This window comes from Hemicordylus capensis, chromosome 2, assembly GCF_027244095.1.
Source record: "Hemicordylus capensis ecotype Gifberg chromosome 2, rHemCap1.1.pri, whole genome shotgun sequence".
NCBI lineage: Eukaryota > Metazoa > Chordata > Lepidosauria > Squamata > Cordylidae > Hemicordylus > Hemicordylus capensis.
This window is the reverse complement of record NC_069658.1, coordinates 118,034,687-118,156,398: the sequence shown is the minus strand read 5'-3', so window position 1 is coordinate 118,156,398 and position 121,712 is coordinate 118,034,687. Positions and strand designations below refer to the sequence as shown.

At 42.7% G+C, this 121,712-nt stretch overlaps 3 protein-coding genes across 3 annotated transcripts; all 3 read left to right on the top strand.

Moving 5' to 3' along the window:
- Positions 1-8,591: 8,591 nt before the first annotated feature.
- On the top strand, positions 8,592-46,867 carry LOC128343648 (FRAS1-related extracellular matrix protein 1-like). Its single transcript, XM_053293079.1, has 15 exons — positions 8,592-8,825; positions 17,421-17,515; positions 20,341-20,642; positions 22,652-22,848; positions 25,254-25,577; positions 27,205-27,313; positions 28,616-28,747; positions 30,202-30,546; positions 32,469-32,611; positions 35,674-35,870; positions 37,215-37,305; positions 38,459-38,626; positions 40,337-40,545; positions 42,746-42,839; positions 46,589-46,867. Exons 1-15 carry the CDS (start codon positions 8,592-8,594, stop codon positions 46,847-46,849), a joined length of 2,901 nt encoding a protein of 966 aa, XP_053149054.1. The 3' UTR covers positions 46,850-46,867.
- Positions 46,868-51,903: 5,036 nt separating this feature from the next.
- Positions 51,904-68,876, top strand: LOC128344956 (FRAS1-related extracellular matrix protein 1-like). Its single transcript, XM_053296097.1, has 8 exons — positions 51,904-52,058; positions 53,990-54,175; positions 56,400-56,596; positions 59,743-59,968; positions 61,270-61,414; positions 65,114-65,255; positions 67,089-67,284; positions 68,428-68,876. The coding sequence occupies exons 1-8, from the start codon at positions 51,974-51,976 to the stop codon at positions 68,694-68,696; spliced, it is 1,446 nt and encodes a 481-aa protein (XP_053152072.1). The 5' UTR covers positions 51,904-51,973; the 3' UTR covers positions 68,697-68,876.
- Positions 68,582-114,195, top strand: LOC128344954 (FRAS1-related extracellular matrix protein 1-like). The gene is made up of 13 exons (XM_053296096.1): positions 68,582-68,692; positions 75,973-76,437; positions 77,402-77,603; positions 78,374-78,518; positions 92,284-92,413; positions 98,287-98,359; positions 99,936-100,085; positions 103,583-103,821; positions 105,083-105,130; positions 106,301-106,450; positions 109,399-109,514; positions 111,634-111,719; positions 112,730-114,195. The coding sequence occupies exons 2-13, from the start codon at positions 75,973-75,975 to the stop codon at positions 112,927-112,929; spliced, it is 2,004 nt and encodes a 667-aa protein (XP_053152071.1). The 5' UTR covers positions 68,582-68,692; the 3' UTR covers positions 112,930-114,195.
- Positions 114,196-121,712: the final 7,517 nt, after the last annotated feature.

Here is a 121,712-nt window from a genome sequence, read left to right as displayed (position 1 = left end):
AGGTGTCAACCTTTCAAAGGGCTCTAAAAGGCTGGCTGTGGATGTAAACTGTTGCTCCCTCTGATGTTCAGATAAATGTAACTGTGCAAGTACATGAAGTTGACAGAGGCAAGATAAGGGGATCAAGGCCTTTTCACAATGGTTGTATAAAGAGCAAGCACAGTACACCCTGCTGAAGAGTAAACAATCTTATTTTGTAAAAAAGAAAGAAAGAAAGGAAAGGTCAAAAGTATATTCCCTAGAGGAAGATTTATCAGAGTGTCAGCATTTATCACATGGCACCTTTAGGTACCAACATGGTGTTGCATGTGCAGCGCACAAGTTGTTTTTCTCATCTTACTATTACCTGCGACCCAGTGTTTCTGAAGTTTGGAAGGGAATCTGTTCAAGGAGGACTTAGTGGAAGGTCTGAGCCTCAACTTGAGAACAGAGAGTAAAGCCTAAGAATGCTTTACTAAGAGCATTCACTAAGAAAAAAATCCACTAAGAAAAGGGGATAGAGAGAAATTCTTCTCCCTCTCACATAAAACCAGAACCAGGGATTATCCCATGAAATTGATTGCCAGGAAATTCAGGACCAGTAAACGGAAGTACTTTTTCACACAACACATGATCAACTTGTGGAATTCCCTGCCACAAGATGTGGTGACAGCCAACAACCTGCATGGCTTTAAGAGGGTTTTGGATAACTTCATGGAGGAGAGATCTATCAATAGCTACTAGTCGGAAGGCTATAAGCCATCTACAGACTCAAAGGCAGGATGCCTCTGAGTACCGGTTGTGGGGGAGTAACAGCAGAAGAGAGGGCATGCCCTCAACTCCTGCCTGTGGCTTCCAGCGGCATCTGGTGGGCCACTGTGTGAAACAGGATGCTGGACTAGATGGGCCTTGGGCCTGATCCAGCAGGGCTGTTCTTATATAGCCCAGTATACTGGCGCAGTGGGGAAAAGACTTGACTAGCAAGCCAGAGGTTGCTGCTGGTATGTTTCCCAGACTATGGGAAACACCTATATCGGGCAGCAGCGATATAGGAAGATGCTGAAAGGCACCAGGTCATACTGTATGGGAGATGGCAGTGGTAAACCCCTCCTGTGTTCTACCAAAGACAACCATGGGGCTCTGTGGTCGCCAGGAGTTGACACCGACTCAATGCCACACTTTATGTTGACTGACTTGGCTAGCTAGTACAGGTCTTTCTGTATCGGTCTTGCTTAGTATTAGAGGTTTTTTTAATTAGTTAGCAAAGCACCAAGAGGAAGCTGCTCACTCCAGTTACAAAGTAGTGCAGAGTTTAGCTGTTGCAGTTACCTTAAGAATACACATGGAGATTGTCGTGCAGTCTAAACTAAATAGGTTGATTGGTTAAGTACATTATAGTTGGAAGTACCTGAGGAGTCAAGGCAGGGGTCACAGAGTCGAGGCAAGCAGGCATGGGCGGAACCACCATTGGGCCAACGGGTTCAAAGAACCCGGGCCGGGCCCAATCAGGGGCCGCGCCTCGCAGCCCCGACACACACACACACACCCGCCTCTGAGTCAGATGCGTGGGTGCTGGTTTAGCTCCTGAGAGGGGACTGCGCGGCCCCTTCAGGAGCTAAACTAAGACTGGCGCTGCTAAGGCAGGGAAGAGCCGCTCCTGGCTGTGCTGCATCCTCAAGGCTCCATTCGGGAGCCAGACCACACACCCCGCGTCTGACATCAGATGTAGGGGCGGGGTCAGCGGGGCCGCTGCCGGGGCCGCACACGGGCCGCCGGGGGTCAGGCTCCGCCCCTGCTAGCAGGGACAGGTAAGGAAAACTTCACTAACTATCTCTAACTATCTCTACTCCCCATGCCCCTAGTGGTCATTGGGATAGTTGGTGCAAAAGGTTGATGCACTGGAAAGAACTCCATCTCCAGCACTTAGGAGATGGGGGAGGGGAGGAGTCTGCTGGATCAAAAGTTGTGCAAGAGAAGCTGCAGAGAAGAGGGAAGGAGGACTGGCCGTTAACATTGTTGTCATAAGCTTCCACCAAGTCCTTTGTGTTGATCTCTGCAATACAAACAGCTGGAAGATCCAGCAGAAGGCCAGCTGCTCCTTCTCTTCAACAACTCAGCCCCCTCTCAGTATGAATACTTACACTGGTAAAAGGGTTGGACTTTGTTTTTGCAGAAGTGTCATAGTGCAGATCTGAGGATTTAGGAGGAGGCACACTGTAGGATGGAGTGCATGTGTACACTCATTGTACTACTAATGCAGATCTTTTTAAAGACTCAAGCAGCCAATTAGCAAGTCACCTTAAGTGCCGCAGTGGGGAAATGCTTGACTAACAAGCAGAAGATTGCCGGTTCAAATCCCTGCTAGTACTATATTGGGCAGCAGTGATATAGGAAGATACTGAAAGGCATCATCTCATACTGTGTGGGAGGAGGCAATGGTAAACCCCTCCTGTATTCTACCCCCCCAAAAAAAACCAAACAAACAAAAAAACCACAGGGGTTGAAATCAACTTGATGGCACACTTTACTTAGCCAATTAGCACTGGGTTCCATAACGTTTCTTAAGGTTTTGGTTTTTTGTTTGTTTGCTTTGCTGTGGCAGCTGATGGATTTTGGAGTTGATAGGGCCATGTTGTGAATGCATATGTATCCTACATTATTTGTGCTGCTTAAATACACCGGTGCATTTTTAAATTGTGCTTATTTGTGATTTAGGACACATTTGTTGCCACTCAGTGAGTAATTGCAGCTATGCTTAACCCACTTCAAGGATAATGTCTACTTAATCAGAAGCTGCATTAACATTACCCGGCTGTCATCTCACCTGCTACCACTGTCCCGACTCTTTGTCACCCTGTTGCCTTCCCTGTGTATTTTCTTCTGCTGGCACCTTCCTTTCCCCTTTCACCAGGCTGCTTCACCTTCCAGGTATGCCACTGCTTTAAGTAGTATGTCAGTGGTAGCGGTGGCCATAGCAAAGACAGCTTCTTCCATACAGCAGCAAGCTCTTCTTGTTGCTTCTGCTTCTCGCTTGTTGCTACTAGCTCCAACAGCCAGATCACTCGGAGGTGCACTCAAGTAATTTTAGAGCCTGGTCCTAAAGCCCCCTCCCCCTCACTGCAAGTTAAGCATTATCCCCCTACACACACACACAAACACACTATTTAACACCGTGACACATGTATTCTTGAGGGCACAAACAACAAGTGAACTCACAAGAATGCAAGAATCTAAAATAGGTATATGTAAGCAAATATGCATTAGCAGAAACATTTCAACACACAACTTAACATATTCCCTTTCAACATATTTCTTTCCCCACTCCCTCCCTCTGTCTCTAGGAACATAGGAAGCTGCCATATACTGAGTCAGACTCTTGGCTGACTCAATATAGCTCAGTATTGTCTACACAGACTGGCAGCGGCTTCTCCAAGGTTGCAGGCAAGAATCTCTCTCAGCCCTATCTTGGAGAAGCCAGGGAGGGAACTTGGAACCTTCTGCTTTTCCCAGAGCGGCTCCATCCCCTGAGGGGACTATCTTACAGTGTTCACATGTGGTCTCCCATTCATACACAACCAGGGCAGACCTTGCTTAGCTAAGGGGACAAGTCATGCTTGCTACCACAAGACCAGCTCTCCTCTCTAAAGCAGAGGTCACACTCGGTGCCAGGTGAAGGTCACAGTCCAGCTTGGCCCCTGGTGCAGTTTGGGTTGGCGGCGTGGCATGGTGACCACACCACTCATGACAGACTAAAGAGGATTTGGGGGGGGGGCCCAGGGGGTATGGAGGCCCTGGACTTCAACCCTGAAGTCCAGGGTAAGAGTGCCTCTGGGATCGCTCTCTGCTCTCCCACTTTCCACCAACAAATCTGTCTGCTGAAATGGAGCAGACAAGTTTGCTGGTGGAAAATGGTGGGGAACAAGAGCAAACAAGCAATCCAGTTGTTGGAGCAAGTGAAGCAGAGGCGAAGAGCAGAGGCCAATGCTGTGTATGTTCTATCATGCAGCTACAGCCCCATCCCCAAATAATGACTGAGAGGGTATGCATTTGTTTTTAGGAAAAGGTTTTAGAAAGTTGAGATCTTGACTTGTATAGAAAAAGAATGTTATACCATTTAAATTCCTTTGACCTCAGATGGTTTAAAGCTTTCTATTTCTCTTTTGACTCTCTAGCTTTAGACTTGTGCAGTGCCCAGATGCCAACGGATACGTGGAACTTGTCCTAAAGGGAAGGAAGGTGTTTTGTTTTAACTGTATATAAAACTTTAGTGTGGGATCAAAGCATTTTGGCTTGCTCACCATTATATAATTGAAGACACCCTTCCCCAGGTTTTCAAAGAGTATGTGCTTCCACGGTCAGCTGAATTGTTGATATAAGAGGATTCATGGGAAATGGTCTACTTATTGCTATGGGCTAAAACCACCAAGATGGCTGGATTGTAGTGGTATCTTTATCCTTGGACATTCTTGTTTTAATACAGCAAGTATGATTGCATCATCACTATTATTTACAATACTTCTGAGATCTGATTCACACATGCACGATCATCTCTAGATTACTGCAGTGGTGGTGAACATATGTGAGACTAAGCCATAAAAGAGACAACTTTCATATCACCCAGTGAAGCCTGAGACATGATGCTTCTCTGTAAAGCCCATTTACATGTTCAGCTGTGAGTCATCAAGTGATGGGAAATCAAGTGAAATACATGCTTGTGTGAACTGTCTCTTTTCCTTTTCAAATATTAGTGTTACTCATTTTAGGTAATTTGAATGAGCAGTGACGACTGTAAACACATACTGGTCAGGGCAAGATTACAGTTGTTGTTTTTAAAGAACATGGAGCAATCATTCACTGACAGCCATACTTCCCTTGTGACCTGAGACCATTGCCATCTCCCACGCAGTATGATGTGATGCCTTTCAGCATCTTCCTATATTACTGCTGCCCAATATAGGTGTTTCTCATAGTCTGGGAAACATACCGGCGGGGATTCGAATCGGCAACCTCTTGCTCGCTAGGCAAGTTACTTCCTCACTGTGCCATTAGGTGGTGGGGAATGAGGTAAGGTACTAGAAATGATGAAGGGGATGTAACACAGGATGGACATTTTTGGCGACAGGCCATGCTCCTTAAAACATCTAGTTCTCGCCAGTTCTGTTATGTGTGTGATTAAAAGGAAGGTAGGAACATAGGAAGCTGCTATATGCTGAATCAGATCATTGGTCTATCTAGCTCAGTATTGTCTTCACAGACTGGCAGTGGCTTCTCCAAGGTTACAGGCAGGAATCTCTTTCAGCCCTATCTTGGAGAAGCCAAGGAGGGAACTTGAAACCTTCTGCTCTTCCCAGAGCGTCTCCATCCCCTGAGGGGAATATCTTGCAGTGCTCACACTTCTAGTCTCCCTGCTACTTCTGGGTACTTCTGGAAAATGTAGTGAAGGGGGAGCAAGGAGGTACACTGCTGCCCCAATGGTTGTTTAAGAAACTGAGCACTGGCAGGGGAAATGCAGTGGGGAGGGGAGTGCATCATCCCCCCACCCCCGGTTGAACTGGCCCCTGCAGGTTCTGTGCACATCCCTACTGTAAGATATTCCCCTCAGGAGATGGAGCCGCTCTGGGAAGAGCAGAAGGTTCTAAGTTCTCTCCCTGAGTCCCTGGCTTCTTCGAGACAGGGTTGAGAGAGATCACTGCCTGCAACCTTGGAGAAGCCGCTGCCAGTCTGTGTAGACAATACTGAGCAAGATGGACCTATGGTCTGACTCAGTATATTGCAGCTTCCTATGTCTTATGTCCCTATGACATAGATATAATCATATTTAATCACGGATATTAGTTGCTGGTGCTTTTGGAATGTGTTGCTGAAGTTGTCACAGCTATTGCAATGCAATTAGCTGCATACCCATCTCTTCCAGATTGTGTGGTACTTGCTGCTCTCTGGGTTATTGCCAAACAGGGAACTCGGGTTCCTCTTGAAGAATCAGTCTGTGGTTGGAATGCTCCTTGACCAAACTTTCCCTCCTTGTTGTATTCTATCCAATAATCTTGCATGTTGTATTGTTTAGAAGTTTGTCCCAGTGGATATCCTGTAGAGAGTGGGAGGGGGGAGTGGAGTAAGAAAGGAAAAGGAGAAGGAGAAAACTGAGTTGTTTTTTTAAAAATAAACCTTTAGTTAAATCTACATAAGATGTAAAAGACTGTTTCCTTCCATATGATCCTATCAATCAATGAAAGAACTGGGGAGATCTGTTTGCATATCCCAGTGCCATCAGAGGAATGGCAGATGCATGGAGGACATTTTTTGTAGTAGCACTAAGATTTTGGAACTCTGTGCTTAGGAAATCTTCCTGGTCCTCTCCCTTCCTTCTGAAGACAGGCTTTCAACCTGATCAGAAGATGAAGTATGCTAGCTGTTCTTTCTGGTCAGTGTAAATTATATTTGCATCTCTTCTCTGTTTTTAGTTGTTAAGATGTGCTGTTAGCCATCTTGGGCATTTTTTGTGAAAATAGGTGGGATAACAATAGTTTTATAAATAACCTTTCTATTGAATAGGGAATTGGGCTGGATCAGACAATCAGGTAGGGGTCATCTTATATATTGAAAGAGATATCACCTCTTTTTCCATCTAGGCTTTCAGTGTGTCACACAATGAGGAGATTCTCATGATCAGCCAAAAGCGGGCTAAGGGAGCCTAGCTCGCTTTTGGGGGAGTGTGAGAACCACCGGGCTCGCAGGTGAGCCCAGTTTCCTCAAAGCGGGTAACCCGCTTAGGTAGCCTTCCCCTTAGACCAAGTTAGTGGAGCAAGTGCTCTGCTAACCCCGTCTATTTGATTGGGTATTGCAACACACAAGGAGACCCCCTCCGGGAGGCCGAAACAAGCCTCCTGGCCCTGGGGGGGCTCTCCAGGATGCCCCACATGCTCGCATGGGGCATCCTGGAACTTCCAGGGGCTGTGTGGCCCCCGATCCCCGCAGCCCACACCAGCTCCGTGACGGAGCTGGCAGTCGTGTGGGCCGCCGGTGTGCTCGTCTGCGGGGAGAGCGGGCTAAGCCCGCTTTCCCCGCTAACACCATTCAGGTAAGTCTCACTGATCATGGGACTCGCCTCAATGACAAACACAAACGTGAAGAAAAAGGCAAATCTGGGCTTAATGGTTTTTTAAAAGATTCTTTCAGTGATCTGATTCTAGGAAAGCACCAGTTCCTAAATGGTGGGTTGAGACTGGCTGGTGGATCCCAGTGACATTGCAAATGAGTAAAATGTTGTGGCATTAGGCACATTGAAAAAACATAACTTTGGATGAGGGAATATGCCTACCCTGTGGTCCCTAAATACACCTATGTGTTATCATCTGAATGGTATCATCTGAGGAAATGTAAATTTTCATATTTATATCCTGCTCCTCCTCCAAGGAGCCAAGAGCGTAATACATGGTTATGTTTACCCTCACCACAACCCTGTGTGGCAGGTTAAGCTGCCACATGACTAGCACGGAGTCACCCAGTTAGTTATGGCTGAATGGGGATTAGAACTCAGGTCTCCCTGGTCCAAGTCCAACATTCTAACCACTGGACCACACTGGCTCCCTAGTCTATGCCATAATTTGAATGGAGCAGACTAATACTTTACAAATCCATTTGTAAACTGAATCGACATAATCAGTGTTCACCTGATAAGTGAAATATTGCAGTATTAGAATTATCAGTTTTCCAGTCTGTAAGGAGGAAGGAATAGCTGTATCTGGGACTCCAATGCCTTTTCCCTGGAAAAAGATTTTTACAGGATCATTCAGGAAATGTGTGAAATCTAGGTCTGGAAATCAGTTGGATGAGCACTTGTGGAAAGAGAAGGAAGGAAAGACGGAAGGGCGAGTCACTCGTTCGTTCATCAGGTCATTTCGGGGCTGGACCTGTCATTAGGCAGAGGGAAGTGACCTGCCTCAAGCACCAAATTCTGGGGCAACATTAAATGGTGCCAAATGATCAATGATTCAGTTGTATTTTTACCATGTGTGCGGTGGGGCCTCATTCCATTTGGATTTTCTGCTTCAGGCACCAGAATGTCTTGGTCCATCTCTGCTTCCTGTTACACACAGAAGACCTCAGGGTTGGCACAGAATGGCAGCGTGGGGCTGAGGGTGCTGTGGGAAAAGCCTCAACAGTCTGGATAAAGCCTCTGGCCCTTCAGCTGCCTGCCTCCCTCTCTCCAGTCTAGCTAATTTGCTGTCTGAAATGAAAAAGGATTGTGGGAAATGTCAAATGTATGGTGTTCATTTGTGACAATCTTTTCAGAAGATATACAGTACCTTTCTTTCCATTCATTTCTCTCCCCTCCCCTCCCCTCCCCTCCTATATTTCAGAAAACGTATTCGTTCTTAATGCTGAGGTTGATCCATGGGTTTATTAACCTGAAGATACTTTGAAAGACTCCCTTGTCCAAATTTCATTATATGACAAATACAGCGGATATTTATATACTGCTTTATGCAGGACATATCCTTAACAAAACACATGCAGTACCCTGTAGCCTGGTGCTCTTGATTATATGGTGAAGTTTCTCTGGAGTCGGACTAAGAAAGCACCCTCTTTGTAAGGGATTTTCTTCTTTGGCTATGAAGGCTTTGGAGAAGAACAGCTGCATCCTTTTGCTCTTTGCACTTAATCTGAGAGGCATCTGCTCCTCCTTTGTCAACGTCAACCGTGGGGTGAAAGTGATGAAGGGTCAGTCTGTCTTCCTGTCGCAAGAGGACTTGCAGTTTTCCATCCCCAGAGAGAAAGATGCTTGCAAAGTAGAAGTGGTTATGAATGAGCCAATAACACAGAGGGTTGGGAAGCTAACCCCACCGGTATGTGGAATTAGTTTCATTGCATGAGAATTTTGTGAACTTTCTGTGTGTGAGAGAGAGGGAGAGGGGAGAAGCGGGGATTTATTGGACAACTGTTATCTGAAAAGGTGAGTATGCTATTCATCAAGCATAGTTTTAGTGTCTGTTGTGAGTTTATTAAAACTGGATGGATGCTGTGTAACATACTCCCCAAACCAAAACAACTATTACATTAAGAATGCAGTCACCCCTATGTATGAAGGTAGGGCAGACTTCGACTATTGCTGCATGAAAAAGCTCTTTGCCCCCAAACTTTTCTGATTTGCAGGGTTGTTTATTTTTTTAAAAAGCTACATGAAATATGCCAGCTGTTTGTTTCTATATAGGGTAATGTATAGCAGGGTAGAGAACTTTACTGTATGCAAGGGTTCCTTTTAATTAATTACTCCCTTTATAATAATGGTGTGACTAAAATGTAAGCATGCAGCATATACCATGTTATTCGTTCAAGTTCAAGAATTACTAACAGATGGTAAAACATACAAAAGAGGATTTGTTTCCCCCCACCATGCAGTAGTAGACATATTTCCCATATCACCTTTCCTTTACTGATTAGTCTTGTAAACTTCCCCATCTGGGTTTACTTGTGGGAAACTGTTAGAAGAAACTAAAGCCTGATCAATCTGGATACAGATAAACATGAACTAGGAATATGGGAAGCTGCCTTATACTGAGTCAGACCATTGGTCCATCTAGAACAGCATTGCCTACACAGACTGGCAGTAGCATCTCCAAGGTTGCAGGCAGGAGTCTTTCTCAGCCCTGTCTTGGAGATGCCAGGGAGGGAACGTGGAACCTCAAATGCTCTTCCCAGAGCGGCCCCATTCCCTGAGGGGAATATCTTACAGTGGTCATGTGTCTCCCATTCAAATGCAAACCAGGGTGGACCCTGCTTAGCAAAGGGTACAATTCATGACCAGCTCTCCTCCCTTTGAGAACCATGTGGTTCTCACAACCATGTGGCTACCACCAAAATCAGTAGTTGTGCACCTCCTCCAACAACTCTTCACTTGCTAGAATGTTGTTATTTTGTTTTTTGTTTTCACAAGTGTGTATATTGACTGTCGGCATGATCTGGCTAAAATTAAGCTCTTTTAAATCTCATTTATTTCATTAGTTATCCTACTGAGAAAAATAATGGGAGAACTTAGCAGAAACTGCCAGTACCTCAGGTGCGGAGCCTGACCGCCGGCGGCCCGTGTGTGGCCGTGGCAGCCCCGCTGACCCTGCCCCCTGCGTCTGACATCAGACACATGGACTAGCCATTCCCCCGCATATTATGAACGATGCGGGGGTGCAGGTTTAGCTCCCAAGCGAGGGCCATGCAGCCTCTTTGGGAGCAAAACTAAGGCTGGCGCTGCTTTCGCAGCGCTGCCCTGCGAATGCAGCACCAACCTTAGTTTAGCTCCCAAAGGGGCCATGTGGCCCCCGATGGGAGCTAAACCTGCACCCCTGCATCTGATGTCAGACGTGGTGGGGGTGGCGGGGCCGTGAGGCATGGCCCCTGATTGGGTGCGGCCTGGGTTCTTTGAACCCATTGGCCCAATAGTGGCTCCGCCCCTGCAGTATCTACATATAGTTCTAGAAAATGAAGCTTTTCCTTAGTGAACTACATAAACCATAAATTCAAACCTTCATAATTTTTCCTTGCCTGATAAGTTGGAAATACTGGACATCCTTTTATATGTAGAATCTCTCTCTCTCTCTCACACACACACACACTACACTACACTACACTACACTACATCCATTTGCTTTTATGAGCCGTATTAATGTGTTCAGTGCAGTACACCTAAGACAGTGTGGAGTTATAGCCAATCATAGTAACTGGTGTTTGTTCGTTTGTTTGTTTGTTTATCAAATTTGTACACTGTCCCAAACTTTCATCTCTGGATGGTTAACAATAGCATAAAATAAGTTAAAAACATATACAAAAACTTAAAACAATTTATTTAAATATTTAAAAATCAACCACAAATTAAAGCCTAAAAAATTTAAAGAGCTGAAAAAGCTTGGCTGAAGAGGTGGGTTTTCAAATGCTTTTAAAAAAATGTCAGAGATGTGGAGGATCATATCTCAGCAGGGAGCGCATTCCACAGTCTCAGGACAGCAACCAAGAAGGTCCGTCCCCGTGTGGCCAACAGCCGAGATGGCGGGAACTGGAGACAGACCTCTCTAGATGACATAGGAACATAGGAAGCTGCCATATGCTGAGTCAGACCATTGGTCTATCTAGCTCAGTATTATCTTCACAGACTGGCAGTGGCTTCTCCAAGGTTGCAGGCAGGAATCTCTCTCAGCCCTATCTTGGAGATGCCAGGGAGGGAACTTGGAGCCTTCTGCTCTTCCCAGAGCAGCTCCATCCCCTGAGGGGTCAAAGGGTGGTGGGGCTCATAATAAAGAAGATTTATATGGCCAATAACCTCATTCAGGAAATGGCATGAGTGGTTCCTGCCTTGTCCTCAAGTGGTAAGTGTGCCATGGGGTGGGACGTGGAGGCCCCTGCCCTGCCCCCTGTTGTGGGTGTCACCCCAAATGCCTAGTGCTGCCAGGCCTGATCTTCTCCCAGCTGATCTTCTCCTACACCCCCCTCACTTGGCTGCACCTCCTGCCTTGCTGGCTCTGCCGCCTGACTCACCACCCCGCCCCCTGGGACAGAGACCAGAGCTGATCACTGCCCCCCTTCTCCTGCAGCAAGTTTGTATAGAGATCTGAGGGGCTGAAATTGTTGGAGATGGACTTCCAGTGCATCAACTTTTTGCACCCACTATCCTAATGACCACCAGGGGCATTGGGAGTAGAGATGGTGAGTCAGGGTCTCCCTGACTGTTCTGCCTGTCTCTACTCTATGACTCCTGATCTGACTCTTCTGCACTTCCTGTGCTGAGTCACAATCCTTCCTTTCCTCCTAGAGAGCAGATGGAAATCTCTCTCTCTCTCTCTCTCCTTACCTGTCCATTATGTAGTCCTTTAGATTAGGTTTAGGTCTTTCCTATCCAAGTGTACTTAACCAAAAAATACTTAGTATTTAGTTCTACAAGGATCTCCATGTGTTTTCTCTAAATAGCTGCAACAACGAAGTCATCCTCTGCTATCTACTCTGTAACTGGAGTGTATGCTCATTCCTTAGTGCTCTGCTGTTTTACCTATTGTGGGTAAAAAATTAACAACCCCCAACAGAAATAAGGCCCCTTCCCTTAATTGAAGGACATGTCTCATGGATACATTGCAGCCTTTGTGGGGATTTGCTGGAGGGCAGCAGCAGGAGAGGATGATTGCCTTCACACTCTGATTGTGGACTTCCATGAGGCATCTAGTTAGCCACTGTGGGAAGCAGGATGCTGGACTAGATGGACCTTTGGTCTGATCCAGCAGGGCTCTTCTTGTGTTTTCTCATTTTTAAAACTGAGCATTGTATAATGGCATGTATGTGGGGTTTTTTACTGTATATTTGTCATCATTAAGAGGCAAATGTGCCTGAAATCATGAAGACCATACAAACACCGATGTGTATACCTCACGCCTCCACCAGTGTATAGAGTGGGGTTTTTTGTTTTCTTCTTTGTTTTGTTCTTGTTTTGTTTTAAACAGCAACTGCTTCTGTGCTTTTAACGGCAACTTGATATACATTCATTCGCAGGTGATAATGCTTATAGCCATGCTATGAAATGTTTCACCTGCTAATTTCTGGATATCAGGCTGCTGCTAAAGGCACAGAAGCAAGCCAGACTGGTTTTTTGTTCTGGTCAGTTGGCAATCCTAAGTGTATACCCCTGATACTGCTGCACCAGACTAAAGGAAAACTCCACTGCTTCTCTAAAGCAGCGGAGTGACTAAAACACCATTCCAAATGGGGAAGGTTTGCATTAGGCAATTGAGAGCTTTTAGTGTAACTCCATAAAGCAATCCGTGAGCAAAGATAATCAGAACCTGCCCTTGTTTTGCTAAAGAGGTTGTTCTTGTAATGTGCAAATGCTGCATTATGCAAGAGCCTGTCCTATGATCTCATTTGCTGTCGTTAAAGTGAGTAATGTGCTAGGAATGTGTGACAATTTAATTACAAATTGTAATTGAAAAATAGTTGAAGTGGAAATAAAAGCAAAGCCAGACAGTAATTAGGAAAAGATTTAGCTCTCCTTTGTTTTACTTGTTAAATTTATAGACAATTATGGCTGCCTGTTCTAATGAAAGGAAAACATATTAGGAAGCATAAAACAGATGTTTCTTTTTAACAAAGCAGATTGTGTCTGTTTTATAATCACTATCTGTCTATGGTGAGGGTCCTGTTCAAGAAAAAGCTTTCATTATTTATCTCCCTCGTTATCAATTACGAGGAGGAACTAATGATGTCCTTTGAAAAAAATACAGTTTATGAATATGATTACATTTGCTGATGGATAACCTCACCTATATCAAGTTACAGATATGGTCTGATATTGCCTGCATGAGAAGAGACTGAATTGTCAAGCTAAGAGTGTTTTCGAACTTCAAATTGCCTTTGAGCCTCTTGCACTATTTCTGTGAGTAACTGATGTCATTTTTACGTTTAGGACTTAAATTGACTTTGTTTTTAAATTGACTCCTAACATATATGGAAACCTGCATTGGCTAAGATGTATATTCAGGTTCTTTCACATTGCTTTCTGCATTAGCAACATTCCTGTGAAAGCAAAAGGTGTGTGAGGGGCTCACATGTGCACCTTAGCATCGTGTGTGACGATATCATGACTATTGATAATGTGGGCAAGATTGGACCCCACCCTACCGCATAATGATAACTGTAATTACTGTTACCATTAGGCAGGGTGAAGGTTGTGTGCCTTGGGTGAGATATTTTGGAGTATCATTAAAGAGCAGCAAGTGAGCAATTCTTTAATATATTATTTTATGTTTACCACTATGGGATGGTGGGAATGGGACTCTTCAGTTTTCTGCTTCAGGCACAAAATTTCTTGGACAATCTATGAATGCAGAGCTGATGGTGGAAGAGCAGCATTTGTACTGTAAATGAGCATTCTGCCAAAACAGGTTTTATATTCACATTACAAACCAGTTGAAGAAAGAACTGCTTTGTGCTGAATGTGTGGGCTGGTTCAGTGGATACCATCTTCCAGTCCTGCTGAATCACATGATGCGGGAGTGAGTGCACCTGCCACCACATAATTGTGTAGGTAATGATGGGGGCCACGTCCAAAGCACACGTGAGATGGTTTGAAGGTTCTGCCCCCTACAATTATATGGAGCAGAACAGCATAGCAAGAGGAGGCAGGATCTGCTTGCTTATGTCCTTCATTTGGTGATAAGGCAGGGCCAGAAAATGGTATCATCTGAACTGGCCCCATGAATATTAATTTTGCAGCAGCAGATTTAAGAGGCAGTGCTTGTTTTGACATAATGCAAAATGTATTGTATATGGTCTTAATACAGTACAAGATCATGTAACGCAGGGCCGGATTAAGGGCAACTGATGCCCTAAGCACAGCCCAACCATGGTGCCCCCCTCCTTCGGCCCCCTCCATTGCTTAACTAACAAGACATTAAGACTCACGCAAATTATTTACTTATACCTTAACATTTATTTAAAATTTTTAAAGTTTTCTTCTAGATTTTTTTAAGGTAAAACACAACAGTTCCACTGCCTATAATTTCTTATAAATAGCAGCAACAGAAGGAATGATTGAGAAAAATATTTTATCTTCAAGGTCAGACATCATAACATATGACCATCTTTTACGTGACGTTTCATCAATATTTTGTACTGCTCTTTACAGTAATCTTTCGCAAATCAATGACTTTTTACTTCAGATAGATAGTTTAGTAATTTCTCAAAACTTTAGTCGCTCACCAAGCCAAAGAAAGCGTGTTTTTTTAACAATGCAGAGTAAAGTCGAACACGGCAGAAAAAAGCAATTACAAAAAATCAACTTAAGTTGAGTGTGGCGGTGAAATGCAAGGTGGCAAAAGAAATGCAAGGTGACAATAAGGGAGGAGAAAAGAGAATTTGAGGAATATTTAGCTAAAAGTATCAAGGAGAATAATAAACACTTCTTTAAATACATCAAAAGCAGGAGACCTGCCAGGGAGGCGGCTGGACCATTAAACAATGAGGGAGTGAAAGGGATGATTAAGGAGGATATGGAGGTTGCAGAGAAGCTAAATGAGTTCTTTGTGTCCATCCTCACTGCAGAGGATACAGAGCATATACAGAGTAGGGGTGGAGGCTAAAGAACTGAGTCAGATAGAAGTGACAAGAGATGATGTTCTAAACTGTCTGGAAAAACTGAAAACTAATAAATCACTAGGGCCAGATGGCATCCATCCAAGAGTCTTCAAAGAACTCAAATGTGAAATTGCCGACCTCCTTGCCAAAATATATAACTTATCCCTGCAATCAGGCTCTGTACCGGAGGACTGGAAAGTAGCAAATGTAACACCGATTTTCAAAAAGGGTTCCAGGGTCGATCCCGGAAATTACAGGCCGGTTAGTTTAACGTCCATTCCAGGCAAATTGATGGTAAGCATCCTCAAGGAAAAAATTGTAAAGCACATAGACGAACAGGCCCTGCTGGGGTGAAACCAGCATGGCTTCTGCAAAGGTAAATCTTGCCTGACCAACCTTTTGGAGTTCTTTGAGAGTGTCAACCAGTGTGTGGATCAAGGTGATCCAGTTGACATAGTATACCTGGACTTCCAATAAGCTTTCGACAAAGTTCCTCATCAAAATCTCCTGAGGAAACTTAGCAGTCATGGGATAAGGGGACATGTACATGTGTGGATTGCAAACTGGTTGAAAGTCAGGAAACAGAGGGTAGGGATAAATTTATTTGTTTTGTTTTATTTTATTTTTACATTTATATTCTGTTCTTCCTCCAAGGAGCCCATAAATGGAGAGTTTTCACAATGTAGGGAAGTAAGAAGTGGGGTCCCCCAGGGATCTGTACTGGGACCGATGCTTATTAATTATTAATTTATTCTTAACTTATCTAGAAGTTGGGGAAAGCAGCGAGGTAGCCAAATTTGCAGATGATACCAAACTCTTTCAGGTAGTGAAATCCAAAATGAATTGTGAGGAGCTCCAAAAGGATATCTCCAAACCGGGGGAGTGGGCGACAAAATGGCCAATGCACTTCAGTGTTGGCAAGTGTCAAGTGATGCACATTGGGACGAAAACCCCCAACTTCAAGTATACCCTGATGGGATCTGAGCTCTCGGTGACTGACCAGGAGAGGGATCTTGGGATCATGGTGGACAGCTCGTTGAAAGTGTCGACTCAATGTGCGGCAGCTGTGAAAAAGGCCAATTCCATGCTAGGGATCATTAGGAAGGGGATTGAACATAAAACTGCTAATATTATAATGCCCTTATACAAAACTATGGTGTGGCCACACCTGGAGTACTGCATACAATTCTGGTCACCACATCTTAAAAAGGACATTGTAGAACAGGAAAAGGTGCAGAAAAGGGCAACCAAAATGATCAGGGCCTAGAGCACCTTCCTTATGAGGCTAGGCTACAACACCTGGGGCATTTTAGCTTAGAAAAAAGACAACTGTGGGGAGACATGATAGAGGTCTATAAAATCATGCATAGTGGACAATGTGGATCGAGAGAAATTCTTCTCCTCTCACATAACACTAGAACCAGGGTTCATCCCATTAAATTGATTGCCAGAAAATCTAGGACCAGCAGATGGAGTTACTTTTTCACACAATGCATAATCAACTTGTGGAATTCTCTGCCACAAGATGTGGTGACAGCCAACAACCTGGAAGGCTTTAAGAGAGGTTTGGATAACTTTATGGAGGAGAGGTCTATCAATGGCTACTACACGGAGGGCTATAGGCCACCTCCAGCTTCAAAGGCAGGATGCCTCTGAGTTCCAGTTGCAGGGGAGTAACAGCAGGAGAGAGGGCATGCCCTCAGCTCTTGCCTGTAGGCTTCCCGGAGGCATCTGGTGGGCCACTATGCGAAACGGGTGCTGGACTAGATGGGCCTTGGGCCTTATCCAGCAGGGCTGTTCTTGTGTTCCGTGAAAGAGTTAAAGGCATGATAGCTAGGGGGGAAACTCTGTGGTGCCCCCGTTCCCTTGATGCCCTAAGCACGTGCTTGTTTTGCCTTATGGTTAATCCAGGGCTGATGTAACGTCATAAGTGTAATGAAGATGGCCATGTTTTGAAAATGTGTATGCTAACACAAGAATCTGGAACACAGACCAGGAGATCTGGAATCTGTCTATTGTCCTCCAGAATGTGTGGCTCTTTTTTCAGAATAATGGGGGGGTTCCTAAAGCATGCAGGGATGTTGTTATAACACATGCATTTTAGTGTAATTTGACCATATTTAAACATCAGTCCTTACACTCTGAAAAACAGTTGTCAACCCACTGTCCCACATCATGTCTCACCCCCCCCCCCCGCACTCCGGGCCGGTGATTCTGTAAATCACTCCTATATTCTAGTCAGCATCCACATGTTTCTCAAGACAAGCCAAAATAACCCCAAAAGGCAACATCTAGAATATGAATGTCCTCTTTTTAACAAAGCCTATCTTCAACAGGTATTTGATTGTCATTTTCTTCCCAATGAAGTCAAGTACGTTCACAATGGCTGCCCAATCCTTGATGAAGATTTAGTCATGCTGAGATTATATAGGTAAGTAAATTCCCATATATTGTACACCTCCCGGAGCCTCTGGATGGGGCAGTTTATAAATTAAATTAAATTAAATTAAATTAAATTAATAAATAGGGATTCCCTATTATATAGGTAAGTAATGCTGGGGTTATCACATTAATAAATGGATATTTTTAGGGAGAACAAACACATCTTCTCTCACATTAAAAGGAAATGTTGATGATGACAAAAATCCAAGGTGCCTATTGGCAGTAACACAGGATTAGAGATGTAGAGTCAGATGTTGGCCTGGTTTGGCTTGAATCCATACCGGATTTGAGCCTCCCCGGGCAGCTTGGGCTTGATTGAGCCCGGCCAGTTGCAGTCGGAATCTGCTAGGATTCCCCTTTGCGAGTACAGGGGATTTCCTAGTCTTAAAAGGCTTCCTTTAAAGCTTCCATCACTTTAAAATGGTGGTGGTGGGGAGACAATGAAGCCCCACTGCTGGTGAGGGCAGCTGTGGTGGCCACTATGGCAGCGGAGACTTGGGAGGTGGGGGCAGAGGCTCCTTCAACTGCCTGGTTAGGCCTAGCCTCTCATTTGAGAGGCAGGCAGGATGGTTGGAGGGGTCCCCACCCCTACGTCCCAAGTCTCTGCCACTGTAATGGGGCTTCATTTTAAAGGTAAAAGAAATATTCTAACCGGATTCCCCTTTACAAGTATACTCCCCAAGCTGGCCCACGAGCTGGTTCCGTTAACTGGGGTGCAGGCAGGTTCAAACTTGGACTGGCACCCCCCCCCCTTTGAGGGCCAGTTCGATTTGACCTCGGACTGCCCAAGCTGGGATGGCTCATTGATCAAGCCTGATTCGCCGTGAGTTGGGTTGCACATCCCTGAACAGGATGTATGAAACTGATCACATTTCATTCTTTTCCTTGGCCCACCAATAAAACAGTCAGTTTTGATTCTGCTTGCTGCAGAGAATAAATTCCAGTGATGGAATTATTTAGTTCTCTAGGTTCGTGGTCAGGTCCATAGGGCTGCCAAATAAAATCACATCTCAGAGTTATTGGGCTCTAAAAACATGTGAAGGTCTCCCAACTGAAACACAACTAAAGCCTATCTTGAAATCCACCTAGCTGGCAGGGCTGGCCAATGTGGTGGTTGTACACAGCTTTGATTGTCATGTTTTGACAGATAATGCACTTATAAATAAACAGGCAATGAAGACAAAAATACTGCAGTTTGGGGGGGCGTATACAACATTGAGGAGAAAGAACGCAACTGACCAAAACAATACTCGTGTCTCCACTCAGAGCAACATTTCACAGACTAAATGACATAAACTAAACAGATTGTTTTGAGTTAGAAGGGGCTGTTGGAATGAAAGCTCCTCCATACTTAGGCTGCAGAGTGCACACAGAAGAAACTTTGAATCATGAGCTGACCAGGCAGTCTGACATCCATAGGCTGTCTCAGCCTATGGCTGAGAAAATGGACTTTTAAAGATTTTTTTTATAAAGGGTAGATTATTTTAAGATTGAGCCAGTCTCTTTTTTGAGACTAGAAGCAATAGCTTTGAATTATATTATATCCTTTTAAGAATGGTTTTTGAGATGCCAGGAAGCACTAAAGTGCCACCTTTTGTATGCATGCTAGAGTCAGCCTTTTGGGGCTAGGAGAGAAAGTTTTTCAAGACTTGATTGGTTATTGATTATTTTTGATTGTCCATTATTAAATATGATCTGTTTTAATCTATGCATTTCTTTTGCGGCAAGCCTGCTGGTGATGGCAAATTATTATTTTAATGTATGTAAGCCTTTGGGAGGGGGGAGTTATTCTTTTGATGCAAGCATTGATATTGTAAAATTGTTTTTCTCTTCCAAGAACAGCCTTTTATACCAAGTAAAACAAAGTGTGCCATCAAGTTGATTTTTACTCCTGGTGCCCACAAAGCCCTGTGATTTTTTGGGGGGGGAGGGGGGGTAGAATACAGGAGGGGTATTACCATTACCATTGCCTCCAAACCTCTGTGTTTTATCTTTTATCTTTTACATTTTATATCCCGCTCTTCCTCCAAGGAGCCCAGAGTGGTGTACTACATACTTGAGTTGCTCTTTCACAACAACCCTGTGAAGTAGGTTAGGCTGAGAGAGAAGTGACTGGCCCAGAGTCACCCAGCAAGTATCATGGCTGAATGGGGATTTGAACTTGGCTCTCCCCGGTCCTAGTCCAGCACTCTAACCACTACACCACGCTGGCTCTCATTACTGTTTTACTGTTTGTATTGGATTTTGTTAGACAATAAAAGCTGTGTACAGAAGAGAAAAAGAACCACATCTTATAATTTGTCCAAACTATACCCCTATATTACCAGTGGGTGTTTGTCTCACATTTTAAGAGGTGTTGACTGGGATAATTTACATGTTCCTGGCAGCTGCACCCCTTACACAGAAGTCTCATCTTGACAATTCACCCTTGTGTAAACCTATTACATGGTATTATAGGCCTAACCCACTTGAAACCTGACTCCTAAGCCAGGCTACGGGGTAGTGAGAAGGTATGGTGGCCCACCCTCAAAACCAATCCTTAGGGAATGATTTTCATCCATCAAATGTATCCTAACTCCAGCAGTTGTTCTAGAAGTATCATACTCTACAGAAATTGCAGTGTTTGGATTCACTGTAATTTTGTTGCCAGAAAGTTTCATTTGTGGCCAGATAATATGTCACATTTATCCCTGCATTATTTATTTCTGACAAATTATAACCTTTTCATGAAGTTTTGTGGAGTTTAATACTGTATGTGCATTGAAAGTTTGCCATTGCTTCTAAAATATGACGGCATTATTTTGTACTTTGCAGATTTACGGAAACAGAAACATTCACAGAAATATTTACCCTTTGTGTTCAGTTACTTGAACCAGACTGTAATATCATCCAAATGAGCTCAAGTGCTTTGGAGGTCCCTGAGTTTCATGGCCTGTCTAATGTCATTAATAAGAACATAATTACTTTGAACTATAACAAAAAGATAAACCTGGAGTGCACCATTAGCCTGATTTCCTTAGAAATGTTTCTACCAGCCCATGGTCAACTTGTTACTGGAGAAATTAAAGACAAAGAACCTCGTGGAGACCAACCTCATAGCTTTTTCCCAGAATCTGGTATGATATCCCTTGTTTCTTTGCATTTATCATAATCGCTACTATCTGCACTGAAGGAAGAGTCTCGGTAAAGCCCCAAATAGTGCACCACTAGTTGAAGTGCAGGTGGTGCCAGCTATCTAGAAAGTCCTGGGACATCACTTAGAAAAATCAGCTGTGAGCATGCACCCTTTGACCCCTTGTTTATTATTTTAACAACAATCATAATGAATGCCATCATCATTGTATTATAATGGAACTAACAATGCCTATCTGGATGGGGTTACACTCCTCCAGAAGGAGCAGGTGCGCAGCTTGGGAGTACTCCTGGACCCAGGCCTCACCCTGGTATCTCAGGTGGAGACCATGGCCAGGAGTGCTTTCTATCAGCTTTGGCTGATTCGACAGCTTTGCCCACTGAAGCTTGAAGAAGATGACCTCAAAACAGTGGTGCATCAGCTGGTAACCTCCCGGCTTGACGATTGCAATGCGGTCTACGTGGGGCTGCCTTTGTACATAGTCTGGAAACTTCAGTTAGTTCAGAATGCGGCAACCAGATTGGTCTCTGGGGCAACTCGGAGAGACCATATGATGCCTGTTTTGAAACAGTTACACTGACTGCCGATATGTTTCCAGGCAAAATACAAAGTGCTGGTTATTACCTTTAAAGCCCTGAACGGCTTGGGTCCGAGATATCTTAGAGAGTGCCTTCTTTTACATGATCCCCACCGCACGTTAAGGTCATCTGGGGAGGTCCGTCTTCAGTTACCACCGGTTCATTTGGTGGTGACTCAGAGGCGGGCCTTCTCTGTAGCTGCTCCTGGGCTGTGGAATGCACTCCCAGCAGAAATTCGTAATCTTAATTCTTTACTGACCTTCAAGAGAGCCCTTAAAACCCATCTATTTGGCCTGGCCTTTCAGGATTTTTAATTAGTTTTAATTGTTTTAATGTTAACCTGGTTTTCAGGGTTTTAATTGTTTTGATAGTTTAATTGTTTTTTAAGATGTTTTTAAATTGGTGTTTATATTTGTATTTCTGTTTTAATTGTTTTTAATGATTTCTGTTTTTTAATTGTAAACCGCCCTGAGCCAGCTTGGAAGGGCGGTATAAAAATCGAATGAATGAATGAATAAATAAAAATACCATCACTTTGTTTTTGAAATAGAATAAAAAACCCGCCTCTTATTGTATAGCTGGTACCAGGTCAGGGCCAATATTTGTAGCGACTGATATAGTTCCATGTAAGTATTCTCTAGGTAGCAACAACATTACTACAACATAGGCCAGAGTTCAAGTGAGCCTCTATATGTCTTTGGTGAGCTTGATCATTGCCAGAGCTCCACTCCACCTAGGTGAATTTGCAGTGTAGATTGTACTCCGGATAGAACTGTGCACACTGGCACCATTAAATAGCTTCAGATTATGCCCATTGGCTCCTCCACACCTAGAACTGTGAACAGCTTTGATGGTTGATTCAGACTCCTCACTTCAAAGGCCTGAACTGACATACCTGGGCTAAGAATCTGGCAATGCGCCCTCCTCCTCTGAGAGATCTACAAAGAATTCCTCCTTGGTAACTATTTCTGGCATATTCAGGGACTATTGGACTTTCTGAACAGGTGTTTCTTGTTTGTAGTCATAATCAGAAGGGTCATTGTTCAAAGGGTCAGGGAGGGCACAGCAACAGAGAAAAATGAATAATTCTATTTCACTGATGTTGCAGTTCAGAGCTAATTTAAAGTAAAGGCAAAGTTGTGCCGTTGTCGAGTCAGTGTCAACTCCTGGCGACCACAGAGCCATGTAGATTTTCCTGTATTGCTGCTGCCCGATATAGGTGTTTCCCATAGTCTGGGAAACATACTAGTGGGGATTTGAACCAGCAACCTCTTGCTCCCTAGACAAGGTACTTCCTTGCTGGGCCATTAGGTGGGCACTCAGAGCTAATTTAGCTAACTTTAATTGGTTTGTATCTTCTGTTCAAGTTCTTGTTGAAATAACTATTTAACTGTAATTTCTGTTGGACCATTAGAACACAGGACAGGTGAACAGTGCTCAACTGGGAGCTGTATTTCAGGCCTGAAGACTATTCAAAACACCAGAATGAGCTGTGAGGATTTTCTTCTGATGGATCTTAGATATCAGCACTTGGATCCCCCTTCACCTAATGTTGATTACATTCCGATCAGACTGGATCTCACTGATAGCAGAAGCAAGACTGTGTACAAGGTAAGATGAATGAGCTTGTGCAGTTCTGGATCACCTGATCTTCTAGAATTGTGAAGAGAGCAGATAACTCAACAGCTACAGACAGCCTACTGGCCCTATTTTTAGCATCCCCCAGACATAGTTTGCAGCCTGTAACTGATCTGGATTCTGGACATAACCATCCATAATAATTATACTTCCCACTACCACCAGCCGCGATATCATCACAGAATGCATTTGGCAGCAAGAGAACAAGGGAAATTGACTTTTCTGTTGGACATTGCCCACCTGTATTCCAAAGAGAAAAGGTGGCTGAGGTGTTGAGCAGTGTAATGTGGACAGTGCCATTCTGCCTGCACTGCTGCAGGTTCACAGTGAAGCTCTGGTGATGTTGCACTCAGTGGTGATCAAACGACATGTTTCCAATCTAACTAGTACTTCCAGAGTGTGGGCACTTGGAGTATTTGTACTCTTGTGCAAAAAAGCAAGACTGCTGGAGCTCCACTGCCAGTCTGTGGATTGTCACAAAGCTGGAAGGAAAATTCCCTGGATATAACGGGAGCATTTTCCATGATTATTCCCATGGTGTTTCAGTCACAGCTACATTTGGTATGAGTGTTCAAATCAGGGGCATAGCGAGGTTGGAGGGGGCCCAGAGACAAGATTTTAAAATGGGCCCCTCGCTGATATACACACACAAACACACTTCACAATCTAGGTTTTTTTTACTCTCTGCTCCTGCCGATCTCCAAGAGACTCAACATAATTCATAGGGGTGCAACATGGGCGGGTGGGGAGTCATGTGATGTGCCTCTGGGGGGCCCCTCAAGGCAGTGGGGCCCCAAGACGACTGCCTCCCCTTGCCTAATGGTAGTTACGCCCCTGGTTCAAATGTCACAAAAAAAGAAAGAAGAACGAACAAAAGCAAAGGACTAGTGGGAAGTGCTTCTTATTTTGGCACTTGTTTGACTATGTCATGCCCTGAAAAAAAGAGAGTGAGGGAGCAGGGAAACACAAGCTTGTGACTTGCAGTGAAATGGTTGTTCAATTGAATTGTACACTCATAGATTTGGAAACTTCCAGATATCAAAACAAACGTGTGTGTTAGTGTTAGACTTTTGATGAAGTGTAACTAGAGGGCTTTTCTATTGTCACATTTTCATTCACTTGTGTGAAATTATTTCTATTAATATACTGATGGAAGCTTTTTTCAAAGCAAATATCAGCCAGGGGGGAATGTGATCTGGATCGGGACCATAGCAAGTGGATTAAACCCCTCCCCTTCTGAACTGTCATGGTGCTGAATTGTGACGTGGCCCAATCTGGCTGCCATTAACTGAATAAAAAATAAGCATGCTAGCCCCAATCACATGCCTCAAGTAATGTATACTTTGGCCCTATGTGAGTTTTCCAGAAAGATCTCCTTTCTCTCTGCTTGTCAGGAGATGTCTAGAATCTATTACAGGGCCACACAACATCTGACTTACTAAGCCAAATGCATCCTATCACTCTTGCAAGGTAGCCCATCAGAGAGTCAACTAACATCCCATTTTTGCTGCCTGACAGTGCCTGGGATTGCAAAAATGGGTTAGGGGGTTATGAAACACCTGACAGGCCACAATACATGACTGGTAGGCTACTGTCTGCTTGGTGGGCCACAAGTTATATAAGCTTGCTCTTGTGTCTTGTTTTCAAGGGTGGCCCAAGATTGGCCTGTGCTGGAACCAGGTTGCCAAGTGCCAGAACCCATTCCCCATACCCTGCATCATGCAAAATCTACCTCCCTTATCTGGTGGCAGTGCCTCTGCAACCCACTCCTCCTCCTTCTCTTCCTCTTCCTTCCCCACTCTCTGGATTTCAAAGGGAGGAAATGGAATGGAGCAGAAGAGGAAGTATGGAGGAGAGGAGTAGTTGAGCAAGATGGAGGATACTCTAGCCCACCACTTCTCTCCTTCACACTTCCTCTTCTGCTCCATTCTCCTATCCCATTTTAAATTCAGGGTGTGTGGAAGGGAAGGGAGGAGGAGGAACGATGGCAGAGGTGGGTGACAGTGGCAACTACTGCTGCCCCTGCCCCCCGTTTGCTACCTGACGTTAACTGCCATAGTCCACTTCATGGATGGGCTGGCCTTGCCTTCTCATGCAACTCTCCTGACAAATCCACTTGGATTACCAGTTTTAATACATTTTCCAAAGGGTTATTCAAAAAGATCTTCCATAGAGAAAAACGTTACACTAAAAACAGCTCTGTTTTTGCAGACTAGAATCCAGACTAGAATCTTGTTTAGGAATAAGCCCCACTGAACTCAGCAGTGCTTGTTTGATAGTAAAGAGGCGTAGGATCAGACTCTCAGGGAATGATTCAGCTGCAATTAAACATTTGTTTTTGTCACATGCTACCTTGATGTTTCTTTCTGCTTCCATAGTCTGAGCATGCTTGGCTTCCTGTTCAGATCAGAGGTGCAATTTCTAATCAAGCCCCTCAAGCTGCCTTCATGGCTATGTTCATCTTGGAAGTTGACCAGTTTATTCTGAGTCCCTTTTCAACAGCCATATTGGATGCCGAAGACAGTGAAACACCCAAATCTCTACTAGTGTTCAACATTACCAAACCACCCCAAGAAGGCTATTTCACTCATCTGCAAGACCACACAAAGCCTATCTCATCCTTCACATGGAGTGACCTTAATGATATGCTTATAGCGTATCAGCCTCCAAACTGCAGTCATTCAGAAAGGAGAAATTATGAGGTCAGTGAAATAAGATTGATGTTGTTTTATTGTGTCTTCCTTTGCATTTGAACCTGCACATGTGTTGTGTACAGTAAATGTGTGGGTGGGGTGGGTGGTAGTTGAGCTGATCACTCCTCTGTGAATATCACTCTCCTGTGGCGATTCAGAATAACCTGTTGCACCTAATATTTCCTACAGAGCAATTTCACACATTTGCTGCAATTAACCAATGATTAAATTAATTAACCAATGACAAAAGAGCCGATCTTTATGCATGTGTGTGAACCAGCCCTACATTTGAGTGTATTGACATTTTGTTTAATTACATCAGTTAATGAAATCTTGCAAATCTACCAGAAATACTTCCCACTTTATAGACAGGAGACCTACATCCATGTGAATTCTATGTCGTAAGAGCCCTTTGCTATGACATTTTAAAGTTTGTTATATCTTTATTTTTAATTACTATTCTGAATATTTTAGTTGTCCTTTTAATACTTTATGAGACCAGAAGTTTAGAGTAAATAAGTGCATGGTAAAAGTAAAGTGTGCCATCAAGTCGATTTCAACTCCTGGTGCCCACAGAGCCCTGTGGTTTTCTTTGGTAGAATGCAGGGGGGGGTTACCATTGCCCTCTCCCGTGCAGTATGAGATTATGCCTTTCAGCATCTTCCTATATTGCTGCTGCCTGATATAGTACCAGTAGACGTTTTCTAAAAGCAATTTTAAAAAGAGTTAGAAAAAGGAATGTTTGATATGAACAAGCTGCCTTATAATGTGTCCGACTGCTGGTTAATCTTGCTAAGATTGTCAATTGGCAGCAGTTTTCCAGGATTTGGGGCAGAAATCTTTCCCAGCCCAACACAGGAAATGCTAGAGGTTGAAGCTGGGACCGTCCGCATGTAAGGGATGTGATCTACCACAGAGCTATGCCCCCTCCTCAAACGTATATGAAGAGCTTCCTAGAAGAAGGAATTGTTTTCCCATTGGAAAAAGATTAAAATTGGTGCTTGTCAAAGAGGAATAGGCAGCAAATGAAAGTCTATGGATTCAAATTAATTGTGAGAGCCTCAATAGATTGATTTACTGTAGTTCAACAAGGTTATGCTCTATGTACTCTAGTAATAGCAAGGAAATTATACATTAATATACATCTAATAATCATGCCTTTCTTCTTACATTTTCTCCATAATGCTAGACACATAAATCCCTGCTGAGTAATTCTGTAATTCTCTCATTCATGTTGGGTTAATTGCTTTCTGAATTTCACAATTTTAGTGATTGTTCTCTTTAGCTCTTCCATTTCTGTGGCAAAAATCCCATACAAGTATACTTAGTGCTCCCTCTTGTGGAAGTTAATGTCTATGATTCACAACTGATAATGTTGGAATTATTCTGGAATTATTCTAAATTAACTGTAGAAAACATCTTTAAAAAAAAAAACACCATGAAAAGCCATAGATAAATTATAGGCTCCTTTAATATTCTAGTTTCAAATTATTAACACTTAAAACTCCTGGGTTCTTTTGTAGGTTATCATGCCATCAAAATCCTTTCTTTACTCTGTTTTATACTAGGTATGCCCAGCAGCCTTATCATAACCTGGTTATTTTTGATAAGCCATGTGTCCATTTTTGTGTAACAGGTAGCGTTTGAAGTTCATGATTTCTACTTTGAAAGAAGTTCACCAATTACTGTTTATATCTCTGTTAGAACAGCAGATACAAATGCTCCCCGGGTTTCATGGAATACAGGTGAGAATTCATTTAATGCTGAGTAACTTTCTTGTAAAAATCAGTATGTCTCTGCAGAAGTTAAGTGCAACAAAACTAGTATTGTTTCCACCGGTTAGGATCTTATCTTCCTTGACTTTGAAGTACTAGTTACTGAGCCAAATATTAGCTTTGGGGAGAAAAGGTCAGCTTTATCCATGGTAGCTGATCTGTGATAGCCATTTCTCATAAGTGAGATGTCGCATGATAATTCAGTTGCTGTGTTGTTAAAAGGGCTGTGGAAAGTCCCTGGCTTTTTGCTTTTTTGGTGTTTTGACCAGTGTAATAGTAGCTTTGTATTCTCTCATGACAGGGGTCTAGACTTCTCAATTCCCTGGGGAGGGGTCATGGGGGCACAAGGGAGGAGTGGTCTTGTGGTAGCAAGCATGAATTCTCCCCTTTGCTAATCAGGGCCTACCTTGGTTTGTATTTGAATGGGAGACTACATGTGAGCACTGTTAGATATTCCCCTTAGGGGATACAATCTCTCTGGGCAGAGCACCTGCATGCATAGAGCACCACTAGCTTTTCTCCTTGCTATATTACTTCTAATCAGAGAATGCTAGACTGAAAGGGGCCCTGAGGGGAACCTGTGCCTCCTAAGAACTTGCTGAGCTGCTACAAAGACAACACAAGACTGACTGTGTTGTTTAACTGACTGATGAACTTGAGCATGAGAGCTTGATGATGCTAACTGGCAGCCGGGAGCGGGCATTGACTCCCTCAGGAAATCTGGAGGAGAGCTTGAGCCCCATCCCCCACTCCCACACATGGCAGCCCGGTGGGGCAATTAATTCCTCCGGGAAATCCCAGAGGGGGCTTGAGCTCTGCCAGCACCATGAAGTTCACGCCCCTGTCTCATGATAAGGCCTGGGTGAAGTTTACAATAGTCACACACCAGCATCAGCTGAGTAGATGGCGGCCTTCACTGGACTGAAGGGAATATCCTTGTGAAAATGAGTTCTGAAAGCCTTGGCTTGCAGTGAAGTTTCTTCAAATGGTCCTTGTGTGAGGTGATTTTTCAAAGAGCTGTCTGCAGAGTCCTAAATGGATGAGCATTAATTTAATGACAGTATACATTCTAACCACTTGTGAAGAGCCTAAGAGTAGTTTAGATGCTAGTTTTGAACATCTCGTTCAAAACATACAATTCATATCCATTGAAATTGATGGAAAATAACTCTCAGTGAGTTTAATGGTTCTGGATTGCTCTCATTGTTTTGAATGACTTGCAGGTTCAGTAGTTTTTTCTTCTAAAGAAGAAAGTTTATCTTTCTTTTCTAGGTCTTGATCTCCTGGAAGGACAGTCTCGTCCTATAACATGGGAGCAGTTTCAAATTGTGGACAATGATGATATCAGTGGTGTCCGCATAGTCACTGTTGATGGTTTACAGCATGGACAGCTCACACTAAGAGGTATCATATCCTACTTTTTGGACAATTCATGTTTACAGCCGCCCATAAGAATGTAGAAGCTGCATCTGACTCATAACTGGTCAGTGCTCATTTGGAGGCATCAAACTGCCTAGAGACTTTGGTAGTGGGCGGCATACAAATTTATTCAGTAAGTAAGTAAGTGATTGCTGTGGAGCACAGTTTGTGGCAAATGGTACCTGCTGTAAGCCCAGCACCGAGAAGCTTGCTTCGGGTAGGGGTTTCTGTAAGTGTGAATGTATGAAGACACATCCATATACGTCTAACTCCTTTTTGGTCAGCCTTGAACACAAAAGGGTTTCTCTGAATCAGGGAGGCACGTTCTATATGAGACTGTACCTAGTAATGGGCATAGTAAGTAGATTAATATAGTAACAAGAGTTATAATAGATAGAAGGCTGTATACTACCCCTCTCCTGTATGCCCATGCTATGTATTATTCTGTGGTGCATTCCTGCTCAGAGATGATATTGATGGAAATGCTTTAAGAGAGACAATGAATTCCTGTAGAATTGTAGGTACATTATACTCCAGATACATTGTACGTTAGAGCATGAAGGCATGCAGAATGAATAGGGAACTCTAGTCTGCTAAAAGCTGAAGTGTTTTATAGTTTCAAATCTGTATCTTCAACCACCAATCCTGGAAACTTGCTTTAAAAAAACTATCAAGAGATTCTAGGTTCTGTGGTGTTTTGTCATATTCTGTTCACAATGAGCTTTGATTCTGTCACTTCACATTCTTATTTGCTTCTCAACAGCATAGAGAAAACTGGATGTTGTATCAGCAGCTCAATCTACAATGATGCAGTAACCCAGCTTTGATGCTTGTGGTGAAGGAATCACAGTTATTTAATTTTTTTTTTAGCCTGTCTTGCCTGAGCACAAGCTTTTGTGTGGGTAACAAGAAAGCCATGGGTTCTCCATTCCTTGATAACCAGAATAATCCACATCCTACTGAAGGACAATTAAACCTTATGTTAATTACTCTTTAGTGGGGCATAAATTTTGGCTTGGCTTATTAGCCAGTTGTAGTTTGTCGTTGCTACCAACTCCTCCTCCAAGTTCTCTGGCACTTGCAAAAGACTTGGGATAGAGTTGGGCTTTACGTTATTTTGTGTAGAGGTTCACAGAATTCATGCAAATGTGGTAAATGTTTCTCTTGCTGCTCTTGTCTTCTGTATAGCCAGTGCAAGTGAGAGACCAGTCCCATCTCTCCCACCATTTCTCTGCAACAACTCATGGAGAATTCAGGGAGGGGCAGTTGATGAATGAATGAATGAATTTGTGGTACCCGGATGTTTATGGATTTTCTGATCTTGACCTTCCAGTTCTTCTTCTAAACTTGTCTTAAGGAGTCTCCACTCCTAACCTTTTATCTCATCTTTTCTGATATATATGTGAGTTATGAATTGAATCCCTTCTATTGCCTGACAGGGGGAAAAGGATTCATGTTCACAGTTTCAGACCTTAAGGCTGGTGTTGTTCGTTACCACCACGATGACAGTGATTCTATAAAGGACTACATTGTCTTTAGGATCTTTGATAACCAACACAGCAGTCGCCACAGATTTCCAATTAACATTCTGCCTAAAGATGACAGCCCCCCTTTCCTCATCAGCAATGTTGAAATAGAGGTGTATGAAGGGCAAGCTATTCTGATCCAAGGTTCCATGCTTCAAGCCTCTGACACAGACTCTAGTGATGACTACATACTCTTCAATGTCACCAAGCCATCACAAGCAGGAGAAATCATTAAGAAGCCTGGACCAGAACTCTTTGGTAATTTGTTAGACATCTGCTGGTGGGAAATAATTGTTTCCCTTTTACTAATGTTTTGATGTCAAGCTTTCTCTTTATTCATGTGTGTCTCATAGTTACTCCCATTTCCCTCTCACACCAACTATTCTCTGCAACTTGCTAATTCTGGCACTCTGTTTCTCTTAAGCAGGACTGAACCTCAGTAAACAGATTGTGTATTACTGAATTCATTATTAAATATATAGATGAAAGGATTTGTTAATGTTTAAAGGCACCAGGGCTATGTTAGCTTCTCTCTCTCTGTGCTCTTCCTCATGATTGGTGAGAAGGGCTTGGTGGCGGGCGACAGGGAAGGCAGCAGAAGCCCAGACCTCTTGTAGGGTCTGAGCATGCTGAACGCATACTGATACGCTCTGCTGCCGCCCCATGCGTGGAGGTTTGGGGGCTGGAACAATCCTATAATGCACCACATAAGTGCATGGTGCATTGTGGGGATCCGGCACTCGCCGGGAGCCTGCTCCTGTGTCAGCACCATACAGCACTGACACACGAGCACTTAGCCTAGGTTAAGGGTGCTATTGTGCTCTTAACCCTGACTAAGCGGCGGGCTCTCTTAAGTGGATTTGCCACTGCACTGCCAGCAGGAGCCACTCACTTCCAAGCAGTACACACACATCCTCCCCCTGCATGTGTGTATATATAGTGGTTTGATCCCAAAGTTATTTTAGTGCTGTGGTTTCCACCCAAAAAAAAAGAGAGAGAGAGAGAGGCCGCCATTTATATAAAGTGGCATCCAAACACCACATGAACAGATCTCCTAGTTTTTAGTCACCTTCACTCACAGGGTTAAACTCACTTCACACAGGTGGCTAACTACTTCGTTCAGGACCCATGCCATTTGATGCACCACCAGCATACCTGTAAATCAACCTTGCTTATCAATGGCATTTTAATGGATGTGTACAAGACCAGATTCATTTCTAGTCATTCCCAGCCAATGCAGAACACCAAATTTTACCATCAGTTATTCCTGGGAAAGTCCATAGACTGAAACTGAGTTTCTCTGAGTTTGACTGTTGACTCTGAAAAGTGAACTTCTCAGAATTTTGTTTTATTTACTTCTTCATTCAAATATCTTGTGTAGTTAATGGCATTTTCTTGGTACGTACCACAATTCCTAGCCAATGTCACCTGTGTCAACTAAAAAGCAATTCAAATATAGAGGTTGATATCCAGACTAAGGTTGCGCTACCACAACAAGGTAAGTTGTGCACACTTAAGAAGTTTTCAGAGCTGCACAAAGTTGTGGTGTTCCACAATATTGCACAAGAGAGAATTGGAAGATCTCCTCTGAGACATGTACAAAGTTGTGCAACATGTTGCAAAGCATGGTCTGAAATGTGGTGTGCATTGTGTTCCTCAACACTTTGTGCTATGTGTCAACATCTTTTGCTCTTGCAAGAGCTAGAATGTCTGAAACAGGCATTCATTTCTTTGTGAAACATCATTGCATTGTGTCCTAGTGCAATACTAGTCTGGATGTAGGCCAACAACATCTCTGTTGGAGATCCTGGATATTCTTTAGAACAATTCTAAAGAACATGCATCTTACTCTTTTCTTTTCACTGAGAAGGTATCAGTGGAAATGCTGATTTTGTTTTTGTTGTTGCATTCCTTCCTTTGAAAAGTTAAGGAACTGTTTTTACATGTGGACTGTGACAGCATTATGACAAAGGCCTAGCTTCAGAATTACAAGATAAGAAAAGAGAAAAGCTAACTCTCATGTGTAAGGTTTCATGGAAAGGAAATTAGAAATATAGCATTGCTCTGCCTGTCTATCAGAACTCTGCTGAACTCTGCTATGGAGGTATAATTATCTGTAATTGTTAACTGTAATTCATAATAGGTTTGAAATATACTTTCTTCTGTCTGTAATTCAATAGGTTACCCAGTGACTAAATTTCTTCAGAAAGATTTGTTTAATGGGATAATTTACTACCATCACTTAGGAGGAGAAATATTTGAAGATTCAATTGAATTCATTCTGTGTGATAGCCACGACCCTCCCAATCTTTCCGATAGTCAGGTATGTCATTTGGGGATATTTTTGTAAGCCACACAGATCTAACAGAACGTAATGAAGCTATGCACATGTGTGTGCAAAACCAGGCGAAGGGAGTCCAGCCCGGCTTTGCACGCGTGTGTAAACCACCGGGTTCGGGCCTGATCCCGTCGGCACCACGGTGGCAAACCCGCCTACGCAGCCTCTCTTCAAAACGAAGTTAGGAGATTGAGTTTTCTCCTAACCCTATTTCTTTGATCGTGTGTCACCTGCGGCTTGCAGCTACAGCTGGCCAACTCAGGGAGGGGAAGGGGGATCCCCATAATGCACCCTGCACTTTCACAATGCATTATTGGAGCTCCGGGAGGCGAGGTGACGCATGGTGATGCGCCCCAGCACCATGACCCTCAGAGCTACTGGCAGCAGCCGGTGCTCATGTGGGCAGGCAATCCGCCTGCCCAGGGATGGCAAAACGATCGTCTGTGGGGAGGGGAGGTCTTTAGGACTTCTTCTCTGCAAACCTGGTAACCTTTTCTCACTGCTCATGAGAAAGGGCTCAGTAATGTTCAATAATGTTAAGTAGATTTGTTAATTGTTGTGCAATATTGCACTGGAGGGGTGGAATATACATATTTTAAATTAATAATTATAATCTAAATAAGTGGAAATTTCCTGTTTCTCATCACCAAACAGACTGAACTTATGCTTGAACTTGCACACCAAATTTCAAACATTTGTTCAAGAGATATATTTCATTATAAACAAAAAATAAAATGTCAGCTGCTTGAGTAAAACTTCACTCTGCCAATAAGTGGGCACTATCAAGGTGCTGGAGCACAGGGCTGCAAATCTTATAACTTGTTTAGACTTTATTCTTAAATGTGGTTTTGGTATTATCCACGACCAATTATTGGCATATTTGGGCAGGTATATAACATAGGAAGCTGCCTTATACTGACTCAGTCTCCTCTAGCTTAGTATTGTCTACATTTGACTGGAAGAAGCTCTTAAGAAGGGGCCTTTCCCAGCCCTACCAGAATATTATTCATTCATTCATTCATTCATTCATTCATTCATTTGAATGATTTGATTTGATTTGATTTGATTTGTATACTGCCCTTCCAAAATGGCTCAGGGCGGTTTACAATTAAAACAAACCACTAAAACAGTAAAGAGCTAAAACAAATTAAAAAACAACATAACAATTAACAATTTAAAAACATTTTAAAACAACAATTAAACAATTACAGTGATTAAAAACCCTGAAATCAGGTTCTTAATTTTAAAATAAACCAGATATTAAAACCCCCCAAATTTAGGAAGCTGAGAAAGCTTGGGCGAAAAGATGGGTTTTCAGGTGTTTTTTGAAAATTGCCAGAGTTGGGGAGGATCGTATCTTAGCAGGGAGCGCATTCCACAATCTCGGGGCAACGACCAAGAAGGCCCGTCTCTGTGTAGCCACCAAACGAGTTGGCGGTAACTGGAGACGGACCTCCTCAGATGACCCCAATGAGCGGTGGGGCTCATAATGAATAAGATGCTCTCTTAGATACCCAGGGCCTAAGCCGTTTAGGGCTTTGTAAGTTATAACTAGCACTTTGTATTTTGTCTGGGAACCTATTGGCAGCCAGTGTAACTCCATCAGTAAAGGAGTAACATGGTCTCTCCGAGATGACCCGGAGACCAACCTGGCTGCCGCGTTCTGACCCAACTGAAGTTTCCGGATTACATACAAAGGCAGCCCCATGTAGACCGCATTAGAAAAGTCATCTGGAGGTTACCAACAGATGTACCACAGCTTTGAGGTCATTGATCTAGAGAAACAGGTGCAGCTGGCATATCAGCAGGAGCTGAGAGAAAGCACCCCTAGCCACCGCCTCAACCTGAGAAACCAGGGAGAGGTGTGAATCCAGAAGTACTCCCAGACTGTGAACCTGTTCCTTTTGGGGAAGTGTGACCCCATCTAGAACAGGCAGATCAAAATTGTCTCTAGAGTTCTGACCCCGGACAATAAGTACCTTGGTCTTATCTGGATTCAGCTTCAGTTTATTCTCCCTCATCCAGCCCATTACTGCTCCCAGGCAGGCATTTAGGGAGGATATGCCAGCTCCTGAAGAAGTTGACATGGAGAAATATATCTGGGTGTCATCAGCGTACTGGTAACACCCAGCTCCAAATCCCCTGATGATCTCTCCCAGCGGTTTCATGTAGATGTTAAAAAGCATTGGAGAAAGTACAGAGCCTTGAGGGACACCATACTTAAGCTCAGATTTTGAAGAGCAACAGTCTCCAATCGACACCATCTGGAATCAATCTGAGAGGTAGGAGCAGAACCATTGTAAAACAGTGCCTCCCACCCCCAACCCCCTCAGACGTTCCAGAAGGGCTCGCCTGCGAGCCCTGTGGCTTACACAACCAGCTAAAATCGGGCTAGCCTCTTCTAGCCCGATTTTCACTGGTTGTGAGAATAGCCTCATTTTGTTCTTGAATCCTGGTAAAGGTAAAGTAAAGTTGTGGCGTCAAGTTGGTGTTGACTCCTAGTGACCGCAGAGCCTTGTGGTTGTCTTTGGTAGAATACAGGAAGGGTTTACCATTGCCATCTCCCACGCAATATGAGATGATGCCTTTCAGCATCTGCCTATATCACCGCTGCCTGATATAGCTGTTTCCCATAGTGTAGGAAACATGCCAGTGGGGATTTGAACTGGCAACTTCATGCTTGCTAGGCAAGTCAGTTCCCGCTGCATAGTCTCCATTTATTGACCTTTAGTTTAAATCAAGTAGTTAGCATATTATATTTGTTTGTAATACAATATGTTTCTTGAATATTAGAAACATTGAGACTTGAAATTTGGTATGTGTTATTAAATGCATGATTATGTTTATACACTTTAAAGTTCGAATTTAACCAAAGTATAGAGAATCAAGAGGCACCTATAGAGTATTCCTTGATTCATCACTTCTTCCAGTAAATGCTAAATGTCGGACTGTAAAGGCTCATCATAAACACTGTAACCTGTCATTGGCAGTCTTTCCAGTGGCCTATTTTTTCAGTGTATGATGGTTTCCCTAAATCCTTACACTAGGTGGTAATAATACACATAATCCCTGTGGATGATCAGCTTCCCAAAGAAGCTTCTGGAGTGAGCCGCCATTTAACCGTCAAGGAAACTGAGATTGCTCATCTAACTAAGAAACATCTGAATTACATAGACATCGAAGCACAGGAAAGGGAGCTCATCTACAACATAACTTCACCGCCTTTCTTTTTATCCAAACACTCGTGAGTCTGAATGCATGTATACTTCAAGTGTGTGTTTTCAGGATGTTGTGCAAGTGACAAGTAGAAGTGTGACTAGGATCTAGTTTTTATGTTTTGTGTTTGGGCCTCCTAGGTTAAGGAGTTGGGGGGTATTTTCAAAGAGGTTTTTAGAGAGGCTGGCTTTTGTAGGGGCTAAACCTGTCTCCATTCCTGCTGTTCATTACCTGCATGTTGATTCTTTCCACTGTCAGCCCTACTGGCTGCCAGTTCCTAGTAGTCTTCAGTCGTTTGATGCATGTGAAAGCAGCCCCTGTAAGTAGACGAACATGGTGTGCTGCCAGTATCACTGCCTGGTCATGCACCCCAAGGTCTCAATCCTGCAGGCAGCTCACTGACCATGTAGTTTAATGTACTGCTGATTGATGAATGAAGTGACAGGAAATGCTGGCCCAAAGGGTACTTTGCTTGTATGGCACATTTCGTTTGCTTTGATTTTACCATCCGTTGTTAAGTTATCTGAAACATGGTGGGGAGGGGTGGGAACAGGAGAGGACAATGTGCTCTGCTGTTGGCAGGAAGGCATTTTATTTTGGAAAATAAATCTCTTTATTGTATTGCTCTCTGAAGAGTTTATTTTATTATTTGTTTGTTTAATTATGCATGCATTCGTCATATTTCTATACCAATATACACAAATGATTGTCATGGTGGTTTACAAAAGTAAAACAAGAAAACCAGAGTTAAAAACCAAACATTAAAATAAGAGCATCTCCTTCTATGTTTACTTTTAGGAAGACCCTCAAGATGCACCTGTTTTCACAGGCTTTTAACTTTAACTAAAATTAATTTTAAACTGTTTAATTTGTTTTTATTTTATCAGACTGTTTTTACTGTGCGGAATTTTAACTCTTTTAACTCTGTTTATATTGTGTGTTACATTTTTTACACCACCTAGAGATATACTGACCAGGAGGTATAAAAATATAATAGATAATTTTTTAAAAATATATTTTTTACATTTTATATCCTGTTCTTCCTCCAAGGAGCCCAGAGCAGTGTACTACATACTTAGGTTTCTCCTCACAACAACCCTGTGAAGTAGGTTAGGCTGAGAGAGAAGTGACTGGCCCAGAGTCACCCAGCAAGTATCATAGCTGAGTGGGGATTTGAACCTGGGTCTCCCCAGACCTAGTCCAGCACTCTAAAAAGAGCAATAACAATATAACCAACTTACAACAAAAGCTTGCTTAAATAAATGAGTCTTGAAAGCTCTTTTAAAGGCTACCAGAAATGGGGAAGCTATTACACCCACAGGGAGCTGGGATTTATATGTATTTGTTTAACTGACAATATCTTTCTGCACAGCCACACAGATGCTGGGAAATTGTTTTTAATAGACAGCATTCCTAAGCTGATCAAGGATCCTGCTACGCCAGTACTGAGATCGTTCACTCAGGTTTGTTATATGAAAGTGTTCTACTTGTCCTTCTACTTGTCAAACATATATTAGAAAATCCCCTCTCCTCCCCAAACATCATCCATATTTCTCCCCCAGAGTCTCCCTCCAAGAGTTATATATCATTATGAGGACCTTGTAGTTCTTAGTTGGTAAGGAAGAGAAGCATCAAGTTTAAAATTAAGTTTATATGCTTCTCCCAATAGCCCCATCCCTTAATTCTGGATATATAAGAGCTGGTTGTAGCAAAATAGTGTGATACTGAGAGGGAGGCATTCTGCGCATGCTCAGAAACACTTTCTGCTGCAGCCAAATTGTAGGAAGAGAAAAATATACCCAACTGATATGTTATGTGGAAGATATGTTATATTTCTGAATATTCTAGAGCAGGAGTGGCATCTGGAAATATACTAGAGGCTCTGGGAAACAATAAATAGAATGTATTGATTAATGTGGTTACTTTGCAAACCAATTCACATACTGCACAGCTAAAAACAGGCTCCATGATGGAGCCCTACCTCAAATTAAAGGGCTTTCTTCACACTTCCCTTGTAAATGGCATTAATATAATGATCACCACAGTTCTAATGCATTTTCATTGATTTCATTCACAAGGCTCCTTCGGCTGTAAACATCCCCACATCTTTTCCCAGCTAGTGTTGGGTTATGTCTCCATACGACTAATAATCAGTGGAGGATTAATCGTGCACTTCAGGTAGAGCACATTGCTTCATATGACACCAAAAGCACATGCGAGTTAAAATATACTTGCAAGCCTATATCCTTGAATAGCCCTCAATCACATTAAAACCATACGATATTCCTGGGCACCCAACGTTGCATTCAAGCCTCATGTACACAAATAGCATGACAGTAACTCAAAGTTGCTTTTTGAGACATGAGTTGAAACTTATTGGACTCCAGCCTTTTGCCATTACAAATTGCCTCATTACAATTGCCTCAAACAAAAACATTGCCTTAATCAGAGTATGTTTACTTAATGTGGGTTTTTTAATTTGTGCCTGAAAGGAAGAGCTTGGTGATACAGATGTAAAGCTAAAGTTTATAATTTTACAATGACATAGGTTTGGATTGGAGGGGGGAAATGTATCTTACATTTAATTTTGATTGTATTTATTGTTTGTATCCGTAGCATGCTGTAAATCACATGAAAATTGCCTACATGCCACCTTTGCAAGATATTGGTCCTGAGCCTCAGTATATTCAGTTCAAGTTTTCAGTCCGCAATCAACATGGTGGAGCTTTATATGGACTCTGTTTCAACCTTACTGTTCTTCCAGTGGACAATCAAGCTCCAGAGGTATGATTGTTCTACTACTAGGATTAGACTTTGCCCAGACCTAAATTTCAATGAGAAGACCATATCATATTTTAAATTATTTTAACTGTTCTTTTTGTTAAGTCTCAGCTATTGGCTGATAAATCCAAGTAGAATGTCCATAGTGTTCGATCATGTTTTTAGGGTTGGATAAATTCAGAAAGAACCTCTTTTTTTCTTTTTCTTTTTTGCGATTTCTGGTTTAGTGCATCAGGAGGAAAATACATGTTATACTAATACACAAGCCACCTAAAGGTGCAGCGAGGAAATGACTTGCGTAGCAAGCATGAGGTTGCCATTTCAAATCCTCGCTGGTATGTTTCCCAGACTATGGGAAACATCTATATCGGGCAGCAGTGATATAGGAAGATGCAGAAAGGCATTATCTCATACTGCACAGAAGGAGGCAATGGTAAACCCCTCCTGTATTCTACCAAAAGAAAACCCCAGGGCTCTGTGGTCACCAGAAGTCGACACTGACTCAATGACACACTTTACCAATACACAAGTTTCCCATAAGGTCTCTGCTGGTAAATGTGAATGTAAGGGAAGAAACAATGATGCAGAGGGCAGCATTTGCAAGGAAGAATCAATGGTGAGAGTTGAAGTGCTTAATCCTTCCTGTGGCTGCTGATTCTCCCTTCCAAATGTCTACCCCATCCCCCATTCGGTTTTCACGCAGCTGGGCTCTTTCTAGTCTCATCTGAGAGAACAGCAATGGTGCGGGGAGAGAGAGAGAACCTGCCAGCAGGATTTGAAAGGGAGAATCAGAGGGATCAGGAAAAGTTAAGCACCTTTTCCTTCCTGCAAATTATTCCCTACATAGGAACAATCCAAGGGCATAGCAAGCTTAGAGTGAGCCCTGGGACAAAAAGTGAAGATGGTCCCTCCCCATCTTCTTATTCATAGAGACAAGATGAAGAGAGCAAACAGCAAGCTGTTGATCAGCTGGCAGGGCCCCCCCACATCCCTCAGGGGCCTAGGGACATTTGTCCCCCCCCCGCCCTTGTTCAATTATAGCTATGCCCCTGGAAAGATCCTCTATTAATATTATGAGGTGAACTCAGTGTTGGGAGATCCTATTTAGTAAACTGTGTTTCTACCCTCAGCTACAGCTTATTGGAGTCAGAAAATGTTTTTTGCTCCCGCATTTGATCTTGGTTATTTCCCTCTTGGACAACTAGGGGCAGGATACTAACCCATAGTTTAGGTGCATTGTGTAGAATTAGACTAAATGAATGTTGATCTCATCTAGGATTTTTACATCTTTAAACATGGCCAAATACTAGCAAATGTCACGATGGATATTAAAATACGGTTTTTCAAACATATTTTGATTATTCTGGTTTCTTTTTAAAAATATCTCAGAATTCAGGTTGCAATTGTGTGTGCACACTGACCTGGGAGAAAACTGCACTGAACACAGTAGGACTTAGTTCTGGGTAAACATGTACAGAATTGCACTGAACGTCTGTCATTTCTAAAGCCTGATTGAACAACAATGAAACAAGCTTCGGAATTGGAGCAATTCTTTAAGTACTGTAGATGGAACCATTTATTTTTCAGCTGTGGAGCTTGTTCAATAGGCTGCAGAATGTTGTTGTGCTATATGAAAAGGATTGCCTTGAAGTGAGAGGACTGTAAATCTGCTTCTGAGAGAGCACTGGAGCTGTTCTCTTTCTTTCTGTTCAGGTGTTTACAAGCAACTTGAAAGTAGAAGAAGGGGGCCTATGCTTAATTACAGATGCCCACATTCTGATTTCGGATGCAGATACCAAACTGGAAAACATTCGCATCTACCTCCTGAGACCACCTCTCCACGGGATGGTTGAAGTGGATGGAATTCCTATGAATCAAGGGGACCAGCTGACATATGAAGACCTGCACAAGTCCAAAGTCAAGTGAGAAGAGAAAATGTTGTCTTTGTTCTTGCTTCGGGTTCTTGTAGTTCATCCAGTGAATGTAACAGTGCCAAGAGCTGAAACACATGATTGGCTTCATGATGATGTATGTTTTAAGGACTGTAGTTTTACAACTGCAGATTGTCTATGCAGCTAGATGGACCGATAAGTAGATGGCAACTCCTTATGTTCTTTTATGTGGTTAAGAGCAGTATAAGAGCTTCAGTATTTTAGTGTATTTTAAAAATGCAAAGTGGTGCAACCACAAACTATTTGTGGAAGGACATTAGTTACACTAAGTCTGGAGCTTGCACTTCCATATGGTTGCACTATCACAAGCATGCTGCACTCTAGGCAGCTGGGCAGCTATAGCATGCCTCACTGTATTTACAGGGACATTTGTGCAAGAACACAAGAGCACAATTCTGCAAATCCCCCATTAGTACAACTAAGTCAATGTCTCGTGCTAACGCAAATTTGCTTGCTGCACCAGTAGTCTATTGCCTGCATGTTGACCATCAACTGATACCACCATTGTTACTACAGAGGCAGGTCTATGCACACTTACCTTGGAAGTAGGCTCCATGAAGGGTTGCCAGCTGTCCTTTATTACGCAAGATGTCCCTCATTTCAGGGATGAAATGTTGGTTCCTATAGGGCATTTGTCCCTCATTTATTCAATAGCATATAATTCAATAACATATACGTCAATGATACTCAGGCTCTTGACTACCACTGCATACACCTCCCAGCCCCCACAGCCAGCCCCTACAAACTTGTGTGCCTCATTCTGGCAATGAAATGTTGGCAACCCTAGCTCTATGGAACATAGTGTGACTTCTCAGTAAATATGCACAGGATTTCGCTGTGACTGAGATGTAATACTTTTTGGAATCAGGAAGAGTGATCATTTTTTGCAATGAACAAGAGCTAGTTACACAATCTGGGACTACAATTTGCCTTTAGGGGCTACAGTGTGTGTGTGTGGGGGGGGGCTTACATTGTTTTGTGTGCTAGTGTGCACAACTCATTGTAGTGTGCACAACTCATTGTTAGCCCCTAACATTGTTAGCTGCCCAGAGATGTAAGTTTGGGCGGGGTATAAATTTGATAATATAATATAATATAATATAATATAATATAATATAATATATAATATACTCCCTCCCCCACACCGCAGATCACCAAAATACCGTGTGTATTACCCACAGAAAAGCATTTAGCCTTCATTTTAATGCCTGTGACTTGATGCATCACAATATATGCCATGGAGGGAGGCATTTTCTTGTAGTAAAAATATGTTTCATAACACTTAATAGTTAAAATTGTTCTTTGTTGCATCCCTGTGTGTACTTCACCCTAGGTGGCTGCCTTGCCTTCTCATCAAAGCTCTGCCCCCAACATCTCCTTTCATCACCACCTTTTTATTTTAATGTAGATTGTTAGCTTTCTCTGGGCAGTGTCATGCCCCCACTCCAAGGACATTGGAGAAGAGTGGGGGGCAGGTGACTTACTAGAAAGTGGGGAGGTGCCTGAGGAGGAGCAGGTTGGTGATGTGAATGGGGAGGTAATTGAGACCGGCCAGGGCGAGTGTTTGGCGCAGGAGGGGCCAGCAGAGCCAGGTGGTCTTTGGAGAGAAGGGCCAGGATATGAGCCAGAGTTTGAATGGCCACTATCTCCTCGAGAATGCAGACGGGAAAAACGTCAGCAGCAGGGGAGGGCATTACGGAGGAGCAGTCGGCTGGTGAGAAGCCAGAAGCCGGATTGAATCTATGGCAGCTGGCGGGGGTGGAGTGTTGATTGTGTACGTGGCTGCTGACTATAAACCGGGCAGCCTGTGCCTTGAACAAACTGCTGGAAACAACACGTCAAATCCGCTTGGATTTGGAGCTTTTATCAGAGAGATTGTGACTTTGGAATTTGAGCTTCTCACTCCTCACTTCGGTATTCTTGGTGAGATTGTTAAACCTGACGGTTTAGCAGTAAAACTGGAACTTGAGCTACTGGCTATTGTGTCATATAGTCTGGCCAGCGTCTTCCATCGAGTGAGCTCCTGACAGGCAGGGACTATGATTGCCGTGATATACGTCACATTTAGCACGTTGTAGGTATTGGGTAGCAATTTGGTGGTCCTGTCGCTGATATTAGCAGTATTAATAATGCCAATATTTGGAATTAGTTCAGAATTTTATTCCCACAGATATCATCACAATGGCTCAGAGATCCCAGAGGATGACATCCTGCTTGTAGCTACAGATGGTGTCAACGCCTTAGAATTTGTCCTACGTGTTAAGGTCAGTGCAAGGTTCATCAGAATGCAAGTTCAACCAAAAATTAAAATATTTTAAAAGGCTTTGCAGTTATTTCAGAATCTGGAAACGATTAAATTGGATGAGATTTCTATCTCACTTAGGAGGTTTATGTGACAATATTGGTTAGACAACAGATTTGACAGGCCCTTGTTAATGGACATCTGCACCTGTTCCAGTTTATCCCCTACTGTCAGGATGAATCCATTCAGAATTCTATCCTGAGAATGCAATGCATCAGCAAAAGAGGTTTTGTTTCAAGTATAAGTTATACATTTCACATTTAAAGGAACAGATACTACTTTACAAAGAATTATTATTAATGATTATTAATATTTATTAATAATTTATTATGATTATTATTAATATTTATTTTATTATTTATTGATTTATTCAATTTCTATACCACTCTTCCAAAAAATGGCCCAGGGCAATTTACATTAAAACAAAACAATTAAAATCAATCAACAGTTACAAACAGAGATTAGAAAGCACCATAAAACAATTAAAATTAAAATATTCAACACAATTAAAAAACCCTGGAAAACCAGGTTACAGCAGATTAAAAGCATTTACAACAATTTAAAAACCCTGGAAGGTGAGGCCAAATTTATATACTGCTTTTCGTCAAGCAGAAGCAGAAGCAGCAGCAGCAACAGCTCACAGGACATTTTACATGAAATAGGATGGTTTCCTGTCCCAAAAGGACTCACAATCTAAAATTAGACACCAGCAACAGCCACTGGAAAAAATGCTTTGCTGTGGTTGGGTAGGGCCAGTTACTCTCCCCCACTAAATATAAGAGAGTCACCACTTTAAGAGTAGGCTTCAGAATTATTAGCCAACTTAAGGGTGAATATATACATATAATGCTGTTGAAGGATATACTTCTACATTCTGACCACCACTTAATGGAGCAAAGAGGCACCTTTTAAAGTGATTATCTGGTTAGATACCACTATCTGTAAAATCAGAAGCTATCAATTTATCTGTATGGGGTGTTTTCACAAGATTCTGTTACAGTATGTAATTCTGGATGTTGAGTGAGACATCTAAGGACTGCTTCACACAGTTTGGATATTTGTGTTTTAAGTATATACTTAACAGGTTAACCACATCTTTGTGTGCAAGTGCATACTTCAGGATTAAAAGGATGCCATTCTTTTTTCAACAGCAGCAGCTTTGGGAGAGGATGGGCTTAAAAGAGAAATGGTGGGGGTTCTCTATACCAGATTGCTCTACTCTGAGAATTCGCCTACCCACATAATGCATAAATACTCATTTTGAATCCCACTGAGGTCAGCAGGTGGGGGTTAAAATTGGCATGAAGAAGCAGTGAATAGAGAAAGAGTTAAGCACCACTCCTGCCCATTGTTCAAATACGCTCCATCTCAAAGCTGTATTTCAATAATAATAATAATAATAATAATAATAATAATAATAATAATAATAGTCACACATGGATACAAAAATGTTTAGAAACAACTGGTGCCAGCAAAAACATTCAGATATTTATTTTAAAAAGCAATGAGCATGTGGAGTACACAGTTAACAATAAATGGCGAGACACTTGGACAGATTAGCATTAGAAGAGGCATTTTCCAAGGGGACTCACTATCCCCTCTGTTGTTGGCAATCGCCATGACTCCACTTTCACAAATACTAAACAAAACAGGCCTCGGATACCAAACATCTAAAACATCAAGTAAAATCAACCATCTGCTGTACATGGACGATGTGAAGTTGTATGGAAAGTCCCAGTCAGAAATCAAATCACTGCTAAGCACTGTCCATATATTCAGTAGCGATATAGAAATGGAGTTTGGACTAGACAAGTGTGCTGCATTAATAATGAACAGAGGAAAAATAACAAAAACAGAAGGAATGCCCAATGGAAGCAAGATCAAGAACCTGGAAAAGAAAGAACATTACAAATACTTGGGCATTCTCCAGGCTGATAACATCGCACACACTGAAGTTAAAAGAAAAATTGGAAGTGAATACATCAGGAGAATTAGAAAAATCCTCAAGTCCAAACTCAATGGCGGGAACACCATACAAGCCATAAACACCTGGGCTATACCTGTTATCAGATACACTGCAGGAATAATAGACTGGACCCAGGCAGAGCTAGAGACGCTAGATCGTAAGACCAGGAAAATCATGATCATCAATCATGCTCTACACCCCCACAGTGATGTAGATAGGCTATACCTCGCTCGCAGCTCAGGTGGAAGAGGAATGCTGCAAGTCCATCAAACAGTAGAGGAGGAAAAAAGAGGCCTTGACGAATATATCAAGGACAGTGAAGAAGATGCACTTAAAATAGTCAATAATGAGAAACTATTCAACACCAATGAAACAAAGCAGGCCTACAAGAAAGAACAAGTCAAGAACCGAGCAGAAAAATGGAAAAATAAGCCACTGCATGGTCAATATTTGCACAATATAAGTGGAAAATCAGACATCACCAAGACCTGGCAATGGCTTAAGAATGGCAACTTGAAGAAAGAAACAGAGGGTTTAATACTGGCTGCACAAGAACAGGCACTAAGAACAAATGCAATAAGAGCAAAAGTAGAAAAATCAACAGCAAAGAGCAAGTGCCGCCTTTGTAAAGAAGCAGATGAAACAGTTGACCACCTAATCAGCTGTTGTTGAAAGATTGCACAGACGGACTACAAACAAAGGCATGACAAGGTAGCAGGGATGATACACTGGAACATCTGCAAAAAATACAAGCTACCTGTAGCCAAAAATGGGTGGGACCATAAAATTGAAAAAGTTGTCAAAAATGAAGATGCATAAATATTATGGGACTTCCGACTACAAACAGACAAACATCTGCCACACAATACACCAGATATAACTGTAGTCGAGAAGAAAGAAAAATAAGTGAAAATAATCGACATAGCAATACCAGGGGATAGCAAAATAGAAGAAAAAGAAATAGAAAAATCACCAAATACAAAGATCTACAAATTGAAATTGAAAGGCTGTGGCAGAAGAAGACCAAAATAATCCCAGTGGTAATTGGCACCCTAGGTGCAATTCCAAAACAACTTGAAGAGCACCTCAACACCATAGGGGCCACAGAAATCTCCATCAGCCAATTACAAAAAGCAGCTTTACTAGGAACAGCCTATATTCTGCAACGATATCTATAATAATAGCAACAACATTGATAATAAAATTCAGCCATCCCAGGTCCTTGGGAAGGACTCGACGTCTGGATAAAACAAACCAGTCAATAACACCTGTCTGACTGTGTAAACAAGAAATAATAATAGTAATAATAAACCATTAAGGCTGCAATACACACTTGCCTGTACTATAATCCCAAAAATGTAATGTGTGATTGAGCAGCATTTGTTTAGATATAGACATGCCACACCCTTCATCAGAAAGCCTGGATTGTCTGTGATTCCCTGTCAAGCGGACACTTAATGGCAAAGCTGATTTTTTTTTTACCCTCAAATGTGTACAATGGTCCTTGGACAGTCCATTAATAAACTAATACTTAGTTTTCATCAGCTGTAAGTACTGCATTTGGTAGTGCCTACAATGTTACCTTTTCTTCTTCTCCTTTTGGTTTATTCTCTGCCTTGATATTTTTTAATCATCTACTTCTTGCCTCTATTGAACACATTTTCCACAATTGCCAGTCTCCAGTGAATCATGTTTTCCATATACAAATGTGGTTTTTACATACTGTCCTTATGCAATTCTTTCAGGTGATGCCTGTAAATGATGAACCTCCTGTCATGAAAGCTGATCTCATTCCCTTCATGCAGTGTCCAGAAGGTGATGCAGTGTCCATCACATCAGCATATCTTTTTGCCACTGACGCAGATAGTGATGACATGAAACTAATGTTCATGCTTGCTCGGCATCCTAAACATGGGCTTGTGAAGAAAGATGGAATTGTGGTGGATCGTTTTCTCCAAGCAGATGTTATTTCTGGAGCAGTGGTGTACGAACATACAAGTAAGTGAGGCCAGGGGCGTAACGATCGGGGAGGCAGGGGGGCACGTGCCCTGGGCGCCACTTGGCAGGGGGTGCCAAAAAGTGCCCCCGCTGATCCCCTGCCTTTGGTGAAATTTTTTATGTGTGTGTGATTTTTTTTTTTTTTGGTGCAGAGGTACCCCTCCCCCCCGGACCCGGCGCCCCCCCCCCCCCCCCATTGCTCATCTCATCCGCTTCCTGGGGCTGGGGCGGCGAGGCGAGCGGCGTTACTTACTTTGCTCTATAAAGCCCCTCGAACTCCTTCCACAACTACCCTTCTGCATTCATGATATCTCTCAGCTTACAAGGTGACGCAGCAGCGGCTCCCACTTCCCACCCACGCCCCTTCCGTCCTCCACGTTCACTCCAGGTTGCTGCACTGGCCAGTGCGTGCCCTCGCACACGCGCTCTCCGCCTCCTTGGCACTCGCGCCTTTCTTCCGCCGCCTTCCCTCGTGCACACAGACGCGACCTCTTCCTCCTGGCATGCCCGCCCCGCCCCCGCCACTCACGCATGCGTCGAATCACTGGGTGCTGCATTGCACGCTGTGGTGGCTGGCGGGAGTAGAGCGTGTGTTTGCTGCTCCGGGAGGGAGCACACGGAGGACGATGATGAGCCAGGACTGGAGCAGAACAGAGGAGCCTTGCTGTTGTTTCTCTCAACAACTACAATAAAGTTTGTGCATTCATCCAAGAAGACCAAGGTGTGTGTGTATTTTTCTATTTTTCTATTAATTTAGAGGGGGGCTTATTGCTTGGCGCTGGCTTGGCTGAGGGCGGGGGGTCTCAGAGGCTGCGGGGGCTGGGGGTGGCTGTCGTTGCTTGCTACTACTTGCTTGCATCTTGTCTGAGACTGAGAGGGGGTGGGGTGGCGTTGGGGCAGCGGCGGTGGCCGGGGTTGCTGTTGTTGTTGCCTGTTTGTTTACATCTCTTGGCGCTGGAGTGGTGTGTTGGGGTGGTGGCAGTTGCCGGGGACTTGTTGTTGCTGAGGCGGGGATGGCCGGAATCTGCTAGTTTTATTTTGTGCTGAAGTGTTGCAAGACTCGTTACTCCCCCAAAGCGGAGCTGGGGCTGATTGGCAATAGGAATGCTGGCTTAGATGGAACATTAGCCTAACATGGATGGTATGTTGTTGTTATGGTGTTTTCTCTCCACGCTGGATAGGTTGCGTTGTACTAGCAGTGGCGGATGGGGGGGGGAGGCATCAGCAGTGGCTGACAGTGACACTGATCGCGGAGAGGGAAGGGGGCTGCGTGCAAGGCGAGGGGAATGTTGCAGAGATGAGCTGCTGCAGGAAGTTCAGCCCAGCTCTTGGGGATGGTGCCGGGACAGAGGATGAGAGATCTGCCTCAATTCTGCTGCTGCGTCCCTGCTGCCACTTTGTATACAGTATGTCCCTACCGATGCTGTAGCAGGGCGGATGTTGTGAGGCGCCGCTGCCTTTAAAAAGACAGGTCTTTCAGTTGAGTTCGGTAGATTTCTCCCCCCATCCATGCTCCTAAAAACAGAAGCCTGAATAGCAGGGAGACACACACACACGCAAATTCGATCCAGACGCCAAACAGTCTGAAGGGGAAAAAGAGAGGAAGAATTCCTGCCTTTAAAAAACACAACAGGAGGGCAATTGTGAGAGTGGAGCTGGGGCAGGGAGAGACAGAGAGGAGCGGGGTTGGTTGGGATCGGGGGGGGGGCATTGTGGCTGGCTCTGTTTTAAAAAGGACAGCTGTTGAGGTTTGTGTTGAGGTTCCTTCTCTTGGCTCAGTCAGAGCCAAAGCCCATGAGGCAATCTATGATAGATAGATCTATAATAGACTCTTCCTGCTCCAGAGCACTTACTGTGTGCCCCAGAGTCATTATAAACTGAGTTGCCAAGTCCCAAGCCAGAAATGGTGCCTGTCTCTTTAAAAGTTCTGCAGCACCCATGCTGTATATACAGTCACTGTACCTCTTACTCCATAGATGATCTATGACCCGCCACCTCACAAGAGAGCAAAGGCTAAAGCATAGAGATGTGCAGTTGATCTGATTAGCAAATAAAATCACAAGAGTATTCTAATGATGAGCTACTGTTGTATTATATTGGAACAAAGTAAATATTTTAAAACTGAACTTGAAAAACATGCTGTTAATAAATAACAAAAATGCATTCATCTTAACAATCAGTAATTCATAGTTGTTTGTATGAGTCACAGCTTAGTAAATGAAGCTGTAAGAAACAAAACTGAGATGTAAAAAGAATTCATTTTATTTGAATAAAATCACCCAGTTGGGTTTCTGCCTATCTAGCAGCAGTTTAAAACACTGATGGCAAGTTGGCATGATTCAAACTAGACAATTCTCTTTTTCAAATTACTTTTAGGAGACTAAACATACATGCATGCATATATGAGTAATTATATTAATGTGCAATTAATCACAGACATCTAAATGTCTGCAGATTTAATGCTGGATATTAATTCTTATTTGTATCACCCAAAACACAAATCTCTGGGCAGTTTACAAATTGAGTGTCAATTATGAATAAATAAGTGCCTGTATTTACATTTGGTTTTTAGGACTTGTATAATTGTTGATTTGGCCACGATTGAATAATATAAAACAGTGTATTCTCCCATTATTTTACCCTTGGGAGTTTAGAGTTCTCCCAAATATGTTGTGTTAAAAATCATTCAAGCCACTGGTTCACAATGTTCAGGTTTAAAATCTCTGGGTGCATTAATACAAAATGACAGTGATGGGCCTAGTTTGATGCCAGAATCTTTTTGGCATTTTCAATATTATGATTAGTATCCACAGTTGTACAAATTCTTCTTGTTCATACATGTAGAAGAGCCTTTTGGTTGCAGTGCAGCCACCTAAGGGCCCAGAGGGGAAATGACTTGACTTAGAAAGCCAGAGGTTGCCAGTGCAGTTCGAATCCCCGCTAGGATGTTTCCCAGACTATGGGAAACACCTATATCAGGCAGCAGTGACATAAGAAGATGCTGAAAGGCATCACCTCATATTGCATGGGAGATGGCAATGGTAACCCCCTCCTGTATTCTACCATCTTCACAACTGCAAGGATCCTTCCTAGTTAAATAGTCAGTCAGGATTAGTGAGCTCTGTGGGGCTTGACTTGTATTTTTTTGTATTTTTGTATGTTTGAGCTAATATTATGGTAAAAGACAAGTTTTCTGAAAGATGCGTGTCAGATATTTGGGCGGGGGGGGGGCCCAATTTCAGTTCTTGCCCTAGGCGCCATTTTCCCTAGTTACGCCTCTGAGTGAGACTAATGGCCCAATTCTGTTCAGGACAAATCTCCTGCTATCAGTTACAATTTCATTATACCTGATTACAACCATTATATCAAACACAAAGATGGTTCCTTCATGTCTGAAAGAGCCTTTGGAGTAGTGTGCTGGTAATCTCCATTTCTGCTCCAATCTCATCCCGTATTAGACAATTCCGTGTTCCTTACTTGTGGCATTGGCTTTGCATGACATTCCTATGCTACATCTGGAGCTCAATTTAAACATTATGGCCCTTACCTCATTAAGACCAAATAGCACTGATTTTTGATGTCATCCCACATGGTGAGCATAAAAGTCTGGTGAGTATGCATGTAGCATTTTTCTACCAGTATTATATATTCCAGAGAAAAGATGTTATAGGTGACTCCATTATGGGGATACATTGTGCGCTCAGCCCTGTGCAGCCGTGCAAACTGTGATATTGTATCAGAACAGCAATCTTTGGACTTGATTGGGACCTATATATGAATTTGCCATTGCAGCAGCTCAAGAAATAAGGGTGTAAAGGGGACTTTAGATTCAGTGTAGTCAAATGTAAATCAAAATTCATCTTGTGAAATATGCAGCAATACATCCCCTTAAAATGTCTCTGCAGTATCTGACATGTGTCTATAAACACATTTAAGCTGAGGCTGATAGAAATGTGTAGCTTCTGCCATGGTACCAGTTCTCTCATAGTTCTGTACAACTTCAGAATGTGTATGGGATAATTGTTTGTAAGATAGTGTCTCTATATCAAAATCTCCCTCTGCATGGAAAGTCCACACACACTGGGGGGCGGGGAGAGGATTTCTACTTCAGTGTTTTCTCTGATATATGCATGCTGGATACAGTTTTGACCTGGGAGCCAGCCTTCGCCTTCCTTGGAAACCTGCAGTAGTACAATCCAGTGAGAGAACTGTCAATCATGCAGCTTCTGATATGGTAATCATCTCTGAGAACTCATGTTTGTTAAATCTCACACACTGTTTGAAACTGTTTGTTAAATCTCACACACACACACACACACACACACACACACTTATTAACATAAGTTCAAAAAGTTGTTATATAGTGTGCATAGATGTTAGCATGTTTCTGAATGTGTGACTTCTTGACTTGTCATCAACTTATGCCCCTATTCTGTCTTGTAAGCTTCCTAAGACAAGTGCCAAAGATTATAAATGAAAACTGTTGAATTTGGAAGAATGAAAACATTGAGTATAATGAAGCTAAATTTAAGTACTTTTCAGTTTAATTGATCTCAGTGGGAGAGATTAGATTATTTGTGTTGTTGTAGTTGTTGTAGATTATACACAATTTAAATCAATGGGACTCAGGGTCCTTACTTTTGACTGGCTCACACCTACTGTTTCAATATGGTTACTGGGAGAAATACTTAACTTTGCAATTATTTGGGGGGTAATTATTCCCATATATGTGTTATCCCTCAAGTGGGAATATACAACATGTGTGTTGCATTGTATTGGCTAATTAGATTTTTTTGATCTACACTTGACATTTTTCATCCTGTGTATGACAAACAAAAGAAGTATATACAATCCTGTTGATGATCCTTACAATTATTTCTTACAAAGAAAAATAAATCATAATTCATGGATATTGCTAACAATATTTCTTATCTTCACAGTTTAAACAAATGCCTCCTGCAGGATTTTTTTTTAAAAGTATAAAAATATCATGCTTTATCTGTAGCACCTTTCTTCCAGGTGGAGAGATTGGCTTGACTCCTTTATTTGAAATCCTCACCTTTGTTGTCTCGGATGCTGAAATTGGCCCAAATGCGAATGCCTGTTGTTATGATGGACCACCCTTTCCTTCCATGACGCTTCAAAAATCCTTTCCACTGTATGATATTAACATCACAATATCCCCAGTAGACAACCAGCCACCATCCATTGCCACTGGTAAAAAAAAAAAAATCTTGTTTATTTTCATATATGCTCAGTTGTCATGGTGAGAAAATTGATTAGATCCATACTAAGTTCACCATTTAGTGAAGTAATCATGTGATTGTTTCGCAGCCTAACCCATTTTTTCACAACGTAACCCATATTTACTGCAAATCTGACAAAGTGGGCAGAGTGATGGTGCAGTAAATGAAAACCAGGCAGCTAGTGAAGTAATCATTCAATCACTCCAGGATATGTTGAAGTTTTAGGGAATCCACTCAATGCACACCCACTACACACTAATTTGGCTGTATCATGAACTGAACCCAATTAATATGTGTTGTTGTGGGAGTTGCTTCCAATCCTACATCACTAAATGTATTAAAATCTACATGGAGTTACTATGTGGATGGGCTCAATGACAAGACTCCTTCTTACACATATGTTCACTGGCCTCCAGAGAAGACTATGTTGGCAAAAGAAGGAGCTATGTTATTTGCACCACCCAACACACGTGGTTCCTCCATCCAGACAGTAACAGAATGGTATGAGACCAGAACACAATGGAAGACGCTCCAACATTACTATGGTAATACACGAGTCATACCTTGGTTGTTACTAGCATGCGGACAAATAAATTCATGTGGAAAGCTAACAGCAAAGAGTACTAAAGGTAGCCCAGATTTGTAGGTGCCAGTCTAAATTTCAACTTTTTACTACTTTAGTTTATGTGCAAATCAATATTTGAAATGTTAGGCCTGATCTACACATACAATAGAATGAAGAAGTCCAATCCTGAGGCAGTAGAATTTTACAATTGCAGGTGGGGAGCACATTTTTGAATGCTCCCCATGTAAAAATCCTCCCTGAAAACAGAAACTAGCACTGAATGGTGAGGGCTGGACCTCAACCTTTCTCCCTAATCTTCCAATTTTCTACATTCAGGTTGGTTTTATCCCACCCCCATCCCCCTCCAACCATGTTGGGGATAACCAAAAAATCTGAAATCCTTAATCATAGTTCACCCTTCCTGGTTCATTAGAACACTTCTGGCAATCACAAAACCTTTTATTTGCTCAAACTTCAGCCCAAAAATCAGATATGTGCTCTCCTGGCCTGGACTGACACAGTCCACTTCACTACCTCATTATGCTACATGTCTAGACAGGCCTAAATATAAGGAGATTAGCATTTGTTTATGTACTTCATCCTAAATTGAAAAGCAGGTTTTCTAAACAGATAATCACAACCAAAGAGAGTGTCAGTCAATATTTAGGAGTATACTTTAGGTTGTTAATCAGTGCAGAAAGGACAATGCTGAAATGTGCATATTAACTTGAAATAGTTTTGAAGCAAGGATGTTGACTGTATTTCCATGTGTGAAAAAGCTCAGCCAAAGAAACCAGAGCCAAACAGGAGTTTTTAATTAATGCTAGACTTCCCTTTGCCTTGACCAGGCTTCATATCCAGTCCATAATGCTGTAATTTTAACACGTTTCATTATACAAAGTAAAGCTATTTTGCAAGTATTGTGTGCATGTTTACCACTTAACAACAATGTATGTATGAGTAACTTTGTGATTTGCAGTCTATCACCCGAGCAATGTTCTGGAAATGAAGTATTGTCCCAGCAGGGAAATTAAGCACTGATCCATGGAAAATGGTTCATTATGAGCAATTCGTAACAGCTCTCTGGCAATTAATGCTGTGACAAACAGAGGTAACAATTGATCTTGAGCAGCACATAAACCATACTTAATAGCTTATCAGCAAAATTGTTTTGCAAGTGTTTTATCCTCACTTGGTGAGAACGAGGAGTCATTGGTATGACTGGAAAACATCTGTACCAAGCGGTCCGTTAGTAGCTGCATTTATTTATCTTGAAATATCCTTGCAAGTCAAGCTGCATAAGTGACAATACTCATCATTATATCATTTGTGTGCAGGTGTCATGTTCGTTGTGGAGGAGGGCTCCGCAGCTGCTATCACAATTAACCATTTGTATGCCACCGATCTCGACACCAACGCAGATGACATACAGTTTGTTTTAGCTTCTCCTCCTCAGTTTGGATACATTGAAAACATACTGCCTTCCCCTGGCTTTGAGAAAAGCAACATGGGAATAAGTATAGGTATGTGTATACTACAGTGAGGGGCAACGTGTTCCTAAATATAAATCAGTGAGCAACATTCAAACTAAGTTAATTATTATTAAGTCCCACTAAAAGTAATGGGATTTAAATTCAACATGACTAACTTGTCCCAATTATTTCAGTGGTGCTTCGTTATGACAAACTACTCTGGTTGCTGTCCAGTGTCACTTTCTTTGTCACTTCACCAGATAAGCATGACTTAGGCAGTGGAACCTCTCCATCTGGGGATTTTTTTGAACTTATGAGAGTTTGCATATTCACTCACTCTTCCACTGGCATTTGAGGAACAGTTAGAAGACTTATTCCTCAGGAAAAGCCAGAGAGAGTTAAGGCCTGCTGTGGCCCTACATTTGTGGGTGACCTAGGGATCTGGCTGTGGGGAATTTGGGGCAGGAAGGATTTATGTGGAGAAGGGGATTTTGTGGTATATTGTCAAATGTCTCTTGCTGGGAGTATTTACACTGTCTTGAGTCTATATGACTGGCTGAGAATAGTGAATTTATATTGTAGATGTAAATATGCTCTATTGGACAAGGGCAGCCTCTGAGCATCTCTACAATTCCCAAGTGCAATCATCTTATAAGGTTGCCTTATACTGAGTCAGACCATTGGTCCATCTAGCACAGTATTGTCTGCTCAGTCTGACTGTAGCTCTCCAAGGTGACAGGCAGAGATTTTCCCCAGCCCTGCCACCCAAGTTAATTTTTAGTAGAACTTGGACTGAACTTTGGAGGTTCTGTATGCAACACAATGGGCTCTACCACTGACCACTCCATATTCTTCTTGCAGCATCTTGAAGCAAACTCTGTAGGTAGGCCAGAAAGCCTCAACTGTCTTTGGAAGAGCCCTTGGAGACTAACGTCATGATGACTCCACCCACCCTCACTTCCCTTGACGGGCTTGAGCCCTCTGGGCTCTTCCTAACTTTAAAGCCCCAAATATAGGCAAAGTTTATAATGAGCAGGCCACAAATGCAAAATGCAATGAATGTAAAATATGAATATGTACATCAGTATCCTATACTGTAGGATACTGTCTGAAGTCACCACAGATGTGAGAATTGAGAGGTATGCCTCATAATCCTCTGTGCCATTGCAAAGGATCCTGGGACATTTGGTTCAAACACTTCAACCATTTGTTTCAGGCATCTCAATTGCCCTCTTCAGACATGAATGTAAAAGGATGGTGTACTTGCGATCACAGAAGCACCCACCATCATGCTTACAACCTTCTCCATGTGATGAACACTGTAAGCATGAGCAGCCTGGGAGAGGAAGTGAGGAAAATGAATGACATGCTGGTGGGGCAGGACTTCTGTTCCCGCTTTGAACAATGTTCATGAGTACACAGTCCTTCTAAATTCACATCTGAAGAGGGCTATTGTGGAGCTCTCCAGACAGTTTCCCTCAGCGGCGGCAGGCCTCACATGACAGAAGTGGAGGCTACCTCTCACAGACCACAAATTCAAACTATCAGGTCATGTTTTGTCTAAAGATGTATTTGTGTAGGCCTATACTAAACCATAATAACCTGCTGAGAGAAAGGGTTGTTAACAATATGTTACCTACTTGTTGGCCGGGCTGAGAACTATTGCTGAATGATGGCAAAATATAGATTCTTAACCAGGGGCATAGCAAGGCTGAAGTGGGCCCTAGGACAAAAAGTGAAGATGGGCTTCTGGGCCCCCTGCCACCTTCTCCTTCCCCCTACCACGTCTTTGCTGCAGAAAAACTATGTGGATATGATGAAAAACAAAACCTCCTTGGTATCCCCTTTATCTCACACTGTGATCAGGTGCCAGCAGTTTGCCACTGCATCAGGGAAGTGGGAGGGGAGAGCAAGTTTCCCAGCCAGTGGGCCCAGGGACATTTGTCCCCCTGCCCCAATTTTGTTCAGTTGGGCCTATGCCCATGCCCTGAACAGTGCTGCTCTAGGAGAGTTCGTACATTCATCTAACATGCAAATGGGCCCTAGATTTATCTCTCCTTTTGAGGGGCTTGTTCCACCCCTTCTAAATGCCGAGACACACTGGACCCCTATTTAACTATGAGCTACCAGAGCATTTAAAGGTTAGTTTTCCTATTTTCTATGGAGACCTTTATTCAAAACACATGTGCCGTTTGTTAGTGAACTGCAAACTCATTTAAAGAGAGAAAGCAGAATATGCATTTCTGTTAACTTCTTGTTTCTTTTAAACATCTAGCCTCATTTCAGTTGAAAAATGTGAAGGCCCAGCATATAAACTATGTCCAAAGCAGACACAGGAGGATAGAACCAACCACAGACCAATTTATGCTTTATGCCACTGATGGGAAACATCATTCAATGGAGACACCATTTTATGTCTTGATCAACCCAACAAATGATGAAGTCCCAGAACTCATAGCACGGAATATTACAGTAAGGAAGGAAATATGGTATCCTCAATGTGAACTTGACACTTCTACCACAGAGAGTATAGCTTTTTTCTTACTTTTTTTTTGTGTGTGTGTCCTCAAAATGGCTTTCAATGCCTCTTGGCTAGCCTTCTGCACGTGTTTATTCAGTCATATTTGAGGGAACCTTAGCATGGTGCATAAGGAAGGAGAAGTTAGTGACAAGGACTTGGGGGGAGATTAGGGCTGGGGAGGTTCATCTGTGTTCACTTTTGTGGTTGTGTGATTGTTTAAAAAAACAAGGAAAATCTTTAGATTGTGATCCGGCAACCCTGTGCCAGCCTTTTCATCTCCTCCTGTATTGGCTGCATTTGCATGTAACACAAAACTGCTGTTAAACAGGGCAGATTTTGGAACTTTTATAAATTTGTGCAACCATGGTTTCACGGCAAAGCAACCTGAGACTTGCCTCGCCAAACTCCAATTTGAACCTTGTAGTGAGTTTCGCGACCATAACCGGAGGTCTTTGGAGGCTGCGCTATGTCTGAATGTGGGCGGTGCTATAACCACAGTTTTGTTCACTTTCTGGAACCATAATCTTAGGTGTGGCAGTTTTCACTGGCTGCCTCTCAGAGCACTCACCCCACCAACCCGTCCCCGATCCAACAAAGCAGTAGCCCAGCAACAGGAGTGCCGCCATGTCCCATCCCAAGCTTGTCAGCCTGTCAAAGGGCAAAGTCACAGAGAGGCATTCCTTCTTCCCACTCTCCCCCTTGGTCTCCCCCTCCTGGCAATCAAGAGAGAAAGGGGATGGGATGATAAGACAGGCACTATGTGCTTTGCTCTCCGAAAATGAAGCTACAAAGATGCATGTTCACAAGCACATGAACTTGAGGTGGCAACATAAGCAAGAAAACCCCATTAGAACACTAGGATGGCAAGATATAGCATGAGAGGTGGGGGAAATACCTGGGGTCAGGTTTAAAAGGCAGCCCCAACCAGGAATTCTTGAATGGCTAAGGTCTCCCCCCCCTTTTTTGGGGGGTACAATGCTGTAGGGGAAGGGGGCATCGAGCTCCTCCCCCGGGGGGGAATGTATGCAGTCCCTAGGCTTACTCATGAGAAGGGCCGGGCAGCAGGATTAGCACTGTCAACACTGAGAGGGAAGATTCCTCCTCTGTGATGGCGATGATGATAGATGCTGTTGCTGAGTGGACCGCTTACTTATGAGAGTGTAAGGACATGGGGATATCCATTCACAGCTCACGAGAAGAACCATCTGTGGGGACAGGGTTGTTGGGCTAATAATGTGTGATGACATCCCCTTCTCCCACGGTCCGTTTTCTCACGAGAGTGTCAGGCTATGGGGGCCAGATGGCAGATGCCACTCAGCCAGGTTGTTCTATACAAGCAAGCTGCAGGGATGGGTATCCAGACAACCACTCTCCCTGTTGCGGTGACTGCCTTCTACAAGCTGTCAAAACATGCCCTCTGTCAGCCCATCCACCCATTTGAACATGTCCATCTTTGATTTTGCCCGGAATAGCAACCCCACTCTCTGGGATCATTGGAAATTGGGGCTCCTGTCTCCTGCAATTCCCCACAGTGGCAGATCTGCATATGGTGCATCTGAGCGTACATTCCAATGGAAGACCAAAGTCTGGGCAAGCCTAAGGTTCTCCACAGTAGACTGGCCCTCTCATGAGAGGGCCCCTGGTGGCAATCTGCAATGGGGGCAGGAGTGTGGTTTGGTCATTGAATGCTCCCCTATGAAAAGTTTCTCACGGCAGAAAATGAGTGCACAAGGTGGGTTGAGTTAAAAACTTCACTGGATGTACTAGTGCTTTGGGGAGTATTTATATGGGCAACCATTCAAAAATTGTGTCCCCCATCTGCAGTCTGATGTGATACAGCCCACTCTATCATTTCAGGATTCTGCAACCTCATTCTGATACATGTGTCAACTAGATCTGAATTCATTATTGTTCTATGGGGAGTGTCTTTCTTCTATCCTTACTTTTGTCTTTACACATTTCAATCCTGCTTTCTCAAAAGGAGAGGTGGGCTTGTGGTAGCAAGCATGGATGGTCCCCTTTTGCTAAGCAGAGTCTGCCCTGGTTTGCATTTGAATGGGAGACTACATGTGTGCGCACTGTAAGATATTCCCATTAGGCAACGAGTCCACTCTTGGAAGAGCACCTGCATGTTTGCATGCAAAAAGTTCCAAGTTCCATCCCTGGCATCTCCAAGATAGGGCTGAGAGAGACTCCTGCCTGCAAGCTTGGAGAAGCTGCTGCCAGTCTGTGAAGACAATACTGAGCTAGATGGACCAATAGTCTGACTCGGTATAATGAAGCTTCTATTCTTCTCTCTATCTCTGTGAGAGCAAATGCAATGAAGGTTGGAGGGAGTCACATTTGTTTATTACACTTGGCTGCGTAACCTTCCTTTTGGATATGCTTTTCATACTTCTGCTTGCAATTATTTACCCAGCATTCATAAAGGAATCGTGGATGGAACTCGGGATGGAAGAAGTGGGAGAGTTTTACTTGGGTGGAGTTAGGAGGTGGACTTTGAGTACCACCATGTTTGGAAGAGCATCAACTGCTGACAGCAGAAGCAGCTGAGATAACAGACAGCTTGTCACCCTCTGCAGAGCCAACACCTGGGAGTTTTTCACACAGGGCTTTTAGCTCGCATCTTCTCCGGAATGGAGGGTGTGCATTCACATATCAGCCAGATTTGCCCTGAAGTTCCTGTGAGCTATTGAGGAACACTTCACACATGATTCGGACTTTTCATTGTGAGTTGGAGTATAGCCTGATTTATATCTGGGGTAAAAAAATCTACTTTTTGCATCATTTGTGGGGGTGGGGAGGACTTGCAGTAAAGCCTTGCAATAAACTTGCGGTAAAGCCTGCTGTGTGCAAAATGCCCAGGGACAAACTCCCATTCAGCTGTGAAACTCACTGGGTGACTCTGGGCCAGTTGCTTCTCCCTCAGCCTAACCAACCTCACAGGGTTGTTGTGAGGAGAAACATAACCATGTGCACCACTCTGGGCTCCTTGGAGGAAGAACAGGTCATAAACGTAATAATAAATATTTTATTTAACTCTTATTCTTCAGAATTGTGCTTTGCCGTCCTGTCTTCCTTTTCTTTTTCTAATTAGGTCCAGGAAGGTCAGATGAAAGAACTGGATCCATCTGTAATTAACGTTATTGATTTGGATGTACCTCAAGACACACTGATGTTTACAGTCCTCCAGCAACCCCAACATGGGCTCCTTGTTAATGGAATGTATGGCAATGATATCCTCCGCTACAAACATGCAATTAATGGTCACCAGCATCATGAACTTCCAGCACATGGGTTTTCCATGGAGCTTTTAAAAAATGGTAAATGCTGTGTTCCTTTATATCTACCTACTACTTCCTCTGAGCAATTAATAAATTACTATCAGACACAGTGGGGCAGTATAAAAAAAAAAAAGCTGTTCACCTGGTTTAGAAACTGTTTTACAAGTTTAAAAGAAGTCTGAGAGTAGCAGATTAAGACTGTAATCCTACCTACATATATCTGGGAGTAAACCCATTAATCTTAGTGGGATTTATTTCTGAGTAAACATACACAAGACTGGGCTGTAAATCTGTTTAACCCATCTAAATGAGCATCTTTCGATCTGTCTGAGATTGACACAGAAGCAGTAGTTCCCAATCAGGGGCACATGAACCCTGGGGATACTCTTAAAGTGTGTAAGGAGTACTGAGGCTGTCCCGATTCACCGACTCGTGCTTAGGATGCAGCCCTGTTGCCTCTTGATCAGAAAACTTGGCTTACATCCAGATGGAAGTTTACTCATGAGTAGTGATATGGCATACTTTACCTTTAGTAGTATTGAAAGTTTACTTGTTCTATTAATTTCATTAGGAGTACTCATGAGTAATTTAAACTGGATGCAAGCAACAGTGACTGTATGTACACACACACAACACATCTCTATGGAGTACCTGAATTGAAGGTCTGCGAGAGAAGGGGACCTTTAGCATGTTTAAGAACATGTTAAAACAGGTTGAAACCTTCTGCTATGAAGCAAGGGCCACTGAATTCAATAGAGTTGCCCCCAGCACCATGTAAGAGGTCTTCTCACATTACCTTTGTTGTAATGTGCTATGGGAACCTTTTCAGCATAGGCCTTTCCTACACCTTCACAACAACTGGAGAAGTCCTGGGGCAAGTGGGAGGAGCCCATGCTGCAGCTTCAGGCTACAAGAAAGGCTCCAAGACTATTTATTTGCACTCAAGAAGGAAGCTAAGATCTTAAATGTTGGTGAGATGGAAAAATGAGGAAACAAGTATTTTTCTTTTCGGAATATGGCAGATTGGGAAGAAAGGAGCTTGGTTACTTGAGTGGGCCATGATAGTGTGTTTGAGTCAATGGCGTGTTGAAGGATTTATGAACAGCTGTTGTGTGTATTGAGGCTTCTCCCATGCCAGCTGAAATAAACTGGCTGGCTGCGATATGTGGGGTTGATATGTGGGGTTGGGGATCTGGATGGAAATGGATATGTGGGGTTGGGGATCTGGATGGAAATGGGAGAAAATGATGTGAATAGGATTTTGAGAGAAACAGATTTATGTTTCCCCTCTTTTTCTTTCTTCTCTCCTCCTCTCACCACCTCTTCACCCCACCTCTCAGGGATGAGGCTGATGTATATGCATGATGACTCTGACAGCCTAGCTGATGCTTTTTCAATCCAGCTATCAGATGGGAAACATAAAGTGTCAAAAACCATTTCGGTAGAGGTCATTCCAGTTAATGATGAGAAACCAGTGCTGAGCAAGTAAGCCACATGTTCCTATTCCAAATTGGTGGATGTGTTCCGACAAAATGATTCAGAAGTGATCAGAACAGCAAATTAGTGATTAATAGACCTCATCTCCTGTAAATAACCACAGACTAATGCCAACAATAGTCCACAGAAGCGTTTCAAAAAAAAAAAAAAAAGTAGTCCTCAGTGAAGGACATTCTGTTCTGATCCATGAGATAAAAAGACAAATCTGCAACAGAAATAAAATTGAAATACACACCCTGTATGTGCATATTCAAATAATACATGTAACCAAATATCATACACATCTAAAAAATCTGTCTGGGCATCTCTTGAAAGATAAATTAAAAGCAACCATGTTCATTGTACACCCTCTGCTGGTCACTCCACACTTCAGACCAGACCCTCACTCTGTTAGATTTTTCTTTCTGCTTAGCAAGGAGGGCTCTTTACTGTGCCATCTAGAACTGGCATTTTAAAACTTTGTCGCAATAAGCTGTCATTAGCTGTCATGAAAATGAAACTATTCTAACAAAAAAAAAAGTACAAAACAGGTTATCAGCATCCTGTATTTTGCCACCAAAAAAAAAAAAAAGATGTCTCTCCAGAATATACAACAGAAGGCTGATGGAAGCCCCTAATGGAAATAAGAGAAGAGGTAGATAGAAAGAGAGAGAAGTAGTTGGAATTACAAATGTAAAAGCCCTCTTCAGTTCACCCTGAAAATTAATTTGGCTTTTTATTTTTACCAGTTCAAAATACTTTGAGGGCTTTCCCCATCCTTTTCAAGCCTTTGACATGAAAAAGCTGAATTTCTTGCAAGTTCCCTGTTCTCTAAGCTTTACCTTGAGGGAGAAGGTAACAAGTGGCAAATGACTCCCTTTCAAACAGTAAAGGCTCAGCAAGGCCTCTACGTAGCTGCAAATTGACTGCAAGTCCCATAATCTCTGGTAGAAAATGATGCGCTATGTGTCAAGTGAAGCAGGCCCTGTGTGGCCATAGGCGTTTGCACCTAATTTTTCTGGGGAGATGTGGCAAAGTACATACATACAGATATGTACATAAATATGTAAATAGAAATCTGATCCTACCATTAATCCAAGGGGCAACTCCCTCCCCCGCCCCCCCCCCCACACCAGTGTACACCTTGTGAGTGATCTCTCCTGTGTCAAAGGGAGCAGTCTGCCAGGTGTCATCCCCTTCTCCAAGCAAAGACCTTTTTCCTTGCAAAGGTGGGGCAGGATCTTCCGCTCAGCCGCAGACCCAGGATGCAAGCTCCATTTCAAATCAGGTCAGCTTTAAGTGGGAGGAGTTTGTATTTCAGACACCTCCCTTTTGGCATTTCACCTTATCCCTCATTGGGCTAGGCAGAACAGAGATTAGACCCTCCCTTGAGATCTGCTTTAGCCTATCCAAAGACGTTTTCCACCCAGTTGGAAGAGACCAGGATTTTCATGCCAGTTTTGTTTCCTTCTTGAATGTCCCTGCCCCACTAACTTCACAGTTCTACAGGCTCCGCTAGCCAACTCAGCTGCATCTACAAGTACATAGTTGCACAATTGATTCAAAACAATCAATCCAAAACAATTGATTGTTCCTACAGAGAAATTTTCTCTTCTCTTCCCCTAAGATCATAGAGACACCATGAATGGAGAAGCAAGGCAGTCAGCTCCAGACTATTGAAATGCTCTGATATACTAGAGTTACATAGAAAGAAAAATTTCACCCGATGTTGATTCACCTTTCATTACAACACTGTGAGAAAAGCCACAACTACTGTGGCCCTGCCTTCATTCTATAGAACTTCTGAAGAAACAGGAGCCCTCTCAGTTTAACTCCAGCAAGACATGGAAAAGCACTATGGCTCCTTAAAGACTAATTAGTTCATCACAGCGTATTTTTTCATAAATAGCAGATAAAGGAGGCTGCTGTCTGTAAAAGCGGATGCTACAGTAAATAGCGCATGATGTGCAGGCTTGCCATCCTTAGCTCCTGTTCCTCTAACAGCAGCCTGAAGCACTGAAATTAAGCAGGCGAACCTTTTTCCTGCTGCTTGTCACTGTGCCTAGAAAGTATCACCTTCTAGATTTCTCAGGTGACTTTCAGTTAGTCCCCTGCTAACTGAGCAAAGAGGCACCTTTTTAAAGTGGTGATTCTCTTTATTTAGCAGGGGGAGAGCAACTGACCCTAACCATCCCCAGCACAGCATACCTCTAGTGACTGTTGCTGGTGTTCATTTTTTAGACTGTGAGCCCTTTGGGGACAGGGAGCCATTTTATTTATGTATGTATATCTATATAAACCGCTTTGGGAACTTTTGTTGGAAAGTATATACATATATACATTTTTGTCATAATTGTATATTTGTGTAAAAACACAGCCACGGCAAAAATGGCAATCTTTCTCATCGTGTTCCAGCTCACTTTGACTTTCTTGCTGCAGTACTAACACGGCTCCTCCATAGGGTTGGCCCAGATTCTGCCTTGCCTCACAACCCTTCTAGGGACCAGCTCCCTCTGAAAACCAGCCCTTGCAAGCTTTGAAAGTGGCATGAGGGTGGGAAGGAGGGGGGGCTGTTTGCGATCTCTTTTTCTCTCCTTGTGATCATTACAAGCTTGGCAAGGCATGTAAGGGGAGGTGTTCCTTGCAGAGTTTGCAATCAGTCCCAAAGAGCTGCTCCAGTTGCAGCAGCGGGGGGCATCTCATCCTGCAAGCAGGCAATAGCCTGAGGCAACCGTCCTACCTTGCCTCATGAAAGGGCAGCTGCTGCCATTCTCCTGCAATTGGGCTGCAGTCTCTCTACAGCATGGCTAAGCCACCTAATGGCGCAGTGGGGAAATGACTTGACTAGCAAGCCAGAGGTCGCCAGTTCAAATCCCTGCTGGTATGTTTCCCAACCTATGGGCAACACCTATATTGGGCAGCAACGATATAGGAAGATGCTGAAAGGCATCACCTCATACTGTGCGGGAGATGGCAATGGTAAACCCCTCCTGTATTCTACCAAAGACAACCACAGGGCTCTGTGGTCGCCAGGAGTCGACACCGACTGGACGGCACACTTTGCCTTTACCTAGCCCATGGTTAGGCTGTTTTAAGTCCCACTGATCTGAGTGGAAATTAAACATCTTATGTGCAGAACTGAAATCTTGAACTTTTCAGAAGGCTAGGTTAGAATGAACCATACACACACACACATAACAGCCTTACTCAGAAGTAAGTCTCACTGAGTTTGTAGGACTGGTCTCCAAGGAAGTGTGCATAGGTTTGTAGCCTAAATTGTGCATGTTTACACTGGCTGTTTTATATGTATGAAGAGACAGGGGGAAATGTGAAGTCAACTCTCCCTCATATTCAAAAGCAAACTTGTGTGGATGAACGTTCACTTCCTGTAAACGCAACTATATGCACACATCACTGCTGCCTTTTACCAGCTTGCTATGATTTTTAACAAAGCTCAAAAGAAGAGAAAGGAAAATGTTTATTTTTCATTGAATCATCTGAACTTATTCACCAAGATCTGAATTGTTGCTTTAGTCCTCACTCTTCACCTGGATTAACATAATGAAGTCTTGCCTGTTTAAAATATCTGGGTGAGGAAGGGAGAGAGGATTGTTTTTTTCTTTGTGTAATTTTTCTTCCTGTCAGCATCTCCATAGTTATTCTCCTTTAAAACAAATACATGAGGAGCTCTTTGTTTGCTTGTTTCAGGAAGGGTAAGATAGAGGTGAATATGGGAGAAGCCCAAATTATTTCTAGTGCTGTTCTGTCAGCTGAAGATAAAGACACCCCCAGGGACCACATTTACTATTTATTTGAAAGAGTCACAGAAAATGGACATCTTCAGCTCAAGGTCAGTTTTTGTATTTCAACAAAAGCATTGAAAAAAGAGGCCCCAGTTTCTTGGGCTAGAATTGGGGAGGGAGAAGTTTAATCCTCCTGCTTCCTTAATGTCTTCCGTAGCTCGAAACACACTGCAGTGGCTAAGATAATTTCCATCTTGGACTTCAGAACAATTCACTGGCGGATGTCCCATTCACATCAATGGAACTTTTGCCAGCAGATTTCCTGCAGGGGAAGTTGTTCATGGAAAGTGTACTCAGATCTTGGAGTGTAGCTCAATGTTCTCCTCTTAATGTGTGTGCATGCTTCATATGCACCACGATAGACATTCTTGGGCAGACATTCATTGTAGTATATTTGCCATATACTACAGTGACTTGAGACTGCAGTCTGCAAGTGTCCCTCCCTCAATGTTTTTAAAAAGCAATTAAAAACACATATTTTAAAGAGGCTTTTTAATGTTTTATCTGCTGCTTATATCTTGTTGTTTCTTTAGTTTTTATCATTCTAAGTTTTTAGTTTTTTATTAATAACTTTTAATTTGAAACTTTTAAAACATTTGTCATTTTTAACGTGGTTTTAGACTGGTCTTTTAACTTGTTGAACATCTTTTATTTTACATTGTATCTATTTTATTAATCTTGTGAGCAGCCCCAAGCAGTAGTGTACTGGAGAGGTGGGATATAAATATTTCAAATAAACAAACAAACAAATGTATCAGGTGGAATATAAATAATAAATGAATAAAGTAAATAAGTGGTACACATAAAGCCCCGAATTCCCTGCAGCAGGGATAATCTATGCAATATAAAGTCTGGAGAATTTTTGGCATGTTATTTATTTACTGTATTTCAATATTGCCTTTCTACTAAGGCATACAAGATAGTTTACAAATTAATACTAAGAGAAATAAGTTATAACATAAGAGCAGTCATGGTTCAACCATTGGTAGGGATGTGCAGGGAACCGCGAGGGTCTCCCTTTAAGAGTGGGGGGAGGGTGCACTTACCCCTCCTGCTGCTTTCCCCCCGCCAGCATCAGTTTTTTAAAAAAGCCCATCGTTGTGGCAGTGTACCTCCCTGCCGCCCCGTTGCCCTTGTCTTCTGGATATGACCGGAATTCACTGGCGTGCCTGTACATGCCAGCGTGTGCAGGCACGCCAGCGCCATCCGGTCATATCCAGAAGACAAGGGCAACGGGGCGGCAGGGAGGTACACTGCCACAACGATGGGCTTTTTAAAAAAACTGATGCTGGCGGGGGGAAAGCAGCAGGAGGGGTAAGTGCACCCTCCCCCTGCGCTTAAAAGGAGACCTCTACCACCTCTGAACTGGCGGAACTGCCAATTCTTTGAACCGGTTCGAAGGCCCATAAGGGCCTCCAAACCAGTTCCGTGAACATACCTAACCATTGGTGGTCTCTTTTTTTTAGTAAACATTTTGTCTCCCTTTTTAAACTTCTTATGCAGCTAGTATTTGTATGTATCTGATGCCTTTGGAAGATAGATCTGTTGGGGGTATTGGAAGGACAATACCCACAAACCCCACACCCTCCATCTTCCTTACTTCCGCCCAGCAGCCTCCCTCTCCCTCCCTCCTATCAAATAACTATCACCCAGCTGCTGGCATTAGCTCCCTCCCTCAGCTTCTTCTTTTCTGCCTTTCCCTCAGGACATACAGGTCTTAAATAGTCCCTGAAGAGATGGGAGGAGGACTGCCTTAATAGTTCTGTTAGGCTGCTGGTGGCTTCTTCAGCTGCTGATGACATGAGCAACTTAGTGTTTTCTGTTTCAAGAAATGAGACTGAGGTGACAAGTTATTTGTTTAGTGACAGTTTTATTTCTAGGTAGGTCATGACTGGGTGGTCCTCCAAAGTGGAATGAAGTGCACCCAGGAGGACATAGACATGAACTTTGTGAGATATGTACACACCGGAGCAATTGGCTCAAAGAAAGACGACAGTTTCATGTTTCATCTTTGGGATGGAGACAACAGATCTCCAGTAGTGGTTTTCTCTATTAGCATTAAAGGCATGGAAAAAGGTAATTCTATTTCTGATTCTTGCACCATCTGCATTCCTTGTATTGCTATTTTCTAATAATTGGTTCATATTGCTGAATTTCTCCACTTGTTCATTATGTGGGTATCTGATAGTACAGAAAGGTAAGTGTGGTCTGCAGTGTGGTGAGCTGAAAGCTATTTGCATGGTAGAAAAAGTGCAACTGTGATTACAAAGATGGCAGCTAACTAACCACATGAACAGCCCAGACACTAATCTTTTTCCAGGTGGTTGTATACATGAACACAGTAAAGAATTTAGCAGCGGAAGTCAATTCTAAGTGGGACCTCATTAATGTCACACATTCACAGGGATTTAGCAGGGATTGTAGGGGTGGGGGGAATTTTCCATTCATTACAAATGACAGAAGACTTGATCATTGTGTTAGGGGTTTTGTGATTATTTGACAATAATCACAAAAAGTGGTAGCACCAAGGAAGCTACCACTCCAGTTACAGAGTGCAGAGTTTAGTTGTTGCAGCTGTTTAAGTAACACGCATGGAGATCACCGTACAACCTAAACTAAACAGGTTTATTAGTGAAATACATTTGGGATAGGAAAGACCTATCCTATCTATCAGTTACATAATGAATAGGTAAGGGAGAGAGATATGTTTCCATCTTCTCTCCAGGAGGAAAGGAAGAGGACTGACTCACCACAGGAAGTATCTGAGGACTCAAGAAGGGGGTCATAGAGTAGAGGCAAGCAGGGACAGATAAGAAGACCCTCACTAACTACCTCTTCTCCCAATGTCCCTAGTGGTCATTAGGCTAGTTGGTGCAAAAGGTTGATGCACTGGAACTCCATCTCCAACACATTGAGCCATGGTAGCTACCAGAACATATGAAACAGAACCAATTCTCCTCTTTTGTTTCCCCTTACTATCCCAATGCTGCCTATCCATCCTGTGGAGGATCACACTGCACCAGTGCCTATGCGTGACACCATGTTACTTTTGGAGTCCTTGTTTCCAGTGGCAACATGGAAAAAATGAGAAACGTGTCAATTAACTAAGCTGTCTTATGGATCCCTTGCTTAAGACCATGTATTAAGAGAATGGGATGCAGTTATTTAGCTGCAGTTGGAAGATACCATATTGATAGCCATGTTTTGTGACCCCTGTAGGAAACATCGCTGTCTTTATGAAACCCCTGACAGTGCTGAAGGGTGACAGAGGCCACTTAATGACTGACGTCCTCCTTGCAGTTGATGGCACTGAGAAACCAGAGGAGCTCCTCTATGTGATAACTTCCCCACCTCAGTATGGACAAATTGAATATGTCCGCTATCCTGGAGTCCCCATTACAAGTTTCAGCCAAATGGATGTGGCAGGCCAGGCTGTCTGCTATGTCCACAAGAGCAAGGCAGCTGCTCCCAAAGATATGTTCAGGTAAGCACTACATAGTCTATTATATTAGTCTACTGAAAAAAAATTCTTGAACAGGAATAAAGTGGTAATGGTGTTTATATGACAACACATGGTTCTCTTCTCTTGAGAATGACACATTATAGTACGAAGATACTCTTATTTGGTTTAAGATGCTATAAGCATTTGAATGGGTCACTGCCATTTACAGGGAATAGAGGTAACCTTTTATGATATAACCTGTTGTCCATAATAAATATGTGTGGATTGTGCATTGACATGTTAGTTGTTTCCTAAAACCACACATTTAACAATACATTCATATACACAGATTGCCTAAAACAAAGGCAGAAAACTTCGTTGATTAAATGACATACTGGCCAATTAATAAAATAAAATAACCATTAAAATTATTTTATTAATAAAATATAAAATTAATAAAACAAAACTATCACTCTCTTGAAAGTTGTCTTATCAATTTGCCCTCCTCCCCTGTCATTTCTCACTTTTTGATGAAGTAACCTTGGTCCAAGCCAGATCTGGAATGTGTACCATGGCTTTCCCCCCCAGTTTAAAAAAAGAATGAACAGGTTCTAAGGAAGCATAGTGTTAGTGCAGGGCTGCACGACTCCGACCCTCCTGTAGATGTTGGCCTACAGGTCTCGTAATCCCTGGCTAATGGCCATTGTTGCTAGGGATTATGGGAGTTGTAGACTGAAAACAGCTGGAGGGCTGAAGTTGTGCAGTCCTGCATAACATCCTGTTGTGTATCATAGGACGTTTTGTAAGGGTATTATGTAAGACAAGGAACTTCTGTTTCAGACACTTTGCGCTACCTCTAACACAATGCCAGATCTCATACATATCCTGAAGAAAGTTGCTGCTGCTGCTGCAACTGTTCTCCTTCTGCTCTTCTTCCACTAGCAGCAGCACAAACTGGTTAAATGCATTTTCCCCCTCACATGACAGTCACTCAACGCTAGTCTGAATCCTGCTGATTGTATATATGTGTGTGCATGTATTAGTGCATGCATATGCACGGACACAATCTGTAACTAAACTAGTGCCGTCTTGCATGTAGACATGCCCACTGCATTAAACCCAGGCCCGACACTCTGACAGGCTATTTTAATGAAACGAAGATATACGTGACTTTTTTAATCATTGCAAATGATGTTCATGGCTGTTAGAACTTGATTATATATTGAGATATAAATACAGTGGCAGATTATTAAAAAATAAAATACCAAGGGCTGGTGACATTTAATTAAATGGGGGGTTTAAGCGATCAGATTTTTACCGTCCGTTAAGGCACTTTATTCCATCATAAACCTCCCGGCATTGTTTGATGCTGCTGGCCTGGAAGAGGGATTTGGCAATGCTTGTTTTGGACAGATGACTTCAAGTGATTAGCAATCTGACATCAGACGTTGGCAGCAGGATGCTAAAAGAACATGCTAATGTCCTCCATTTTGACACGCCGGATCAGTTTTGTAATGAGCTGGCACTATTTCTGATTCCATTTTTATATTTTAAATGCCATGACAGATGGCAAGTCCTACAGCCAGCTCTATCGCCATGGAACTGCAGAAAGCATGAAAACCCTGGTAATGGTGAAATCAAATCATGTGACTTGCCCTCCCAACTAAGCTTGAGTGTTATCCCCCTAAATTTCATCAGAGTGATGAGAATGTTGGCTGGTCCCCATTCCTGGGGGAAACATGGAGCAGTAATAAGCATGAAATAAACAGCATGCTGGAGGATAGAAGCACGGTGTTTTCTTCAAACAAAACACCTCATTGTCTGGGGGAACCTAGCAATGCACATCACTTGCATGGTAATTATTAGCCTTCCTTTGAAAGTTACAATGCAAAAATCTATGTTCATGTTCTATGGAGTTTTCTAGATCTTTTTACTTACATTTGGGTTTGATTACTCTGCGGGCCGTTCCAAAGCAGGTGTCTGTAATTCAGTAGGATTAATTTATTTGTACCCCCGACCAGAGCAGGACCAACCAACAGGCAATACTGGACAGTGTCACACAATCCAGGCTAACTGGGAATTTCTTCTCGAGAGAATCCCCACCACAGACCCTTGGGACAATGTAATCTGAGCTGTTGGGGGGACCCAATACCTCAGAGCCAAATGTGTTCCCTCCAGTGTTCACAATGTTGCCTTTTCCTAAATGGAAAGGGGGAAATGTGTTGATACAGTTGTGGTTGTGTGCCTTATGCTTAATAACCTTCAACAGCAAAGTTTGTAACCTCCTGGCTAGAGAAATTTCACTTCAGCTGATGATTAGGAGTTGACCAACTTGTGTATAGGCATTATGCCATCAAACAGATGGGGATGAGAGCAGGCAGGCTGGATACTTTATAGGAGTAAGAAATATATTTACTGAAGGGCACTATTCCCATCTGGGAACATTGCAGCAGCTGTCTGCACTGACCTAATGCTTGTGCCAATGGTAAAACGGATGTCCTGTCATCAGTTTAGTTATAGCACATCTTCAGCTGAAATAACAGAAAATTCATGGATGTATAAAGTGACATTTTAGGGATTTTAAGAGCTGAAGAAGAAAGACACTTGTTTACAACAAGGCCAGGTCAAGCTATGTTGCTGTCTTAATCTAAAATTAATTCCACCCACTCTTGTTGTATGCAGAAGAGGAAGAACCGATTTGCCTCCTGAAAGATTTTCTTTGCTCCAGCTCCCTTTTCTATTTCATACAAGTAAATGGAGTGAATGCGGTCCTCATCTTCAAAAGAGGGCGGGAAAGGAGGAGCCAGGAAATGACAGACTAGACAGTCTGATTTCAGAAACAGGGAAGATACTAGAACATCTGAACACTTGCTCTATAAGTATATTGATAACAATGCAGTGATTAGTAGAAGCCAGTATGGATTTTGTCAAAAATAAATCCTGCCAGACTAATCCTGCCAGCCTTTTTTCAAAAAATTAATTTGGTTACTAGCATAGTAGCATGTGGGAATGCTGTAGATGTAATTTATCTTGATTTTAGCAAAACATTTAAGAAAACTCCCCATACGATTTGGTTAGCAAAATATTTGGTTAGCATTTGGTCAAATGTGGATTAGACAATAATACCACCAGCTGGATTCACAAAACTAATTCACAGCCAATTACCAAAAGGGGTGGTAGATTCTTCCTTGCTGGTGGTCTTCAACCAAAAGCTGGACAGTCATCTCCTCTTGAGGATGTCCGAGCGCTGGATTTCCTTTACTGAGCACAGGGTTGGACTACAGAGCCTACAAGGATCCCTCCAGCTCTATGATTCCCTAGTTATAAGCTTATTTAATTTTTTTCTAGAAGCCCATATATTATCTTAGAAACTCCAGGATAATGTGCAGAAATTTCACTGAATGAATATGCAAGATGAAATAGGAACATAGGAAACTGCCATATACTGAGTCAGACCATTGGTCTATCTAGCTCAGTATTGTCTTCACAGACCGGCAGCAGCTTCTCCAAGGTTGCAGGCAGGAGTTTCTCTCAGCCCTGTCTTGGAGAAGCCAGGGAGGGAACTTGAAACCTTCTGCTCTTCCCGGAGTAGCTTCATCCCCTGAGGGGAATATCTTACAGTGCTCACACATCAAGTCTCCCTTTCATATGCAACCAGGGCAGACCCTGCTTAGCTATGGGGACAAGTCATGCTTGCTACCACAAGACCAGCTCTCCTCTCTCATATGCAGGTTCTATTCGCTTCTATTGGTGGTTCTATTCGCTTGAACAGAGTCAGTCATAATCACAGTGGGCCAGTTCAAATGATACTTTTCTAGCCCATGCTGTTAAAAGCAGGATGCACTGAGGTTGCACTTTTTGTGACATCTTTCATGGGTATTCTGATATCTTTCTGGTGCATTCCGTTATTGCATGAGAGAGCTGTTTGTCTGAATTGCTGCTCTGCATATGACCCAAATTTTAAACTAGTATTTGGAGCTGTGTACAGTGGCCATTTGAACAAACAGCATTCCCCATGCAATAAGGGAACATGGCAGGAGGGTGTTAAGACATCTGTGAAATATGTTATGGCAAGCGTACTCTTAGTACTGTATGTTCCCCTTTTAAATATGTGGGCTGAAAAAGTACTGCTGGACCTGCCCTCCATGATATAGCACATATGGAGTTATCATTTAGGGCCAAACACAGTGCACACAAATGAATGCAACAGTAGCCTGATGGCACTTTTAAAACTGGGGAAACCACCTCAACAGGACCAGGGTGCTCTCCAGACTAGCTGCTGGAACAGCAACAAAATGCCTCTGTTTGGGCAAGTCTCATTCGGATCATAAACAGCAGGGGGAGCAGTCTCGCAGCAACTAACAACCCCAAAAAACATCAACTTTTCCCTGCTGGATATACGATGTCCTACTCTATATTGCAGTGATTAAATTTGCAACAAAGCATTGGAAATGTGAACGGTACCCTGCTGTCCGCATAGGGACTGCAGTGTCATGACGCAGGAAGTGTGGGAGCACACTTCTGAGATACGCCATGACCCCGTTGTGGGGTCTAGTCTGGAAAGCACCCAGTTGAGAGTGGAAAGGTCCTCTGAAATCTCACAAAGAGGGAGTTGCAAGGGGTCTTGTCCTGTCCTGCATATGAGAACCCACAAGGTCTAACAGGTAGTAAGGTGAGGCAAGGCAGGTCAGAGTTGCAGAACCCAGCAGTGAGCTTTTCAGCCAACTTATATGCCTATGTTTTTCCCTGGCAGTACTAGGACTTTTTCAGGTACTTTACCAGAGACCAAACAGAGCAAGACATTTGACAATGGAAAGTAGGGATGTGCAAACTGTTTTGAATTCAAACTGGTTCGAAGGTTCGAATTCGAACCGAACCAGCCATCAGGTTCAAGCTGCAGGTTTGAATTCGAACCGAACCAGGGGGTGGTTCGATTTGAACCAGTTTGAACTGGTTCAGACATCCAAAAATTGGTAGGATGGTAGCTGGCACCCAGGGGTACCTGCCACCCAGACCCTAAAGCAATCAGACACTCGTACAATTTTTTATGAATTTTTGAAAAATATTTCTATTTTTTTATCATAGGGTATAATGGGACTCGAACCAGGCCATTATACCTTATTGTGGAGCACCCATGGGTGCCAACAACCACCCAAACCCTGAAGCAATCGGACAGTACTATGGTTTTTTTATGAATATTTGAAATATTTTCAATTATTTTTCTCATAGAGTATAATGGGACCAGAACCAGTCCATATACCCTATTGTGGAGCACCTAGGGGCACAAAAGCGGGGTGGGTGGTAGACAACCAGGGGTGCCTACCACCCACAAAACCCCAAGGCAATTGGACACTCCTCTGATTATTGGTGAATTGTTAAAGTATTTTTGAATTCCTCATAGGGAATAATTAGGATTGCAGCAAATATATAGCTTCACGTCGGGGGGGGAGGGGTGTCGTAGAGCGGAGTGTGGTGGGTGGTAGTTCCTAGGGTGGGCAAAGAAGCTATCAGAATTATTTGAAAGGAATTGGGCAAAGGGCTGATTTTTAAGTGATTTTTGAAGTTTACATGTCTTTAAGGTTTTTCTCCATAAAGAAGCATGGAGGTGTCAGCAAATGTATAGCTTCACGTCGGGGGCAAAGGGGTGGCCTAGAGCAGAGTGTGGTGGGTGTTAGTGCCCAAGGGGGGCCAGGAAGCTATCAGAATTATTTGAAAGGAATTGGGCAAAGGGCTGACTTTTAAGTGATTTTTGAAGTGTATGTGTCTTTAAGGTTAGCAATGAGAGTGGATTTATGGTTTGTCATTGAAAATCTTATATGCTACCAAAGAATCTACACTCAGAACACTTCCGAAACAACAAAACCCAGTACCCCATGGGTTAGTAACCCATGGGGGTCGTTGGCACCCTCTTTGCACTAGACCACCACTCACCCTGGGCCACCCCAGCACCCCACAAGTGGCTTTAAGTTTTTTCTCCATAGGGAAGAATGGAGGTTTCAGCAGCCCCATAACTGCACTTAGGGTGTGCTGGGGTGGCCCAGAGCGAGGGTGCCAACCACCTCCATGGGTTGCTAACCCATGGGGTACTGGGTTTTGTGGTTTCTGAAGTGTTCTGAGTGTAGATTCTTTGGTAGCATATAGGATTTTCAATGACAAACCAGGGGGAGGTTCGAGCAAAACCAAAACCGAACCACCCCCTCCTGGTTTGAACCTGGTTCAAATTCGAACCGAACGGGGCAAACCGGTTGTGTGCACATCCCTAATGGAAAGGTTGGGTGTTGCTGAGAAGGTTGGGTGTTGCTGCTCCTCTCCCATACTTGAGTCCAATAACGAAAGGGTTGAGCAAGTCTCTGAATAAATCAGATGACTTAGGAAAACCCTAGAAACAAATGTGAACAAGTCTGGCGTGCATATACTATGAAGTCTTCCTGGAGAAATTAAAGGTAATCACACATAAAGAAATTCCTTAGCAGAGCAATCTTCCCCCTCAAGCACAAAAATGATTTCCTACTACTGATTTGCCTTGAGGACTAGAATCTCATGATTAAATCACCTATCTGCAGTTCTGGCTGTACATGCATTCACTTTAAAAGTGCAGCTGGGCACAGACACCTTCAAATGTAGAGTAGAGATAGGAAGTGACTACTGTGTTGTACATTAGTTGAACATAATGTGTTGAACATTATGTACATGTGTTGAACATAATGTGAATAATGGTACATACGTGCCAAGTTGTATGTGCTTAAATTGTCCACAGGTTACATGTGCATTGAATATAATTTGTGAATAGGACTACTGAGTCCAAAATATACTCCCTCCTCTATCATGATAATCATGGCAATTGTGTGTACCAATGTATATATACTTCTAATTCACTCATGACATCTTCTACACTACTCCATGCATATATGCCCAACATGTGGAGGTTACCGTCTGGCAAGCTTCTTAGAATTCAAACAACTTAGAATTTAAAGCTTCCTATAAAACCAGCTGCCTGGTATGGACTTGCCTATATCATCAAATAGCTATAGCAAATTCTCAATCTTTTCATCACCCTTTAATGTGGGGCACTGAAAAAGAAACAAAACAGAGCAACTGAAATATGGGTGTCATATGTACACATCCTCATGGTTATTCCCACAAAGTCTGTAGTGACGTTACTAGTTTGCTCATTAATCTTTTGAATGCTGTGTTTGAGTTCCAACTTAGGGCTCAGAGCCTCATTAGAGTCATCTTATCAAAGACTGAGATCTTGATGTGTATCTCTGTTACGAAGGGACAAAGCCTTTAGTAAAGGTGTCTGTTATATTTCATTTCAATAGATGGTGAAACAGGAACACATGCTGAAGGCTGCCTTGCCTCTTTTTGCCAGATTCATCGTCAGCAATGGGCTAAGGACTAAACATGGAAAGTTTGAGATCATCCTAAAAACAGTGGACCGAGCCTTACCCACAGTGGCCAAGAATGAGGGGCTAAGATTACTTGACGGTGGTATGGCATTCCTTTCTCCAGATGTTCTACAGCTTTCAGACCCAGACACAGCTCCACAAAACCTTTCCTTTCTCCTAGCACAACTCCCGCAATATGGCCAGCTCTATAACAGGGAGTTTGAACTGTGGCAACAAAGCTTCAGCCAGCAAGATGTGGACAACATGAACATTGCCTATAGACATGGAGGAGGGGATTCTCGGTTTGACAGGTTTACATTTGTGGCAACAGATGGAGTGAACCAAGGCTTCATAGTAAATAACAAAGTGCAAGTAGAGCCTTTGGCGTTCATCATTCAGGTAAGTTTTACACACACATTCAGCTTGCATTCTGCAAGCATTACTGAAGGCCAATTCAGGTGTGTGGAGGGCAAACCATTTCAGTAGCCCAATCTTCTATCCCTGTCTGGTTTTGCTTGCTCTGAGTTTAAGCATTATCTACAATTTCAAAGTAAACATCATGCCCTCAGTTTTGGCTGTTAGATGTCCAGTTTTCATTTATTTGTAATAATGAAGGTGTCTTGAACTACTTGTGTCCAAAATTTCATTTTTCTGGTGATGTATAAATATCTTAATCTTTTTGGGATACACTTTGATTCCTTGTTTTGAAGGAGAAATTACAAATGTCCCCCTTTCAGATTTTTCTAGTACTCAGAGTTACTTGGACTACATGTGTAGCAGCTTCCAGTTTTCCAGGTAGTATAGGATTAGTGTAATCATTTGGGGGGCAATTCAACTTATTTGTCTGAGTGCCATGGATAAAGTTTTCATTTCACAAAAAAACTATTAATTATATAGGCCATGGAAAAAGGAGTACTGTATGCTGGATTCTTCTTAATCAAAATATTTTTGGTAGGTTTTTAAAATCAAACTGCAAATACATTAGTATTAAAATATACAACTCAATCCCATCATTATAAACACATAAGATTGTAGCAATCTTACAGTTCATAGAAACATTTATATTTATATCTTCCAGAAATCAACAAAGGGCTAGAACTTAGATTTACTCAGTTTCCGATCACGTAAACAGGCAGATTCTGTCAACTTAGTTAATTGTGCTATTTGTGACAATTTGTCGATCAATTCTTTTATAGTAGCAGATCTTTCATTCTTCCTATTAGTGGCAATGACCCTTTGGGTAGCTGTCAACAAATTTGATATTAGAGATTTGCACTGTACCGCTAATGGTTTAGTATATTTTAACAACACTGTTATAAGATCAAAATCTAACAATAATAGTTGTGTTTCATGTTTGCTTCAGGTGGATAGTCCAGCAAAAACAGCACCAGAAATGGTTCACCTTCGTAGTGCTTCTGATGTTGAATTGCTGAAAAGTGGCAACTATGGCATTTACATTACTGCGCAGTCACTGAAGGCATCGGATTGTGATACAGATGATGACCAAATCATTTTTAAGATTTTACAAGGACCTCATTATGGCTACTTGCAAAATATTTCAACAGGTATTGCATCAAATGTGTTTTCTAATATTGTTGAAGACAGTTTGTGCAGCATACTCTTCCAGCTTATGCCTAAGTAGACTGTTATAAGAAACATTTTGCTAGAAGGTTTTGTCAAGAGGGATAGTCAGGAAAGCAGACTGAAATATAATTAGAAATATGTAGAATCCAAATATAGGTCAGTGGTTAATTCCTGAACAACCAGACTGTTTGTTTGTTTTATTATGATGGATAAGTTCATTCTATTTCATGAGTTCAGAGCAGGTTCCATAAATTATTACATTTACTTCTGAAGGACAAAAACTGCTTCAGATGAAGGCCGGAAGTGCAAGCACCTTCAATATTATTTCCCAAAGGGATGTTACCACTTGGAAGGAAAAAGTGCTGTGATGTCTTATCAAATTGCAGTTGTGGAATGTATCTGAAGGATTATTTGTGTAGAGAGATAGGATAAGAGAACAACAAAGCATAAACCAGTTGGAGGGAAGGCAACTGAAGATGTGCCCAAATTTCTAGGTTCCCCTTTCCCCCTACCTGTCTGGTAGGGAAAACATGGAGCACCCTACCAGATCCTCTATGCAGTAAAATCAATTACAGTAGCCCCAATTTCAGTTCAGTATGATGGATTTTGCATTGTTTTTTGTGAAGAAACACCCCAACCATATTTCTTCAATCGTTTCTGTTCTCTAACAAAGTTAGAATCACTATGAAAGTGTATGTACCTTCCCTTCTTTGAGGACATTCTAGTCCCAGTGTTTCTCTTATATTATCAGGTGGATTCATTCAGAAAGAATTCAGTCAGAGGGATTTAAATCGCAAGATCTTACTTTATGTCATTGATCCTTACTGGGAGGGGAACTCGGACAACCTGAAGATTCAAGTTACTGATCCAGATGGAAACTCTGCTGTGCCTGAAATGTAACTTACGACTTTCCTTTTCTCCTCCTTATTCACATTCACAATGCCTGTTGTTTGTCTCTTTCATTAAGTCAGACCATGTGCTGCCATTTTTGGAAGAGAAATAATGAAATTGCTAGATCATAGTTTTTAAAAAAGTGCTTGGCATCTTGAGAGTTGTTGCAATGTAAACTTAGTAATACTTAGCATGTATATAGAGTGTTCAAAGGGCTTCTTATAGCTTATTGTCATGCTTGCAAAAGCCATATAAGATAGGACAGGTTGCAAGAGAGTGGTATGTCCAAGGCCAGCTAATGAATTCATGGCAGAATTAAGATTAAAACCAGGGACTTCCTGATTCGAGTCTCCTAGCCATTGCACAACATCAGCAGTCTCTCTTCCCCAGTGGAGAAAAATAGCTTGAGGAGACTTTTTTTTTTTTTTAATCAATATATTAGTGTGGTCACCTAGTAACCAGTATAGGAAACTCAGAGCTAATAATAGTCAATAGATTATATAGAGGTAACCGATATGCATTGTTCAGGCATTACTTATTCAGGTATTTCCTGCAAATCTAAAAGGCGTGACCCACCCTCAACCCAGCAAAAATAGAGATAATAAGGGACTCAGTCATCTATGGAATGAGTATCATGTGCAGCTTAACTCTAAGGCAGGCATAGGCAAACTTGGCCCTCCAGCAAGGGGCGCACCAAGGTGATTTGGGCGCCCGGACCACCCAGCTGTGAGTTTCCCCCCAACCTCCTTTGGAGGGCCCACACTTCCAAAGCTCCACTCTTTTTTTTTTTAAGTCTTACCGTGGCTGAGGGGTGGCTGTCGGGGGGGGGGGGCGAGCAGCCCATTTCCCTTCTCCCCCATTCCCCCGGCAGTGGTGGGGTGGTAGCAGGAGAGACACTGGCCCCATCCATTCAGGCCAGTATCTTTAAGCGATTGCGAGACACGCCTGCACAGTTTAGAGATCATCCCAGCCTGTGACATCACGGGCTTGCAACGATCACAACTGTACAGTCGTGCTTCACTGTTGCTTAAAGACGCTGGCCCAAATGGATTGACAGTATATTGATAGTAGTGGCTCAAAACCTTTGTGAATTGAGGCAAGGTGCCAAAAGTAACCCCACCTCGTGTTCACCCTCCACCCCATCTTTCCTTTTCAAGCAGCCACAAGCACCCCCTCTCCACTTGTGATTATAAAAATAGGGAAGAAGTGAAATTCAGCAGCAGCACAGCAGTGAAAGTGGGAGGAGGTAGAAGATGATGTGTGTACACTATGCCCAAGAAGGTGGCAGTGGTAAAAAGGAGGGAGAAGAAGGTGGAGGTCAGGAACAGAAGAATGTGAAGAGCCGCTCCTATGAAGGGGGTAGTAGAGGAAGGCAGCAGGAGTCAACTTATCACCCTGCTGGTGCCCCAATAATCTGCTGCCTAAGGCAGCTGACTCACCTTGCCTCCTGGAAGGACCACCCCGTATTTTGACTAGAGCCATGTCTACTGCTACAGGAATATGCAAGCCTTTGAATTACAAAGAACTCTTGTTCTGGAAGTTTGTACAGCATATGCATACAACCAAACACGTTGGTTAAAGAAAAGCTATCAGCTTTAACTATTTTGTTTCTCTTAAAACAAGGAAAGTTGTTGTCAGTGCAGAGTGAGGAAATAAAGATCTAGCAACAGACTCCTAAGTGTTCAGCCCTGACACCTATTGTCATTACTGGAGGTCAGCCCTAGAGGTTTTGAAGTAATAGTGAGAAGAGTACCCTTGAGCATGTACAGGGTATGTTTCTCTCATCATCTCAACAGTGAAGTCCCCTGAATTTAGACATCCTCCTTCTAAATATCAGATCAAATGGTTTCACTTCAAGGTAGAATTTAGACCCACATATCTCATGTTTACAAATGAAAAATAGGATGTGCCTAAATATCCAGTGGGATGTTAAATTTGCATAACTATGCGCTGGATGTGGCATAACAAGATTGGCTGTTATGCTGAAACCATATCAGGTATGCTTCTCACAGTATATGCACCCATTCAAACACAGATAGAAGCTTCATTCTCTTTTCCCCTTAAGATTTATCTGCACTACTATTGCTGGGTCATGTAGGCTGAATGAAACAGAACAGGATTTGTCAAGCACTTTGCCCACTGTGAAATATCATTGTAATTATATTAATGATGACTGTGTGTGTGTGTGTGTGTGTGTGTGTGTGTAGAGATGTGGATGGGTGGATGTGTATGGAAGGAAAGCCTTGGAAATTAAACATCAAGGCTTTGTACTAAACAAAAGTTAGCTTTACATGCTGCTTTCTGCAGCTAGAGGTCACTCTTGCTCTGGGTTGGTGACATATCTGAAAAATATTGAATAATTCTCAATAACTTTTTAAAATACCAAATAATAAAAAGGTGTACTCAATATCTAAAAGGTCCCATTAAAGCCAAGACTTTCCCTCTCCCTAGTAATGTGTCCCTAACATTTCAGTTAGTCATCTACAAACATTCCCTTTATTATGATAGCAACAAGGGAGTAGCACAGTAAATCAAAATACAGCATAAAATGATTATTTTTAAGTAAAGTGTGCCGTCAAGTCAATTTCGACTCCTAACACCCACAGAGCCCTGTGGTTTTCTTTGGTATTATACAGGAGGGGTTTACCATTACCTCTTCCCACACACTATGAGATGATGCCTTTCAGCATCTTCCTATATCGCTGCTGCCCGATATAGTACCAGTGGGGATTCGAACCAGCAACCTTCTGCTTGTTAGTCAAGCATTTCCCCACTGCGCACTTAAGGTGTTCTTGTTTTTAAGTACAGGAAGCTAAATAAGAGTTTTCTCAGAATTTGAATCCATTTCTCCTATTCTTAATTGTTACCACAGTAAAAGTATCTTTCTTCATAGTGGTCCTGTCCATCACACTAATGGGTGTGATGAACTCAGCGCGGAATCTGCTACATGGCATATGACCCATTCCTCTTACCTCAGTCTTTTCCTGACCGCTGCAGCAGTTGCATCGAGATAGCCTTCCTTTCACTGGTTACTGCGAGAAAGAGCTAAAAGAAAATAGAAAGGAAACACGGAGTATTTGTCTTTGATAAAGTAATGGCCATCCTATATTTTCATTGGTGCTTATTCTTCCTTACTTCTGTCTGCTTGTTTCCTCTGTCTTTTTGGTAGCGTTTTTCTCTGTAACCACCCCCTACCCCACCACTTTTGCCTCAGTTCTTCAGAATATCTTATGGCCACACTGAGCACTTTTAAAGATTGTTCTACATGTGCCAGAAAAATTCCCTCCTCAGACAGTCACTCCAATTGCCTCTCTTGTCTGGGAGAAGCACACAAGGTTGACCTTCACAAAGTTTGCCAGTGCTTGAGATGAGCTCACAGAAACAGTGCTTCAAAGGCTTCGAGCCATCTTGTGGGAGAGGGCATTGTGTACCAACTTTACTCTGTAAAGCACCTCCCCTCCCCTCAGCAAAACAAGAGTAATGACTCCATTGCTCCTACAACAACCCCCACTAGCATGACAGAACCCAATACTGGTTCTAATACTTGCACAGCAATGGTGGGAATATTACCATCTCTCCCATTCTCCAATGCAAGGTCTTTCGACTTGGAAGGAAAGTCTGTACCCTACTCCCTCAAGCCATTTGCATTACCTCATCTACCAGGCCCTGAAAACCTAAAGGTATTGCAGGCTTTGCCAAAAAGGTTCTTGCCATCAAATGGTAGATCCTCAATATGGGTCTACGCAGACAAAGGACCTACTCCCTGGCCAGTTCAAATGCTCAGAAGGAAATGACATCTATAGCTACATCCCATCTCCTGACTACCGTTCCAAATATTCACACTCAGAACATGAGCCCATCCAAAGCCCTACAACCAAGGGCTCTCCTGCTTTGGAAGAGGAATCCAGCCCTGAACAGGATATGGAATCTAACCACGACTCCTAACGCCATGACGAAGATTTTGGTGCACCGCACAATTGCAGGAGGCATGACATGCGACAGCATTGGAGGCAAAGGTTTCCTTATTCTTTGCACTGACCTGAATATGCTTGAGATCGCTTTGCAGGCTGCTCGCCTGACTGCTCTGCCCCCTCTTACCACAGGCAGCAGGTAGAACACTTGCTCATGGATCTCGAACTGGACTACCCCCACCAGTACCTGAGGTACTGGGATCCCAGGTCAGGGGAGTGGGCTGCTGGTTATGGGCTAAAACCCCTTCTAACCATTACTCATGCTCTCAGTCCTGCTCACCAAGGGGTACTGCCCCAGGCTGCCCACAGTGACCACCAGCAAAACAAAGAAATTTCACCCTACTGCTTCACAGTCCTCATCTAGAGCAGCCGGCCAGAACATACAACAAAGGGAACTTGTGGCTTTCATACACCCCTCAGCTGCAGACCCAATACATGATTTTCTGGGCTCTCCAGCCTCTGATATGAAGAATGATCCCACCTCCCCACAGCATCCATTGGATGAGCAGATTTACCCTACTGCTCCAGATTGCATTGAAGAAAACCCACCACCAAGGGATTATCACCCTTACACAGAGCAGTTACAACGAATGGCATCTTCCCTGAGCTTGGAGGTACAACGGGCTCCCCAAGATGTTAAAAACCCAGGTTTTTTTGGCCTTATACGGTCTGGGACTGGCACTCCCATCTCCCTCTCTCTCCTCCTGACTGTCAGAAGTGGTAAAGAGCACCTGGGAAAGGCCAGCTTTCACTCAACCAATTTCTAGGATGCTTTAGCATATATATAGGATAGGGATGTCCATGGAACCAGGAACAGGTGGCTCAGTGGTGGTGGGTGTCTCACTTTAAGGGTGGGGGAGGGTGCATTTACCCCTCCATCCACTTTTAGCTAGTGCTAAGGCAGCTGGCACATGTGTGCCTGCTGGGAATGTGAGCGCACATGCGCCTGCCTGCCCAACATACACGAGCGCACATGCGCCTGCCTGACCGACATGAACGAGTACACATGCGCCTGCCTGCCCAGCATGTGTGAGCACATGCACACCAGCTATTTCCAGCCACTTCTGGGCAAAGAGCAAACGGGGCTGCAGGGAAGTACTCTGCCACCCTGTAGGACCTGTAAAATACTGGGCACTGGCAGTGGGGGGGAGTGGAGGGAGAGGTAAGTGCATCCTCCCCTGCCCTTAAAGTGGGACACCCCCTGCCTTCGAACTTCAAAACCACCCCCCAGTGTTTGAACCTGTTTGGGTTGATACTGGCTATCTGTTTGGGTTGATACTGGCTATCTCCCCAAGCATCTCAAGCTGAACTCTATCGGGATGGAAAGCCCTCAGCTCGGCTCTCACCAAAAGCTGCTCTTGACACCTGCAGATCCAGATGGAAATAAATTGGATGCATTCAGCCAGAGAATCTATGCCACAGCTAGCCTACAAGTGAGAATAGCCAGCTATCAAGGTTGCATAGCTAGATGTGTGAATTTCTTTTTGAGAAGCTTCAGCCCTTCATAGGTCAGTTACAAACAGAGCAGAAAGAAGCGGCTATGACCTTTCTGTCAGAAAGCCTACAGAATACTAAGCAACTATTGCATCCAGCTTGTCACGAAGCTGACTGGCTCCAGATCAATGGCAGCGACTATAGCCTTGAGTAGACATGCTTGGCTAAAAACCACTTCATTAACCTCGGAGGCCAAGCTGCGTATCAAGTATCTACCATTTGATGGCAAGAATCTTTTTGGCAAAGAGATCAATGACACCTTAGAGAGTACACAAAATAAAGTCGACTATTCCATCTATGGGCCTCCAATCCTACAGTCTGAAACAATCAAAGCCTCGCTCCTGGTCGTCACAGTCCCAACCCAGAGCCCAATATCAATCTTACCACTCTCAGGAACAACATAGATATCAACCATACTAGTAATCTTGGAAGTCATCCCCATAAAAGGGGAAATCTACTTACCCTAAGAGATCATGACGTTTATTCCCTATTGGCCTCCCATTTGTTCCCCTGTGCAAACAGGGGGCAGTAGATAACTATGGATCACTGGGTGTTAAGGATTGTGCATATGGGCTATGCCATAGAGATGAGCCGCCCCCCACCCTTTTGGGGAATTTTAAAGATGTCATTGTCTCCCATCCTTCAGCAGGGGATTCTGAACCACCTCCAGAAGGGGACCATACAACCTGTCTACCAAAACCTCCACGCAGGATTCTACTCATGTTATTTTGCTATTCCCAAGTGTGATGAGGGCCTCAAACCAATTCTGGACTTCCACCATCCTAACCATTTTATCATCTATTGAAGGTTCTGTATGACAACAATCTCGGACATCTTACCACTACTATTCTAGAATGCTTGGTTCACGTCTATAGATCTGAGAGATGCATATTTCCATATCTTTATTCAGCCCTCTCACAGGAAATACCTGCATTTTTGCATAGGGGACACAATCTACCAATACAATGTTTTGCCATTCAGCCTTTCCTCCATTTCCCATTTTTACAAAATGTATGGCCATAGTAGTAGCCCACCTATGGGAACATTCTATCACACTATTCCTTTAGCTAGATGATTGGCTTCTGGTAGCACAATCAAAACACCAGCTCCAACAACATGTGGGCACAACACTGACCCTATAGGACAGTCTCGGCCTCCAGGTCAATCAGGAAAAATCAAACCTTACTCCTTCACGCACCATAGAGTTCATTGGCGTATGTCTTAACTCCAGGACCACATTAGCTTGAATTCTCCACTGAAGAGGATACACTATCAGGAACATGGGACACTGCATTCTTTCTTCAGGACGGTGCAAAGCTCATTTTGTGCAAAAGTCCCTAGCCTTCATGGCTTCCACCATGCCAATACTACCATTGGCCAGATGCAGATGCATCCCCTTGAAGAGTGGTTCCTGAGGTTTCTTCTCGGACTTCAATTAGAGGGTCTATACCTCCCCTAATATGGCACTCAGTATGTTGGTGGACGGATGCAACCAATTTGGAAGTTGGCTGCTTGGATGTAACCAATTTGGAAGATTCCTCTGGGAATCTCCAGAGATCATGGTCACTTTGGACACACTTTGGGCTGGGAAGCACACTGCAGCAGCCTCATTGTAGCAGGCACCTGGTCCAGAAACAAAAGAGCCCATCATATCAACTACCTTTCGCTCTTGGTGATATGGAAGGCCCTACAGGCTTTCTCTTTGCCTTTTCAAAGAGGTAGGGACTCCCTTACAGGCCTTCTCTTTGCTTGAGAACAAGACTGTTCTGCTATTAACAGACAATTCCACCACCAAGGCTTACTTGAATCATCAGGGTGGGAAACGTTCCCTGAAGTTATCTTACCTTGCCATTCTGATATGGGAGTGGTGTCTACCACATTATCAGACCTGACCCTCGACCATTCATATTGCAGGAAAGGAGAACACATGGACAGATTTCCTCAGCCACCTGGATCGCTAAATCCATTGGTTGTTACCATCAGATTTTCAGTCTGTGGGACCCCCCCCCCCCACAGATGGACCTTTTTGCAAAAGGAGAGAACCAACACTGTGACATATTTTGCATTTGGCGGGGGGGGGGGTCACCACCAGAAGTCTATAGGGGATGCTTTCCTCCAGCCATGGAACAAGGGTCTTCTATATGTGTTTCCCCCACTTCATTTGCTCCCCAAGGTGCTGCAGAAGATTCAATTAGACAATACAGATTGCATTTTCCTTGTCCCATGGTGGCTTCGCTAGGCATGGTTTACAACCCTATAGAACCCAGCAGAACCATTCATCTACCCAACTGATGGGTAGAGAACACGGGACCATTCTTCTCCCAGATGTATACACTCTACATCTCACAGCCTGGTGAATAACCTGAATATGTATATGACCCTGTGGTTTTGGAGTCATTGAAGTTTTCAGACAACCCTCTACTGGAGCCTCCTATAGTGCAAAATGGAAACGGTTCACAGCCTTTGCTGATTCCAAGGGAATTTTCCCAACAGAAGTTTCTATTCCATTCTTTCTTTCTTATGTGTAACATTGAAAGAAGATGGGTTTGTGTGTTGCTTCTTTAAACGTTCACTTAGCTGTAGTTTCAGCTTTTTCTGGAAGTGGCATGCTTTTACTCTCTAGACTCACAAACATTTTTTCAAGGGTTTGCTCTGCATGTTTCCTCCTAATTCCAGGTTGGTTCCTCCTTGGGATTTGAAACAAGTACTCATGACCCTCATGAGACACCAGTTGAGCCTATAGCTACAGGCTCTTTACATTATTTATCCTTTAAAATTCCTTCTTATTCACAGTAACCTCTACTAGATGAGTAGCAGAGTTGAGAGCACTCAGAATGGACACTCCATATCTGTTATTCTAGTCAGATAAGGTGCTACTTTGCATTCATATCTCCTTTCTTCCTAAGGTGGTGTTACATCTGCCTACTTGTCTTCTTCCCATTCCCTACCTCGGACGTAGAGAGGGTTTTTCATAACTTGGATGTTAAATGGACACTATCTTTCTATTTACAACGTGCTACCTCATTTTTAGACTGTGAGCCCTTTGGGGACAGGGAGCCATCTTATTTATTTATTATTTCTCGCCCAGAGCCATTTTTGGAAGTGCGATATAGAAATCAAATGAATAATGAATAATAATAATAATAATAATAAATAGGCTGATAACATCGTACACACTGAAGTTAAAAGAAAAATTGGAAGTGAATACATCAGGAGAGTTAGAAAAAATAAACCATCTGCTGTACATGGACGATCTGAAGTTGTATGGAAAGTCCCAGTCAGAAATCAAATCACTGCTAAGCACTGTCCGTATATTCAGTAGCGATGTAGCAATGGAGTCTGGACTAGACAAGTGTGCTGCATTAATAATGAACAGAGGAAAAATAACAAAAACAGAAGGAATAGAACTGCCCAATGGAAGCAACATCAAGAACCTGGAAAAGAAAGAACATTACAAATACTTGGGCATTCTCCAGGCTGATAACATCGCACACACTGAAGTTAAAAGAAAAATTGGAAGTGAATACATCAGGAGAGTTAGAAAAATCCTCAAGTCCAAACTCAATGGTGGGAACACCATACAAGCCATAAACACCAGGGCTATACCTGTTATCAGATACACTGCAGGAATAATAGACTGGACCCAGGCAGAGCTAGAGACGCTAGATCGTAAGACCAGGAAAATCATGACCATCAATCATGCTCTACACCCCCGCAGTGATGTAGATAGGCTATACCTCCCTCGCAGCTCAGGTGGAAGAGGAATGCTGCAAGTCCATCAAACAGTAGAGGAGGAGAAAAGAGGCCTTGCAGAATATATCAAGGACAGTGAAGATGATGCACTTCAAATGGTCAATAACGAGAAACTATTCAACACCAATGAAACAAAGCAGGCCTACAAAAAAGAACAAGTCAAGAACCGAGCAGAAAAATGGAAAAATAAGCCACTGCATGGTCAATATTTGCACAATATAAGTGGAAAATCAGACATCACCAAGACCTGGCAATGGCTTAAGAATGGCAACTTGAAGAAAGAAACAGAGGGTTTAATACTGGCTGCACAAGAACAAGCACTAAGAACAAATGCAATATGAGCAAAAGTCAAAAACCCAACAAACAGCAAGTGCCGCCTTTGTAAGGAAGCAGATGAAACAGTGGACCACCTAATCAGCAGTTGTAAAAAGATCGCACAGACTGACTACAGACAAAGGCATGAGAAGGTAGCAGGGATGATACATTGGAACATCTGCAAAAAATACAAGCTACCTGTAGCCAAAAATGGGTGGGACCATAAAATTGAAAAAGTTATCGAAAATGAAGATGGAAAAATATTATGGGACTTCTGACTACAAACAGACAAACATCCGCCACACAATACACCAGATATAACTGTAGTTGAGAAGAAGGAAAAACAAGTTAAAATAATCGACAGAGCAATACCAGGGGATAGCAGAACAGAAGAAAAAGAAATAGAAAAAAATCAACCAATACAAAGATCTACAAATTGAAATTGAAAGGCTGTGGCAGAAGAAGACCAAAATAATTCCAGTGGTAATTGGCACCCTAGGTGCAATTCCAAAACAACTTGAAGAGCACCTCAGCACCATAGGGGCCACAGAAATCTCCATCAGCCAATTACAAAAAGCAACTTTACTGGGAACAGTCTATATTCTGTGATGATATCTATAATAATAACAGCAACAGCATTGATAATAAAATTCAGCCATCCCAGGTCCTTGGGAAGGACTCGACGTCTGGATAAAACAAACCAGTCAATAACACCTGTCTGACTGTGTAAACAACAACAATAATAATATTTATACAATCTAAGACTTTCTTCATTTGCTATGCAGGTCCTAATAAGGGCCAAGCAGTTTCAATCCAGTGTTTATCTGCCTAGATAACTTCTGCTACCAGACTCGGCTGTTCTCTGCCTAATAAACCTCCTCCATGATCCCTTCATGCACACTCCATAAGAGCTGTCTCCACTTCCACGGCCTTCCTCCTAAATCCACTAGATGCCATTTGCAGAGTGGCCACCTGGCAAGGCCCCTTGTTGTTTTGTCTGCCACTACACTTTGGACATCAGGTCGCAACAACACTCCCAACTGGGTGCAGAAGTTCTAAATACAGTCGTATCATGAGAGGTCTCTACTGATCCCACCATCCAGGTGAGTTAGCTTGTTACTCAGCCATTAGTGTGATTGGACAACAGGACCACTACAAAGAAAGTTGGATTACTTGCCTGCAAAAGTAGTTCTTCTAGTGGTCTGTTGTCCAATCACATGACCCTTCCTCCTCCGCACTGCAGCAGTGATCTCTCTATGAGGTGTGAGTGGTGGTCTCCCTAAGACTGATGTAAGAGGAGAGGGTCATGTGCAGTGTAGTGGGGGGTGGGGAACTCTTCTTGTCAAAAGTCTGAGTTAGCTCTGGAAGGTTCAGAGTTGTGTTCTGTGCCTGCATGAACACCCATTAGTGTGACTGGACAACGGACCACTAAAAGAACTACTTTTACAGGCAAGTAACCTGACTTTATTGAAACAGTATCTAGTGGGTCCTAGTGCATTTTGAGCTGGATTAGTTCCTGACGAATACAGTGAATGTTGACTTGCTGAATAGTGTGATCATGTGTACGTTTACTGAGAAATAAGTCCACAATCTTAAAGGGGGGTTACTCTCAGGTTCATGGTATTTCATCCTAAAAGCTGAAATCCTCCTCCTAAGAGTTGCTATGGAACACCCTTGTATAAGGTATGTGCATCCAGGATTGTTTTCATATTGGGTAGAGACTACATCAAAATGTGCTGGGAATGTACCATATAATCTTCAGTAAATACTGGCCGATACCCAAGCTAATGTTATGCTAAAACAATGAGAAGTTGGGTGCATGTATGAAGTTTCTGGAGCTTTGAAAGGTTGTAGTGTTCCACAGCTGTTAGACCTTCTCCAGGGCACATACTAAGTTGTGCAACATGTCAACAAATTCCACTAGTGCAAGAACTAGTCTGGAACATACATTCTTTTATTTGTGCAACATCATTGGACTGTATCCTAAGGCTAGCACAGCAGCATTCAACACTGGTCTGGATGTTGGCCACTGTTGGGCTACAATTGCCTACATCTACTAACTACTTTGTGATATACTTTTACTGTGGTAACAACTAACAAGTTGTTCTAATAAGTTGGACCACTTGTGCCTCAAATGTTTATGTGTCCACCATCTTGAATTGAGGTGGATGACATAATTTAAAAAAAAACCCATGCCATTGAATTGTCACTGTGTGTCCCTACCACTGTACCCGATTTGGTTCATATTGGTCCAGGCATTGCGAAGTTGATGGGACACACACAGACACACACACACTGCTGGGTGATCTCATAAGCATACTGGAACGTAGGTTAAATTTGGAGACGTGCCTCTCAGGGTTCAAATTCTGAGAAAACTCTTATTTAGCTACCTGTACTTAAAAACAAATATATTTCAATTTCTTCCAGTCAAACCAAGAATGTAGACAAAATTTTCAAAATATATGACTGGAAACTTTGCTTTGACTATTATTTTTTACCTTGTTACAATTTTAAATGTGATGAGAAGATTGGAAGTGGTAATATTTTGGGTACTAAATTTAGTGTAATTGAATGAAGTGTGTGCGCGCGCATGCGCGCATATTCATAGATAAAAGTGTCTCTGAGCATGCATAGAATGCATTTTCCATGCTCCCTCAGTGTTGTTATTTTTTTAAAAGCAATTAGATGCATATTTTTAAAGAGGCTTTTTAATGTTTTATCTGCTGCTTATATCTGGTAGGCTTTTTTCATTTTTAGCTTTTAAAAACTAACTTTTAATTTGAAACTTTTAAAAATTGTAATTTTAAATGTGTGTGTTTTAGCCTGGTCTTTAAACTTGTTTAATTTTATTAATCTTTTACTTATATCATATCTATTTTATTAATGTTGTGACCTGCCCCAAGTGGTAGTGTACTGGAGAGGCATGTATAATTTTTTTTTTAAGGATTTATTTATCTATCAAATGAGTATCCCTCTCTCCCTCCAAGGAGTCATTTTTCCTTCACAGCCACACTCTGTGGTTGGCTAGACGACATGATTGTGACTGTACCAAGATCATCTAGAAATCTTCATGGCTAAAAGGGGATTTAATCCCAGGTTTTCTTAGTCTATGCCCAACACTCAATCCACTACATCAGATCTGAGCTTGAAATTGAAAAACGAGGCTTTCGTATGGAACACTATAACTTGAATATTCAGATTTGGCCAAACCCAACACGTTTACTTTTATGAAAAGTGTTAGACCTTATGACTACTAGTGATCAAGGACTTAGTTCTATCACTCAGCTCCAAATGCTATGAATTCAACAGCCTGGAGCCAGGTCAGCACACACTTTAAAGGAAAGTCTTTTTTAAAAAATGATTTTTTAAAAAAATTCTATCATATAAATGAGCACATTTAATTTACTGATATCAACCTTTCAAAGTCACAAGATGAGGTCTGATACATCATGTGATTATGATGCAACCGGTTTCCATACGTTCTGATGTGGATTGCACTTCCCTCTTGGTGAAGGTAGAGTTACTATATAATTAGCCCTGGAACAACTGGTAGGGCAACCAGTTAGAACATCCCAATTTCCCCCCAAAGAAATGTTTGCTTTCAGACATTGTGAAGTCAGCCTAGAAGGAACTCCAGGAGTAAAGTTGGGGGTGGGGAGAGAGGAATTGATTTGTGCTTTTGACATGACACTAGATGCCAACTGAAATTAGTTGCTTACTATTCATCATTATGTACCATTGCTTTGCTCTAAATATTCTAGCCCGCTCCCCTGTGTTCCTGTACACAATCTTACATAAGCAGAAAATGAAAAATCATTAATGACAGTCGAGTGGGGTGTGTGTGTGCCCTAAATGCCTTCTAATCCCAAATGCATGAAAACAGGCTGTCACTATTTGGGGTGAGGAAAATGTGTTCTATGCATTCTCAGAGACACTTTTATCTATGAATATGCATCACAATTCCAGGACTGAGTCTTCACATGAAAACACATCCAAAGTTTAGTTCTGATAAGCCTTAGTTCAGATTAAGCCCTGTTAATGTCTCTCTGCAGACTAGATTCAAACTTCACATGATTGGTAGAAAACATGTGTTTGCTAAGACAACAAGCAGGAGATAAAGGGGGAAATGCTTATCTCAAATGCTCAGTCAACAGAGCTGTTTTTTATTATTTCTTCGGAGACATTCCCACCACAAATGCTTTTCCCCCTCCACCTACTCCCCCCTCCCCCCCTCCAGTCTGGAACTGAAGTGGTCTAAGATTGAAATGCTACAGGATGTTTATGAAGTGTGTGAAAATGTGGGAACGCTGTCTCTGAAAATCACCCGAGCAGGGCACACCATGGATTCCGCCTTTGTTGCAGTCAAGGTAATAGTATTAAGCAATGATATTTCTGTTGGAAATGTAGAAAAGTCTAAGGACCTTTCTGCACTGCAGTTTCACTGAAGCTTCAACTGAAACAGTATTGATTTGTACAGCATTTCTGTTAATCTAATGATTGCTGAATGATACAGTAACTCGGTATTTACACAGCCATGGCCTTAACCTGTATCTGATCTTTTGGGGATGGTTTCAGTCAGGGCCAATGGCAAAGCCCTGCAGTAGGCCCTCTGTGAGATGTTGGGCCACCTCTAGCATTGCCACAAGCTTACTACTAGGCAACAGTTCCTCTTGGTTTCCCCATTGGTCAGTGAGGGGAATCTTCAGTTTTGGCAGCTCCTTGGAGGGTAAGAAGAAAAGTCACCACCGTGTTCTCCTTCAGCAATGGGAACAGAGGGTGGAAAGAAGTGGAGCTGCTCCCAAGGGTGTAGCTCTAATTGAGCAGATGGGTTCAAAGAACGTGGGGGCCCCAGCTCCACCCCCCCCCCTATTTTCCTCATTGCCTCTCTCTCTCCAAGGGGCCGTGGTGGAGAGGGGCGAACACGGGTCCCCTCTCCCGTAGCTACACCCCTGGCTGCTCCTCTGTTTCTCACCCTCCCCACTGGTCAGTGGACTTTCTCACAAAGGCCCCTGCATCATCACTCCAGTGGCAGTTTCTCCTTCTCCCATCTTCTCCATCGGTCAATGGGAGTGTCATTGCTGGGGCACAGAATAAGACAGGCGGCTGCAACAGGGTTTGCTCTCTGATAGGTGTGAGTCCCCAGCCAATGTTGAACCTGGCTGACCCTTGACAGCACCTTTGGCTGAATTCCCTAACCCCAAAACATGAGGTTTTTCTTGTCTTCCATCTGGGTCTAACTTTAGTTCTGTTGGCTGACATGATCCACAACATCATGACCGTATGTTGGGGCTGCTGCAGACTCGGAAGGTTACCCTAAGAACCAGCAGTTGCAGATGCAGCATTATTCTCATTTTCACAATTGGAAACAAATAGCTAATGCTGTTTGCATAACTGCCGGTTCTTAACAGTCTCAGGGCTGCCTTCCAGATCCGCAGCAGCCACAACATGTAGTGTTCTGTCTCTGGAACACTGTAGACCATGTTAGCCAAAATTTTAAAATTGGTTGCTTCCCTCCTCAATCACTTGAGATAGATGCCTATATTTGGAACCTTTCAGCCCTCCTGTTCACGACTGCGTTCTTTCTGTAGTGATAATGAGAGCAGAAGCATGAGACATGATACCTGTAATTAAAGTACACAAGAAACACCACCTCTGTTTGCATGCTATTCACTATTCAATATACCATTGAATACAGTAGATAATAGCATCATAGCTTGTCACATTTTAAGCAGCACTTAACTGCTGACATCCTGATGACAGAGCGAAAGATCACGTGTGGTCTGCCTTTTTGGAAATTGCTGAACTAGAGTTCTAGACTGCTGCTACTATGTGTATTTTCAAAAGTACACTGCAGTTTCTTAAAGAAGCTATAAAGAAACTGATAGTGGTGACTCGAAGCCGATACGCATACTATAGGAGAGCTCTGTAGAAGTGTGACTTCCTTGCACTTCACGTTACAAAACAGGAACAAAATTGGGGGAGGGTGAATCACTTGCTTTTCTCAAGACTGCCTGTCTTGATTTGATTTCTCTCTTTTTGTAAGGATTCAAAATTTGTGCCTGCCATTCAGGAGTGAAATCTTTGTGCATGGCATTTCTGCTTTCAGGTTCTATAGCTGGCCCTCCTCCTCCTCTTTCACCTACACAATGTGACATTTAAGTTTAATACTTCAAAATGTCTTCACTATTGGCCATTGCCTTTGTCTTGCAAGCAAAGCCAAACTGCATTCAGTATTTGCACAGAGAAAATGCAGAATCTCATATGAGGGAAGTCAGGTTATTATGGGAGTTGTCGTTCTTTGACTTCCTTGTTTCCAACCTCCTTTATGCAATACAGAAAGCACTACTATGTAGAAAGTACTCTCTTATGTAGAATGCACCCTTGTCTCTTGTCATTGTACTAGCCAGCTAGAGAAAATGCATTTTGAGAAGAGACAGGCCAGGAGCAGTGGCCTAGAATTTCAAGGTATCGTGCATTCTTTGGTAGGTATTTTAACAGAACATGAAACTCACTGGGTTACTCTGGGCCTGTTCCTTTTTTCTCAGCCTACCTGCTTCACAGGGTTGTTGTGGATAAACATGACCATGTACTAGGATTGCCAGGTCCAGATGGTGAAAAAGGTCGATATCCACCACCCAAAAAGTGGAAAGAGAGGACACTTTTTACTTCAAAAAAAGGAAAAAATCCAAAAAGTCTGCACTTTGTATAAAATCTGCATAGATTTATTGCATATTTTGATAAACATTTGCATAAATGTATTGCATATTTTGATTTTAAAAATGATAAATACAGCTCACCACTGTGAAGCTGATAACTAGGTGAGCTATATTTCTGCTCATTCTGCTGTCTAGGTGCAGAGTTCTCAAGGCCCCTGCTTCTTAGCCGTAAATTCATCTCCTGGTTGGGTTTACCATGCACACAGTCCTCTGTCCTCCCCGACAGGTCACCCAGCCTGCTCTCCCCAGACAGGCCAGCAATGTCGCCTCTTGGCTCAAAGCAGGGCAGCCAGCTAGCGACCAAGCCAGCCTCTTTGCTTATGGGTGCAGTTGTATGTGCCTGGTTTCCCACTGGCTTGCTGTTCTCTACAAATACAAATTTATAGGCCACTTTCCAACACAAGGCTCCACAGTGGTTTGCAAAGAAAAGTAAATAATAAGATGCTCCCCTGTCTCCAAAGGGCTCACAATCTAAAAAGAAATGCAAGTTGACACCAGCATCAGCCACTGAAGGGATTTTTTTTCTGGGGTTGGATAGGGATGGTTTTTCTCCCCATGATAAGTAGAAGAGATTCACCACTTTAAAAGGTGCCTTTTTACTTACTTAGCGGTGGGGGTGGGGAGCTGTTGACTAAAGTTAGCTCACTTCTCCCTGCCACCAGCACATGAAGGAAAAGATGCTGCACCTATCCATGCTCCTGGATCATGTGGTTCAGCAACCTGCCACAGAAGCAGAACCACCTCTCTGCCTTCCCCAATGGATGGATGGTCAGTAGGAAGGGGAAGGAGATAGGGATGTGCGAAACGTTTCGGATACAAAACGTTTTGTATCCAAAACAGCCTGTTTTGGGTGTTTTGTAGACAAAACAAAACACCCATTTTCCAGATCCAAAAGTTTTGCATACAAAACAAAACGTCCCTGTTTCGGCTACAAAACGTTTTGTTGTTTCAGACCTCCATTTTGTGGTGATCTCTAAGTCAGTCTCCATTTTGTGTTTGACATCTCTTTGAATTTCCCACCCTTCCAGCCTTCTGATCAGTGACCTAAATCATGGGCTGACCTACTGAGAATTCCCTCCTTGTTCCCCATTGGCTCTTTTGCTTCTTCCCACTCTTTACTGACCCCACATTGGCCAGGGGGAGGCTTGCTAACCTATGGGGTGCTGGGTTCTGCTGTTTCTGTGGTGTTCTGAGTGTAGATTCTCTGGTAGCATATGAGAGTGGATTCTTGTTTTTCACTGAAAATCTCATATGCTACCAGAGAATCTACAGTGAACACCTCCAAAACAACAAAACCCAGTACCCCACAGGCTTGTGGGTGTGGTTGGCACCCTATGTGCACTACACAACCCCTCGCTCTGGGCAACCCCAGTGCCCCCCAAGTGGAATTATGGGGCTGCTGAAACCTCCATTATTCCCCATGGGATAAATCTTAAAGACACGTAAACTTCAACAAATCACAAAAGAACAGCCCTTTGCCCAATTCCTTTGAAATAATTCTGGAAGTTTCCTTGCCCCCATTGGGCACTACCAACCACCACACTCTGCTCTGGGTCATCCCTTTCCCCTTGATTTGAAGCGACACATTTGCTGGAATCCCCATTATTCCCTATGGTAAAATTCTTAAAGATGCGTAAACTTTTAAAAAATTCACAAAAAAACCCAGGCTTTTGCCTAATTCCTTTGAAATTTTGGTGGTAGCTTCCACCCACTGGACACTACCACCACCACACACTCTTTTTGCCCTGGGACCCTTTTAAAAAATCCAAATCAATTCAGATTCAGAAAATTTGGCTACAAAACAAAACAGGGCTGATTCGGATTCAGAAAATTTGGGTACAAAACAAAACGGGGATGTTTCGATCCGGATACAAATTGAAACAAGAAAATTCCAAAATGCACGCCCCTAGAAGGAGACAGAGGAAGAGAAGCTGCTCATGAGAGCAAAGTGTTCTGACTGAACAAAATGTCCCAGCTGCTTCCCAGCAATTTGGACACCACAATACATGCAAAAAAGGTTGTTTGGTCCCCCAAATAGTCAGTCATCCTCTATAATAGTCCTAGTAGCAACCATACCATGTACGCCACTCTCTGCTCCTTTGAGGAAGAGCAGGATAAAAATATAAAAAAACCAACCAAATCAATATTGATCCTTGAGTTATTGGGAAATCAAATCTCTGTAGGACCACCCTGCCATGGTTATAATGCAAAAAGTATTAGCTTCATTATCCATTCGCTGATAATTTCATCAGGTTATTAAGAATGCAAGTTTTCATTAAATAACAAGCAAATTGCTACTTCTTTAGTTGCTTAGAAAATCTGATGCATGTGATTGGTAGTTGCTACAGTTTCAGCAATTCTGCCTCTCAACTATCTATTTCCCATGGACAGTATCCTTTGTATGTTAAACTAACCTTTAATTTGCAACAGTATAACACTATGCAAATTACATTGACTTAAAACAATTCCTCATGTTGCAATTTTCCCTCCAAGAACAGCATTTGTGGGCTTTTGAGTACACACATTTGCCAAATTGTAGACAAATAGTCATGGTCTTTTTTCCTTCCTTCCAGAATGGTTGGTGGGGGGATATTACTATTTACCTATGAGCCTTTCAGGTCTGAGTCTGATTTGTGGACTAGACATTTAGATATCTCTGGCTCCTGTAGTGGTGCAACTACAAATATAGCAACAGGGTCTCACTAATTTTGCTGGGGAGTTCTGGAGTGAGGGTTGTTTCATGCCAACTCTTCATCTTGTGAATAATCCATCACTGGAAGCAGAAATGGAGCAAACCATCTTCTGTGTCTGATGATGGGCAAAGGAGGGGAGGGTAAGAGGAGGCTACATCTCCCACTGCCTAAGGATTCTAGGGATCCCAGACCCTTGAATGGGTCAGGCCTCATTTTAGCCAGCCAGCCTGCACAGTTTTCGCATGGTCTAATATATGAGCTGAAATCAAGTTCCCTCTGTGCTGCATTTTGTTGCACTTTCTCTCAGTCCATATGGATAAGTTGAACATTGCATTGGTCCTTAATTCATGCCTTGATGTCAGAGTCTCTGGAGTTTGAATGGGGAAGTAGCCTAATGTACCCATGGAGATTAGTCTAACGTACCCATGGAGCCTGAGACTAGCCTACTGTACCCGTGGAGTGTGCTTTAGGCCTCAAAGCCTTCCCGAATAGAAGCTTAGCGAATAGGGGTGTGGACCATTAGCACCTATGATAGCAGGCTGTATGGAATGGCTGGGCCTAGTAGAAAGTCTTTTGTCTTTGCCTGGTCAACAAAGCAATTCTTCCTGTTCCCCAGTAGCTCAGCCCATTGACTGCAGGTATCTTGAATGTGTTCTCTAGATATGGATCACCCATGGTCCATTTGAATAGTTTCCCAGCAATTCACCTCTGTTGTTTTACCTTGGGAGTGTGCCAGACCTTCATTCAGATAAGCTGAAGCAGACAGGTTTTCTGCAAACATTTAGAGGTCTGCCTGACTGACATGGTGTCTTCTAAATTTCTCACCTTAAGGTCAATGAAGTGACTGCTTTATCAGGAAAGGATTTTACAGTGGCTCCTTCCAAACTTATTCAGTTTGATCCAGGTAAGCTGTGGCTCAAAGGCTAAAATCAACTATGAATTCTTCTGCTAACAGAAGTGAACAGATAGATATATAGAAAATGTAGTTACAATTTAGGCTTATTAGAAACTATTGCATCCTAGACAACAGGCTAAAAACCATGCATGGCATAGATACTCATCTCCTTTTCTGAGACTCCCCACAAAGCTGGTGTCTGTCCAGATCTCCCAGGGGCCAGCAAGGTGAGGCAGATCTGCAGGACCTCAGAGAACTCCAAGGCAGCAACCTGATCCAATAGACTCCTTTCTCCAACTTCTGGCCATGACTGCCTCTCCAGACTCCACAGCTCTGTTGCAGAGTGGATCCTTTAAAGCAGGGGTGGGGAACCTTGGCCCTCCAGCTGTTTTTGAACTACAACTCCCACCATCCCCAGCCACAATAAATTGTGGCTGGGAATGATGGAAGTTGTAGTTCAACAACTGCTGGAGGACCGTTTCCCATCCCGCTTTAAAGGATCTAGAGCAAGGCTGCTCAATTTTGGCCGTCCTGCAGATGTTGGCCTACAATTCCCACAATCCCTGGCTATTGGCCACTGTGGCTAGGGATTATGGGAATTGTAGTCCAAAAACAGCTGGGGGGGATTTGAGCAGGCCTGCTCTAGAGCCAAGTACTTGGTATTCTGTCAGCCACCTCTCACCTGATGTGCTCTCTGTGTTGGTGAGCAGTCTGAAGGATGATTTCTGGTATGTCTGGGTCTAACTCCTTGCGGCCCAGTTTAACCACACTGTCAGAGGCTGGGGCCTGGGCCACTCAGCAGCTGCTGTTGGTGACAAGGATTTGCACGGCTCTTCTTCCTCAATCTTGCTTGACTCCTAGCTGTCACTCAAGGTTGGGAGCTTGACAGATAGCAACAAAGTTGCATTTTTATGCAGGCAGTATGGTTGCCACTGTGAACCACTTCTGCATTGTGGAGGTCCAACAAAGTTAAGCACTCCCTCTGAGAAATTTGTACTTTCCTCAATATTCCTTGTATTGTGTACCCAAACAAGAACCAACAAATTTGTTTCAGTATCAGGGGGAATTCTATATCCATCTCAATATTCCTCTCTTGAGGAAAAGGAAAATTAATTTTGCAGTAATTATCATTGCTCATAGCCAATTAGATGCTAATGGGTTGAATTGTTGTTGAGCCATCTCTAGACCTTGAAAGTGGAACTCGATGTCATTTATGATTGGCAATGGCAATTTCAAGAGAATAATGAATTCTCTACAATTTTCAAGATAAAGAGAACATTGAGTTTATTTTTAAAATGTCCAAGAAGATCCAACCCTTTCACCTATACAGCATGCTATTATTTGCCTCTGTAGAAAACTGAACTTTGTTACTGTATGAACGGAATCATCATTGCTCAGGAACAAATTTGATCTCTAGTTTGTGTTATTTGGGAAAACTGCAGGAGTCCAATCAGTGGGCAGAAGCACAATAGTATATACAAGCCAGTCTGTTGTAGCTGTAGACATGTTAATTAATATATTTCCTCGACACCTAGGTTGATTGAAAAAGCAATTAAAGTGTAATTAAAATGTTTACTTCTGGTAGGAATGTCAACCAAGATGTGGAATATAGCAATTACCTATGATGGATTAGAGGAAGATGATGAGGTCTTTGAAGTGGTTCTGATCTCCCCTGTGAATGCTGTTCTTGGCACCAGGACAAAATCTGTAGTGAAAATTTTGGACTCAAAAGGAGGTATTCTCTTTTGATCTTCATAATAAAATCTGGAGCAATCTTGGCTGAGAAGCTCCTTATTTTTCAACACACAAATGTTGTTGCTAACACTTACCTTCAGATCAAAATGCTTAATTTATCTTTTAAAGAAAATTGTCTTGACAGTTTCAGACCTTTTGTCCTCTGGCATTCTGTATTCTTCTTCTGCTTAGGAAGCACAGCATGAAGGAATCAACGAGTGCACAAGCAAAAACAAAAAACAAAACAAAACAAAAAAACAACCCCAAAGGCCTTTTTTTCTAATGGATGAGCTTGATTTTTGGCTCATAGCACTGCCTTCAAAAGAAGCCCTGTTGATAGAGTAGGTGTGTGTGTGTGTGTGTGTGTGTGTGTGTGTGTGTGTGTGTGTACTATATTGCAGCTTTTACACTTGGGTGGAATTCTTAGGGGGAAAGCCCCTAATTGCTGTTATATTTTTCCCCAAAATGCTATGATGTTGTTGTTGTTGATGATGATGATAAATATATTAGTTTAATGTACTTACAAGTGGTTAATTTTTTTAAAAGTGGGGGGAGGAAGAGTTGCTGGGGCTCCTTTAGGTTCTTTGAAAATTCACCTTAAGCATTTGTGCCACAATCTAGCAAAGGAGATCCATTTGAGGAAACAGGCTCCCCTGTGAAGAGTTTATCTGCTTTGTTGGTAACCATGTACTCAGATTGCATTTAAGCCATGTGACTCTAGCTTGAGGGTCTGAAGGCATATATATATATATATATATATATATATATATATATATATATATATAGTATTTTACAAAAATATTTTGAGAGCCACATCAATCTGTCTGTCTGTCTATAAAACACTTAGGTGGTTCATGGCAAGCCTTGCCCCCACCAAGTCCCACCTCCGCCCCAACCAATGAAAATGCAGGCCAGCAGCAGCTGGAGGTGCCTGGAGCAGGAGGAAGAGGAGACACAGACAGGAAGCCACCACGGTAGCAGCTAGTATGGGGCTGGTCAACCATTACTGCTGCTGCTGCTCCTCCGGAGAGGAGGCAGCGGCATGTGTAGAGTCAGCTTTTCGCCATCTGTAGGCAAAAAAGATTTGCCACCCCGGCTTGAGGGCTTGGGTGGAGGCAAGTTAGTTCCTATTTTTTTAACCTTAGAAACCACCACTGTGTGGCGGGATGGTGACAGTGGGGATGCGGACAGCAGGGTGCAGCACTCCAGCAGCGCTGGCAGTGGAGAGGGGAGTCCAAGGAGGGGATGGCGGTGGAGACAGCGGCAAAAGCTCTTTCAGTGGGCCTGCCTGCCGCCCAAATTGGGCCATTTCGAGGCTCTCTGTGCACGTATGCACAGAGAGACCCAAAATGGGTGAAAACAGCCCGGCCTGACATTTGGGCAGCAGGTAGGCCCAAAGGAGCTTTAACATCATTGAACTTGGGCCCTGTGAGGAGGAGAAGGAGCAGAAGCAGGGTGAGGGTGAGGAGGTCTCTGGAGTGAGGGGGCTGTGGTAGGGGGCGAGAAGAGCATTCTATTAGCGCGCAGATGCTCTGCACCAGTCAAGGCAGTATACATATAATGTATACACACACACAAACATGACTAAGTATGGAGTTACACAAAGCTCCATACTATCTCCAATGCTCTTTAACATCTATATGAAACCGCTGGGAGAGATCATCAGGAGGTTTGGTGCAGGGATGTTATCAATATGGTGATGACACCCAGATCTATTTCTCCATGTCAACCTCATCAGGAAATGGCATATCTTCCCTAAATGCCTGCCTGGAAGCAGTAATGGGCTGGATGAGAGATAACAAACTGAAGTTGAATCCAAATAAGACAGAGGTACTAACTGTGGGGGGTCAGGACCTGAGAAATAGTTCAGATCTGCCTGTTCTGAAAGATCAGAAATGTACCTTGGGAGTTCTTCTGGATCCAAAACTCTCTCTGGTTTCTCAGGTGGAGGCAGTGGCCAGGGCAGCTTTTTATTAGCTTCGGCCGATATGTCAGCTATGCCCATTTCTGGAGGTAAATGACCTTAAAACAATGGTACATATGCTGGTAACTTTCAGGCTCGACTACTGTAATGCACTCTACATGGGGCTGCCTTTGTACATAGTCTGGAAACTACCATTGGTACAGAATGTGGCACCCTTAGGGACAACCCAAAGGGACCATATAACACTGATTTTAAAAGAATTGCACTAGCTGCTGATATGCTTTCAAGCAAAATACAAAGTGTTGGTCATTACCTATAAAGTCCTTAACAGCTTGAGTCCAAGGTACTTAAGAGAGCACCTTCTTTGTTGTGAACCTGCCACCTATTAAGAACATCTGGGGAGGTCCGGTAATGGTTGCCACTGGCTTTGAGTTTCATCTGTAATGTAACAAACTAAGAAGCACTAGGCTGCACCCTTTCTATCCATCCAGGGGTGCTACAAAAGTCTCTGTAAAATCTCTGCCTGTAAAGGTGCTTTTAAAGGTTCCTATACTGCCTGTTCCTTGCAACAGGGGTACTTTTTAAAAGTATTCTTGTAACCACTGAGTATCTTTGCCTGTAACTAAAAGCTGAGGAAGCCTCAGACTGAAGCAGTCTGTAGTATTTTGAATAAAGTTTTCTCTTTTTGTTCTTTGCATTTTACCTGCCTCTGAGTGGATTTTTAACTCAGGAAAAGGGGTTTACTCTGGTGCAAACATGTCTCAATTTTAATTGCTCAGCAACCTACCAAGTTTTCTCATCATGCAGAATCTGCATGTGAAGGCATTTTTGTATTTTTCCATTGGCAAAGAGAAGGAGAGTTTCCCTGGAATTTCACCCTTACCGGGGCGGGGGGCAAATTCTGTTAAAGAGTTGGCATGGTGGCAGTGATTGGACTACCAAAGGAATCGTTTAAGTTTTAAAGGAACAGCCTTTGTTGAGCAAACATGGAATTATTCAGCATTTCTCCCCCCCCCCCCAAACGTGGGCTTGCTCTGAGACTCTGAAGCATCTGAAGCTAAATTGTGGGGGTACTTGAAAAGATCATAATCCATGGCATAGGGGGCATTCTACACTTCTCTCCACTGTGTGTGATAGGCATTTCATGTGTAGGCCCAGGCACATGTAGTCTGATCCAAGTGATCTTCTGCCCTTAATGTGGGGGAAGAATTAGTGTGCAACTTTGGTCTACACATAACAGGTTTTCAAGTGGAGTGCCAAGCTCTAATGTCACACTACATGTATGATGGGGGGAATAGGCAGCTATTCCCTTGACCATTGTACAATGAACCTTCTTTTTAAAAAAAAACTTGGAAAGTGGTATTTTCAGATAACTTCAGATAAATTTCTAAAATTGCTTTTCTGCTGGCAACTTCAGTAGAGAAACAAGGGCTAATTTTAAAAGTAATAAATCAACATCAGATGAAAAATCATCCTACTTCTAATGACAAGCTGTTTCATTCCCCACATCAGTGTGACCAGCTATCTGTTTATATAATAAGGACTGACCATCTGCCATCTTGTTTGCTTTTCAGGTCAGTGCAGCTCATTCCATTCCTCAAGCCAAAACACTCACAACTTATGGATGAAAGGCACACTACTTCCAGTCTCCTCAGGCTCCTCTTCATCTTCCAGGCATGGCACTGTTCACTTGGAAGGAATCCCACCGTCCTCTTCCAGAGAGATGGTAGTGCAGAGAAGGGACAAGCTACCAGAATTCAACTTGGTGAACCTTGCAAGGACCAAGCTAAGAGCCATTGGAAATGGCCAAACAGTAAGGATTGTCTCGTGGACAATGAAAGGAAAGGGAACTGTTCTAATACTGTTGTGTATTTATTATTGTATTAAAAATTCACCCGATTTATTAAGGATGCATTTTCTAGGAAAAATGTGTTGTCTCTAAGCAGGGAGGAGGCAGGAGGCAGTATAAAGTACAGTACTGTGAGGGAGCTATTTTGTTATTCTTGGGGTACCGTTTCTTTTGTTCTCCTATAATCTCTGGTCAAATGGGATTCTGTAGGGGTTTTTTTAGCATTCCATTTTGTTTGGGGGGGGGGTTGCAACACAACAGAACCCTGAAAAACCAGTTTGTCTAGAAATGATAGTAGGATGAGCTTGCACGCCATGAGTAATGATGCCTCTGTCCCAACATCATCAACTCTCCTAAATATTGAACAGTTGAAAACTAACAGAAGTGTTTGTGAACACAGCTGAGAAACAAACAGGGGAAGCAATCACAACTGCTGTGGGAACAAAGAAGGCAGTGTGCAAAGTGTTTTCCAGAATACATTGATGATGACTGACTTGTGATTTCTATTCTGATGTCTGTTAAGTTCAGGAAGATTATCACATACACACCCATATATTGGCCCAATGTGGCCATTCTCTTTTATAGTATTAATAGGCAACCATTCCAGTTGGAAATTGGTGATACACAATATAAAAATAACCAACAAAGACTAAGTTTTTTTTAGAGATAGGATGCAAAGCAGTATGGAGGACTTTACATGGAGGAGAGGTTTATCAGCGGCTACTAGTCTGAGGGCTATAGGCTACCTTCAGCCTCAGAGGCAGGATGCTTCTGAATACCAGTTGCAGGGGAGTAACAGCAGGAGAGAGAACATGCCTGTAGGCAACTCACACCCTGACCTGAATCTCTTTGTTCTACAGGAACTTTTCTGGAGCCTGCTTGTAGCAGACTTTGGTTTTGATTGTGCATTGTAGAGTGAATAGCCATTTGGAGGATGGTCTAGTTTTGCAGCAGAGGGTAGGGTAACATGACTTTCTGGCCCTTCTCATCTCTGTGAATCTAGAAATATGGCCAATGCAATAGTGTTGTGGGTTTTTTTGACCTGTGGACAAGCTGAGTGCTCACTTGCCCCAGATGATATCTGCCTCCTTTATATGGGAGAATAAATTCTAATCTGCCCTAAATATTTCCTGAATCCCAGGGTTGTACTTCCATTGCCACCACCTCAAATTCTGTTTCCGTTATTTAGATGCACTGCGATCATGTCACATTCTTTCCCTTTCAGGTTCATCCTTCTTCCATGTTTACAAATGGCACAGATCTGTTTTTTAAAGTAAGAACATTATTGTGCAGCTCCTTATAGATTTACATTTATTTTTTATTGTGTCATATCTTTACTGCATGTAAAATCTGAATAACTTGTGCTTTCTCATGTTCTCTCTGTGTTTAGAAATAGGAATGTGCAGAATGTTCCACATTAGGAACGTTCCACCTAGAAACAGGCCATTTCAAGTGTTCCAAGCTCGAAACAGGAAACCCTTAAAAGGGGGGGCCTGTTTCAAGCTCAGAACCGAATGACCTGTTCCAAAGCTGAATATTCCAACCCATTCTGAGCACCATTTTGGATTCTAAAATGTTGCTCTTCTGGCCTCTGCACACACGACAGCCATTCGCATGGTCAGCACCACAACACAAATGGCCACCATGCATGCACAGAGAGGCCAGAAGAGCACCATTTTGGAATCAATAATGGTGCTTGCAACATTCAGTCAGAATGGGGTTGTCCTATTAGAACAACCAATTTGACTGGTTCTTCTGATGTGACCGGCTTGACTGGTTCTGGTTCCACACATTTTTGCATTCCATTCCAAGCTCGAAATGCAATGTAAAATATGTTTCACACACAGCCCTGTTTTTAAAACAAAAAAACAAGCCCTTATATCTTATTCCACTTCAAATTAGGTTCAAATTACACATAACAGCAACCAACCCATATGATCAAACCAGGATTGCTCCCCGTGACATGCAGTGAGGTGGGATATGGATTTGATTTTTAAATGCAAAAGGGTTATGTGGGCAAGGAGAGCAAAATTCTTCTTGCCTGCCACTTTACACCTGTGTAAGATGTGGGGACAAGGGTATTTTCCCCACATTCCCAATAATGGAGATGAGTTTCACTAAAGAAAATATGATGGAATGAAAGCTACAAAGAAAAAGGCTAAGCAGTGGTAGGGTAAGATAAGTTTAACAATCGCTGGTTCTTTTTGCTCTTAAAACGGGGCGGGGAGAAACACCACATCTGCCATCCACCACATCCATCACAACACCCAGTAGGATTGGGTGGACGCAATGCAGTTCTTCCCCCATCTTATATAAAGTCAGTGCCATTGTATATAGTTTGAGTTCAAAAATTCTCTTTTAGTTCTGTGACCAAAATACATTTGGAGCTGATGACTGTTGATCCTTCCTCTTAATCTGGGTTTTATTACTACTTGTCATCAAGTTCCATGGGATGGCACTACTAAGAATGGATGATGACAACCCACCTAACAAAAACAAGATGGCAACTATATCAGTAATCCAAAGGAAGTCAAGGAAAAATGCAGTTGCCCCCAGAAAATCAGAAGTCTCACAAGCAGATTCCAGCATTCAGGTATAAACTATTTTAGTCCCTGTTTGTATGATCATTTATGTTGTATTCAGAGAAGGTTACAGACCACTAAGATGATCACCACTTAAGGCAATATCTAACTCCCTCAGAGATATCTGGGTATTTCTGTGAACACACTTCTCAATTTAAAATAAATGGTAAAGAAATAAAGTTGTGGGAATATTGCAGTGTCACTTCTGAAAGCCTCCCAGACATGTAAAAAACAAAACAAAATTTATTTTTAAATTTATTTAGTAAAGGCATTTTTGAAAGCATACTCGTTCTGACAACCACAGGGCTCTGTGGCCGCCCAGAGTCGACACTGACTCGACGGCATACTTTATTTTACTTTATTAGTAACAGTCTATATAAAATTTATTTTTATGTATGTGTAATACTCTACCCTTTACTTATTGAAGATAATGCCTTTTAACGATATTTTTAAACGATATTTTGTCACCACTGGAGAAATAGAGACTTTTTAAAGTAATTAAAAAGTAAAATTTAAAAAAAGTAATTAACAGCAAAGGAAAAGGTAAAAAATGATCCAATCATGATATATAATGGGGATAGCCAACTGCTTGAGCTGAATAAGGGTAGGATCTCTCTAATCAAGCTTCTTGTAAGCAAAATACTGTACTGCCTTAGCAGTGTCATTGCTGTTCTCTCAGCATGCTGAACAGGAAAATCTATACCCTCCACAAGTACAGGATGTTAATAGGGCCTGGCAGGTGATATGTGGGTCTGGAACAGACAATAATGCCACCTCTTCCTTACAAACACCACTTGCAAAAATACATACATATCTTTTTAGCAGTGCATACAAATTTATTATAGAAAGTCTTTACCATTTTGATCCTTGAGACGTTTATGCAAAAACTAAAGTGTTGCCAACGTTTATATTCACAAAAGCAACAGAGAGTGTTGCCAAAGTTTGTACTCTCCTGGTTTGGAATAAAAACACTCAGCAGCAGAGGTGTATCTAGGGAAAATAGCGCCTAGGGCAAGCACTGAAATTGCACCCCCTGTCCAAACATCTGACACCCATCTTTTAGATAACTTTACTATAATATCAGCTGAAAAATATACGTCAAGTTCATCTTTTAAAATTTCAAAAACTATTTAGCAGTGGATGTAGCCAGACCAAAAAATTCTGGAAAACTACAAATTTCAGTATGCTGGGGCTCATGAAATACCCAAATACTATTTTGAGGTGTACTTGGAAAACTAAACAGAAGTACCTATCTAATTCTCTACTATGCATTGCAGCATCACTATTACATAAGTTTTAAAAAGAAATGGAGAATTTGGCTTTTCCCAGATACTCTGAAAATAATTACAGGATATGCAGAGTAAACTGTGTCACTGCTTGGAATATATTCTAATATTTCAGAAAGACAGTTAAAATGAGAGAAAGAGAGCAAGAAACTCCCAATGGGCCTTAATACTAAGGATTTCACACTGATTCAAAGACAAGCTCACCATTAATAGCCATATTGTTAAGACACCACATTTAACTCACTTATCATAAGAAGCAAAGTAAGAGCAAATGAATACAATCCTAGCTCATAAGCTTCAGCTCTGTATTCACAAGCCCTGATTCTCTGTACATAGTGCCAAACTGAATATGTGTACAGTGACTTATATTATATTAAATTATTTTTTTTTAACCTGTAGCCCCTTCGGGGTGCTTCCTATAGGCCGTGGGAGGGGGGCATCTGCAAAGGTTACCCCTCCCACCGCTGGCCTCTAGGGCCTCGCAGAGACCATTTGAGCATGTGCTGTGGCCATTTTAAAAAATAATTGGTTTTTTTTAAAAAAATGGCTGCTGAAAACAAAATGGCCACTGTGCATGCTCAAATGGCCTCTGTGAGGCCTGGCATGGCCTAAGACCTCACAGAGGCCATTTGAAAATGTGCAGTGGCCATTTTGTTTTTGGTGGCCATTTTTTAATTTTAAGAATTTGCGCCCCCCTTCAAGTGGCGCCCAGGGCACATGCCCTGCCTGCCCTACCCTAGATACGCCCCTGCTCAGCAGATAAAGACTGCCTGCATTCCAAATTGAGCACAAACGTCCTCCAAAAGTTCTCTTTTGGCATTGATTGTAATTCAAGCATCTGTGTCTCCCTTTCTTCATGCAACAGCAGCATGCCATCAGGGACCATGGAAAATATGGTTTTTCCAGGGCCCCCAAGTCTCTAATACAGACAACAGGCACTTGGAAACTTCATGTATAATAGCAATAGCACTTACATTTATATACCGCTCTATAGCCGGAGCTCTCTAAGCGGTTTACAATGATTTAGCATATTGCCCCAACATTCTGGGTACTCATTTTACCGACCTCGGAAGGATGGAAGGCTGAGTCAACCTTGAGCCCCTGGTCAGGATCGAACTTGTAACCTTCTGGTTACAGGGCGGCAGTTTTACCACTGCGCCACCAGGGGCTCTTCGTATGTATAAGAGCACCTTGTGGCTAAGATTCTGCTGACATGCTGGGGTCCTGTTTTACAGATGCTTCCCTCGCAAATACAAAGCAATCTTATGTTTAACTAAGCTTTATTCAGGAACAACTCCATTTTTCTTTTCCCCTCCCTTTCCTTTCTGACTCCACCCCCCCCCCCCCGCCCACGCACACACACTCTACAGAATCCCCACAGGGAGAAACGTCTAATTAACAAAACATGAAAGATTGCTAAATAGAATACAGCAGATCCATATGAAAGATATCGGAATGGAGACTCATTCATGCTCCAGATGATGTCATCAGAGCAAATGATGAATTTCAAAATTGGCTTCAATAAAATGAGCTACATTCTGATTTGGGGGTGGAGCTGGGGAAATAACTCATTTTCCCAAGCTGAACCGAGCTGATGGAGTTCACCTATTTCGATTTGCAGAGAGTTTATACTATTGAGCAAACCATTCTGAAGGAAAATTATTTAATTCCAGGGTTCTACCATGAAAACCTGCCCACTTGGATGGAGCCATCATAATGGAAGCTGTTATATCTTGATCACTGATCAGAATGCCACATGGAATGTAGCAAACTGGGCTTGCAGAGTGAAGTAAGAAACTGTGTATTTGTATATACCCTTTACTTAACAGCTATTGCACCCGCTCTAGAAAGAGTCTTGCTCAGGCCCACACAGTATCAGCAACAAGACTGCTTCCTTTCTGGGGTAGGTCACTCACCCCTTTATTTTCCCTCATGGTGGGACTTGCAGAACCCAAGCCACCATAGTATTAGGGTTTGAATCAGCCTGGTTGCTGCTCTGGAGGTCAGAGGAACCTACAGTCTGAGCCCATCCTTCCGCCTGTACAATCTCCAGGCTCCTTATAAAGGAGATCGTATCGGACAGAGTAGGCTCCATGCTCATTTCCTGTGCCTGCCTGCTGGTCAGGCCTGGTTTGGCCCACTCACCTGATCAAGTCAGCTATCCTACCCACTTTCCTGTTTGGCCATCCTGCCCTGGCTTGCCTACTGTATAGAAATCAGACACAGAAAAGGACATCCATGAAAGAAGCACAATGATGGATGAGCAGCTAGCCAGGCCTGCTCTATTTAGGCCCCCCAGCTGTTTTTGGTCTACAACTTCCATAATTCTCAGTCACAGTGGCCAATAGCCGGGGATTATGGGAGTTGTAGGCCAACATCTGTAGGAAGGCCAAAGCTGAGCAGCCCTGAGCTAGAGCACCAGATCAGGCTGTGTGTGTGTGTGTGTGTGTGTGTGTGTGTGTGTGTGTGTGTGTGTAAAAAACAAAAGAGATAGTCTGCCTAGGTCTTGTCCTTTGCATGCCTCGTCACATTGTTTTATTATGTGTGAGAGTGGGAACGGCATTTCCTCCTACTTTGGTAATGTGCTGGATAAAAGTGCTAGGTAGGACGACACTGTCAGAACATGCAGCCACCTCCCACACAATCACTGTCCCTGCCTCTAACCTAGTTTTTAACTTGCACACAACCAAAAATCAGGAGTATGCATAGCTCCCAAAGGTGGGTAGGACACCGATTAACAAGCCTGTTGCATGGAGTTAAATGTTAGTGTGATAGGCCTACAGAAAGAATCACCCTAGTCCACAAGCAAACTGATCTATTATGAGCTGTCTAACTGAATAATTAGCATGAGTTGACTCTTGTCTGGTCTGAAGGGAGAGCTGTTACTTGCTTTATTACTGCATCTCCTTACAGCTCGCACATACCACATGCTTTACAGATATATTTTTTCAAGTGAAATGTGAGTTACCATCTTAGTGTTTGTTTTCTTTACTTAAAGTTTTGCTGAAGAGAAACAAAGGCTAAGCCCAGAGTTAATGGTGCTTGAGTCCTCCGATACCAGTGGACTTGGGTGTGCCAAATTCTGGGGCTGTACTGCAGGCCCAGCTATTTCAGCAGGAATTATAAAAGTTACTTTTTAAAGCCAACCATCAGAAGCCACTTTCGACATTGTTGAAGAGGTGCCAGTTGAGTATGCCGTCGCTTCTGCATATGGTTGGCAGCACTGCTTGCAATGTTCAAAGCAGTGCTCATCCATATCCCCTTTTGGTCAGCTAAGCAAGCTGTCTCCTTGCTTTGTACATTTCTTCATCTGATCTCAAGGGAAGGTGTGCATGTTTTCCTTACATGAAATACAACTAGCTGAATACAAAAATAACTGCATTTGGCTGGTATAACTTTTTCTGTAAATAGAAAGGGCTGCACATACAAAGTCCCTGATATGGCTACTTTTGTTCAAAGCATTTAGCTTTTCGGTCTTGAGACTGAAGTGGCTCCACACATTGTAAATATATTCTTGTTTAAAATGTTTGTTTCAATTAGCCAATGTTTGTTCCATTAATGGTACTTGGGGTAAATTTCTCTACCACCTAAAAAAAATAAACTGACTTGTAGATCATCTTCATTCTTTCCTTAAACTTCTATGTAAACTGACTGGGCCTGAGCATATTTTTGAAGTTACCAATATTTACAAGGCCAGAGTTTTCTCATTATTGGGTGGTAGCCCTTGCCACACACATCTGTAATGCTAATCTAGGCTCAGGCTTTCACTCTTCCCTCTGCTCCTCTTTCAATGGGAAGGGATTTTTAAGGAAAGCTCCATTTTCAGAGTAAACTGCAGTTTCCTGCCATGCCTTGCCTTCCTGTCATTGGACAGATGTACCCCTAAAATCCTCTTTTTTTGAACCTAGGTACCATGGCAGTTTAGTGAGTGTGGCTTCCAAGTTACACATGCAATGGCTATGGGACTTCAGTGGAAGGAGGCCATTTTGGATTGGTAAGTATGCAGCAGAATGTCCTTTTTAAGCCTGTAGTTTACATTTCCTCCAAAAGACATAGCAATAAGGAAGAAGTATTTCCCACAGGCTCTGTAAGAAGATAATTTTCAGATTCTTAGGATATTTTCATGTTCCAAACCTCTTAGCCCATATTCCATGGAAGGCAAATTCCTGGTCTCTCAGGTTCCTGGCAGAAAGCTTTCAAGCCCACCAGTTCTGTCCTTGAGCTCTTCTCTGGTTTGGCCTCGCTCCCAGCCAGTTCTGTTCTTCTGGAACTTTTCCCTTCTGCCTTAAGAGCTCATGGCTCAGTTTCATATTGGATCTTGCAAGGAGCAGCCCTTAACCAGATGGGATCAGGGCACTAGCCAAGGGTCAGTGGTTCCAGCCAGTTGCTACAGTTCCCTGCTGCAGGTACTGAATCCACTTTAAAGGGAGTCTCCCTAGTCTAAACACATGGATATAAATAAGAAAGCAGAATCTGTATTCTCACAATGAAGCTCCCTCAAATTAAAACTTCTTCCTTGGATGGAATACCGTATATATTCGAGTATAAGCCAATCCGAATATAAGCCAAGGTACCTAATTTTACCTAAGAAACCAGGATTGACTCAAGTATAAGCCTAGGGTGGGAAATGCAGCAGCTACTGGTGAGTTTCAATAATCAAAATAAATGCCAATAAAATTACATTAATTGAGACATCAGTGGGGTATATTGTGACCAGTATGTACGGTACTTTATTACAGGGGGACATTTTAGCACGGGCAGATAGATGACTCGAGTATAAGCCGAGGCTGATTTTTTCAGCACATTTTGGGTGCTGAAAAATTCAGCTTATACTTGAGTATATACGGTATATTTATCTACGATAGAAATTGCTAGAAAAAATACAGGTTAGGGAATTGAGATAGAAAGAAATAGACAAGAATACACGAAGAAGCAGATTATTTGACTTCAATGCTTTGTCAATTGTTCTATGGCTACTGATGTATATGTTTTAATTCATTATAGGCTTGAATGATCAAAGAAATCCAGGCCAGTTGGAATGGAATGATGGAGAACAAGTTGTTTTCACCAACTGGAGAAAAGGCCCACCTCATCTTTCAAAGAAAGGAAGGAACTGTATTTTAGTACAGCAGCGGAGAAAATGGCAAAGAAAAGACTGTAGGAAAGGCAGAGGACACAACTATATATGTTCCAGGAAACTCTGAATGAAGGAAGGAAGGAAGGAAGGAAGGAAGGAAGGAAGGAAGGAAGGAAGGAAGGAAGGAAGGAGCTGCCGTTCAAATACATGTCTGACCTGTGTTGTGTATAGTAATTTTTTACACATATTTATTTGTCATCAGGGATGCTGGAAGGGCTCGGAATGCAGTGACGTATTTTCAACAGATTTTATATGAAGGGAAATTTCCAATGTGACACTGCCCATTCATCTCTTGCTTCAGTGTTTGTAGTAAACTGAGTATGAGCGTAGAATCAGAATTCATTTGCAGCAGAGTTACTTTCTCTTATGCCCCTTTATAGAGATGCAAGGCTAGGAAGAGAGGCAGAGGGGGCTGGAAAGGAGCTGTGGAGTGGGCACGGACATTATGCCATATGCTCTCTATCCTGACTTCCCTAGACAGGGCATTCTGCCCTACATAAGACTGCAACTCTTTGAATGTTAATTTTGAAAGGGAAACAGACAGACATGCTGCTGATTGATCAATCGATCGATTGATTAAGTGCCGATAAGTTGGTGTTGACTCTTAGCAACCACATAGATAGATTTTCTCCAGGATGATCTGTCTTCAAATTGGCATTGAAGGTCTCTCAGTGGTGCATTCAGCTGATTAAACCTTATAAAAGATACACAATACTGGCTTTAGATATTTTTGTTTCTGAAGTGAAAGTTAAAATAATGCTGTTCCCCAACACACAGAGATGGAGAATGGAGTAGTGCCTTCTTTTGAACCTACCACCTAAAATGACTGCTTCATGTTGCTTTGTGGTAAGGTCATCCCTGAAGATGTAATACTACTTTGATGGGGGTTTTTTAATTATGGTAATTAAAAGCTAAAGATATGGATGGTTTTCAAATGAACAGTAAATAGAGCTCAAATTGTAGGCCCCGAAGATTGTTCTGGGCTTGATCTGCCGGCCAGCTTCAGTAGATTTCAGTACTAAAGCATCCCAGGAAACTTAACTTTATTCAGTTTTCCAGTGATATAATAATATCAGTAATCCTTGTTCACATCTTTCATTTGTACCTCAGATGTTCTTCATTTGAGGTACATTTGTTTCTCCAAAATACATTGGTTGACATCCCATGCAGAATAGCAAGGGTGGTTCTCAACTGTCTGCGCTGCTGCATGGGTCTAAAGCCTGCAGTGTTGTGCAAGAGCGCTCCTGAATGAAGTTGTGTAATGTTATGGCCATTATTTTAGTTCAAAAACACTCTTGCATGACACTGTGGGTGGTGGTTTAGACCAGGGATTCTCAACACTGGGTCCCGAGATGTTACTGGACTTCAACTCCCATAATCCCCAGCTCTGGTGGCCTTTGGTTGGGGATTATGGGAGTTGAAGTCCAATAACATCTGGGGACCCAACGTTGAGAATCCCTGGTTTAGACACCTGCAACAGCACGGGCAGTTGAGACCCTACCATGTTACTCTGCATATATCTCAGCCATTTTTTTCTTAATAAAAATAATACAATTAAATTAATAATATTAGGTATATGTTACATTTTCAGTATGACCCAAGAAAACCCAGTTCTCAGAACTCACACACTATATTTTTGCTCTGCCAACAATGCCAAAGTCAAAATGTCAAGGAAATCTTACTCTTGACTATCAACATGCCATCAAATATGTACCAAAAATGGTAATCTGTGCTTGTTCTTTTGGAAAGGTTGGAGAAGTGTAATGTGCTGATATTTTCTCCAATATGACAACCATTCCTAATTAACTGGGAAAAGAAAAGAATGGCATTTTTTAAAAAGTGAAAAGCTACAAATACATTTTGACATATCAACAAGCCCTAATCTGTAGTTTTTAAAATGACTGCAGACTGACCATTAGAAAAACAAGTGGGAAAGAGGAGTGTTCCTTTTGGGGCTTCTAACTAGCCTTGAGGCCTTCCCCACTACGCAGGTTAGGTTGGGGACTGCCTGCCAGCAAAAAACCAAAGCATTTTCTTGCTATATAGCAGGGTGGTTGTGTGTGAAAGGGAAAAAGTGTCTCCCGCACCCCCTTTCTTATGAAATTTCCTTGTATAGTGCAGAGAAGGAGAATTTTTTTTAACATGACAGAAGGCATTCCCCAACCCACATCCCACCTCCCATATTTTTTATGGGCTTCAGCAAGCCTCCCTTTGTCTTTCTGTCCTTTATTTTCATTTTTTTCCAGCAGAGATTTTCAATATTCAGTGTCTCAATTACTTTCAACCATAAACTTAATTGATAATTGCACACAGCCTGTTCAACCTCTGGTTTCTTTAGACCCTATTTTTCCTCCCCTAGGGTAGAAGTGAGAGCTGTCCCTAGAAGCCAATGAAGAAGCCTAGGTTTTGGAATAGCTGTGACTCAGGGGCGTAACTACTATTAGGCAAGGGGAGGCAGTCGTCTTGGGGCCCCACTGCCTCGAGGGGCCCCCCAGAGGCACATCACATGACTCCCCACCCGCCCATGTTGCACCCCCTATGAACTATGTTGCGTCTCTTGGAGAACAGCAGGAGCAGAGAGTAAAAAAACTAGATTCAATGGGAACTAGATATTCACCGTATTCATAATGGGGATGTGAGTGTGAGTGCACTATATATTGTGAAGTGTGTTTGTGTGTGTATATCAACGAGGGGCCCATTTTAAAATCTTGTCTCTGGGCCCCCTCCAACCTTGCTACGCCCCTGCTGTGACTGGAGAGCAGCAGAAGAATGTCCCCCCACTAGAGATGTGCACATACTGGCAGACGGCTGGTTCAGTGCGTGTGTGTGTGTACCTTTAAGGATCGGGGAGGGTGCTCCCCACCACCACCACATACCCCTTGCCAGCGCTGTCTTTAAAATCACTGGCATGCGGCGGCAGCATACCTCCATGCTGCCCCAATCAGTATCCAACCAGAAGTGCCCGATGCACATGCAAAAGGACTGCTGAACCGATTCATGCATATCTCTACCGCCCCACCCCCCGCCATGATACACACACAGGGTATCATTGCAGTTCCTCTGCCGACAGTGATACGTTACTCTAGTAACATCTTTAATCAGTATCCTCAGTATTCTGTAAGGTCCTGGAAGCAACTAGGGCCATTTTAAAAATATTGTTCTCTTTCAGTTTACAAACATATCTACTTCTGCGTGTCTAGAGAGCCCCTAAGTGGGCAAAAATAACTACCTTATAGTTTGGTGATCTTGCTTCACTTCCAAACTGATAGACACTCAACCCCCCTCCCCCCACAAGCTAGTGATTATTATATAGGGGAATGATGTGATTTCGCAGGGCGGGGGGGACCCATTTTAACAACTGGTATTGATAAGAATTATATAAATACTAGCTGGCCCGGGCATAGAGCATCTGTGCCTCTAGTTCTCCCTTGTTCACAGGCCCCCTCACTTGTCAGCCCTCCCCCATCCTCTGCCCCCCCCCCGCTTTTTCTTTCTGGCCTGCTACCTGGCCAGCTGTCCCTGCCCACCGCTTTCTCCCACACACAGCTTTCTCCCCACCCACCGCCACTTCCTCTCCTCCCCATTGCTGCAGCCACTCTGCCTGCCTGACCATTCACTGGCCTGTCCATGGGCCTTATGTTCCCCATCATCGTCGCTTTCCTCTCCCCCTCCCCTCACTCGCAAACTCTTGCAGGAGCTGCCACACTTGGGATTAGCCACAGACTAAGTCTTAGAGAATTATATATATAAATAGGCTGTTATTAATCTAAATTACATGCACATTGCATTTTCCTCATTAGGGTATGTGTAGGAATCTGGAGTGAATCGATTTGGGTACAAGTTGATTTGTACCCGAATCTAGCTGATTTGGGCAATTTGGAGACAGAACAAATCACACCAGTGGTCCATTGGATAGATTCGGGTCCAAATTGAATCACGCCTGATTTGATTCAAATTGATTTGAGATTCAGATTCCTCCTGTTAAGTCCCCCAGCTTTAAGTCCCCCAGCTTTCATTTTTTTTAAAAAAAGCTAAGCTCTAGCCCTTGTAGAAGTGGAGTTATGGAGCAAAATGTGTAGTCACTATTATTCAAGTGTTTGGATTCTTTGGTGTATAATAACATTTCCTTAAGGAATCCCTATGATGATTCATTACACACCTTCATTTATTCTATTCATTTTGACTGTCTTTGAACAGTGCCATGTGCCAACTACACCCCCCTCCCATCCGCAAGGCAATGGGGTACTAAGTTTATGTTGTAGGAATTTTTTCCAGTTGTTCAGACTCTTTGGTGTCTAATAACCTTTCCTCATAATGAATCCCTATGATGATTCATTACACACCAGAGTCCAAACACCTCAAAAATTCCTAAAATATAAACTGAGTACCCAGTGGCTTGCGGGTTGGGGGGTAGTTGGCACATGAGAGGCCACTAATTCCCCACTCCCACCTGCAAAGCAGAGGGGTCAAAATGAACAGAAGAAATGAAGGTGTGTAATGAAGACACAAAAGAATCTACAAAAATAAACTGAGTCCGTGTGTGTGTGTGTGTGTGTGTGTGTGTGTGTGTGTGTGTATTAGTGGGTGGGGTGTAGTTGACACATGGCAGATGACAGTTGGCACTGTCCATAGACAGTCAAAATGAACAGAAGAAATGAAGGTATATAATGAATCCTCATAGAGATTCATTATGAGGAAAAGTTATTAGACACCAAAGAATCTAAACACTTCAATATTCCTAAAAAATAAACTGAGTACCCCACTGCCTTGCACATTGTGTAGTTGGCACATACATGGCAAATGAAAAGAAGAAATGAAGATGTGAAATAAATCCTCACAGGGATTCCTTAAGGAAATGTTATTATACACCAAAGAATCCAAATACTTGAAAAATAGTTACTGCACATTATGCTCCATAACTCCACTTCTACAAGGGCTAGAGCTTGGATTTTTTTAAAATGAAACCTGGTGATCTATTTTAAGGTTAGGATAGGGTGACTTTGAATCCCCATTATTTCCTATGGTGGAAACATACAAAATCAGTAAAAACTAAATAAAATCCTTAAAAACCAACCAAGTGCCCCACTGCCTTCAAATTTGGGTGGTAGGTAGCACCTACCCACCACCCAAATTTGGTGCCCCTAGGACATTTATAAGTGGTTTGAATCAACCCAAATCTGAATTGAATTGAATCAAATCCAAATTGAATCTGGGCTGATTCGAGAGGGCAGATTTGGACACAAAACAAATCAGGGGTGATTTGATTTGGGCACAAATCAAATTTAAAAAAAATAGATTCATGCACATCCCTACTTAGGGGCATTTAAAATGAGTGAGCTGCGGTGTGTGTGTGTGTATATATATATATATATATATATATATATATACACACACACACACACACACACACACATATTCTAAATACTGGAAAAGATGACATAGTTATCGATGCTGTGGTGTGATTTTAAAAAAAAACACAACTGGTGCTAATCTAGTGTTGTACTCAAATTAGCATGCTGTATACACTGTATCGACCGTAATACCGATATATATACTGTTAATAAACATAGTATTACAACTGATAATGTATTATGGCTATAGAGCTTTAATGCTTAACATTGCCAGAGTAAATGCCGTTTTGATACATTGAGTCCATTGAAAGCTCTCGAACTATATCACTATAGAAAAAGTGTAGCCGAGAACCCTGTCACCTGTGCCTCCATTGCAAAACAAGGAAGCAGCTCACAACAAAGGGAGGGCTTTAATTCTCCTCCTGCGGCAATTTTCCTCCTTCAACAAACCTCCAAGCTGATGTTTACACTTCTGGGATTTCCAGATGCAGGACTGCCACATAACTGGGCAAAGCAGCTGGGGGAAGAGTTTGCAGGAATAAAGGCAGAGGAAGGACTAAGCATCCTACCACCTACCACTTTTTCTCTACAAACTGGCCACATCCTTTGCCGGTTTGCAGCAGAGGAGCAACAGTAATTTTTCTCAGACCTGTGTTTGCTGCCAGTGATTAGATTCATCTTCAGATTAGAATCCTGAAAATTGTTTGTGGACCTGCACTGAAGAGTAGAATCATAGAATTGGAAGATTCTTGTAGGCTATATAACAACAACAACAACAACAAATTCCAAAAAATCTTGAAGAGCACCTCAACACCATAGGGGCCACAGAAATCACCATCAGCCAACTACAAAAAACAACTTTGCTGGGAACAGCCTACATTTTGCAGCAATATCTATAACAACAACAATATTGATAACAAACTTCTGGCATCCCAGGTCCTTGGGAAGGACTCGATGTCTGGATAAAACAAACCAGTCAATGACACCTGTTTGATTGTGCAAAAGAAGACTTAATTAATTAATTAATTAATTAATAACAACTACTTTATTTGTTAGCCACCCCATAACAAATTATTCTTTCTGGGCAGCTCACAACAGAGGATTAACATAACACATTAAATCATAACAGACAAAAAACAAAGGTGAAAATAAAATACAATATACAATACAAAGCAGCTTAAAATCTCATTTTAAAATTGGTTAAAAATCAGATCAAATCTGAAAACCAAGATTTAAAAGGCCTGGGTGAACAAAAGGTCTTTACCTAGCATATAAAAGAACAAAGTGATGAAGCCAGGCAATCCTAAATTGGGGAGACTATTCCATAAATGGGGTGCAACCACCGAAAAGGCCCTCTCCTTGGTAGTGACCCAGTTCACCTCGTTTGGCAGGGGCACCTGGAGGAGGGCCTCTGAAGATCTTAAGGTTTGGGTAGGAACATATGGGGCAAGGGGCTCTCTCAGATAACTGGTCCCAAGCATTTGGGGTTTTAAAAGTTAAAACCAGCACTTTGAGTTAGATAGGAAGATAGGAAGCTGCCATATACTGAGTCAGACCATTGGTCTATCTAGCTCAGTATTGTCTTCACAGACTGGCAGCAGCTTCTCCAAGGTTGCAGGCAGGAATCTCTCTCAGCCCTATCTTGGAGAAGCCAGAGAGGGAATTTGGAACTTTCTGCTCTTCCCAGAGCGGCTCCATCCCAAGGGGAATATCTTGCAGTGCTCACGTATCGTCTCCCATTCATATGCAACCAGGGCAGACTCTGCTTAGCTAAGGGGACAAGTCATGTTTGCTACCACAAGACCAGCTCTCCTCTGTTGGGCATGGAAACAGACTGGGAGCCAATGCAGCTGATGAAGCACTGGCATAATATGATCAAATCGTCCAATCCCAGTTAATCATCTTGCAGCCCTATTTTGTACCAGCGGCAGTTTCCAGACCATTTTCAAAGGCAGCCCCATGTACAACACATTGCAGTAATTTAAGCGAGAGGTTACCAGAGCATGAGTAACTGTGGCCAAGCTATCTCTGTCCAGATAAGGTTGCAGTTGGCATAGCAGCTGAAGCTGATGAAAGGTGCTCCAAGCCACAGAGGCCACTTGAGCCTTAAGCGACAGTGCTGGATCAATGAGCACCCCCAAACTGCAAAGCTGGTCCTTCAGGGGGAGTGAAACCCCATCTAGAGCAGGCTGAACATCATTTACCTGGGCAGAGGAACCACCGACCAACCGTACTTCAGTCTTGTCTGGATTGAGTTTCAGCTTATTCACCGTCATCCAGTCCATTACTGCATCCAAGCACCGATTCAGGACAGTCACTGCTTCACCTGCGTCTGATGAAAAAGAGAGATACAACTGAGTGTCATCTGCATATTGATGACACCTCAAGCCAAATCTCCTGATGACCTCTCCCAGCAGCTTCATGTAGATGTTAAACAGCATAGGAGAAAGAATGGAACCTTGCGGAACCCCATAGCATAACCACCAAGGGGATGAACAGTAGTCCCTCAGCACCACCTTTTGGGCATGGACCTCAAGGTAGGAGCGGAGACACCTCCAAACAGTGTTTCCCACACCCAACTTGGCCAGCCTATCCAAAAGGATACCATGGTCAATGGTATCGAAAACCACTGAGAAATCCAAGAGAATTAACAGATCAAAGAGAATTATCTAGTCTCACACCCTGCTCTATACAGGAAATCCAGAGCTAGAGCATCTCCAACAGATGGCTGTATCTCTGCTTAAAGACTTCCAGTGAAGGAGAGCCAATTGGTTCCATTGTTGGACTGCTCTTACCAATTAGAAGTTTCTCCTAATGTTCAGCCAACATCTAGCCTCCTGTAACTTACGCTCCAGTAGATCTAGTCCTGCCCTTTGCGGCAGCAGAGAACAAGTCTTTGCCCTTTTATGTGTGCCAGCCCTTCAGGTAAATGAAGTATGCAGTCTTCTCTACATCAGGTTAAACATACCCAGTTTCTTCAACTTTTCCTCAGAGGACTTGTTTTCCAGACTCCTGGTCATTTTGGTTGCCCTCCTCTGAACCCGTTCCAATTCATCTACATGCTTCTTAAAGTGGACACCATACTCCATATGAACTCTGATTCGTCAGCAGTACTGTGTTCAGTTCTGGGAGCTGTACTTTCAGAAATAAATTGCTTTTGAACTTGGTCTCTTAAAAAACAACTCAGAAATGTAGAAGATTGCTCATCATGTGGTAGGAAGCATGGCTTGTCCCCTTAGCTAAGCAGGGTCTGCCCTGGTTGCATTTGAATGGGAGACCACATGTGAGCACTGGAAGATATTCCCCTCAGGAGATGGAGCCACTCTGGGAAGAACAGAAGGTTTCAAGTTCCCTCCCTGGTATCTCCAAGATAGGGCTTGAGAGAGATTCCTGCCTGCAGCCTAGATGGACCAATGGTTTGTCGCTGTATATGGCAGCTTCCTATGTTCCTATGTAACGTACATAAGTTTTGCTTAAAAGCCATTTTCCCTGCAAAGCC

What these genes read in the sequence shown, in the direction of transcription:
- LOC128343648 (XM_053293079.1), top strand. Translation starts at nt 8,592, where the DNA reads ATGAAGGCTTTGGAGAAGAACAGCTGCATCCTTTTGCTCTTTGCACTT. An exon ending in TTGGGAAGCTAACCCCACCG is followed by an intron (nt 8,826 to 17,420) that starts GTATGTGGAATT and finishes TATCTTCAACAG; the next exon opens with GTATTTGATTGTCATTTTCT. An exon ending in TACTGAGATCGTTCACTCAG is followed by an intron (nt 37,306 to 38,458) that starts GTTTGTTATATG and finishes TTGTATCCGTAG; the next exon opens with CATGCTGTAAATCACATGAA.
- LOC128344956 (XM_053296097.1), top strand. Translation starts at nt 51,974, where the DNA reads ATGACGCTTCAAAAATCCTTTCCACTGTATGATATTAACATCACAATA. An exon ending in TCATAGCACGGAATATTACA is followed by an intron (nt 56,597 to 59,742) that starts GTAAGGAAGGAA and finishes TTTTCTAATTAG; the next exon opens with GTCCAGGAAGGTCAGATGAA. An exon ending in CATGGAGCTTTTAAAAAATG is followed by an intron (nt 59,969 to 61,269) that starts GTAAATGCTGTG and finishes CCCACCTCTCAG; the next exon opens with GGATGAGGCTGATGTATATG.
- LOC128344954 (XM_053296096.1), top strand. Translation starts at nt 75,973, where the DNA reads ATGGTGAAACAGGAACACATGCTGAAGGCTGCCTTGCCTCTTTTTGCC. An exon ending in AAGCAGATTCCAGCATTCAG is followed by an intron (nt 106,451 to 109,398) that starts GTATAAACTATT and finishes ATTTAATTCCAG; the next exon opens with GGTTCTACCATGAAAACCTG. An exon ending in AACTGGGCTTGCAGAGTGAA is followed by an intron (nt 109,515 to 111,633) that starts GTAAGAAACTGT and finishes TTTTGAACCTAG; the next exon opens with GTACCATGGCAGTTTAGTGA.